At 42.5% G+C, this 144,179-nt stretch overlaps 1 protein-coding gene and 1 long non-coding RNA gene across 4 annotated transcripts; one reads left to right on the top strand and one right to left on the bottom strand.

Moving 5' to 3' along the window:
• Positions 1–49,730: 49,730 nt before the first annotated feature.
• Positions 49,731–123,737, bottom strand: RYK (receptor like tyrosine kinase). 3 transcript variants are annotated; one of them, XM_061636600.1, is made up of 15 exons: positions 123,180–123,737; positions 111,254–111,375; positions 109,296–109,395; positions 95,409–95,543; positions 86,609–86,665; positions 85,517–85,661; positions 83,877–83,977; positions 81,503–81,637; positions 77,373–77,459; positions 71,495–71,564; positions 63,319–63,451; positions 61,416–61,525; positions 60,379–60,538; positions 52,824–52,960; positions 49,731–50,827 (listed from the first exon to the last, which is right to left on the bottom strand). In XM_061636600.1, exons 1-15 carry the CDS (start codon positions 123,400–123,402, stop codon positions 50,716–50,718), a joined length of 1,827 nt encoding a protein of 608 aa, XP_061492584.1. In that variant the 5' UTR covers positions 123,403–123,737; the 3' UTR covers positions 49,731–50,715. The 3 variants fall into 3 exon arrangements, with proteins under 3 accessions (XP_061492584.1, XP_061492585.1, XP_061492586.1); XM_061636601.1 differs by having other exon boundaries at positions 81,503–81,628; XM_061636602.1 differs by lacking the exons at positions 83,877–83,977; positions 85,517–85,661 and having other exon boundaries at positions 81,503–81,628.
• A 223-nt stretch (positions 123,738–123,960) lies between these two features.
• Positions 123,961–142,615, top strand: LOC133388465 (uncharacterized). Its single transcript, XR_009763820.1, has 3 exons — positions 123,961–124,081; positions 125,783–125,872; positions 142,214–142,615. It is a non-coding gene; the product is annotated as an uncharacterized LOC133388465 (long non-coding RNA).
• Positions 142,616–144,179: the final 1,564 nt, after the last annotated feature.

The raw sequence follows: 144,179 nt of genomic DNA, 5'->3' as shown, positions 1-144,179 counted from the left end.
CAGGGAACTTTCAGATATAAGCACAGTGGCATTTGATTATTATACAGCCATAAGAGTAGCTGTATACTAGGGATTGGGTTCACTGCCTAGTTCCAATCTATTTGTATTCCAATAGTCTGTTGTTCAATCCTGATCTGCCCTTTTTTTGTTCCCACTTGCTTTGGCACTTGCCTATTCGATCAGCTGTTTTGGGGTTTTTGGTTGCAAAAATAATTTCATAATTGTTAATGTTAATGCTTGTGTAAATGATCACGTTGTTCCATGTGGTTTATTTTTTCTTATTTATCACACCTACAATGTTACAAATGCATCAACTTACAGGAAATTACATATAATTGGGGAAAAATCCCCCCCCCCTGATTACAGCCATGGCCTGCCGCAAAATATCCATGTCGATTAAAGCTGCAGCCCGCCACAAGAAATCAGTGCTGGTCTGAAAAGATAGCAGACTGTCGGATTCAGACAAAATCTGGTACTAAGTCCAATTTAGTGGATATTGTCCCCCGTCGCTACTGTATACTATAGCCAGCATGGATTTTTCACATTCACAATGTTAAATTGAAAGTACCCCCATGCCATTCTGCTGCTTCCCATAAGCTTATTTCAAAACAAAATTTTACAAAATTTAAATTCAGAAACACTTGCTTAACAACCTCTAAGCTTTCATGATGATACACAAAACACCCAGAGAGAATCCAGAGTTCAAAAACAATAGTAAAATAATTCAGACCCCTGTTGGACTTTTTTCTGTCAGTGGTCTCATAATTTGTTGGAATTAATGAAAAATCAGCCATGTTCACAGAGTACATGTAATCCTATTATTGACCTTGCCCCATACTCTGACCTTCATCTTCTGCAGTTTAAAAAATGCCTGATTGATTTTTAATTAATTTAAGAAATTTAACATTGGAGTCTATGATAGTGCAGCCATGCTCAGTAAGAACCGTCAGTGTTCTAAAAGTCAGACTAACAGCTGTTTGGCTTGGCTAATCAGGGGGCCACACTCACTCCAGACCTTTATTCCACTTTAAACAGTCATGGCTTTCCCCAAAGAATCCTGGGAAATGTAGTTTGTGAACAGTGCCGAGAGTTGTTAGGAGTTCTCTGGGAAGAGGGACTGACTGTTAAACCTCTCTTCCCAGAGAATTCTGGGGATTGTAGCTCTGAGGGAAATGGAGCATCTCCTAGTAACTCTCAGCACCCTTCACAAACTATACTTCCTAGGATTCTTTGGGGAAAGCCATGTCTGTTTAAATGGCTGGTGTGGATGTGGACAGGGACAGCTTTGGTTTAAATTTGGGTGGGAGACTACATGTGTCTGTTGTAGAATAAAAGATGGGGGAAACCCTGAAAAATAATAAGTGTTTTCTTGTTGGAAAGAAAAGGGGCTTTCCCTCTGACCATTGCCCATCCACCCAATCTCCCCCTCCCTCCCCCACCTTTCTCCCCACTCATCCTCCCCTCCTTTTCTCCTTCCCTCCGCCTCCCCCAGGTCAGTTTCATCTATCCTAAGCATGATTGCACAGGAGTAAATTCCATTGAATTCAACAAGCATGCAAATGATCAAACGTGAGTTCCTCCTCCCCTCCCCATCTCATCCCCCCTGCTCCCCTCCCTCTCTCCCCTTTCCCTCTACCCTCCCTCCTTCTCCCCCATGGTCAGTTTCAACTATCCCAAGCATGATTGCAGGGGAGTAAATCCCATTGAATGCAATAAGCATGCAAACAATCCATTCTCAGTAAACTAGCACAGGATCCCATTTTTTACCTCCCAGATGAAAAAGCAGAGATAGGCAAAAAACCTTGCAGTTTAAGAACATAGTTATAGCCAACAGATATTTCTATCAAACTTTTAAGAGCAGGGTAATTAAGCTTTGAAATTAAAAAAAAATTGACACAGATTTCTAGGATGAATAATGAGAGAAATATAATTTTCTAGGTTAGATTCTCTGTAGATACACTAGTAACATAAGAAAGCAGCAAAGTAAGAAGAACACCAACAAATATGCAAAAAATGTAATAACCATCTTTGGAGATGCAGTCCTGATTGCAAGTGTTGCTACCACACACCATATGTTCAGAGGCACATGTTACTGAATTCTTCCAAGCTACACAGGAAGTGGATTGGACTGTGAAAGACCAACCTAAATGGTGTCTGCATTTTTAGAAATTTGTAGGGCAGTACAATATCTCAGAGAGGAGGTTAGGACTCCTGCTCCCCTGATGCATTCACTACAGCTGCCCAGTTTACCTACTTTTTAAAGTTTGACAAAAATATCTGTTGGCTGTAGGTAAGGTCTTAAAACGCAAGGTTTTTGCTTACTAGTGAATAAAATTCAATACAAGATGGGGTTTTCATGCCTTTAACATATAAGGAAGAATTAGAGGAGCAGTTTTCTCATGAGAACAGTGATATGACAGGAGAAGGTACTTGTGCTATAAAGTACTCCCTTCCATGAATTTTGTTCAATTAAATCCTGCTCAGAGCAGGTCTATTGAAATTAATGGACCAAAGTTAGTCATGCTTGTTAACTTTAATAGGTCTACTCTGAGTAGAACTAGCCATGCATATAGCCCCATCTGATTATCAGAGACACAGGAGCCCTGTTCTGCATTGCCTTCAATCTGGCGATCATATGTTGGGCTGAGCTGGAGGCCACTGTCAGAGGGGAGCCAGTGCCAGGCAGTCTGAGCTGAAAAGTACACCAGAACATGCCACAGCCAGGAAGACCAACGTGTTTGTGGCTCAGACAAACTCCCACAGTCCTACCTCAAACAGGAAGCCCTTTATAGCCCTGTCTAGGAGGGCCCAGTGGCCAACCTGGGGAGGGGCACCATATAGAGACACAGGAAGCAGACTTATACTGAGTCAGGCCACTGGTCCATCAAGCTCAGTATTGTCTGCACTGACTGGCATTGGCTCTCCAGGGTATGAGCAGAGAAGGGCCTCTCCCAGCCCTACCTGAACATGCCAGGGATTAGACCTAGGGCCTTCTGCATGCAAAGGAGATGCACTACCACTGATCTACGGCCTTTTCTCATAGAGTCAGAGAATACTTCACTGCCCAGAAAGGTGCTGCAAACTATAGCTTTGGTGGCTCACCAGTACATAGGGCAGCTGCACACAGAGCCTCAGCGGCTCCTGACGTCCTATGTATAAACATCTCTGAATTCATGGTTCCGTCCCTTCCCAAGCAAACTCTAGGCGGGTTTAATGTTCAAATTCCCATCTAAAACATGGGATGAAAATGTGCTTGTGGCTAGGCAGATGGTCAGCTGTGTCCATGAGTACAGTGGTCTCTTTATAAGTGAGCAGCCCCCATGTTAGGATTCTCTTCTGTCAAGAAGAGCATTGCTGAATTGGTGGAAGTGAATGGAAGCTACCTGGATCAGCCAAACTTGCTTTTCCTGATTAATCTGCCGATTCTCTTGAGTGACAGTTGTTCATAGCATTGCATACAGAAGTGCAATTTTAAAATTAATGGATTGTGCAATAAGGTATATAAAGCATTCTGTAGCCTCAGGCAAGCACACATAATGTTACAGATCTGGAGAAAAGTTTCCTCAACACATGGATGCCATAAAAGAGTTGTAAAATGTGTTGTTGTTATTACTGTAGGATTTTTTTTTAACATGAGCAGTATCTGATTTTGAAAAGTTAAGAATCAAGCAGGACCCCGAGGCTTTTCATGCCATTGATAACAGCATCACAGCTGCTTCTGCTGTTTGTGCAGTAACCCACCCACCGAGCTCCTAGATCTTTATAGTGTTCCAGCATTTCCACAAGCATGCTTGTGTGAAGGCTTGCCCACACTTCTCTGGAAAGCCCCCTAAGCCATCAAACTGACGTCAAAAGGTAACCAGCTGTCAAACAATGGAGATTAAAACTTGGCACATCAAGGATTTGCCCTTGATGAAGGGGGAGGATTCTCTTGCTTCCCACAATATGAGAGCTGACACATCAGATGATGCAGGACTGCTGTGGGGAACCTGCGTAGGCAAACACGGCAGGGTAAAAAGCAAAACGTGACCCAACCTGATGGCTTTCATGGTGTGGAGAACATCCCAGTCCATGCTTGAAAATTCAAAAAGATTTTGATTTCAAAATAAATATTCAGCCCTCTCTGGGATATCTTTTGAGTCCAGAGTGAACATAAAGCCAGTTTGCTCTAAAGACAGAGGGAGGGAGGCAGGGGGAAGAAGCACAGAGCCAAGAGGTGGACACTTACTCAGTCTCTTCACACCATCCCCTGTCTAGCTCTGGGAATAACTACTCATCTGCTTTCTTCCCTTTAGGGTACTTTCAGACTGTTGCTATTTTGCAGCAAATTCAGGTTGCACAATTAAATTGGATTTGATGCGCTTGTGAAACAAAACCCACTTTTAAAATATTTTTGCAGTAAGGAAAGTGTGGAATAAATTTATTAATTAATGTGACATTGGTCACATCCTCATCATACATTTAAAGCACCACTTCAACAGTCATGGAGCATGCTGGGAATTGTAGGTTGCTAAGAGTGCTGGCAATTGTAGCTCTGTGAGGTCAGCACCCTTAACAAATTATAGTTCGCAGGATTCTTTGGGGGAAACCATGTCTGTTAAAGTAGTACCAGAGTCCTTTAAATGTATAGTGTGAATGTGACCTAAGTATAACTTCCCCACAAACCCATCAAAATGAATGGTCAATAAATAGCCATCATTGTATCTTTCCCCAAACTTTGTGCCAACAAATCAGGATGAATGCTCAATAAATGGAAGTAACCGGTGTCTCTAAATTCCTTGAGGCATTCTGTCTGCATGGTACAGCTTGCTACTCGGTTTTCATGACAGCTAAAAGTAGCACTTCACAGTCCTCTATGAATTTTTTTAAAGGGGGGGTGCTTTAAAAAAATGGATTTTTCGAGCACTTATGGTCGCTAAGAGACTTACACTTTGAGCCTGGAAGGTTAAATGCTCACCATCTATTTCACAGTGGTCTGGAGACCTTAATGCCTTTGCTGTATTTGAACATCCTTTCTATGAACACCAATTTCACTTGGATCCTATTTGGACATTTGAATGGCATATATTGATCTGTATATGTAAATTAAGATGGATGTATTCATGCTTGTTGTATTGCTAATATGAACCGGCAGGTGTTTTTTTCCCTTTTCTTTCTTTCATTTTTCCTTCTTTCCTGTTTTTTCCACAGCCCTTTTTTTCCTCTTAATAAATCTGCAATAAAAATCATTTTTTAAAAATTCACCTGCAGGTTATCTCTAGTTATGAAGGAACCCCCTTCTTCCTAGATACATCTTAGCACACTCGAGCTTACTTGTAATGGGGGAAGTGATACGTCGGACATCTCTTGGTCATACTCCAACATGATCAAGAGGTCATGGTGAAAGATACAGTAGAAGAGCAAGACTCAGTGTCCACTTTTAAACTGTGTTTAATCTGTCTCCTAGATCAGAGGCTGTATCCATCAGTGCTACCCTTCCTCTAAGCATAGCCAGCAACCAGAGGCTGGGAGCTCACAGAGTGGACCACTTGCATTTCCTGACACTTTCAGGCCTGACTTCACCCACCCTATTTTCAAACTTCAGTGCCTCAAAGCCTATTTGGCAGTTACTGTTTACACAGAAAGACCTCCCTTTCCCCAGCGTCCTGCTGCTCCATTGCTGACAGACTATTTTCTGATTTGAAACCCTGTTGATTTATCATTTGCTCTCAGACGGGTGTATTTCCTTTAGCACATTACAATCTACCAATTCAAGTCCCCTCATAAATCTTTCATCTGCGTGTACACTTTTGTGTGTGCGCATATGTGTACGCACTCACACACACAAATAAATTAAACAATGGAGGCAAAACTAATATCAAGGGTGGAGGGGAGCGGGAGGGATATTCGCTAACTGGGTGACCTCACCTCACTGTTCAGGGAACAAGTGGCACGGCAGCCTTTCTGAGACGCTCTTCAGTAGATGTTTAAACAGCCAGGAAATATTCTCTCAGGTAGCTTCAAAGGAATATTGCAAGGCAACATTTCAAATGCATTAACACATGTGGTTTACAATACAAAGTTATACCACGTATATTGTTCATTCTAATTGGAAGTTGCCTTGTCAATATTGTCAAAATTAAAAGGCAGGGTATAAATATTCTGGATCAGGGTGGGAAAGCTCAGAGGATTCAGTGCAGGGAATGCAACCTTCCAGACCTCCCTATCCAGACCGGATTAAATCTCACTGGCCCTCCTCTACACTCTCCTCGAGTGCTTTTGTTTGGCTGGGATGTGTGATAAGGCCTCTTTGCTTTCCTAGAAAGAGGATGGAGAGAGGCGTGTACTGTATGAAAGACCCTCTGATTCTTGCATGACTGGAATGTAGCCTGCTGTGCAAAGGTGAGAGTCACATCTGTTGTTCTGCCCAAGAATCTAAATAAATGAATCAATCAAATATCACATGCCAATCCAGTCTGTGCCACCCCAGCAATGGCCAAGTGGTAGATTGGGGCCCTCAGGTGCTCCATGTGACTGGATCATAAGGTTGCCAACACTTGGTGTAAGTAGGCTACACAAGAGTCAGGGGCAAGGGAAATAGATCACCAGGTCAGGGTTTGGTCCCACAGATTGGTCCCAAAGAAATATAAAAAGATATTGATGGGCTTCTTCAGGTATCTCTTTATTTCATTCCTATGATTCCATCTGCAGTTTGACATTTACTTATTTTTTTAAGGTGCACATAGGAGATTCAGTTTTCTGCTTAGACTTTGTTTAACGTTTCTGTTTGGATTGAATATATTTTGTAAGGCTAGTTGACTAGGGAAGATAAGGGATAAATAAAAATGTAACTAGTTAGGTCTAAGACAGTTCTGGGCAGTCTTGAGAACTGTTGTCAAGGGAATCAGAATGCTGGGAAAGTGAAGGTTGGAGCAGTTTGGCCAGAGAGGGTGATGATGGAGGTCTACAAGGCAGAAAAAAATGTGAATTTGTGGAGCTCATCTGAAGAGTGGGAGACTGTGATCAAGTCCTGGAAGTGGTTGCAGAGGATAGAGATGCAACAGCCAGTGTAGTGTAGTGGTTACAGTGTCGGACTAGACCCTGGAAATCAGGGTTCAAATCCCCACTCAGTCATTAAGCTCATTGGGTGCCCTTGGGCCCATCACAGTCTCTCAGCCTAACCTATCTCAGACTCACAGGGTTGTTGTGAGGATAAAATGGAGAGGGAAGAGAACCATGTATGCCACCTTGAGCTCCTTGGAGGAAAGGTGGTATATAAATGTAATAATAAATAAATATAAATTAACTAATAGGCAAAAAACCTTGCGGTTTACCTATAGCCAACAGATATTTCTATCAAACTTTAAAGAGCAGAGAAATTGGGCAGCTATAGTGAATGCACCAGAGGAGCATTCTTCTAAGCTATACAGGAAGTGGATTGGACTGTGAAAGACCAACCCAAATTGTGTTTGCATTTTTACAAATTTGTAGGGCAGTACAATATCTCAGAGAAGAGGTCAGGTCTGCTCCCCTGGTGCGGGAGGGTGGGAGGTGAGGGGGAGGGGGAGGGGGAGGGAGGGCTGGAGTGGGCAGGGGAGGAGGAAGAAGGAAAGGGGGAGGGGAGGAAGAAGGGAGGAGAAAGGGAGAGGAGAGGGGAAGGAGGGGAAAGGCAGGTCTGATCATTTGCATGTTTACTGAGTTCAATGGGATTTACTCCCTTGAAGTCATGGTTAGGATAGGTAAAACTGACCATGGGGGAGGGGGATGGAGGGGGAGGAGGAGGAGGAGGGGGAACGAGGGGATTGGAAGGGGATGGAAGAGGGATTGAAAGGGGATGGGAGAGAGGAAGAGAGGGGTGAAGGAAGGGGGAGGGAAGGGGCAAGAGGGAGGGGTTAGGAGGGAGGAGGAGGAGGAGAGGGCAGGTTTGATTATTTGCATGCTTTTTGAGTTCAGTGGGATTTACTCCTGTGCAATCATGCTTAGGATAGATGAAACTGACCTCGGTGAGAGCAGGAAGGGGAGGGGGGAAGATTTAGTGGGTGGGCACTGGGCAGAGGGGAAGCCCCTTTCCTTTCTAAAAAGAAAACATTGTGAACAGTATTATTCTTTTTCAGGGTTTCCCCCCACCTTTTTATTCTACAGCAGGCACATGTGGCCTCCCACCCAAATTTAAACCAAAGCTGTCCCTGGCTACATGCACACCAGACCTTTATTCCACTTTAGACAGTCATGGCTTCCCCCAATGTATCCCGGGCTTCCCCCAATGTATCCCGGGAAGTGCAGTTTGTGAAGGGTGCTGAGAGTTGCTAGGAGATGCCCTGTTCCCCTCACAGTTCTGTCAGAGGAATAAGAGTCTCCTCTCAGCACCCCTCACAAACTCCACTTCCCAGGATTTTTTGGGAGAAGCCATGACTGTCTAAAGTGAAATAAAGGTCTGGTGTGGGTGTGGCCCCCGGATTAGGCAAGCCAAACAGCTGTGAGTCTGGCTTTTAGAACACTGACAGTTGGTTCTTACTGAGCATGCCTGAGTTTACAATTGACTCCAATGCTAAATTTCTTAAACTAATTAAAAACCGGCCAGGCATTTTTTAAACCTTTAACCTGCAGAAGATGAAGGTCAGAGTATGAAGCAAGGTCAGTAACAGGAGTACAGGTACTCTGTGAACATGGCTGATCTTTAATTAATTTTAACAAATTATGAGAACACTGACAGAAAAACTCCCAACGGGGACTTTTCTCTCTCTCTCTTTTTGCACTTTGTACTCTCGATTCTCTCTGATTGTTTTGTGTAGCACCATGAAAATTTAGATGGTTGTTAAGCAAGCGTTTCTGAGTTCAGGACTATATGTTTTGTTAGGTTTTGTTTTGAAATGAGCTTATGGGAAGCATCAGAATGGCATGGGGGGTATTTTCAATTTAACATTGCAGAATACGAAAAATTCATGCTGGCGATAGTATACAGCCATTCTAGTGGCTGTATAATAAATAAGAATGGCTGTACAGTGTGGGGGGATCCAGTGGCCTGAAGTGCCAAGAAGCAATGCAGGAGCATCACCTCACAGAAAAACTCAGGCAACACCACAGCATCATATGGTACTCAACTAGGGAAAACAACTGTAATATTGGTTCGTTGTACACAAAAGAATACAGCCTTGTAAGTGTGTTATGTGCTGGAGAAAAGTTATTCATCCCCTTATTTGTTAGTTGGTTTATCAAAAGTATTTAGGTAGGCTTCCACACTCCCTTTGCAAGGAGCGTTTTTAATAAATAAATAAATAATTGACAGCTCAAGTTGGTCCCCCACTGTGATTCCATAATGCCAGAAGGTTTTTTGTGCCCTCCAAGATCTCCCAAAATGTTTCCATTTTTTAAAAAAAATAAGTTTTTAAAAACATTTTTTTAAATTCTGAATGCTCCCACAGATCTCCCACTGTGAAATCGAAAAGTTATTTGTGGCTCTCCAAGATCTACCTTTATAATATGTAATTTTGTATAAATATGTAAAAAACAAGAAAGAAATATTTTTATTCACTGCTCCCACAGGTCCCCCTTCTGTGATGCAGAAGGTCTTTATCCCCCCAACCCTCCCAGAATTTGTCTTTTTTTAAAAAAAAGCTTAATTTTTTAACAGAATTTAACGATGAATGATTAAGTATCTTATCTTACTATATGATATTTTTGTAAGCATCATGCAGCCCATGAACACTGCTAAGCAGGGGCGCACCTGCCGTGAAGTTTCATGGGTAGCATGGCACTTACAGGCAAGGTGGGCAAGGTGAGGCAAATTGTGGCGGTGATGACAGCGGCAAGAGCGGGGGCAGCAGGGCAAGCTGGCAAGCAGCAGCAGCAACAAGAATGCTGTAAGGTAAGTGGTGGAGGTGGGGAAGCAGTGAGTGCTTGGGGGTGGTTTAGAGAGCTGCCTGGAAGTGGGGGAAGCTTCAGTGACCCATGGGGGAAAGGGTAGGGTTGCCATAATCCAGTCCCACAAATATGGCAGGCTAATTTGCATATTATGCAAATTATCTGCTAATAGTTGCATTATTCAGTTGATTTGTTTTTGTACCTAGTAATTACCAACAAAAACTGAAGGAAGATGTGAGGTTTTTTTAATAAAATGTACATTTTCAGCCTTCAATGCCTAGGCTCTAGTTTCCAACACTATGGAATATATATTTATGTATTAAGAAGATTTATATCCTACCCATCCACTGTTAAAAACAGCTCAGGGCAGCTTAGAAATGTAATAAAAACAATAAAAGTGTAACTTTTCAAGAAAGGTTTGGGAACCCTTGGTGTACGGCACCTGCCTATGTTCCTATGCTGCTCTCACCCCTCAGTTAGTTGCCTGGGATGCACACATGTGGATACCTCTTTACAGTTATGGAAAGTGATTCTTAATAATGTGTTATCTGCTCTAGGTCTCCAGACACAAGGTTGCATAGGTGTTTATGGATGTGATCGTAAAATATTTTCTGAAATTCCAAGTTGTATATGACGTCATTTAGTAAATGTGCTTAGGATTGCACCAATGGCATTTCCAAATATGTACTTTCACACAGACTTCAGTTTTCCATAACACAGTGTTTGTCCAGGCCTTCACATTTGGGGGGGGGCACTACTTGCACACCCCTTCCATAAGCACGTAAAGTTTGGATACATACCTTAACCAAGACACAGACAACAGGGCACTCAAAACAAAACAAAAGTGTGTTTTTATTTCTGAGAAGGAAGCTCTTCCTTGGGAAAGTATTATTATTGTTGTTGTTGTTATTAGCAATAGCAATAGCATTTAAATCGCACCTTTTCTCCAAGGAGGTCAAGGTGGAGTACACAGTTCTGGCCCTTCTCATTTAATCGCCACAACAACCCTGTGAGATTGGTTAGGCAGAAGGGCAGCAACGGCCCAGGATCACCCAGCAAGCTTCATGGCTGAGTAGGGAGTCAAACCCTAGCCGCCCAGGTCTTTGTCCAACAATCTAACCACTATGCCACACTGGCTCTCAACTCTGAAAACTCACAACCCCCCCCCCCGATTTCAAAGAAAGCAGGACCTGCAGACAACAGGTGATGTGGCGTAGTGGTTAAGGTGTTGGACTACAACCTGGGAGACCAGGGTTTGAATCCCCACATAGCCATGAAGCTCACTGGGTGACCTTGGGCCAGTCACTGCCTCCCAGCCTCATGAAAACCCTATTCATAGGGTCGCCATAAGTAGGAATTGGCTTGAAGGCAGTGCCATCTGCAGGTCTGAGCTGGCCAAGAGGGCGGAAGCCGCAGACATTTTAAAGCACAGGAAGAAGTTGCAGCTCACTGCTGCTTCTGCTGCCTTGCTCTGGAGATGACTCTCCCATCCCCGGTTGCTTGGTTGGGGGGGGCACGGTCTGCCAAGGCACAGAGCTCAGTGCGCACCTGCACACACATACACACGCAGTGTCAGCAGGAGGGGTGTACAAAATGGGCAGCTGCACCAGAGAAATGCCGCTGCTGCTCCTGCTGGATGCCTCCTCCCCCCTGTTGCAAGCTTGGGGAGGGGTGTGTCATTGTATGCAGGCACGGTAGTTCCCGCTCTGCGGCTTGGCGCCTGCCCAGAAAATCCATGCCACCTAATTGACTAAGCGGACGCCTGGAGTAGGACTATAAACCGGGTAAAACCCGGCTAGCCAGGCAATATGGCAACCCTAGGAAAGGGGGGAGTTTAGTGACCCATGGGGAGAAGGGGGAGAGCTTCAGTGACCTGGGGAGGAATGAGGGGAGAGCTTCGGTGACCCATGAGGGGGAGAGCTTCAACAACTTGTGGGAGGGAAGGGGGTTGGCAACCCATGGCTCTGGTCACCCATGAGAAGGGGTGGGATTGGGTTGGGGTTGGTGAATGGGTGGGGGGAGTGCTAGGGGGCACCTGGCAGAGAGGAGGGAGGGAGGACTGGGGCACTTGGTGGAGAGGGTGGGGGAAGGCTTGGGGGTGCTGTAGGGTGGGGGAGTTGGAGAGCAAAGTGACCAAGAAGGGCAGCCTCTAGTTATTTAAAATAATATAGCTGATGGGAAAGTCTTACAAGACAGCTTTGAAAACAGCAGTTCTCACCATCCCCACTTGTACACATTGACCACATCTACTTTTCTGCTTTTGACACACCCACTTTGACATGCAGCCTTCAGAGAAGGCTTGACCATAAGTCATCAATGCGGCTCTTGGCCCAAAAAAGGTTGGCCAAGCTTGCCTTGGAGCCAGCATTCAGGAGCTGATAACAGTAGGGTGACTATGTGGCCTACGTTACAGATGACAGTCCTCTGTTTGAAGGAGTCCTCTATTTGAAGGACTGTATAATAAAAACTAAGCAGGGGCCATGAAATTGCTCATCAACAGTTTTAACCTGAACACCAAACTGAACAGGCAGGCAGGTTGCCTATTTACAGTCTTCCACGCTATGGTGAGATGTATTGCATTTCTGTCTCTACTTATTTCTAAATTTGCATCTATACAAATAAATTAGCACATTCAAATTTTATGTAAATGTTGGTTCTCCCTTCTGGTGATGCATTTTCCCCTTTTGTCTATGTGTAGGTGACCACCTAACAAGTTTATTTAGCAAGGCACTTAGGCCTGGTCTACATGTTGCAGAATGAGTTGGTAAAATGGACTTGTGCTACTTCAGGCTGCAGGTGAGGGAATAATTTGTAATAGTTCCCTCATTAAACTCTTCCTGCAGGTAATATACTAGCAAAGCAAGGAGCAGGCTAGGTTAGAATGTTTCTCCCTGGCATGCTTATTACTTGAGGGAGTTTTTCATGTGAGGGAGTCACTATAAATGGCATTCCATTGCCTACAGCCTGAAATTGTATAATTCACTCAACGTTCTCTAGATTCCACCATCTCATTCCGCTGCATATGTAGATCAGGCTTTAAGAATAGGTTTGAGCAGCTGTGCATGCTTATAACTTTATAAATGCTATCTTCTCCAAACCACAGAATCCTATTCTTGAGAAACAGAAGGCTGGAGCAGTTTTCAAAACTGTTGACTTTGGAAGAGATAAGAGCTATCTCCAGTGCCCCCCCCCCCGACTCATTTTAGGAATCTGCGGGATTTTATTTAACAATCTTATTTATACACTATGGATCAGCATCTTTCTATCTTTGCATGCCACTATTCAAAGCTATTTTGGTTTAGGCAGGTGATGTGCTTAAATAGCTCCATTCACTGAGTCTGATTAGAACACCAAAAATGGACCATTTTAGAGGTAGAGCAGTGTAACTGTTGCATGGAATTGCAGTTGATGGTGAAAATTGATTTTAAAAAAAAGCAGTATAAAGAAGAAGCTCTTTTACCTAAGAAGAAACTACATGTGGATGAGAGGAGTGTCCTGTCCTATGAAGCATCGAGTCTGAACCTGGGACAGAATCATTTTGACAAATATACACAAACCAGGACTGTTATTGGCTTTAGGCAGTACATTTTAGGCACTTGCCTCTTAGGGTGCAGGCCACAGCTCAGTGTTAGCTCTGTTTCTCCTTCTTGAGAGCTAACATGGATTTTCATTTTGGGGGAAAATGCATGTCAAAATAAAAGAATATCTAAACACATGTATATTATAATATCTGGACAATAATGTGCCCATAATAAGATCTATAAGATTCCATCCTGTATCACTGGATTCCTGTTTTTATCTCTGTTTTTATTATATTATCTTATGTTTTTATGATTATTTGTATTGTCTATATGCTGCTTGAATTAATGAATGAATGTACTGCCTTCAAGTCGATTCTGACTTATGGCGACCCTTTGAATAGGGTTTTCATGAGGCTGAGAGGCAGTGACTGGCCCAAGGTCACCCAGTGAGCTTCATGGCTATGTGGGGATTTGAACCCTGGTCTCCCAGGTCATAGTCCAACACCTTAACCACTACACCACACGGGCTCTATACACTGCTTACAAAATGTTGTTATGTAGTTTGAATTACTTTAAAAATAAATAAATGGAAGGACATCTCAAGCTGCCCACGATCACACTCCGTTAGTAGTGATCAGAATTATTTGTCTGCATGATGCTTTACAGTTTATCTGTCTAAATACCACAGATGAGCTAATTTTTCCACTTGCCTAGGAAACAGGTAACAGCTGATACCCAAGGAAGATTAGCAACTAATTTGGGAAGCGGGGGACAATGCCTCATTTTATGCCAATATTTAGCATTTTTTAAAGGTAATGTGTATACACCACACCAAATAAAAATAAGACAAATACCAAAGTGTATGAGACACTGGCCCATTTGGTGAGAGAGCCCTGTGAGTCTAGAACTGAGTCATCATAGTTATGGGTAAAATGGTTGACTAATTCTGTCTAACCCCAAACTCATCCTATTACATTATACTAAGAATTCTAATTAATTACTTCTACATCATGGGTTTGATATGAAGATTTTAACAGCTAGAATGTGCATTTATTCATTATATAACATTTGTAAACTGCTTTTCACCACAAAGTAATCCCAAAACAGTTTCCAACAACATAACAGCAAAGCAAAAATAACAATTAAAAGCAGCAGCCATGCAAACAGTCCAGAGCAAACTTAACCAAGCCCATAAGCCTGGGGGAATTCTGTACAGGTGACAGAAACCTATCATTGATGTGGCCGTGCATGCTTCCAAGGGGAGGGAGTTCATAGCTGGGGGTACAGTTACCCAGAAGGCCCTATCCCGTATCCCAGTGGGCAGCGGAGGCTAGTCCATGGGGCTAATGGGGCACTGCCCCACCAACTCAGTCTACACCAACCAGTTGCCAACTGCCTTCCTTCCTACTTTTACAGCCAGTCCAAGAGGTAGCAGTGCCTGTCAGCTTCCTTCTCCTGTTTGTGTTGTCCCTTGTAGAAGTCAGCAGGGAGGATGGGGACAAAACTAGAATTAGTTGGCTCTGCCTGTGATTGGCTCTGGCTCCACCTACTGTTGGTCTCCCTGCTTTCTCTCCTTCCAGTCCCAATTGGCACCAGCCAGCACAGGCGGTGGAACAACAACAAGGGCACCCTCAGCCAATCTGAAAGCCCAGACTGGCTGATAATTTACTTACTTACTTACTTACTTACTAGATTTATATCCCGCCCTTCCTCGCAGTGGGAGCCCACCTAGGGAACGAACGACCTAGGTCCCAAGTAATTCAGGGCTTTATTAGGTAGCATTAACACCTTAAGTTGCCTGATAACATACAGGCAGCCAGTGCAGATCCTGCAGAATAGGCATTATATGGCATTGCACCAATGAGGCAGTCAGTAATCTAATTGCAGAATTCTACACTAGCTGTGGTTTCTGGACTGTCTTCAAGGACAGCCCCACATACAATACATTTCAATAATGAAGACAGGAAGTTGCTAGAGCATGCAAAACTGTGCTCAAGTCATCCTGACCCAAGAACAGCCACAGATGGTACATATGTGTACTGGGTTCCTATTGGGAAGGGTGGGATATAACTACTACTACTACTACTACTTCTACTTCTTCTTCACACACACACACAAAGGGCTTCGTACCTGCACAATTTGCACTTCAACCCCACCCCCAGCACCCCCAAACACCTAGAGACATCCCAGGCAGCTCCATACACATACACATACAGAGAGAGACAGAGAGAGCACTCCTGAACACATACGCAGGGACTCTGAAACACATGCACACATCCAGGCAACTCCCAAAACTGCCCCTCCAGGCACTCACCATCACCCCATTTAGGTAGCTTATTGGCCTCCCTGCCTGCCCAGGCTGCTACTGCCACCGCTGCTACCTCCTCATCTCAAAAGCTTACCTGCCTTCTGCATTGGCACTGCCACCCACTCACCCCCCTGGCACCCGCCCGACCCCCCACCCACTTGCTCACCCATGTGGCCCCCGCTTGCACACCCCTCCCTGCCATCCTTGCTTCCCTCACTCCCTTGCCTGGCTTGCCTGCTCTCCTGTCGCTACCCCCCACCCTCATGCATGATGGTGTGATGGTTTACAAAAATATTATGTAGTTAGACATTTTTAACACAGAGGTCAGAATTAACGATCATAATATAATACAAACCAAACCAACCTCTAAAAAGAAAGCAATATCAGTATTAGCAACAACAAAAAAGCTACTAAAAGAGCAACCCCGATGTATAAGCCATAGCCCCCAGCAATTCCATCAAATGTTACCACAGTCGTCAGCCAGATGCCTATGAAAAGCCCTCGGACACAACGTGAGTGCAATAGCCCTCTTCCACTGTTGTTCTCCAGCAGCTGATATTCGGAAGCATGCTGCCTCTGATCCTGGAAGCAATATATACCCATTACGACTAATAACCTTGGACAGCCTCATCATCCATGATGGCCCAGGCCCTCTCCCGCACAATGAAACCCCTGTATTTGCCACATCTGAGTAGCTTTCAGGACTATCTCCTAGGCCAGGACTCCAGTCAGTGAGACAAACTCCCTTTTTAATTCAACCCGCTACAATGTGACGATGTAATGGTTACAACATTATAAGAAAAATTCATTATAGTTGATGGGTTAAATTAAGCAAGAAAAGTTCACCAGCTTTCTCACAGGTCACATTCTTATGGGAGAAAGGCAAGAGTATGTGTCATACCTTATTGTGTAATATTACACAGTAACCTGCATATACCAATGTTGCGGTACCATCTGGGCAGGACTTTATGGCAGAAGTACAGGGCCCAGCTCAGCAGAACAAACAGCCCCAATGGATGCCGTGCCACATTTTGAAGTAAATTAAGTAATTTATTCATATATTTCATTGTAGTACACGTATATCCTGCCTTTCTCCCATCATGGAACCCAAGATGGTGTACCTGGGGCTCCCAAGAGGTCTCCCATCCAAGCACTGACCAGACCCAAACCTGTTTAGCTTCATCAAGGTGCCTATGTCATGTATCCTCAGACCATACTCCGGGTGGATGTTACCATCTACAACCCCTGTCCCCATAAGACCATTAAGTCCAGAGTCTAAAATTCCCTAAGTGTGCCACTGTATCAATGTCAGCCAAGGTGAAAAAACACTCACTTGTACGGCAGCTGCAAGCATTGCAATTTGTGGCCAGTAAAAATGGGCCTTCTTGAAAGGATACCACAACATAGCCTTGAGAAATGCCCTTCCCTGAGCTGGACCAGACATTCCAGCCTGGCCATAGAAAAGATCAGCCAGATAAGCATGTGCCCACAGTGCAAGGCCAAAACAAGTGTTTTGCTTCCTGCTTTCCCAAGTGTCTCTGAAAAGAACTGAATTATCACGGGAAAGGGCTTTCTTTTCCTCTCCTTGGGGATGCTGCCTTCAGCCAACATGCCATGTACAGCAATGCTTTTTCCAAGAAGACAAGTGACCCTGTCTGTTATCGCGATGGACAAACAAAGGAATATTCAATAAACAATTAAATTGCAGGAGATTCCCCCCCCCCCCAGCAACTATGGCTTTTTCCTCGATGAACACACAATAGTGAAACTTGTTCTGTTGACGTCTTTTAAGTTGTAATCTCCCAAAAACCACAACCTGCGTAAAGAAACCAAGGGTGACTAAACCTAGGCATTCTCAGAAGCAACCCATTGACCCTAGCACTTGTCTTAGACCAGCACAGTCAAGCGGGATAGCCAGAGTTAGCCCAAAATATTTTGCTGCTTGAGGCATACAATGTAACTCCCCATCACATCTACTACATCCAGATTGGTGGTTGAATTTTCCTTCAATGTTGGTGATGAGACTGCATCCTCCATTGCACCCAAGAGCAGCACGCTAGCTTGGGAGTGGCAAGGCAGGCTGTGTAGCAAAAACCACTCTCTTCACCAACACCTCACTACTGCTCATGCCTCTTAGCATTTACTGCTTGACTTAGCCTAATGGTAAGGATGGCTTTCATGACAGCACCAGGGCCAGCATCAGAACCTCATATCCATGGGCAGCTGCTGATGCTTGCTGTCAGGAACACTTAGAAAATTATCTGGCTCTTGGTAGCTGGGTCTAGCTACTGCAAGGCAGGTGCACTGGGGCCTGCTGATAAAGAAAGGGGGCCACTTTGCCTGCCCTCCCCCTTAAACCTAGAATTGGCCCTGGACAGTACAGCCTACATTATAAACACTTTGCTCAAGGCTCCCAAGATGTCTTCTCATTTCATTTTGTTGTTGTTATTATGTGCCTCCAAGTCAATTATGACTTATGGCTACCCTATGAATCAGTGACCTCCAAGAGCATCTGTTGTGAACCACCTTGTTCAGATCTTGTAAGTTCAGGTCTGTGGCTTCCTTTATGGAATCAATCCATCTCTTGTTTGGCCTTCCTCTTTTTCTACTTCCTTCTGTTTTTCCCAGCATTATTGTCTTTTCTAGTGAATCATGTCTTCTCATGATGTGTCCAAAGTATGATAACCTCAGTTTCATCATTTTAGCTTCTAGTGACAGTTCTGGTTTAATTTGTTTTAACACCCAATTATTTGTCTTACTGAAAGCATTTTCTTATGCTCAAAATCTGACCTGTCAGTCTTTACATCTGGTAAGCAATCACTGACTTTCTCACTGTCTCGTCCAGAGCCGGAAGGACGAGGCAGAAGCGTAGGTGGAAGTAAATCTCGTTTTATTAGAGTAATGGATACATCAAAGGCATTGCACTTCATAGAAAACCCTGCACTAACTCACTAGAATCCCTAACTACACTCTAGACATGCTCTGCAGCGTGTGAAGGAAGTTGACTCAACGACTCCCCACTGTAAGCGGCAAGCTTAAGGAGGGAACATTTTCGAACGTAATCTCTGACTGCTTCGTAATTCCTGTCTTTGCCCTGTCCGTTTCTCGTGGCGGCAGGAGCGAGGGGACAAGGGGCATGTTTCCAACGGCTCATCGGAAGACAGCTGCTCCTGAGCAACAGGCTCAAGATCAGAGGGCTGTGCCACACTGGTATCCTCCTGGGAACTGGTTGGTAAGGGACGAGCCGGCACTGTCTCTGGAGCTTCCCCCAACAAGTCTTCTGCATCAGCTGGGGGCGGCGCGCTCTGTTCTTCGGAGAGTGCGGTACCCGTGGGAACGGGCTGGTGTGCAGGGTGACCCCCTCCCGCAAGGTCCTGCTCAGACTCAACAATTCCCAACTCTGCTTCCTCTGGCAGCGGAGGCGCCTGAAACTCATGCCTCCCCCCAACTCGGTATAAGGGAGCTTCCTATGTCCCTATGCATGCCCAGCACAAAGCTCACTACCATAATATGTGGTAATTGGGTCACTAGGTTAGATGGCTTCAAATAGGGATTAGAGTAGACAAATCCATAGGTATATGGAATGGCTATTAGTCAGCATTAGGGATGGAATTTTCTGAAAATCTTGATGTCAAGTTTATCCACACAGATTTTTTCTAATCCCTGTCCCATTCCTTTCTCTCAAAGAGAAGTGAGGGTTTTTTTTACCAGGTTTGCTTAAATCCAAACAACTCTTGCATATTATTTGCATTATGTACATTATTATACACATTATTATATGTATTAACATTATACATATGTTATATGCATACTATCTATCTATCTATCTATCTATCTATCTATCTATCTATCTATCTATCTATCTATCTATCTATCTATCTATCTATCTAATCTGATTCCATTTATGAATTGTTTCCCATAGTTTCTCAAAGTGATTTCACAGCACACTCCAGGTTTCCTAAAGTAACCAGCACATAAACAGATACGTACCAGAATGCATATAAATGTATAAAAATACCTATGTGTTATAAAATTATGCTGCAGAAATACAGTACTGCATGAGACTCAACTCTTTTATTAGATAGATTTTTTGCCAAGAATTTTGCATGTAATTAACACGAGCAGCTCAGATATAAGTGGACATTCAGTGCAAAAGGCAGTCAGATATGGAAAAGGCTCAGTCGGATCAGAGCCAAATTCTGTGTATAAAACCATTAAAAATTTATTTGTCCGCTAGTCATGACCGCTATATGCTTCCTCCAAGTTCAGAGGCAGAACTCCAGATGCTGGTAAGTAACAATGAGAGAGACCTATTGCCTTCATGTCCTGCTTGTGGGGTTCTCAAAGAAACCTTTGTGTCCAGGGCTGTCCCGGGGCGGGGGGGGGGAATAGGGCTGATCACCCAAGGGCCCATGTTTGGGGCCTTCCACATATGGCACTGGTAGCCAGTCATCAGCCCTTCTACCTGACCAGCCCTGCCACCTCCTGCCCACTTGGTGAGGCTCTCCACTTTGTTGGAAATGGGGCAAGAGCAACTCTTGTTTGGGTTCTTTTGTTTATATTCCAGAAAGAAGATAGAGTTAGGGTCCTCCAGCTGGCTAGGCTTGCCTACCTTTACGTGTGCTCTTCTCTACCTAACTTCCTTTCGTTGTAAACTGGTATGCTCAGGGAAGCTGACCTGCCCTTCCTTTGTCTTCTTCTTCTTCGACTGTCCGAGGAGAGAGGAGACATCTTTGTCTGCTCTCTCTCCTGAGCCATGAGGGCAATACCCAAGTCTGGGCATATTGCCTCCAACTTAGTTAGTTAGAACTAGGTATGCCTTTCCTATCTACTATGCATTTCTATAAATAAAGTAGTTTTTCTTATTTTACTAAGTAGTAAGTCTCAGTGATTTAAATGCAGGGTAAAATCCTGCTACTTAGGTAAATACACACACTGGCACACACACAGCTGAGTATCGCTGCATAAATATTTCCATAACACACCTTCTCCCTTCCTTGGGCAAGGCAGGGAGGGAGGAGGTAGAGGGCCTTGCCACCATTGCCACTTCTAAAGCTGCAAAAGAAAAAAAAATAAGCCAGGGATGGGGGAGTGGGAGAGGTCAACAACAAGTAAGCCATGAAGAGGGGCTGCCACCACTTGCAGAGGCGGGGGGAGATAAAGCATGGGGGGGCATGCAGTGTGATTTGCTCCTTGCCCTGAACCCCCTAGGGGTGGTCATGACTGTGTGAAACAGAATGCTGAAGTAGGGGGGCTGTTGGTCTGATCTACCAAGACTCTTTTGGGTTCTTACATACAAATCTGATGCAGTGCTAAGGCAGTCATCCATCCATGTTTCAGCATACAGTAGGTCTTACAGAGAAAGAATTTGAACCTTGTCAACTAAGACTGATAGACATCAATGGTGTTTTTAGGGAACATATTTATTGATGTCAAGCCCGGCCCCAGGCAATTGTAACACAGCCATATTCTCTTGAATTTGCATCAAATGACATCCTGTCAGATTACACTTTATTCTTAACTTGATTAATTATCCCAATGATGTAGCAGCTTTGTAACGTCTAGCTGGCCTCTCCTCTTTGCTCAGCCCCTTCTGGTTGGCAACTAGAAAGGCTTCCGGAATTCTTGATTCTTGGCAGCTCCTGCTTTTCCTTTGCTGTTACTTTCACAATCTCATTCATATTATAATCACATTCTCTATCTCTAATGCTGCCAAAGACCCAAGTGGAGCAAGCACAGTCCTGCAGGACCCTAAGAGTAAGAGCAAGATGACAAGTGTATTGTAAGTGATGACATAAAGGCTGGCATTCAATTGCTGCACATTGTCAAAACACCTCTTTTCCCAGCAAAAGTTGCCACTGCGATATGAAACATAGCCTGCTAAAAGCTCCAGCAACCCCACAGATTACAGGAGAAATGCCAGATACAGATTCACAATAATATATATCATCTTTTTGGGCAGGGTGGGAGGAGGAGGGACACTATGTTGCATCTAAAGAGGATAAGCAATCCCATCCGCAGGTCTCAAGGACCTCCAGTCTGTAACAGAAGGAGGGCTCTTTCTCCCTTCCTGCCACAACTGCCAGTCTAGGCCAGCCGTGCAAGGGACTCTCAAGCAGACTGCCACCACACTACCCTGATAGTCTGTCTAATCCTGAGCTACAGTGAAACCCAAGGACGGAAGGCAAATTCATAAGAGGGGAAGCAGAGAAAGCATCCAACTCACTTGTTCCTCACCAGAGTCCAAGGAAGCAGAGAGGACTAAATGGTCAGTTCTTCCAATGGAGGGATGTAGAAAGCAGAGCTGTGAGCACACTAGTTGCCTACAACTCAAGCTGCTCCCACCAGGTTTTACAGTAAAAAAGGGGTGGAGACCCACCAGCAGAAAAGAGTGTGTCTCTACCCTAGAGTCCCACAATGATTGATATTGGGACCTGTACTTTTTCACTTGTTTGTAAATGATCTAGAATTAGAGGTGAACAGTGAGGTGGCCAAGTTTGCTGATAATACCACATTGTTCAAGGTAGTTCAAACAAAAAGGGTTTGGTGAAGGGCTCCAAAGGCGTCTTTCTAAACTGGTCAAATGGGCAGTAATAACAAAAAATTATTCAATGTAAAAAAGTGTCAAGTGATACATATTGGGGCATAAATTTCACACATATGCTCATGGGATCCAGACTGACGGTGACTGTCCAGGAATGACACCTTGGGTCATGGTGGTTAGATCAATGAAGATGTAGATCCAGTGTGCAGCAGTCATGAAAAAGGCAAATTCCGTATTAGGGATCATTAGGAAATGAAATGAAAATAAAACTGCTGATATCATAATGCCGTTGTATAAATCTATGATGTGGCTGCATTTGGAATACTGTGTACCAGTTTGGTTGCCTCACCTCAAAAAGGATATTGTAGAGTTGGAAAAGGTTCAGAAAAGGGCAACCAGAATGATCAAGGGGATGGAGCGACTCTCCTGTGAGGAAAGGTTACAACATTTGGGGCTTTTTAGTTTAGAGAAAAGGTGAGTAGGGACACGATAAAGGTGTATAAAATTATGCATGGTGTGGAGAAAATGGAGAAAGATGTTTTTCTTCCTCTCTCATAATATGAAGATTCAGGGCAGACAAAAGAAAGTACTTGTTCATGCAGTGCATAGTTAAACTATGGAATTCCCTCCCACAAGAAGTAGTGATGGTCACCAACTTGGCTTTAAAAGAGGATTAGACAAATTCATAGAGAGTAAGGCTATCAATGGCTACTAGCCACAATGTGTATGTTCTGCCTCCACAGTCAGTGGCAGCATGCTACTGCATGCCAGTTGCTGGGACCTATGAACGGGGAGAGTGCTGTCGCACTCATGTCCTGCTTGTGGGCTTCCCATAGGCATCTGGTTGGCCACTGTGAGAGCAAGATGCTGGACAAGATGGAGCTTTGGTCTGATCCAACAGGTCTCTTCTTCTGATCTAATGGCACCTAGGACCCAGTGCTTTCATTGCAATTTTTGTAATGCACTGACTGACACATACTTAAGTTTCTGTCTCATGCAGCATCTTATGTAAATACCTGCAAAATACTGTGGTGCAGAGCTGCTGAAAGAGTTTCATTCATTACTAGTAACTTGCCTATGCTGGAACAGGTTTGTGACTAAGAAGGGTGGTCTATCCCTTTGTAGGTATCAGGTCCTCATGCCTCTGTTTCTGTGTTTATTCAAGGCTGACCAGTTTGCAGGCTTTTATCCTTGAGTAAACACACAGTATCATCATTATCTTATCAATCATCCTCGGGCGAGGATAAGCTGTGTTTCACACCTGAGATGAGGAACCTGTTTTAGACCAAGGGCCTCATTCCTCCATGGGCAACCTTTTAAGGTCCACATGCCAGTGGTAGGCATGGTCAGAGGGAAAAGTGGATGGAACAATGGATGTGACTCTAACCTTTCCACAGTTGGGTACATTCCAGCCATGCAAAAGTTAGGGGTTTCTACATAGGTCCACCCACCCCTCTCCATCCAGATAAGCTAGGGGCATTATCACTGTTTAAGGACACATTCAAGCCAGGCAAAAGCACCTGGGGAAAGTACAGAGCAAAGCGAGTGAGGGGTGTGGCCTTATGAGAGGGGGTGTAGCCTGACAGCCTCAAAGGTTAAAAAGAGAGGCTTGGAGGGCTGTATTTGGCCCCAGGTCTGAAGTCCTCACCCCATCCCGATTTTACACCAAGCTTCCTCCACTGCTGGCACTGCTGTTGATGCTGCTTCTGGCTATGAAATAATCGTCACTATCACTACTGTGATTAGGGGAAGGGCCATACCTGTGTGGTAGGGCACACACTTTGCATGCAAAAGGTCCCAGGTTCAGTCCCTGGCAAAGGTAGGTTGGACTGGGAAAGACTCCTACCTGAAACCATGGACAGCTGCTAACAGCCAGTGTAGAAACTGTCCTATGTAGTGAGTGTGATACTAGTGCTTTTGAGCCCTGACACATATCATTGTAAAGCACAGTTTCCCTGCTCTGTTAGGTAAACAATTCTGTCTTTGACTGGTCTGGTGAAATACCCTTATCACTTTTGCTTTTCATGTCAAAGTACTTGGTTTTGTTCCTGACGCTGTGAGACTTATTCAATGTAGGAAAGATATTAGGTTGAGTAAGTCTCAGTGCCTATCCTTCACAATGGGTGTGATATTAAAATAAAGAGACTTGTGAAGAAAGGTCATATATTATAACTCGGGGATGGGGAACCTGTGGCCCTCCAGATATTGTTGGACTCCACCTTCCATCAGCTCCAGCCAGCATGGCTAATGGTCAGCAACAATGAGAGCTACAGTCCAATTAACATTTGGAAGGCCCACAGATTCCCTATCCCTGCTGTAACTTATTCTTGGCTTTTAGCTAGAAAAGGCGCCTGATCAACACTTCATCTCTTAAGCCTTTGCATAAGTTGTATGTTCTGCCTGTGACTGTGTCTGTACCAGACTTAGTTGCGCTTTGGATGTGCACAGACAAGCCCAAAGAACAGTCAGATGAAGGCTGGTTGTATATCCGATTGGCAACCAACATATGTAGTCTATGCCAAAGACAAGTATGATCATAGTATCAGTAACTATAATGTGTCAAGAAGTGGTTGATGTGCCAAGTTATCCCATGTCACATCATTCCTCTTTAAACAAGTATATTTTGTTGCAGAATAATTTATGCTATTAAAGTGCCAACACAATCCACAGGTGCTAAGAACACACCATAATGTTATTAAAGCAACAGCTTGGGGTCAGTTCTGACCACCCAAAGCAACTGTTGCTTGATATCCATACCTAAGGCTTAGCTAAATCAACTTGTTGGGGGGATACTCTTCCTGCAGTTTTGAAAAATACCTTTTATCATATATATAATTTTGCACTACTTGCAAAAATATCCTGTTAGTTTATAGTATCCTTCCTCACCCTCTATTTACTTCATTTGTCTTGATGATGTAATTGTATAGTCAAAATCTGATTGGCTGAGGAGCATAGTAAGGTCAGTCCATTCAGTGTGTGATTCCATATTGGCTCGGATCATCTACATCAGTGTTCTTTAACCTTGGGTCCCCAGATGTTATTTGACCATAACTCCCATCAGCCAGTCCAACAAGACCTGGGGACTCAACATTGAAGAACACTGATCTACATAACTAATTAGCCTGGAAGACTGCTAACAGCTGGTGCAAAATGCTGCTGCCCAGTTATTGAGTAGTATCCCATTTCGGAGTCATACTCTATCTGTTCCCCATGATCTACACAGGCTCTCTATTTATTTCTGAGGCCAATTTAAGGTGTTGTCATTGACTTTCAAAGCCATAAACAGCTCAGAGCCCAAATACTTGACAGAGCACCCTTCCTGGTACATGGCAGCCTGGCCATTAAGATCATTGGAAGGAGACCTTCTTTGGTTACCATCACTGGGTGAGGCTAAGGGTTGATGACTCAATCGAGGTCCTTCTTGAAAACAGTAACTGGAGGATGGGGGTGGAGTGAGGGATGGTACCAAGGCAGGAATAGGTAGGGAAAACAATAGCACTACACAGGACTGAAAGTTTATGGGTATTCACACAAACAGTTATCTCAGTTACGGAAGGACCAAACCAAGTGCCTTGCATGAATACAGCTCCTACGGAAAGCCTCCCTCCCTCCTGCAACCAACTGCCATCACTGAGGCCACAGGAAATAGCAGCCCTTCCATTGTGCTTAGATCCAGCTCCATGACCTGCTGAATTTCTACCTGCTGGACTTTGTAACTAGAATCTATTGTCTGATTCCTCCCCCTTCATATCCTTTTCTTGTGTGTGTTGTACCTTTTTAGATTGTAAGCCTGAGAGCAGGGACAGTCTTACTTCTGATCTTTTAAAGCTGCTCTTGAAGCCTTTTTCTTTCAAATAGTGGGGTAAGAATGCTTTAAATAAACAAATAAGCCCAGTTCTTCATCTACAGCTGATAATCCTAAGAAATCTTGCTGGATCAGACCAAGAGCCTCCTGCTCCCTATAGGGGCCAACCAATGTTTAGACAGGCACTGAGGAGGGACTTAAGGAGTTTGATACTTTCATCAACGCCTTACATCCCACTATTAGGTTTGAAACCACCTATGATGCTAATTGCATTCATTTTTTGGATTTGATTAAAAATACTCATGGTATCTTAACCACCACTGTCTATAGGAAACCAGCTGATGTCAATTCCTGTCTTAGATATAAGTTACCATCCCACCTATCTTAGACATAACCTCCCACATTCACAGACGCTGAAGCTGAGAAGGAATTGTAGCCATATGAGAGATTTCCTTACTCAAGCCAATGTGTTGATGAGAGAGCTACAACACAAAGGATATCCCTGGAAGATTCTTAAGCAGGCACTACACAAAGCTAAAAATGTGGATTGTACAACTTTTCTTACACCTAAAAGTAGACATCCTTTGGAACACAGGATGGTAATACCGGTTTCATATAATACATACGAAACATCCATCAAGGAGATTATCAATAGACATTGGTATCTCCTACATAGGGTTGTCAGGTTCAGGGCCTGAGACTGATCCTGTATCTTTAGGAGAAGAGAAAGTCAGCCAAGTGCAGGTGTTCTTGCAACTCTGTAATGGGAAAAATCACAAGGTGGAATTCTCCCTCCCCCCTCCACAACTTTTAAAGATACAGAAGACCTCTTGGAGGCTGGGCCTGGCAACTAAGAGGTCTTCTGTGTCTTTAAAAGTCATTAGAGCCCCTAGGGTTCTTTTTAGTATTCAATTTTTATCAGGACTCTACATTTTTATTGTTACCTTTGTTCATTGTTTTAAGTATGGACAGAATCAGGCCCTTGCAGAAGGGTGTGGTACTTGTTCCAGCTGTGGTACATTGTCTGTCACATCATTGTTATGCTGCATGGTGACTCATGACATATATATAGACCAGCCCTTCTTTCAACATGTATTGCTGACTGCTTGCATTTACATGTTATTTATTTATATACACACACACATACACACACAATTTTTTTTTACTAAATTCTTATATTTTAACTTATATTTCACTATTATTAAGGCTCACATTCTGATGCCTTATAAAAGGACTGTAAACATTTATATAGCAGCAGCACTAGTGAATTAGTAAATTTGTTATGTATTAATTTTAGCATTATGTATTCATTCATTTGGGCACACCCTGTGTATTAAAGGTGCTAACTTTTATTTGCTATTTTTAGAATTGAACAAATTGATTCTGTTTCAAGGAGAAGCCACTGAGGAAGACTTTCCTATAGTCGAAACGCGTCCGGCTCCTTTGTTACTTTTATCCATTTTTGGTGTGCAAATCAGGCACTTCTGTTGTAATCTAGTTTTCTTGGTGTGCATTTTGTTGGCATTCTTATTGCTTTTATTCATTTCTGGTGTGAATTTTTTTGTTTAGTGTTCATGTTTTGTATATTCTGTGGTTATTACCTTCTTATTGTTTGTGTATGTTCGTACCATGTTTTTATTATATTTTATTCACTAACAACCAAGTATAGTATACCCATCTATTAAAAGTACCAAGTAAATTACTTTGGGCATTTTGGCACATTCTGTCCTTCATTAGAATTTTTTATACTTTAGTATTTATTTGCGTATTGTTTTTAGTGTGTTCATACCTTGATTTTTTTTTCTTGTCACTTTCATCAAGGTCCATTTTTTTCTTCCTCTGGTTTTTTAAACTTATTATTAAATAAATAAATAAATAAGCCCAATTCTTCATCTACAGCTGATAATCCTAAGAAACCTTCCTGAATCAGACCAAGAGCATCCTGCTCCTAATAGGGGCAACCAATGTTTCCAGAAAACTATAGTCATATAGTGCTTTTTTGTTGTTGTAAAAAATGAGGTGCTGGTACTCGTATCTTGATAAAAGTGCTGAAGGTGCCAGCACAAAATAGCTACCATGGGCAGGAAAAAAAAAGAGGTGACAGTACACCATTCCAGTGACTACCATCACAAAAAAAGCACTGGTCATACTGCTTCTGAACATGGAGATCCCATACAGGGGCCATGGCAAACAGGCATTGATAGACCCATCCTCCATAATTTGTCTAAACCTCTTTTGAAGCCACCCCACATCTTGTAACAGCAAATTCCATAACTTGTGCACAGTGTGTGCCAAGATCTGTCCTGAATCTGCTGCCCATCGATATCATGAGATGACCTCAGGTTCTAGTATTAAGCTCACTTTCCCCACAGCATGCATTTTATAAACCTGACTGCCCCCTCTCCTCCTAGATACCTTAATCTTCCATCATAGGGAAGGTAGTCCTAACACTGGTAATTTTAGGCGCCCTTTTCCCAGCTCTACAATATCCTTTTTAAGGAGCAAACCACTCAAGGTAGCAATGGCATAGTTTGGTTTTGAAAATTAAGTGCCAATATCATAATGCTCTTTTAAAAAAAGCCATAATAATATTGGCACTTAATTTTCAATCACTTTCCTAATATTTTCTACTATGGAACTTGTCTTTTGCATGGCTGCCATACAGTGGAGGTTTCTCCTGAACTATCCACCACAACTCCCAATTTCTTTCTTAGGTAGTCACTGCCAGTGTAGACATCCTCAGTGTATATATGAAGTTGGGTTTTTTTGGCCCCAATGGGAATAACATTCCATTAACTTACACCGAACCCCTTTTGCTATTTCATTGCCCATGCACTCAATTTGGTCTTTATCATCCAGTTGAGTTTTCACCATCCTGAATAATCTGTTGCCATTTGCAAGCTTGATCACCACACTGAGTACTCTTTTCACCCAACTATAGGTAGGTGATCCTTGAGAGACACCCAATATTTTGTTCCTTCCATTGTAAGAACTGTCTGCTTACTTTTACCCCTGCTGTTCCTCTTGTTTACTCCATTATTAATCCAAAACATGCCATATTTAATATATTCTTCCTCAGTATAGCTAATAGTTGCGTAATACCTAAATGAGAAAAAAAGATGGAGCGCAATGGCTTTTGAATGTTCTGTAGACTACGGCAATCAATCAGCTATTACAAATGCTTCCTCTATTTGAATAGGCTAAAATAATAGCCCTTTCTTTCAGTCAGGCATTCTGCAACAACAATTTCCTGTGTTAATGCTGTCTAGGAGTAAATGGATTTATGAGGTAATTTATCACTGTGAGGAATGTTTCCCAATTTTTTAAAAAAAGTCTTAATTTTCAATTTTAAAAAAGGGGAGACAAACGTTTTTATACAAAGTAGCAGCATTAGTTACTAGTGGCATCCTATCCTCACCAAAGGAATGTAGAGTTAATCTTTGTCTCCTGTCTCTGAAATAGCTTCATGACACTGAAAGGCACAAAAAACCTAATAAAATGCTCTGTAAAGGGCCAGATTAGATCCAGTTCCATCTCTACCCAGCACCCCACTTCCCTATGGGAGATTAATCACTGTTCAATTGCTGGGGCTAGGGTGGTGTTCCAGACAAATGAAACTATTAGCTATGGCTTTATTGGAACTGGGGACCAGGTGTCACATCCTGTGCATGGCTTTTCTGATGCACGCCCACAGCACTGAAAGTCAGGAAATGCTAGAAGAACTGGCCTCATTAGGGCGACACACCTAAGTCTCTGCTGCACTGCTGATGAGGCCTCACCTGTTTGAATACTCCTTCATACAAGCTAGATATCAGGGAGACAAATTTTAGCCTTGCCTTTTTCTGGGCATGCGTTTTCTATGTGGAGAGGTTTTTAATTTTTGTACAGCACATGGAATGGGGGAAAGAGGGGTGTGCATGCAAGCCCCACCCCCAGTGTTCCCATGTGGGCTGCCCCACATGCAAGGTCCCCAGCCTTTTCCATGCTGAGTGAGGAAGGTCTGCAGGGGGACTTCTACTCATTTGCTTGACAGTGAGCAGAAACGTTTGTATGGTCAAGAATCCTGATAAAGCAAAAGATGTTATTCATTTTCAAGTGAACACAATTAGAAGCCCTTTGCAGACTTTCCCCATGCAACACAGGGAAGGTCAAGAACTGTGGGGACGTGTAACGTGCACAAGGATGTTGGGGCAAGGCTTGTGTGCTTATCCCTCTCCCTGGTCACGTTTCAAGCCTTTGCAAGTTTAGGCAAATCTGAATATGCCTAGTAATATGGCTAGATTCCCTGCTCACCTAGTCAGGGGATTACTCCTTTGGGAGTAAGCGCAGGATATAAATTGGAATAACTAGCAGCATGTAGAGCAGAGGTGACCCCAAAACAGCCTCCTGTGGTTGAAGCTGTGATAAAAGTTTGGTCTGTTTAACTTCTAAGGAAAATATGCAATGAATTCCTATGTTTTTGATACACATTTTATTTGATGGCTATCTCATGCATACTTTGAAACGTCAGAGTAGTATTGTCAGTCTGCCTCTTAAAAAAACAGACATTGTCACAGACTGATTCTGTATGAAGTGAGTTCTTTACTTTTTCCTTATTGATTAGAATATTCCTACCATCACTGACAGCTTTAAATTTAAAGAGTGACTTTCTCTGGAATTTTGCAATTTAACTTGCACTAAAAGGCATGGTCTTTCCATTTAAAAAACCGTGAACAATATAATATTGTTGTAGTTTCGGGCTATGCATCTGAGTAACCAATCAATCACATTCAAATAGGGATGCAATCCTATGCATCCTTACAGGAATAAGTCCCATTGAGCATAGCCTTTGGAGGGGTGGGAGGAGGAACAAGATAACAAGTGTCATTTTGACTTTTTGCTTCCAAAGTGGAAAAAGTCTAAGAATGTTTAAGCTAAACTCCAATCCCTATTCTACAATGTATTAACAGGGACAGATGTCAGTGATAGCTTTAGTTCATCTCTGGTTTCCTCAGAATGGGACCCCGCTTGCATAAGAAATCTCTGCCCATGATTACAGAACTAAGACAGCTGCAGACCATACAGGTATCCCGGGGCCTTTAAAGTATGGTGTGGAGACATATATCCCCCCCCCATGATAAGGATATGCTGCATCATTGCAGTTCCAGCAATTATGGGCAAAGTTTAGTACTTTGAGCGTTCCATCCCTACAATTTTACATGTGTGAATAAATGGACCGTTCCAGTGTCGAGAAAACTTTGTGTTGTGCTAGTCCTCATTATTCACAAGCAGTTCCCAATAATATATAACCAGGAAATGTATTTTGATTTGCACATGCTTTTGACACTATCATTCCTTTTGTTTGCTTGATATTTTCATTTATTTGACACTTATAAGTTGCTCATGACCACAGGAGCTTTGGTGTTTTTCCCCCCCTTAGTGCCTGCTTTGTTAAGAAACATTTGAATGGTGTAGCTGGTCAATAGCACTCATTTATATATTGATTGCAAGTCGCTCTGTGTTCACTCTTCTGAACAAAAGAAAGACTAACCAATTTAATTAGTAATCATTTGGTTGATAATAATTAAGAGCCATAGCTCAGTGGCAGAGCATCTGCTTCACGTGCAGCAGGTCCCAGGCTCAATCCCTGGCATCTCCAGCTAGGGCTGGGACAGACCCTGCCTAAAGCCTTGGGGATCCACTACCAGCTAATATAGACAATATTGAGCTAGACAGCCCAATGGTCTGACTCAGCATGAAGCAGCTTCCTCTGTGCTTTACACCGTTTCTCCCTCTAGCCCCGTCTTGCCTACTCTAACTCACAGTGGCTCTCCAGGGTCTCCTGACAAATGCATCTTTTAAAGGGATCTCCCAGGAAGCACATTTGTGTCTGTTTGCCACCCCTCTGCCCCAATTGATGAAAAGTCTTCACTGCTAAATCATGCCACCTGTTCAGAGCCTGATCTTCTGAAAATGAGTTAGATTGTTCCAGCCCCTAGCCCAGTGGCTGGGTAAGACAGAGATCATCCACCATACAGAAGTTGCCAACTTTGAACTCAGACTTACATCTTTGAAGACTCATGCCCTTGCAGTACCTCAGTGAGGCTGCCAGCTAGTATTGATTTACAGCTGGCTTAACTGTTTACGACCCCACCAGTTACATGTTTAATGACCTAGTAGTTACGGGCTCAAGTGTTTTTGCCAGCTTGACGAGCATTTTAAGACCAGTGACAACCCTAGTCGGGACCTAAGGAAGGGATATCTAGGAGTGGAGCAAAGTTCCGGGTTATTTTGACATATTAGTTGGGGTGAGGAATTCTCCCCCAGGAACACTTTCACAGAAGAGCATTTGTTCCACCTTTTACGAGACTCTATTGAGATGTCTGTTGAGAATCTTACTTCGTCCAACTTGAGATTCTTCTAGCAAGTGCTGTGTGACAATTGGAGCTCCGGAGAAGGATTTTAGTCCCCAGGGTACTGTGCTGTTGCTGCCTGGACCTCGGCTTTTCCATCAGGTTTCCCTGCTTTTGGCAGGACTAGGACCGAGGCCTCATTTTGCTGCTTTGCTCTCCATCCGTCCAACGACTGTTTGACAACTGTTCATCTTTGAACAGGGTGACATTAAAGGAGGGTCACTATCCTGGAGGTGTACGACAGGAGGATTAATTTATTTGTAAGCTAGTGGGGTGGGAGGGTTTTTCATGTGCTTGACACCTGCCTGTCGGCGCAGTGTGTTGGTTTTAAGAGCATAGTCTTGCCTGCTATAAAGGAAGGATGTGCTTTCAATATAAGTGGGTAGGGGAAGGGAACCAGGAGGCTGCCATTAATGTTGTGGAGGGCAGAGGGAGATATGGAGTGGGGAGACAATTACGTCATTGGGGGAGATGGAAGTGCAATAGGGTGTTGGTTGCCCCCAAACTGTCTCCCCATTCAAATAGTCTGGATAGCCATGGTGATAGCTCCCCTGGGTTGAAAATGCTGCTTATGAATGCCAGGTCGCTGAATGGAAAAATGATGGCCATTCAGGATTTGCTCCTGGATGAGCATGACGACCTGGCTTGTATCACGCAGACCTGGTTGGATGAAGCTGGGGGTGTGTGTTAATCTCTCTCAGCTTTGCCCACCACGTTTCTCTGTGCAGCAGCAGGTGAGACCTGGGGGAGGTGGAGTTGCAGTAGTCTATCGTGATACCATCCCCCTGACCAGGTGCCCTCTCCCAGTCTTCGGGGTTCGAATGTGTATATTTGAAGTTGGATGCCTGGGATAGAATAGGGATTCCGTTGGTGTACTGCCCACCCCGCTGCTCAACAGTCTCCCTTCCTGAGCTAGCCGGGGTAGTCTCCGGATTGGTGTTGGAGTCCCCTCGGCTTGTGGTATTGGGTGACTTCAACATCCATGCCGAGACTGCTCTGTCAGGAGTGGCTCAGGATTTCATGGGCTTCATGGCAACCATGGGTCTGTCCCAAGTATTATCTGGCCCCACTCATGCCACTGCTCACACTTTGGACCTTGTTTTCTGTGTTGGATGGAATTATGGTGATCTTGGTGTGGAGAAACTTTCCGTTCCATTGTCATGGACAGATCACTACCTGGTTGGGTTTAGACTCACTGGGACTCAGAACTTCTGCAGGGGTGGGGGACCGATTAGGATGGTCCGCCCCAGGAGACTGATGGATCTGGATGGTTCCCTGATGGCTCTTGGGGATTTTCCTGTCACCTCAGCAGGTGATTCTGTCGAAGCCCTGGTTGACCTCTGGAATGGGGAAATGGCCAGGGCGGTGGACACGATTGCTCCTGAGCATCCCCTCTCACGGAGTGGAGCCAAACCAGGCGGTGATGAAACAAACAAGACAGGGACTAGAGTGACGTTGGCGGAAGACTCGGTGCGAGTCTGACTGAACACAGGCTAGAGCCTATCTGAAGGCCTACTCCATGGCAGTGCGGGCTAAGAAGAAACTTTTATTTTCTCCCACCATTGCGTCTGCTGGGAGCCGTCCAGCAGAGCTGTTTCAAGTGGTCAGGGGTCTTTTAAACTCTGGCCCCCGGGAGGGTAATATAGACCACTCAACAGCCCACTGTCAAGAATTTGCACAGCATTTTGCAGATAAAGTCGCTCAGATTCGCTCCAACTTGGACGCTAAAATTGGTACAGTCTCAGGGGATATAACTTTGGCTCCTGCTTGTCCAATAATAATGGATTCTTTTCAATTTGTACAGTCCGAGCATGTAGACAAGATCCTTGGAGAGGCAAGAGCCACCACGTTTGCTAGATCCTTGCCCTTCCTGGCTCATTAAAAGTGCCAGAGGGGGACTGGCCGAGTGGTTAAAGCCTCTTTACAAGGCAGAATCCCAAAGTGCCTAAAAGAGGCAGTTGTAAGGCCTTTGTTGAAAAAGCCCTCCCTGGATCCCTCTAATGGGTAATTGTCAGCCAGTCTCCAACATTCTATTTCTGAGCAAGGTAATAGAGCATGTGGTGGCTACCCAGCTCCAGAGATTTTTGGATGAAACAGATTATCTGGATCCATTTCAGTCTGGTTTCAGGCCTGGCTACGGGACAGAGACAGCTTTGGTCACCTTGGTGGATGACCTACGCAGAGAGCTGGACAGGGGAAGTGTGTCCCTGTTGGTTCTGCTGGACCTCTCAGCGGCTTTCGATACCATCAACCATGGTATCCTTCTGGACCGCCTTGCTGGGATGGGACTTGGGGGCACTGTGTTACAATGGCTCCATTCCTTCCTGGAGGGACGAACCCAGAAGGTGGTGCTGGGGGATTCCTGTTCGACTCCTTGGCCATTGACCTATGGGGTCCCTCAGGGTTCAGTTTTGTCCCCCATGTTATTTACATCTACATGAAACCGCTGGAAAACGTTGTCCAGGGGTTTGGGGTTCGGTGCCATCAATATGCGGACGACATCCAACTCTATTTCTCCTTTCCACCTAAAGCCAAGGAAGCTGTCCTGGTCCTGAACCAGTGCCTGGCATCAGTGATGGACTGGATGAGGGCGAACAAATTGAAACTAAATCCAGACAAGACAGAGGTGCTCCTGGTCAGTCGAAGGGCAGATCAGGGAATAGGGATTCAGCCTGTGCTGGATGGGGTTACACTCCCCCTGAAGACACAGGTTCGCAGTTTGGGTGTGCTTCTGGACTCAGCTCTGAACTTGGAGGCCCAGGTCTCGGCGGTGGCCAGGAGTGCTTTTGCCCAGTTAAGACTAGTGCGCCAACTGCACCCGTTCCTGGAAATGCCTGATTTGACTATGGTAATGCATGCCTTAGTTACATCCCAGTTAGATTACTGTAACGCACTCTACATGGGGCTGCCTTTGAACACTGTTCGGAAACTTAAGCTGGTACAAAGAGCTGCAGCCAGAGTGTTAACTGGGGCTGGTTACAGGGATGATACAACTCCCTTGTTACAACAGCTCCACTGGCTGCCAGTCTGTTTCCAGTCACAATTCAAAGTGCTGGTTTTGACCTATAAAGCCCTATGTGGCCTAGGTCCAGGCTATTTGTCAGACGGTATCTCCCTATATGAGCCTGCCCATGCCCTGAGATCTTCAGAAGAGGCCCTTCTCTCAGTCCCAACACCTTTGCAAGCACAATTGGTGGGGACATGAGATCGGGCCTTCTCGGTGGCTGCTCCTAGGTTCTGGAACTCCCTTCCTGGGGAGGAACAAATGGCCGCCTCCTTGCCATCCTTCCGTTGGCAAGTAAAGACTTTTTTCTTCCAACAGGCTTCTGAGATAGGTGTTTAGGATTGGGCTCTACAAGGTTTGTTTATTGTTTTATGCTGTTATTTGTATTATTTTAAATTGCTTTTTAGTATTTTAAGTGCCTGTTTCATGGTTTTAAGGTTGCGTATAGTTTAATTGTATCTTAATTGTACATTTTTGTATGTTTTTAACTATATGTAGTTTTATTTGTAAGCCGCCCTGAGTTCCAGTTTGGAAACAGAGCGGGGTAAAAAAGTTTCATTCATTCATTCATATTATTATTTATTACATTTATACCCCAACTTTCTTTTCATGATAGAAACCCAAGGCAGCTTACATTTGGTTCCCAAGCGGTCTCCCACCCAGGCACTGACCAGACCTCACCCTGCTGGCCTTATGTGCCTTCAGACCATAGCCTGGGACCAGGTTATATAGTGGGCTAACAGAACTAGGCTAATAGTGTTCTCAGATTGTATTTCAGTGTGGAAAAAACAGAGATAGGGGAAGGCTACAGAAATGTTGTCACCAGTTGCCTTGGTCCAGCAATGGCGACTGGTCAGGACAGCTATATGGATCCTCCAGATTCAGAGGTCTGTGGGCACATTTGGATTTTTCTGTGAGTACCAGTACCTTCTCTCCTTCTCACTGGATTCCCCTGCCCAAGACAGCAAAAATGCACACACACACACACACACATTTTCCAAGGGATATGGGTAAAAGTTGGGTCCGGTAGAATTAATTTGAACCTTGAAAAGTACATAGAGTTGAAAGAAGAAACGGGAAAGTGTCACTTTTCCAACTTCCTCCTTCAGCTCTATGTACTTTTCAGGGGAGAAAAAGGTAACTACCTCCACCCGTTCATGACCAAGGAGACCGTGAGTGTGGGGTGGGCACAGCTCAGAGACTTTGTGGGTGCCAGGGGAAGACATCAAGGACACCATTTTGCTCACAGGCACCAACTGGCAATCCCTGCAATGTGCCAATGAATACCAATTACTTGGGAGCAACTGCTAGAGGTTCTCCTTGTCACATCCTACTTATAGGTTTCCTAGTGGCATCTGGCTGATCACTAGTGGAAACATGGACTTTCTGTCTAACCAGCATATCCTTACAAGAGACAGGCCAATTTCTACTGGCCCAGCACTGTTGTATTTATCTGCCTGTCTAGGTGGAACTTGTATGACACACATACAAAACCCTTTCCCCATATTTATCTTGATTCATAAGTGTTTTTGCAAAACAGAGCACTCTGGAGCTCTGAAACCATTACTGCCAAGGCTGTGGGTCATCATCTGCGATAAGGACAACTTGTACAGACACACCTTGAGTTTTGCTTATGGGTAAGAGTTGGACTGAGTTGCTAGGAAATTGGCAGCTGAGAAAATTTAGCCAGGAAATAAGTAGAAAACCATGTTTTGTTCCAATCACTAAGAAAACAAAAAACAGAAATCATTCCAAGTTGTGCTGTGCCATGGACTACAGAAACAAACCTTCAATACAGAGTAAGATGTAAGCCCTGGAAATCAGAACTAGGATTGCTGTGTGTTCTACTTGATAAGAAAACAGAGGCTGGCAATTGTTCACCCCCTATACTGCAGCCCACCTTTATGGCTCCACCACCATACACATTCTTGCCATGTTATGGGCACCTCATTAGTAGGGTGGCCACTTATCACATTGTCAAAAGAAAGGCAATGCATCACCCCTCCTCCCTCCAAAACAGACATGAACTTGCATAAAAATGGCATTTGCTCATTTGTATGTATAGATGCCGATTACTATAATGTACATGGAAATACATCTCACCTGTGGAGAAGATTCCCATCTGGTAATCTGTGTGCCTATTAAGGGCACAATCCAAAACCCCTCTGTACCATGTCTGGAAAGTTAGTTTTGCTGGAGGGAATCCTGCCTCTAAGATCTGCTGGCATTGAGCTCCCCACAGAAGTACTGTCCATGGGATCCCTGCTGGCAGCAATGAGCAACAAGCCTTGAAACAGTCTTGCAGGGAAGGCCACCCTGGGATCCATTGGATGCCCATCTGTCATCTGTACAGGTGTTAACTATTGATAGGCAGCGTCAAGCCCCCACTTCTGGTTTTCATCATTAAACCACAGAATTACAGAATAGTGGAAGAGGCCTAAAATGCCATTTGAGTCCAAGCCCCCTGCTCAATGCAGGAATCCAACTTGAAGCATACCCCACAAGTAGCTGTACCTGAATGGCACCAGTGTTGGACAGCCTACTCCCTCCCCAGGTAATTGGCTCCATTGTTGTACTGCTCTAACAGTTAGGAAGTTTTTGCTGGTGTTCAGCTGAAATCTGGCTTCCTACAACGAGCCCATTATTCTGTGTCCTGCACTCTGGGATGATCAAGAAGAGATTCTGGCCCTTGTCTGTGTGACAACCTTTCAAGTACTTGAAGAGTGGTAGTATCTCTCTCAGATGTGATAGCACTCTCCCAAACCTGACTTCAAACAGACAAGGCATTTTTAAGTAACAGTTATATGTCCAAATGGACATCCAGTCCTAGCTCAGGGGCACAAACGGACACAAAATTTAATCAATGAACCAAGAATACAAATTCAAATTGGAAGCATCTGAAACACTAACTAGAAGTATGAATTTTTTAGTGAAAATGAATAGCAGAACATAGGGACACATTACACAATATTTTTTGGGTTCTCACACACCAGCCTTCTGCAAACCTCCTTTGCAGAAAGGTAAAGCATTGCTCATTTACTACAAAACACAAAAATATTTTATTTTCAGTCCTGTCTAATTCCAGAACAGGTCTTCTATGATCTTCACATTCTGGCATTAGAGGATTCAGTTTTTTTTTTAATTGTGTGCTATGTAGGGTTTTTGTAATGCTTTCCTGAAGTTACTGCAAAACAAAAATAAAAACAATCCCCAAATAGTTTTGTAATACCAGAACAGTTGTATTTGTAACCAATACAATTCTGAAATTAAGCGTTTTAGAGATTATTATTCTTTTTCATTCATGTATTTTACTGGTGGGTGGGCAGACTAGTAAGAATTTTGTTAGACTAGTAACTTGTGTAAATGCATTTGCAAGGCTGTATTTGCTCCCCTTTTTTTAGTTTGAACCACTTTTACCTCAATGTCAGGGTTTGTACATGGTAGTCTTCCACAATCAAGCTAAATGAAAAAAAGGACACCCAGTAACAATTCCTTAAAAAATGCCCTGCGAACAGAGGTCTCATTCAAATAGAGGACTGTAAAGAACACATGGACACCCTGCTCATCCTTTAGTAAACCACTTAAGAGATTGAAATATAAAGTGGTATGCCGGCTAAATAAACAAATCTCACCTACAATCTTGTTCATTTTCCCACACAGGGTATGTTTTGTTCTTACTCAGTGTACACACTGATGACATTTATGATCTGTAGTCCCATGAAGGAGCAACCATAGCATGGTGCTTACGAGCTATGCTCTTGTTAAGTCCTCAGTTTAAATTTTCAGTCTTGAGTTCAGTGGCTGGCCTTACACAAGCTAATTTGCACCCTTTGCCCTCAACAGCTGCATTAAGGAGATAATAGCAACCTATTTTTCAGGGTTGTAAGTATTACTGACAGTGCAGAACTGCTGTATAAAAATTATTAATAATTGATCAAAGGTCTACAATTCCAGCCAGGGTATCACTCATCTCAACAATTCCCCACTTCTGAACATTCAAACACGATGCAATTAGGGATGGTCATATGTTAATTTCAGTTTCTCTGCCTCTCTCTTTTACAATGTTAAGTTCAGTTTGTAACATTTCTGCCTCAGTTTGTAAGTTTTTTTAAATCCATACAAAAAATTCACCAGCATTTTAGTGTACATTTCTCAACAGAGTTTTGTATGCAATTTTACCTAAGATAATTTTTGCAAGCAAATTTCCCTGTGGCTTTGTATGTTATTTTTTACTCATACATGCATTTTATGCAGTTTGCTGTAATACACATTTTTAAACAGTTTTTGTCTGGAGACTGTATCACAGAATTGAGGGAAGTGAAAATTTCAAAGGAGAAGTGCATTTCAGTTTGTGTATTAATTGGATAAATACTAATTAGGTAGGCTCCCAATAAAATGCAAACCAAATTGAATTTCTCCTCCATTCCTAAATAAAATTTTTCATGCAGCTGTCTAATATAGGCAGCTTGCTTCCCTATTAAGAGTATGTTGGAAAGACAATGGAAGGAATCTGACAGCACAATTCTTAGGAAAGCAGGTTCCCTCTAGGTGAAAACCAACGTATAAAGATGTCTCGTATTTTCAACTATGTACAAATCATCCTCTTGGAGTACCAAAATATTCTCAACTGACTAAAAATTGCTTACATTCTGAACAAAATTCACCTTGTGGAGAATATGGACTGCTATATATCAGTGTAGTATTTGAGCATGGGGCATGGGAGAATTACTGAACTACAACTGTATCTGAACACAAAAGATTACTGTTACGGAGTTTTGAAAAACAGTATAAATTCACTAATAGGCAAAAAACCCTTGTGGTTTAAGAAAGTACCTAAGGCCAATAGATATTTCTATCAAACATTTAAAAGGAGGGAAATTGGGCAGCCTTAGTGAATGCACCAGGGAAGTATGAGACCTGAACTCCTCTCTGATATTGTACCACCCTACAAATTTGTAAAAATGCAAACACAATTTGGGTTGGTCTTTCCAGTCCAATCCACTTGCTGTGTAGCTTGGAAGAATGTGGTAATATGCGTCTCTGAGCATATGATAAGCGGTGGCAACACCTGCAATCATGTACTGTGCTGATCTTATTTTAGTAGCGAACAACCAACAATATTAAGACAGTTGATGTTGCTCAAATATTCATTTTAAAATACATTTGCAATTTTAGTGATGTTTCCTATGGTAAATTATTTTCTTTTGCTGTTTCTGTGAATTTTGTGAAGTACAGCGACTAATGGAATAATAAGAACATAACATAAGAACATAAGAAGAGCCTGCTGGATCAGGCCAGTGGCTCATCTAGTCCAGCATCCTGTTCTCACAGTGGCCAACCAGGTGCCTGGCACTGACTATTCTGCAGAACAGTCTTCCAGTGGACATGAGAAGTTTGTCTGCGGAAGATAAAAGAGTGGGAGTTCAAATACGTTCTAGCAAATTTCTAGGTGTGCTCTATGTTTTTAATTGACCATGCCCACCTTTCCTTAAGTTGGGTGGTTTAAGCATAGCAGGCTGAACGCATGCATCTTGGGCAGGCTAGGTTTGTTTTTTCCAACAGCTATATTCATTGCTTAAATAGCAACATATTGTAATCAGTCTGATTTTACATCAAAGCTGCAATTTCAGGTTAACTGTTAATACACCCAAAATAGGAATAGAAAATAACCGCCAGTTTGAAACACAAAAGGCTGTCTTCACCATGACACTGACCAATAAAAAGGCTTTGAAAATAAAAATAAATCTGACACAGATTTCTAGGATGAATAATGAGTGAAATATAATTTTCTATGTTAGATTCTCTGTAGAAATAGTAATAACACAGGAAAGAAGCAAAGTTAGAAGACTACCAACGTACAAAAAAAAAATTCTCCATCTTTGGAGATGTAGTCCTGATTGCAGGTGATGCCACAACTCATCATATGCTCAGAGGCAGTGTGATGCCCCTGTAAATGTTGTACAGTAATTATGATAAGTGTCGGTTTTGTAGTGTAATTGTGGTAAGTAGAGTGAGTGAGAGGGGGGAATACATGGGTTGGAATGTTGAAGAATGCTGAGTTGTGATTGACTGAGCATCTGGGTGGTTAAAGATATAAATGAGAGAATGACAGTTGGAGGATGGTTAGTTGGTGGTTCTGGGTTTTGGAGGGGTGGATTTGTGTTTAGGCAGGTAGTGAGGCAGGTTTTAGGACTAAGAGATATAAAGAGAAAACTATTATATGCAACCACACGTGTTGACTGAACTTAATCTTGTTTATTTGTTGTGTTAATAGTTTTGATTTAACAACACGTCTGATCCTTGGCTGGGATATTACAGACCAGAAGGGTGGACAGGGCAAATACCAAAGCTGGGAACAGTATCAATGGTGGCAGCGGTGAAGGGATAGCGTAACAGCAGGTGGTATCCAAAGCAATCCAGGGCTGGAATCTTTAAAGGCAGAAAGATACAGGGGGGTTGTGGTATGTAAGTGCACCCAGACACTACAAAGCAATCTGAGGAGGAGACTAAGGCACAGGGCAGTATTGCGTTACAGAGTGTTAGGTGTTAGCACCTAGTAGTGGGATTGTGAGAGACCTGTGCTGGGGCCAGTGTGGGAGATCCATTACAAGACCAGACTCTGAGTAGGGGTCTGACAGGCACGTTACCAAATTCTTCCAAGTTACACAGGAAGTAGATTGGACTGTGCAAGGACAACCCAAATTATCTGCATTTTTACAAATCTGTAGAGCTGTGGGGAAAGGAGGCAGGGAGGAGGGGAGAGGGAGGAGGGGATAGGAGGGAGGGGGAGGGCAAGATTGAACATTTGCATGCTTAATGAGTTCAGTGGGATTTACTCCTTTGCAATCATGTGTGGGATAGGTGAAACTGACCTGGGGGGAAGAGGAGGGAAGGAGGGACAGGAGGAAGGGGAGTAGGGGGAGATTAGATGGGGACACTGCCAAGAGGGAAAGCCCCTTTCCTTTCCAAAAGGAAAACATTGTTAACAGTATCATTATATTTCAGGGTTTCCACCACCTTTCCCCCCCCCCACAGTATTTTCTGATGAGATGGGGGAATAGAAATCATCAATGACGCTGAATTACTTTTCAGCTACCTTTTTTTGGAGCATCTCCAGGAAGTGCCCATTCACATGAGGCAATGAAGTAGCTGCAGTTGGAATAAAATTTCTAGTTTAAACAAGCTAATTTGATGAAATGACATTTGGTTAACAAAAACCAGTGTCTCCCATCCTGAATTAAGTGGCTCACTAGCTACTTCAATAACCAAACAAAAATCATCTCTAGAGCTACCTCCCATGTGCTCTTAAGATTGGTAAGCCCAGCTTCATATCCTCTCCCAATAGCGTGTGCAAATTAAATACCCAGTGTTACTGCATAGCATGCAGTTAATTATTTTGGGTATTTGTTTAGTTCAAGACTAGTCTCATTTGACCTCAGCAGTTCTATTTCTTTTTTGCTCATTCTTCACATCATTTTGGATCTCATTTTTCTTTCAGCACCTTTCTGGATGTTTTATTAAAACTAGAATAATCACTTCTTTCATGTTCAAATAGAACTGGCCAATTTGCTTCAGGTATCATCAAATCAAAGGCATAAATCAACAATGAGAGTTTACCTATTACGTATTAGATTTCTCATTACATTTGACTGGATGCCATTGTGTGAATTGCCAGCCATAGACTGTGCAATTTTCATGAGTAGATAATTCATTCCAAAGAAGCAATTTTCATGAGTAGATAACTCATTCCCAAGAAGCATTACTGCCCTGGAGCTAGAACTAGCTACATAGGGTGGAACTTTTCAGATGTGCTTAATGTTGGCCTATCTCCATTCCTATTAAAGTCAATAGAATAACATGTTGACTAGAGCTTTAGATGAACACTCGTTACTCTGGAAAACTGTAGCTTATACATACTCTCAGATGTCTATGGGGTTCTAACTCACAAACTCATTAAATACTGCTCCTGAATCTAGATCCCTGTTCACAGCAGATGAACTAAACCAGGAGTAGGTAACCTCTGGTCTGCAAGCCAATCTTGGCCCAACAGCATTTTTCAAAAAATACACCTGCCTGCCAATCAGCTAATGTCACTCTAATAAGGGTGGAAAACATCAGTTGATGGGCAGGATTAGATTTTGCATTTGCTGTATCTGCCCCTTCTTCACCTGGAAACTGATGTGCATAGTCAGAGCAGTAGGATTTAAACCCCTCTCATCAACTATGAGTGCTACTATGAGCAGAGCTGTGATGTTCCACTGAATATGTTTATTATTGGAGTGTTTATGGAAAAGTGATGGAAGAGTGAGTTAGAATGTTGGTGAGTGTTGTGTGCGATGGCTGAGAGACTGGGGGTGGCTATTCATACTTGAATGCTTGGCAGTTTGTCAGCTGGATAGGGATTTGACTCTAAAAGGGTTTATGAGTGGTGGGATTTCATGGGAATGCAAAGTACCAGACCCTATTCCAAAAGATTAGAGAAACGAAAGGGAAATTTAAACCAAGAGTAGGGATGCTGAATAATCAACAGGGGAAAACACTGACTGATGGAGATGAAATAAAAGGAAGATGGAAGCAATACATCTCTATAAAAGAGATGTAAGGATGACAGATTCATTCACGGAGGAACCGTATGATGAAGAACCAGAAATTTTAGAATGTGAGGTAAAAGCTGCTCTTAAAATACTTGGAAAAACAAATCACCAGGAACAGATGACATACCAATAGAGTTGCTACAAGCTACTGAGACTGAATCTGTCCAAATTTTAACAAAAACTTCTCAAGAAATATGGAAAACTAAACAATGGCCCACAGACTGGAAGTGTTCCATATACATCCCAATTCCAAAGAAATGGGATCCCAGGGAATGCAGTAATTATTGAACTATTGCCTTAATATTCCATTCAAGTAAAGTAATGCTTAAGATTCTACAACAAAGGCTCTTACCATGTATGGAGATAGAAAGGCCAGAAGTCCAAGCTGGATTTAGAAAGGGAAGAGGCACCAGATATCATATCACAAACATACATTGGATAATGGAACGGAGCAAGGAATTTCAGAAGAAAATCACCCTCTGCTTTATAGATTTCAGCAAAGCCTTTGATTGTGTAGATCATGAAAAACTATGGAAAGCTTTAAAAGAAATGGGGGTGCCATGGCATCTGACTGTCCTGATGCGCAACCTATACTCTGGACAACAGGCTACTGTAGGGTTAGAATATGGAGAAACCGATTGGTTCCCAATCGGAAAGGGTGTGAGACAGTGGTGTAATTTAATCTATATGCAGAACATATCATATGGAAAGCAGGATTGGACGAAGATGAAGGTGTGATAATTGGAGGGAGAAATATCAATAATTTAAGATATGCAGATGATACCATACTACTAGCAGACACCAGTAATGGTTTGAAATGAATGCTGATGAAAGTTAAAGAGGAAAGCACAAAAGCAGGACTACAGCTGAACATCAAGACTAAAATAATGACAATAGAAGAGTTATGTAACTTTAAAGTTGACAACAAGGACATTGAACCTGTCAAGGATTATCAATACCTCGGCACAGTCATTAACCAAAATGGAGACAATAGTCAAGAAATCAGAAGAAGGCTAGGACTGGGAAGGGCAGCTATGACAGAACTAGAAAAGGTGCTCAAATGCAAAGATGTATCACTGAACACCAAAGTCAGGATCATTCAGACCATGGTATTCCTGATCTCTATGTATGGATGTGAAAGTTGGACAGTGAAAAAAGTGGATTAAGAGAAAAATCAACTCATTGGAAATGTGGTGTTGGAGGAGAGCTTTGTGGATACCATGGACTGCGAAAAAGACAAATAATTGGGTGTTAGAACAAATTAAACCAGAGCTATCACTAGACGCTAAAATGATGGAACTGAGGTTATCCTACTTTGGACACATCATGAGAAGACATGATTCGCTAGAAAAGACAATAATGCTGGGAAAAACAGATGGGAGTAGAAAAAGAGGAAGGCCAAACAAGAGATGGATTGATTCCATAAAGGAAGCCAGAGACGTGAACTTACAAGATCTGAACTGGGTGGTTCATGACAGATGCTCTTGGAGGTCACTGATTCATAGGGTCGCCGTAAGTCATAACTGACTTGCAGGCACATAACAAAAGTATAGGGCTTAGTGAGGGACTGGGTGCTTTGGTGTAGCGTAGGATTAATAGCTTCTATAATATATTTATTTATCAGAGCTTGGAAAAGTTACTTTTTAAAACTTCAACTCCCATCAGCCCCAGCCAGCATGGCCACTGGACTGGGCTGATGGGAGTTGTAGTTCAAAAAAGTAACCTTTTCAAGCTCTGCATTTACTATATTAATAAATGTTTTTTCTTCATTCAATGCCCGAGACTCAGTTTTGGGCAGAGAAGGCAAAGCAGTACAGTGTCTCTGGCCCTTCCTAAAGGAACAGGGCTAAAGGGTGGTGCTGGTGACATTTGTTCTGCTCTGTAGCCTTTGACATATGCTGTGCGCCTGTATTTAACCTCTAAATCAGGGATAGGGAACCTTTGGACTTCAACTCCCATCTTTTCTGACCAATGGCCATACTGCTTGGGGCTGATGGGAGCTGGGAATTCAACACCATCTAGAGGATAAGTTCCTCACCCTTGCTGTACATAAAAATGCTCATCCAGCAGTGTTAGCACTATGTTGAGGACACTCAACTCTTATCTGTCTTTTCCAGCCACAAATCCCAGGAAGGCTATGAAATATTTGAACTAGTGCCTGGAGGCAGATTTCAGATGGATGAGGGTGAACAACCTGAAACTTAATCCAGACAAGATGGAGGTGCTATGGGTGGGGAAATTGGCTGATCTGGATAAAGAGATACAACTGGCTACACTCTTCTGAAGGACCAAACATGCAGCTTTAAGCTCTTTTGAATTCTGTCCTGCCTGTGGAAGCACAGGTGGCAGTGGGAGCTTAAGTGCTTTTACCAGGTTAGGCTGTACACCAGCTGGATCCCTATCAGGAGTCATACATGCACTAGTTACATCCAGATAACTGCAATGCACTCTACATAAGGCTTTCTTTGAAGATGACTACGAAACTTTAAGTAGTACCGAGTACAGCCAATTCAGGTGCTTCATGGTCAGATACTATTACACCAATACTGTACTAGTTGCATTGGTTACCAGTGTGTTTTCAGGCACCGTTCAAAGAGCTGTTTTTGATCCTCAGAGAGCTAAATGGTTTAGAGCCAGGATGTATGAAGGACACTTCAATCCATATGAACCTGACCATGCCTGATGATCAGCTTTGGAGCAGTTAGATGTGGAGACATCAGGAACAAGGCCTTTTTTGTGGAGGCCCCTACTTTATGGAATTCACTTCCAAGAGATATGTGGTTGTCCCCTATCAGTGCTGACTTTCAAAATGGCCTTTAAGGGCCATCTGTTTCAGCAACTTTACAATCAGTGATGGGCAGCAAGTTTTCCACTGTTTTATTTTTCTGTGGGAAATTTTCCATTTCGTAAGTTCATTAGTTAGCAATGAACTGTAAATACGATTTCAGACAAGCTTGGCAGTTTCAAAGTTTTAGGTTTGCTTACTAAATGGAAGTAAAATTAACATGGTAAATTAGATCACTGTCTCTAGGGCATCAGAAAATGTTTTGAAGCAAATTTCTCTGTACAAATTAGTCTGATTTTCCAGAAAACCCACAACATTGCTTTTAACTAAGATTACTGCACATAGATTGCTGTTTTAGTGTTGGGTTTTAATCTGTTGGCCTGGATACTTTGGGTCTTTTATGGAGGGGTATACACAATGTTTTAAAATAGTAGTAGAGAACCTTTTTCAATCCAAGAACTGTATTTCCTCTTGGCCAATCATGAGGGCCACATACCAGCAGTGGTTGTGGCCAAAGTGAACATGGCCATTCCACTCTCTTTCATGTATTTGCATATACATGCCATACCACACACACATGCACACTTTACGCTGAGACACTAATAGGATCCAAAGAACTGAGGCACCGCACCCACAAGCCAAGTGAGCATTCGACAAGTTTCCCTTCAGATAGCAGCAAGCTGCTTTTTCCTTCTAATGAAAGAGAGGTTTTAACAGCAGCTTGTGACATCAGCATCTACTGTTCAAACAAGGGGCAAGACACTTAGCAGAAACTTCTTTGGATCCTAGCTTATCTGCGCTGTTCCTTGTGATCTTTTGAGCATGTTCTTGCCTTCATAATCCTCTTCCACACACCTGCCTCTATTTGTTCAGTTATAATCAACAACTTGAACTAATAGCGGTGGAAGTAAAAAAAAAAAGCAACAAATGATATCTACATAATTATGCAATCCTTTTCACCCCTCATCCCACCCCCCAAGTATTTGCCAATGTTTTCAGCTGCAGAAGAGACATACAGTACAAGCACCAGGGCAAAGGAAACCATTGGGATTTGTTTTTAGTAGTGACTAGTCCTTGACTAGTATTCAGGAAACCTTGGAGCCTTGGCCTGCCTACTTCTTCATGGAAGAGTGGCAGGAAGGAGCATCTCAATGTTTCCTGAGTGCTGCTGGGAGTGATTGTGTCTTACATTTGTCAGTCGCTTTATAAAAAAAAAGGAAGTCTCAAAAGTAACTTGACAAGATAAAAAAGAAAAACTTTAAACTAGAAAAATTTTAAATAATGAACAATACAAAATACATTAAATGCTTATCCAGCAACTTTTTAAATAAGGACAAGTCCTACCCACCCCACTAAAAGATGAGCACCACCACAGGAGGTTGAAATTTCCAATTGCCTGAGAGAACAAAAAGGTCTTCGCCTGGCACCCGAAGACCGACAAGGATGGCACCATGTGTGTCTCTCTGGGAAGAGCATTCCACAAAATGGGTGGGGAGTGGGGATCACTGAAAAGGCCCCTTCTTATATGGTCACCCTGTACACCTCCCTCAGGCGAGGCACATGGAGAAGCGCCTTTCATGAAGACCACAGGGTCTGGGCTGGCTGATATGGGGGGAAGCAGTTCCTGAAAGAGGAATGAACAGGAAACACTGAAGTAAATCGGAGCACTTGGCCTGCCTAAATTCCCCATGGTGGAGAGAGTAAGTAGTAAGATATTTTTGACTGACACTAGACTCTGTGCAGCTGTTGATTTTTTAAGGGAAAAATGATGGTGTCAGTCACAATTGCTACCAAAGCACTGCTTGACTTCACACCATTTATTTTCTGTCTTTCTATGTGTCAATGCTGCCAACAAAAAATACAGTATGAGAGGATTGTCTACTCCAGGTGGCTTGTGAGCCAATTCCAGCCTGCGGGCCATTTGCTCCCCACCCGTGGATTAAAAGGTTTGATTAACCTGCTTTATTTGCTAACTGTTACTGTAATCAGTGTTTCATTTCATGGCATATAGTTGGAACTGTGTTTATTTCTGTACACTACCTAGAGAGGACATTGTCCTGTCAGGTAGCTTAAAAATATTTTAAACAGATCTTAATCTCAGTACCCTGCCATCACGACTGATATCTGCAGATGAACAAATTATGTCCTCATGCTCCCTCCAGATCTATGGCAGTTCCTATTCTACCTGGGTGAAAAAAGTCATGTGTCAAAATTATCACATTCATTTTCCACTTAGTTTGGGGCTTTCTTCTGCACCATTTGCTGTTTCTCCACTCAGAATGGTTCGCTGATCCGTTTGTGGGCATTCTAGTATGGACACCACTAAAAAAGTTAATTTGGAAAAAAGTTAACCTAAGAGGACTCACAAGTAGACACTATGCATGAGTCCTAAAGGAAAGACACTGCCGGGGGGAGGGAGAAGTAAACATACTTTAGATTAAGGAGGAACAGCAGACAATACCAGGTATAAACTTGCCTCTGCTAATCTTCCAAGCTTTTCCGATATACAGTGGTACAACACAGACTGAACAGTTTGGCCAGCATTCTATTTCCAGTGACAGCAATGATTTGTCTATAACTGTCTGCAATTTCAAAGTTTGTAAACTAACACCCGTGCCATGTGAATGTAAGGCAGAACAGTTACTTATATATGAAAAAATATCTGTAGTTTGAGTCAGCAATCACCATACTTTTAACTCAGTAGCCATACCAAGTCAATATACAACCAGCGAGATAACATTACTAATTAATGGTAAGGGCTTCCATGTGCAAGAGGTGATCAAGTGGGTTCACAGCCATCCCCAGAATTTGCATTAAATGCTGATTAAGGCATAACTGCATGCTAAGCTTGATACAATCTTAATTATCAGGGATGAAGTTTCTCATGAATTCATAATACATTTTTTTTTACTCTTCAAATCCGGATTTACAAATATATATATATTTATATATTTTATTCCTTTTCAGGTCATAAAAAATCCTAAACACATAAACCAGTACCTTTTTAACAAGAAAATCTGCATTCTACAGTCTGTGAAAGGATCCTAATAGAGAGCTACTTTGGCACTTCTCTGAAGGCCTCTTAGCACTTGAAACATCCTTTCTGCATTTAACCATGTAATGTGAGGCTCCATTTTACTCCGAAGAAAATTTGAACCAGTTTTACAGAACTGCTTGTCATTTTTAAGAGGTGATAATGCATCTTGGAAGTAAGCTTCCGGCCCCCCAGACAAGAACTGCTGTTGAAGAATGGGATCAAAACATAATAAAAGGCCACTTGTGGTTCCAACCATATTGTGCTGTCATCTCAAAAGAAAAGCAACTGATTTTTTTTTTAAAGGGCTATTCCAACTACAAACCTGAAACCAAAATCATTCAAGTCATTTTAAATATCTGAAGCTGCAACACACAAGTCTTTTTTGGGGTGTGAGGAAAGGGGGGAATGATTTTTGCCACTTTAGATTTTTACATGAACACTCCAATACATCAATTCAAGCACCTCTGAAATTAAGTTTGGAGCTTCTTTAACAGTGCCTAAATTCATCCAATTCACAATCCAGTCCATTATACTTACATTTCAGTAATTCTTTTGGGAAATCAAAATGTCTTATTTCCACTTAAGCCACATGTAGAATAAAAACTAATCTTACAAAAACCCAGACTGTTTTATTAAGGCACAGTGATTTTGGAAGAAGATCCTCTTCTGGTTAGTGATGCTGCTTCACACCATGGCTCCCTGATCCTGCTCACATTATACGGAAAGTACACTGAAATCAGTGGGGCTTACTTCCAAGTAATGTGTTTTAGATAGATATTATGGTATATATAAATAGATGCAAAAAACACATTTCACTTTTATGTGGACAAAGTGTCCGCTCCCAAGTAGAACTGTGTGTGTGTGTGTATGTGTGTGCGCCTGGTATCAGACATAGGCTCCCAATGCTGCATGAAACTCAGTGAGGCACTGCACCAACTGCTGGAATTTAGGTCTCTCCTCAGGATCTAGTGCCCAGCAACACGCCATCACAGCAAATCTGCAACATAAACAAAGGTAAGCTTGTTATAATTCTTTTCTCATTCCAGCACACAACTATCACTGGTTCCTCACTGACGTAACAGTCACCCAATACAGATCCAGCTGATCAAGACTGTCTACCACATATTTATTTATGTTAAGATATTTATAAGCCACACTTTTAACAGAATTATATCAAGGCGACTTACAACATATAGAGTAAAAACAATAATAAGAGCATCAATAAATACTGCATTGATTGGAAAAAAATCATGTTAAAAGGCCTGCTGCCTAAAAAGTTCTGTTTCTTAACAGAGTAATTCCAAAGAGAGGGACTGTCTTTTCTTTTTTTTTACTTTTACACCAGTATTATCAGCATGGGTAAACTTTTAAGATTGAGAAGAGATTAACAATCTTCTTCCCAAAACAAGAAACCAGGAAGTAGTGGCAAAACATTGTGGCACTGAACAGAGGTATAGATCTTTATTCCATGGCAACAGAACAAGCCTATAATAGGGTGGAGCAACAGCAACCACAGTATATTATAAAGCCAGCCACAGTAACCTGTATTTCTGTACATTTAAGAAGAAGAAAGCAAACCTCCCCACATAAACCACGTGGGGATTCATCCATTTCCAACATTCACAAGTGATACTTGGCCCCCATAGGGTTTTGACCTTCTCACCATTCTGCTGGGACTTTTACTTATGAACATTAAAGTTGTGTTTTACTTGGGTATGTAACCCTCAGTGGACCAGGAGCATAAGCTGATTCAACTGCACTTAGTGTATGTATCTAATGTCATCCTTCTTTAGTTACAATCAGTTTCAAGAACTTGTTCACTAATGATAACATATTTCCCAGTGTTTCAGAAACAGAGGGATAATAATCCCAAAAGATACGTTTAAACATGCGCAGCAGTCACAAAACATACGAGCTTTGTATCTCACCTTTCATGCTTACAAACGTTAGTGTTTAATAGAAGCACTGAATTATACACAATTCAGTTCCCTGATCATGCTATCCACCTTTTCCCATGAAACCCAGAGGTGTGCTATTCAAGGCCTCAACATACTACAACCCACTCAAAGGTCACTCCCATCTGCTCAGAACTACTGAAGGGACCATAAGTAGACTTACACTGTGTGTAGACAGGAAGGAACATGTTGTTATGTGCCTTCAAGTCGATTATGACTTATGACGACCCTATGAATCAGTGACCTCCAAGAGCATCTGTCATGAACCACCCTGTTCAGATCTTGTAAGTTCAGATCTGTGGCTTCCTTTATGGAATCAATCCATCTCTTGTTTGGCCTTCCTCTTTTTCTACTCCCTTCTGTTTTTCCCAGCATTATTGTTTTTTCTAATGAATCATGTCTTCTCATGATGTGTCCAAAGTATGATAACCTCAGTTTCATCATTTTAGCTTCTAGTGATAGTTCTGGTTTAATTTGTTCTAACACCCAATTATTTGTCTTTTTTGCAGCCCATGGTATCCACAAAGCTCTCATCCAATACCACATTTCAAATGAGTTGATTCTTTTCTTATCCGCTTTTTTCACTGTCCAACTTTCTCATCCATACAGGGGGAAGGAACATACTAAGGAAAAATAGCCATCAGCCCCTAATCCCTAATTCTGTTGGCCATGCATCAACCATTCTAAAGACTGGGAGGGAGACAAATGGAACACATTTGGGGCATGTGGACGGTTTGTGTGCGCCTTCTTGGAAAGAAATTAGCAGCTAACGCTTGTTTTTTTAAATGACGCAGATTAATAAAATGATCACTTAAGAAGTTAGCAGGCACTTAGAAAAACTTAAATCATCCTTATTATTGTTTGATCTAATTCACGTTTTAAACCCCAACTACAGGCAAATGAAACCAAGGCAACACAGAATGTACAATACTTTCAAATACTGCAATATTTATTAGTTCTTACTGACTATTCATGGACATTGTTTTTCAACTACATTATCTTCAGAATCTCTATACAACCCTAGTAGTCATCACTTACAATTCATCAGGACAGTTGATTGGCTGAGCTATCCTGTATCCATCCTTTAAGTAGGCTGCCATCTCAAAGGGGTCGATATCTACATATGGAGTTTGTCCCAAAGTCATCAATTCCCATAAGGTTACTCCAAAAGACCACTGGAAAGATTATTGTATGCGGTAACTGGTTAGATTTTTTCCAGTTCTTTCAAACAAACATCAATTTCATGCAAATATTTAAATAAGTGTCACAGTCCATCTTTTCAGTTATTTCATATAAAGTTTTAAAAAATGTGAATGGTTGTGATGTAAACTGACCTAACAAACCTAATAATAGTTATCAGAGGTGTATGCGTTTCTTCAGATGTTACTGTTTGTACACGGACATAACCCCAAAATACAAAACACTGGATTGTGCATATGTTTTTCAAGGATTTGAGACCTGTGCTGTGTTTATTGTTTCCTAGGACAGTACCACTAAACTCCAAGGGTGATATCAAACATTTGGCATACTTAAGAGAAGCTCCACTGAAATTAATGAACTAGTGCTGGACATCACCATCAGTTCTATTAGCATCAAACTTTAAAATCGTTTATAGCTTGAAAACAAACAAGCTACAAAGCATTTTCTCTAATCTTCTCAATTTAATTTATTAAAACAATACTAGAACAGTAAGTCTTGGGGAACACTTTAGTATCAAAGTGGGTTTGCTACTTAAGTCACATTTAACAAACATAGATCTTCCAAAGTTACGTCAAAATGAACAAATCCTAATACAATTGTATTAGAAAATCCTTTGGATGGAATTAATATATTGATGGATAAATTAAAAGAATTTGGATCGTTAGCAGGATTTAAGATTAATAATAAAAAAACAAAGATGTTGGTGAAAACTTTATCTGCAAGGGAACAAAAAGAGCTAATGGACAAGATAGATTTTACAATAGAGAAAAAGTTGAAATATTTAGGTATTATTATGACAAATAAAAATTCAAAGTTGTTTCATAATAATTATGAAAAATTATGGACAGAGATTAAGAAAGATATGTTAAGATGGGATAAATTACAGTTGTCATTAATGGGTAGAATATCTGTGATAAAAATGAATGTATTACCGCGAATGATGTTTCTATTTCAAACAATACCCGTAATATCCTCTGATTTACCTTTTAAACAATGGCAAAAAGATATCTCTAAATTTGTCTGGCAGGGAAAAAAACCAAGAGTTAGATTCAAATTACTACAAGATTCCAAAGAAAGAGGAGGATTGGGACTACCAAATCTGAAACTTTATTTTGCTGCTTGTTGTTTAGTTTGGATAAAAGAATGGATCTTACTGAGAAATAAAAGATTATTGGATTTGGAGGGCCATAACCTGAAGTGGGGATGGCATGGATATCTTTGGTATGACAAAGTCAAAGTTAATGTGGACTTTAATAATCATTTTATAGACGTCCTTTGTTGAAAATATGGAATAGATATAAACCAAGGTTTTGCTCTAAAATACCGCTATGTGTCTCAAGTCCAGAAGCGTTCTATAGAAGGGAAATGGCTGGAAAAGAGAAATGGTTAACATATCAAGAACTATTAGAAAATGTGAATGGAGAATATATAATGAAATCAAGAGAACAATTAATAAAGGAAGGACATAGTTCTCAATGGTTTGCCTATTTACAATTGTTGGAAAGATATAAAATGGATAAGAAAATGTATGGTTTCGAAATAAGTAAATCTGATTTTGAAATATGTCTGTGTACTAATGATGAATGTATAATTGCGAAAATGTATAAACTTTTGTTAAAAATGGAAATGGAAGAAGAACAAGTAAAAGAGTGTATGGTAAAATGGGCAAAAAATTTCGGCTATAACATACAAATGGAACAATGGGAAAATATGTGGAAAAAAGGATTGAAATTTACATTATGCTATAATCTTAAAGAACATTTCTATAAAATGATGTATCGTTGGTACATGACTCCAGAAAAGTTGTCGAAAATGTATAACAATGTTCCTAATGTTTGTTGGAAATGCAAACACCAAGTAGGATCATTTTATCATATGTGGTGGTTATGTAAACAGGCGAAATCATTTTGGGCACAGATAGGTAGGATGATGCAAAAATTTTTAAAGATAAATATTCAATTAAAGCCAGATTTTTTTTTATTGGGTTTTATGGATAAACAATTAGAAAAGAAATCTGGAAGAATAATATTATATATGATTACGGCAGCAAGATTATTATATGCACAAAAGTGGAAAATGGAACTAACACCAACAATGGAAGAATGGGTATTGAAACTAATGGAATTAGTTGAGATGGATAAATTGACATGTTTACTTAGAGAAAAATCGATAGATACATTTCTTAAGGAATGGAAGCCTCTTTTGGACTTTTTGCGAAAAGACTACAATGAAATGATGATAATGGGATTTGACAATTAATTAAGATGCTTATGGAGGAAAGTGATTTTGTAATGTATTAAGAGACAGGTTTGATATATAATATATACATATAGCTGATCTGCGACAAATCGGAAGTCAAGATTTTTATTGTATTATTATGTTTTTGTTCTTTGAATTGGTTTTGTTTTGTTTTTTGAAATTTTGAATAAAAATTATTTAAAAAAAACACAAAATGAACAAATCCTGGTCAACTGTGGTAATTTTCAAATCTCATTCAATGTGAAATTACACTTTATTGCTACATGCATTAGTCCAATATGGTAGTTAAGACATTTTAAATTGAGTACACAGAGAATCATGCATTATAGTGCACATACATAAGAAGAGTAGCAAAAGTCCTGCAGTTATAGACCTACCAGCTTTCTAATGTTGCTTCTAAGATTTACACTAGATTAATTCTTGGAAAATTAGGAGCACAGGTCAAAGGAAATACACAAGGACTTAAACAGGAGCTATATGCAGCCTTCATTCTATCTTCTGCATTTGACAGTCAGAGAATGAATTTAACATTGATTGCTTATTAACACTGATAACTTTCTCCTTTTTATTAAAGGGCTACGTACCAACACATTTATGCAAGTATAGAATTGATGGTTAACTGCAGATAAAATACCAACTATAAGCACTTACATGTGTTATGTGCATGCAGGACATAATAGAGAGAGCAGGGCCAGATTTTTAGCTTGTCCCTGACATCATGCCTTTCCCCCCACCAAACAGGTGATATGTTGCACATGGTTGTATGAAGACAAAGCTCAATACATGAGCTCCTGCTCACAAGCAGAAGTTCATACATTGGGCTTTATTGTCATGTTAACCACATGCAAGCAAGTGGTTCTTGAACAAAAATGATGTGAGGGCAGGGCTAAAACTGCAGCCCCACTCCTTGCTCTACAGATTTATGTTCTATGTGCAATTATGGCATTCACAAAATTTGTCTTATGACCAGGGCCGCTCCAAAAGGGCGGCCAGGTTGGGCAGTGGCCCAAGGGCCCCGCAGCTACAGGAGCCCCTGGGGGGCCCCTGCGGGACCCTCCGCTCCCCTTCCGCAATCCGTGGCACGAGCCGTGCCGTGGATCGCAAGACAAGAGCTTCCAAGCCACCCACCGCCGCTGCCCGCCACCATCCCCCCCGCTTCAACTACCTTTCTCTGCTGTTCTTTGCGGCTGCACGCACAGGGTTGCCATCAGTCAAGATGGCAGCCGAGGTTTCCGTAAGGGACTGAAGCCTCTGCCAACCTCAGCCGCCATCTTGACTGATGGCAACCCTGTGCGCGCACTGTGCGCAGCCACAAAGAACAGCAGAGAAAGGTAGGTGAAGCAGCAGGGATGGTGGCGGGCGGCAGCGGCGGGTGGCTCGGAAGCTCTTGTCTTGCGATCCGCGGTGCAGCTCGTGCCACAGATCGCGGAAGGGGAGCAGAGGGGCCTGGGGCAGGCTGATGCCCAAGGACCCCGGCATTCCTGGAGCTGGCCCTGCTTATGACACACCCTTGTTCAATTTTAATGTGATCATCATAGATCAATTCATACAGAGTAGTCTGTCTTTTAAGAAAATAATCCCATTTTGATTATGTGAATATGATAACACTTTTGATCACTCACATTGGCTTAAGACCCCTGCGTAAAGAATCTGTAACATCTGATAGAAAGAAGGTCTAAATATCAACCGGACAAGATTAAGGTTGTTGTGTTTGGAAAGAGACAAACGGATCACAAGTGGATGATTGGCCAACATCCCACCATGCAGGTCAGGTGTTTTAAGATTTTAGAAATACTCTTTCATAAGTGACTTCTCTGGTATAAACATATAGCTGCCATTAAGTGACAACCTGCAAAAATATGCAGGCCTTCCCATTTTTCAGGGAGTTTGGATGAGGGGAGAAATAGTTGGGTTCTCCCCAGTTATTAACATTTGTGTGGGGAAAATGATAGTGCCAAATTATTGATTCCAGGAAAACTGTCAAAATGGGTTTATTCAAGTTATATCCTGCCCTTCCTCCCAAAAGAAGCCCAGGGCAGCAATCAACAAGTGATAAAACACCTCCAATACACATGCTGACTGGTATAAAGGTATCTGCATAAAAGGATTGTTGGAAAAGGAAGGTCTTCATAACAGAGATGGAGCCTGTCTAATGTTTAAGGGAGGGAATTCCAAAGAGTAGGTGCCACAACACGAAAGGTCCACTTCCTATGTTGTGTGGAATACACCTCCTGGTTAGAAGGCATCTGCAGGAGGTCCTCATCTGCAGAGTGCAGTGATCAACTGGGCATATAAGGAGTGAGACAATATTTCAGGTATTCTGGTCCCAAGGTGTATAGACCAAGATGAGCACTTTGAAATTAGGCCAGTAGCTAACTGGCAGCCAGTGCAATTTAAGCAGTGGGTTAACACATTGGAAATATCCTGCCTTAGTGAGCAGTTGCACTGCCGCATTATGCACCAACTGCAGCTTCCAGACCAAATTCAAGGGCAGCCCCACATAGAGTGTATTACAGTAACCTAGTATGGAGGTTACCAGTACATGAACAACAACGGTTGGCCTATCCTGGTCCAAAAATGGCCACAGCTGTCTTATCAGTCAAAGCTGGTAAAACGCATTCCTAACCACCGAGATCACCTGGGCCACTAGCAACCAAGATGGGATCCAGGGGCACCCCTAGGTCAGGGGGAATACGACCCCATCCAACCAACCACCCAAAGCAGGCAATTGACCAATTATCCTACCCATAGTACTTCCCTCTTGGTAGGATTCCAAGTGTTTGTTGACCCTCATCGAGCCCACCACTGAGTCCAGGACTTAACAGCTTCTCCTGATTCAGACAGAGCTGAGTATCATCAGTGTACTGCTGACCCCTCACCCCAAATCGCTTAATGAGAGCTCTCGAAGGCTTCATATAGATGATAAACAGCATTGGGGACAAGATGGTACTCTGTGGCACCCCACAGCACGACTGCCAGGGACTGAAAGACAATCACCCAATGCTATTCTCTGAAATCAACCCTGGAGATAGGATTGGCACCACTGTAAAACAGTGCCTTTGTTACCCATTTCATTAAGTTGGCTCAGGACACTGTGGTCAATGGTAACAAAAGCCGCTGAGATATCAAGTAAGAATAACAGATTTGTACTCCCCCCTATCCTTCTCCTGATAAAGGTGATCCACCAGTGACCAAGGTCAATTTAGCCTCATAACCAGGCCTGAACCCCGACTGAAATAGGTCAAGATAATTTGTTTCATCCAAGAATATTTGCAACTGCTGTGCCACAACCCTCTCAATCACCTTTCCTAAAAAGGAGGTATTTGTGACCAGGCGGTAGTTGTCACAAACCAAAGGGTCCAGGGTGGGCATTTTAGTAACAGTCAGATTACTGTCTATTTCAGCTGGGAACTACTCCCTTCTGCAAAGACATGTCCACTTGGCCATTCCCCCCCCCCCAAGCATGTTTTAATAAACCAAGAAGGACCAGGGTTGTTGACTGCATCATTGCAAGCACTAACTGCAATGCTAAGAGAAGAGGTGGGGCATTCATCCATTAGAGCACATATTCACAAAGACAATCCCGCCCCCGCCCCCGACTAGACAATGACTATCAGGTGAAACCTGCAGTTCCCTGTAGCAATCCATTACATACTTATTGGCTGCCTATTATTGTTTTAGATGTGGGTTTTTGTAAAATTGTATTTTTATTTTGTTTGTAAACTGCTCTGGGAATGCTGATTAGCATTTAAATGTGACATATACATTTTAGAAACAGACACTGCACTTTATAAATCCCACAGAATGGACTGGAATGAATGATGCAGTTAACAGGTCCACCTACTGGTGGAAGATTCAGACAAATGTATTCTTTACAGAACACTCCTGCCTGCTTTGGCAGATTCTAAAGCTCAAAATAAATATGCATAGGCCACTGCTTTTTCTTGTTATGGGGATCAATCAATCTAACCTAAGCTTGCTACGTGCTAAATTCAATTTACGACCTAGTTTGGATATTGGAATGTGTTTGCAATATTGCTGTAGCTATTTTTGTGGCTACCATTGATCTTAAACAAAATAAAGGGGACTGATTCATAGGGTTTCCTAAATTCTGATACTGTACCATTATTACCCTGCATTAAGGAGTCTAAGTACAAGAAAAATAACACACACTGAAAATAGTACTGACAGCAATTCTGAATACTATGCCTATCAATAAAACCATTATTCTGCTAATATGGGAAGGACAGCATGATGTATTTCTTCAAACTAATCCCCGATTTCAAGATTAAGAGAATTAGATCCAGCAAGAAACTCAATTCAGATTTTTCAAGAGCCAAAACAAAAACAAAACATCCACATACAGAAAAAGAGAGAAAGCATTGATAAAAGCAACACAATTTAAAAATATGAACCCATAAGTCAAAAGATTATCAAAACAAGTGCTTCAGAAAATAGTATCCCAAGAGCCAAAGAAAGTGATAAAAAGCTATCAGAAAGAATGTTTATACTATTTCCTTCTGTTGGTGACAGACTGATAACAAGTTGTGCAATTATTATTAGGACTGAAGAAAAGAAGTATGGGTTTCAATTCTCCTTCAACTGCCCATGCACCCCACCCTCAAGAAACACAAAGGCTATTGTAGTTAGCTTTTAAGGATTTTGTAAAGTCTAATCCTTCAAAAGTGGAAGGTCTGGTAATAATTAAAGCACTTGGGGAAAAACCAGGAAGCCTCACACATATCTGAAGTATGAAAGTGACCGTGCAGTTCTGTTAGCCATGTTCTGTAATGGCAATGGGTGATGAAAAGGAAACCTAAGATTACAAACAATCAATACCTGACAGTATGTCCAAAAAAAAGTATTTTATGACATCTGTCCAACAGTCAATACGGTACAGCAGCTAGTATAGGGTAGGAATGTGGAAAACCAGTCAAATTTCTGGAATCACACAATGCAAGACATCTCAGACTAACCTCCCTTTTCTCTCTCTCTGAGCCTAAAGTGACATTCTGAATATTTAAGACACACATACTTAACAAATGTCTTGTTGTATCAAGATTTTAAGGAATCTCAATGTAATTTAAAAGTCTTTTTTCATACATATTTATTTTGCTAATATATCTTAACTTACCACATCACTAGCTCCAGAAAACTCATTGTTAACTAAACTTTCAAGAGCCATCCACCGCACTGGTCTGTTTTCATTGTCTCCAAGGCAATGATAATCCATGGGAAATAGATCTCTGGACAGGGCATTGTCTGTAATCTTCACCTGAAGTGCATCATCAATGCTGCATATTAAAATACACAGACACAACTATTTAGGCAGGAAACTATTTACAGTCAAGTATTAAATCATACTTGAAATGTTGCCTACGTAACACTCAGGAAATGACAAGCCATTTCTAGACATATTCTAGCCTATTATTTCTAATGCAAAAGTAATTTATTTCAAATAACGTAAGGATCAAGAACCCTAATGTCATTTTACATATTTCAAAAGAAAATCCTGACAGATTACATGCCATAACGTGATACCTTCCTATTTCATTGCTCCTGTCTCTGGACAGTCAAAATATAGAGTGACAACATCTGTAGAAATGTAGCCTACTGTCAACCACCAATTACTTCAAATGTCTTAAGCATTGGTGGATGGGTGCACAAATACGTATTACCTTATGAATGGCTGGGCAAAACCTCTTCCCTGCCCTTAGTGACCCCAGCAACTAAGAATCAAAGCATCAAAGTGTCTCAGCACAGATTTTGCTTCTTGTCACACTAGATTGACAGAGAAAGTTGGAAACTGGCTTTTTATAGATTAAATAATGGCAAACCAGCACAACACCTCATTTGCATATTCTATCCAAATACAACATGGCCATGTTTTCCATGAATATGGTAGATGTCACACCACTGAAGATGGCAGATACCTACTGAGTTCTTCTGGCAAATTTGAGTGCAGCAACATGAGTATTGTAATTTCTGGTGCTTTCTGCAGGCATCTCTTTATTATATTGCATCTTAAATACAACACCAGCTGTGTTACACAAGGGCAGTTATCAGCTCATGATGGGAAAGCGCGACTTGAACAGCAAGTGAATGGCAGGACAGTTAAAGAAATACTACCACCACTTGAAAGTTTTTAGCCTTTTACACTTCAGTACTTACACACAGTTTCGTGCAGCCAAGTCTTTGTGAATGACCTCTCTTCGGGACAAGTAGCTCATTCCACAAGCAATCTGAATAGCCATATGTACAAGATCTTGTTGTGAAATTGCCTATAGAAATAGAAATAGTTATCATTATAAGCTTCCCTGAAGTAAAAAGGTGGAATTATAAATATTTTAAATAAGCACGCTTGAATAAATGTTCATAATTTATTCATTATTTGCCACCTGTCAGAGGTGCCAATCTTCTTATTGTCAATTTTCACTTAAAAATTGGGATCCAAAGTTATTGTTCTTCCAATACAATGAAAGCTGCCAGTGCTTGTCCAAAAGATCACAAGCAACATTGGGGACCCCAAATCTAACGTGATGAAAACTGCAGTCAACAAAATTTCTGCTCTATTCTGTACTACCATTTCAGTGAGAGGAGAGACCAGAACTATTTGTTAGGAGCAAATCACTGTGATTCTCTCAGTCCTAGCTTTGGCAAGGCATAGAAGTTTGATTACATGTGCTGAGATATGTAATTCAGTATTCTGAGATACAAGTGTATGTTCACAAGCACATATTGTGAAACTTCCTGATAGATGGCATCTACTGTGTTACAGGCCTCTTGTGATGGAATTAGTTTTCATAGCAAGATATACTTGCGGCCCTCTGGAGAACGGTGTGGTCCCTGAAAACACAAATGTAGGTTTTCCTTATCTGGGAAACCTGAGATATTAAGACAATGTTGAGAAGATGCCTTAGCAAGACAGGAAAAATTGGGGTGGCACCCGTTGTTTCAGCCTTGTCCTTGTTATTACACTACTATCCTATGTTAGAATTTAAGAAACATTATGCATTTAAGCAGAGAACACTAAAACAAATTGTTTTTAATGGACTGTTACTATATTTGCTTCCCATGGCTCTACTGCAGCTTTCACCAACCTGGTGCCCTCCAGATGTTTTGGACTACAACTCCCATCATGGCTGCGGTCAGCAGCAACTAACTAGTTGGCAAAGGCTGTTCTATTGCATAATGAATTCTTCACACCTATTCAGCCCTTGCAAATTCACTACGGTCATGACAGATTGAATTTTTATTAAATTCACTAATAGGCAAAAAAAAACCTTGCAGTTTAAGAACGGACCTATAGCCAACAGATATTTTTTATCAAACTTTAAAAAGCCCTATTTCCCCTCGCAGAGCTACAATCACCAGAAATCTCTGGGAAGAGGGGTTGACTGTTAAACCACTCTGGCCACTGGAGCTCTGTCAGGGGAAAGGGAGTTTCCAAATAACTCTCAGCACCCTTCACAAACTACACTTCCCAGGATTCTTTGGGGAATAAACGTCTTGTGCGGGTGCAGCCCCGATTTGCCAAGGCAATCAGTCTGGCTTGTAGAACACTGACAGTTGGTTCTTACTTGGCATGTCTGTGCTATCACAGACCCCAATATTAATTTTCTTAATTAAAAACCAGCCATGCATTTTTTAAACCTTTAAACTGCAAAAAATGAAGGTCAGAGCATGGGACAAGGTCAGTAATAGGATTCCAGGTATTCTGTGAACATGGCTGATTTTTACTTAATTTCAACAAATTATGAGACCACTGACACAAAACAGGGATCTGGATTATTGTACTTGTGTTGCAGACTTTAAAGTGATTCTCTCCGAGTGTTCTGTGCATCGGCAAGAAAGCTTAGAAACACTTGCTTAACAACACTCTGAGTTTAGGACTATAAATTTTGTAAGATTTTGTTCTGCAATGAGCTTATGGGAAGCTGTGGCATAGGGGGTATTTTCAATTTAACATGACGGAATGCAAAAAAGCCATGCTGGCTATAGTATACAGCCACTCTCTTGGCTGTATAATCTAAACTGGTCAACCAATTTATATCCTAGATTAGCCAGTTCTTACCTGTGGATTGTTAGCTTCTACCAGTTTGCACTGTCGCAAAAACAGTTTGAGATTCCCCCAGTTCATATAAGGCAAAAGCACCATGGGTTTTTCTCCTTCCTCTATACAAACATGAGTGATGGGGAGCAGATTTCTGAAAAATATATGTAATTCTCATTTGTTGTGGTGGTGGTGATACCATTAGTTGTTCAACCAAAACTCCCATGCCCAAACACGTTTCTATTGTGCAATTACCACCATATATCCCATTTCCTTGATTCAACCTTTGCTCTTAAAGCCAAGCATGTACAATAGTATAGCAAAATGGTAGTATATTTTCCTCTTTTTTCTCTAAATCTCTATCCAACAGTTTTAGTTGCTTGATTCCTAACACTATGAATACCCATGGATAGCCTGGAAAAAAAGTCAGGAAAAAAACCCAATTTTTTAAAAAATTGTTAAAATATTTAACAACGAATTTTAACCATGAATCAAGGGACTTCATGTTCAAACTACAGGATCAGTATGCCATCTCTCTAGTTCTTTTTCTAAATATTTACGAGGAAAATTAAAAACTGTATGCTTTTGGTCTGAGAAAGACATTGTGCCACGAAGTGTAGCAGATTTATGGGTATTCTCTTCTCTACATCAGCTGCCTGATGGTGTCAGAATAGTTCAGCATTAACACATTTTGTTGTTGTTATGTGCCTTCAAGTCGATTACGTCTTATGGTGACCCTATGAATCAGTGACCTCCAAGAGCATCTGTCGTGAACCACCCTGTTCAGATCTTTAAGTTCAGGACTGTGGCTTCATTTATGGAATCAATCCATCTCTTGTTTGGCCTTCTTCTTTTTCTACTCCCTTCTGTTTTCCCCAGCATTATTGTCTTTTCTACTGAATCATGTCTTCTCATGATGTGTCCAATGTAGGATAACATTAGTATTATCATTTTAGCTTCTAGTGATAATTAATCCCTACCAATGTTGCTTTATAAAATATATATATTAAAAACTTCACTTAATGGCCATTGATATCTACTACTGGAAGTGCCCCTCCCGCAACTGAAGCCTGGCTGAAATATATGAAAATGGAATCAGAACTCTTAACAGTCCAACCTTCCCCCTTTTGTGGGTCTTGGCTTACTCCATGCTGCCAGTATGGCCTTTATGAGAAACTTCATATCCCAAGTTTTGACTACTTGGCGGAAAAATGTCCCATTTTCAGACTTTCCTAATTATCATGGTTCCTTCAAATGGATGATATTTCAGCTTTCAGGGTGACCTGAAAGTACTGTAATTATTTGGGGTACATGGCGACACTTGTTTTGCAAGACTTACAAATGTAACCCTTTCAGATGCTTCTAGTAAACAGGCGCCTTGAATTACATATGCATCAAATTTCAGCTTCTTAGTTGATGTGGGAGCAACCTAACCATTTCTGGCTATACTTCTAAATTCTTCATTTCATATATCCATTTTTATTTTTAATAATTGCGGGGTCAAGGCTGTAGCTCAGCCACAAGTACTCTGGCAATTTTAGTATGATTCTGAGAGTGGTAAGTCACTTACTTAACTGGGTAAGCAGGCAGTAATGGTTTCTTGACATGAACAGAGGCTTTATAGCCTTTGGCTTCCTGCTATAATTCAAGGATGAACATAGTGTGGCCATTTGGCAGGATCCATTGCCTACCTTGGCCACTAGAGTTGAGGTATTTTGTTTGCCCTATTCCTGAGGGTGTAACAGTTTGGCATACATCATGCTGCAGCAGTGCTGCCCCTAGTAAAGTTGCAATAGAAAGGGAGGGTGTCTTCCACTATAGAGGTGGTAGGAGACTGGCATAGTGCATCCCTGCCAGAAGACCACCCACCCACCCACTTTGGTTTGCCTGACAAAAGTAACTGGCAAATAGTTGGCTCCCACTGAGAAGAATTTTTTTTTCTGGTTGGTCCTACCAGAGAAGGAAAGAGGTTAAACTATAGCACAAATGGACTAGATTGTAATGGTCTCTGGGTAACATTAAAAACTGGCAGAACTAAAACAGAGCTGTTTGTTGGCATCCAAAGGCAGTGCAGACTAAATCCAATGGCGAGGAGGGATAAGAAAGCATATTTTTTCTTGTCTTTTTTAACCTTTTGTTGGTTTTGACAGCAGAGTCCCCTAGCCTAAAAGTCCAGGCTAATTGCTCCTTTTGTAAGAAGGCTCAGCCAAGAACTGGAAGGAAATTCCATCCCATTTGGGGTTTTAAGCTGGCTCCAACTTTTGAACAGGAGAAGGAAAGTTTCCTGCCTACTGTCCTACCATTAAATGAGAAGACTGTCTTAAAACAAGATATCCTTTTAAAATGGAGAGGCATGTAAGCATTCAGTCATGCATCTACAATGTGAAGTGCTATAATACAGCAACAAATACATCATGTGGATCTGCTGATCACGTAGTTCAATCCTTTGAAGGTGAGGCCCAAGTCTACTATTTATTTATATTCAATGGACAATCTTGGGCACACACAAGATAAAAAACATTAAAGTTGGCAAGTATATTTTCTCCTTATGAGCTCTCTGATATATTCATAATGTAACAGTAAACTCTTAAATTCACTCAGCTACATTCGAGAGTACCTAGATATCTTGACATTTATGGAAGAGCAGCACAACATTTTTCAAGATTAGGCTGCATCTCCCAGGTTGCAATCCTATACACACTTACTTGGAAACAAGTAACACTGAAACTCATCAATCTGAGTAGAGTAGGAGTGTCCCATCTAGCGCTGCACTGACCAGGCCCTGATCTGCTTGGCTTCAGTAAGGTAACTGCACTCTAGACCACACCCTGGGACATGTAATGTAAGAGCAGCTTGCTAGATCAGAATGCCATCTAGCGTAGTATCCTGCTTCTCACATTGGTCAACAAGATGCTTCCCGGAATCCTATAAGCAGGATATGAAGGAAATAGCCCTCTCCTGCTATTGCTTTCCAGTAACTGGAGTTCGGTGACATGCTGCCTCTGAACTTGGGAGGTGTCATTATAGCCGGCATAACTAGCAGTCACGACAAACATATCCTCCATAAATTTGACTAATCTTCTTTTAAAGTCAGCTAAGCTAGTGGTCGTGGTCATCATCACATTTTGTGACAATAAATTCTGCAGTAAACAGGGGTGTAGCTGTCCAGGCTCTCAGGGGATCTTGGACCCCTTACTTTTTTGGGAGCAGCAGGGTCCCTATATCTCCAGTGTCCTACGGGCCAATCAGCATGAAAAGGGAGTATGTTAGCCACTAAAGAGAACCTGCTAACATGCTTCCTCGTCCTTTCTTGCTGATTGAAGCCAATCACAGTGAAAGGCGGTAAATGAGCAACTGAGAAGATTCTTCTCAGTAGCTAACACACTCCCCTTTCATGCTGATTGGCTCCTAGGGACTTCTGTTGTTGTGGAAGAAGGCATGCCTGAGAAGGACTGAGGAGGATGGAGATGGCAGCAAGCAAGTCAGTGAGTGGGGGAGCATGGCTGTTGTGGGGAGGTAGAATGACTATCATGAAGGGACCCTGCACTTCTGGGTTTGCCACTACACTACTGGCAGCAAATTATGTACTGTGTGAAGCAATGTCTTTTGTTGGTCCTAAATTTATTGTCAGTTTCTGAACACTGAACATAAACTGGTATCATACCGTTTATGACACCGTATTTTCTCATATTTAGTTGAGAAAAAGAGACTTCTCTCAAAAAGTAATAAAGACCCCCACATATTTTAACCATCTCTCACAGGAAAGGTTCTCCAACCTCTTGGTCATTTTGGTTGTTGTTTCCTGCATTTTCTCCAACTCTGTGATAGCTTTTTTTTTTAAAAGATGAGGCAACCAGAACTGTGCAATGTATTCCAAAGGCATTTGAACTTTAGATGTCTATATAAGAGCATTATGATACATGCCCCTGGACCAGACTGTCTTGCAGGAAGTCAAGAATTGTGCGGATGTGGCATTCTGCAATAGGTAACTGTTTGTGCCTACACCACCTGTTGAACTCCTTCCAGATGAGGTCATAAATTGTCTGAGTGGATGGTTTGCGAGATGCCAGAATGGCGGAGACAACCCTCTCAAACAGCAACTCTTCACTTAGCCACTGCCACTCAGCCTCCAGGTGTGAAGCTGGAGCCACTCTGGATCTGGGTAAAGGACAGGGCCTTGTGAAAGGAGATCAAGTCCAGTGGGAAGGCGCCATGGAGGACTGGAGCTGAGGTCCATGAGGTTGGAGAACCACAGTCTCCGTGGCCAGTGTGTAGCCACCACTATCACCTGGGCCTGGAGAACTCGGATTCTGCGGAGCAGTCTGGACAGTAGAGGTAGAGGCGGGAAGGCCTATAGAAGTCCCCGAGGCCAGGGGGCTCCGGGTGTCTATGTCCTCGGCAGATGGATCCCAGTTTTGTGCCATGAACTGGGCATTCACTGATGAGGCAAACCCCCTACTTCCGAGTGATCTCTAGGAACACATCCCAGTGAAGGGCCCACTCTACCTGGTGGACTTGTTCCCAGCTCAGCCAATCGGCTTGTGTGTTAAGGATCCCCTACACATGTATGGCCCATACAGATGCCACGTGCCTTTCCATCCACTGGAACAGCAAGTTGGTCTCCTCCTGAAGAAGGCCAGATTTTGTGTCCCCTTGTTTGTACACATGTGCTTTGACAGAGATGTCGGTGCGTACTAGCACATGTAAGATGTAGGAACTCCTGGAGTACTGGTTGGACTGCTCTGAGTTGCAACCAGTTGATTGACTGGCACTGCTCCTGTACTGACCACTTCCCCTGTGCGATACTGGAGCAACAGGTCGCTCCCCAACCATATAGGCTCATGTCCGTGTTGACTATCAAGACTGTTGAGGCTCTGAGGGAAAGGCCTTTCTCCAGATGAAACAAATGTCCCCGCCACTGGAGAGATTCCTGCACATGCCTCAGGAGGGTGATGTGCCAGTTCTGGCGTGAAGTGATCTGGTCCTGATATGGAAGCAGCAGCCACTACAGGGCTCGAGTGGAAGCACTGAGTCAATGGCTGCTATCATGGAGCCCTGCAGTCAAGCCAGTTCCATCAGAGGAGCCTGTCCGTCTTGCAGGCACGTGTGCAACTGGCATGGAAGTTTGTCCGTGTGTTCGGTGGACAGGAAGAGCTTGCTCTGAGCTGTGTCGATGACCACTCCCAGATCCTGAAGGCGCTGGGTGGGGATCAGATGGCTCTTGTCCCTGTTGATGATGAAGCAATGGTTCTCCAGGCAGCGGATGGTCATCTCAACATCCCATTGTGCCACTGTTGCTGAGGAGGCCCTCACCAGTAGGTTGTCCAGGTAAGGGTATATGTGTACTCGCTGAATGTGAAGGTATGCCACTCCTGCTACCATGATTTTGGTGAACACCCGCAGGGCCGAGGTGAGGCCGAAAGGGCATGGCCCTGTATTGGTACTGGTGGTGGCCGTGCACCAAGTGGAGGAAATGTCTGTGCTGCTGGAGAATGGGACATGCAGGTACGCCTCTGTGAGATCTATAGATCCCAGGAAGTCCCCTGGTTGAATGGCTTCTGCAGCAGACCGTCTTGAACTTCTTTGTCCACAGGAAGCGGTTCAGGAACTTTAAATCCAAGATGGCATGCTATCACCATTGCATTTGAGGACTCTAAAGAACACAGAGATTACTGAGGACCACTGATGCTCTGGCATGCGTTCTATGGTGCCTATCTCAAGGAGCTGAGAAATGGTGTCCAGGGTTCTCTGCAGCTTCTCTGGCTGATACAATGGACAAGGTAGCTGCCATCTGTGCTGCGGCATGGTGGCAAACTCTAGGGAGTAGCTGGACTGGATGGTGCTCAGTATCCACTTGTCTGAGGTGGAGGCCACCTAGGCATGTGCAAAAAATTGAAGCGTGCCCCCCACCTGGGACATCCTGATGTCATGCTTGGCTTGGCACTGGGGCTTGGGGTTTTGACAATGTTTGTTGCCTCCCCCCCACTGGAGGAGGGTGCAGGTCAGGTGCACTGGCGGGAAGAATTCCAGGGCCCATGGAACTGGCAAGTAGTTCTGTAGGTAGTTGGATAGCCTCTGGGGTGAAAGGGATGTGAAGTCTTCTTATGGGACTTGCCATCCTTCCTAGGAGAGGAAGGGAGAGCCTTCTTTTTATCCTTGGTCTCCACCAGGTGGCACTCTAGAGACTTGCCAAAGAGTTAACCATCTGAGTAAGGCAGAGCTGCAAGACTGGCTTTGGAGTGATGGTCCACCTCCCACTATTTCAGCCAGATGCTGTGTCTTACTACCACTCCATATCCAAGTGCTCGTGTTAAGTATTGCAGACTATCCAAGGAGATGTCCCCAAGAATTCAATTGTTTTTGCCAATTTGTGCAGCCCCTCCCTGATGTGCCGGGCATCTGTAGGCACTTCTGTCAGCAGCGCTTTAGCCCACTTGACCGCAGTCCGTGCCAGGAAAGAGATGGCTGCCAAAGCTCTCATTGCCAATGGAGATGCTTTGCATGCATGTTTTAAGATAGCCTCACTACACCTGTCACTTTGGTCTGAAAGGGTATCTGCTCCTTCTTTGGGGACAGCTGTCTTGGCCCCGAAGGCAGATACTTGTCAATGGCAGGGACTTGAAAGGTCACCATGGTTGTGGCAGGAAGTCCATATAGCTTTTTGGACAGGGCATGGGGTTGGCTGGATGATCCCATTCTTGTTTAACAATGTCCTTGAAGAACTTTAGGAAGAGAATGACCACCTCCTGATCCCCTGATCTGGGGAAGATGTCTGAAAATCCCTGTTCCCCTTCCTCTAGTTCCCCCTCCTGAGGAGTTTCCTTAGGAGGGTCTAGCTAAAAGCAGGCCATAGCCTTAGAAATCAAAATAGGAGAGGAGGCAGGAGAATACAGTATCTTACGCACCAGGGATGGCATAGGGGAATCCTCCCAAGAGCTCCCCCTCTGAGTCTGATGCAGCAGATGACGGGGGGACCGTCCCCCCAGGAGTCTGAGCTAAGGGAAAGGCAGTCAGGCTGGAACCTGAAACTTGTTACCTCCCCTGGAAGGAGTCCCTTCTTTTGCTCTTCCCCCTTCCTCTCTCAGGGCTTGCATCCAGGGAGGAGAGGGAGGAGGAAGAGGAGAAGTAATCATGGCAGCAGGCTCTGGAGTGCTTGGGAGTCTTTTTTCCTCTGCACACGGGCCCAACGCTTGGCTAAGGAACCCCCCCCATCATGGCCTTAAGCCAGGCCAGCATGGCTGACAAGTAAAGGGCTTTTTCCCTGCAGGAGTCACGTCTGCATCCTCCCCTCGCCCCGGGTGATTAGAAGGGAGCTGAGAAAACAAAACTATTTCAGGCTGGGAGTCTAGGATGGTGCCTGCCACTGAAGCAAGGGTGGCTAGGGGATTGCTTAACTGAGAAGTAGATCCCCCACCCCGGGACTCGTCTTTCTCGGCTGAGGCACTAGACGGGCTGTCTCTCCACCCAGGCATAGCTAAAATCCCAGCCAAAAAGGGGAGAGGCTGGAGGCTAGAGCTGGCGATGCCCCCCCATAAGAAAAAATTAAAAGCTTTACCTGGAAATGAGGCGGCAAGGCAACAAATTGCACATCACAGAGGCCTGTTGCCAAGGGGGGTTTCTAACTCAGCAAAAGCCTTGGAGAGCGAGGGACGAATTCCTGCTCTTCCCAGGCTCTGCAGCGGCAATGCTCCTGAAAAGCTTTCCTCTTCTTAGCACCACAGAAGAGTGTTCCGATTAAGGGCAGCAGGGGGAGGCATGAGACAAATCCCAGCCTCCACCACACCCCAGAGCTTCCTGAGCCTCTTCAGAAAACAATCCCTCTCTTTTCCCCTCAAATCTGCCTATTCACTTAGGGTGGGAGGTGAAAGAAGAGAGAGGCAGAAGTCTGTGTGCTGCAACAGCAGCTGATGAAGATAAAACTCTCTGAGAATAGCAGAGGAAATAATTCAACTGTTCCCAAATCCCTTATGGGGACCCAGGAGGAATACGTTGACTCTGTTGCTTGCTGAAGGCAGAGTCCAGACCTGGAGACCTGGACATTTCCTCCCCCTTCCGGCCGACCACCAACTGAACATTTTTTATAGTGCTGACTCTGCCTCCAGGAGGAGTTAACCCATTCCTGTCTGCTCCACTTCTCCACTGACTGAGACCCACTGAACTTCCAAACACAAATCATTTTTAAAGTAAAAATGCTGACCTGTGATGAAGACCTCTGAGTTTACAGCTTTCTGTCAACATCATTGTCACTTGAACTTCTGAGGCTTGATCTAAAAAGCCAAACATTTGTTAAAAGCATTTTTGCATGGGCACAAATAGCACTCTCTCTCTCACGCACACAGAATCCTCAAACAGTAAAATCACATACTAAAATATTTAAAATGCTCTTGATGAACAGGTAAAGTATGCACTGGTAAAGTATGCACTATTATGTAAATATCCTTAACTCCTCAGAAATGCACTATTTGAGCTGGAGCCAGACTAAGTTAATTGCATTAAAATTCCATTCAAATCAACGGGATTTAAGTTTGGCATTGCTAGTTTATCCCACTGATTTCAATAGGGGCCAAATATGAGTAATCCTTTATATTTATTCCTTTTATTTTGATTACTCAATGGGGTGGCCTGTATAAACAATCCGCCAGTTATTTATAATCGATTGGACAGTATAAGCCAACCATTAACTAGGTAGTATGACACTCCCAAGAACAAGTACTGGCTTAATTTATCATTTTAAGGGTGATTTTACATGGAAACTTTCTGGAACAAGCACACCTCACAGTACCCACACCTTTCCTGTCTAAATGGCTGACAAACTGAACAACAGGTTGTACATGAGAGTATTACAATGCAGTGGAGAAAGTGGTGTTTGTATAAGAAATGTGATACATCACACTGTTTCCCCTCAGTTTCCTACATTACTAGTTATGTCCAAACACACAAAACTAGGAATAAGGGCAGCTATCAGAATGTTGTACCCTAAGTGGCCAGGGCTTCCCTAGGGAGCAGGATGTCTGCTTTATATATGGGAGAGTTTGAGGTGTCAATTTTGGAGCACCATTAAGTGTGTCTGTGGGGGGGAGAGACTGTGAAATTACACTGAAAAATAAAATAGTAAAAAGTAAATATTCCACTCTTGGTTATTAAAGGTTTCAATAAAATGACTAAAATATTTCAAATATCGTGTTAAAAATAAAGTAGTAAAAAGGAAAGTAACATAGATCTAAAATGTCAAACAAATGTGTTGGATTTATGTAGGTCCCATAAGTGCTATGTAGACACACAAAAGATGCACCCCTGGCTAAAGTTCCTGTGGATTGTTGTAACTAAGTGATGCCTTTTAGATGATGTTGAACTACAAATCCCATCAGTCCCAGCTAGCATGGCCAATGGTCAGGGATGATGGAAGTTGTAGTCCACCCGTGATCTACAGTATATTTATATAATAGATATCAAATTAGATATGCAGTGATAAATGTGTCTAAAAAACAGATATTATTTTACACTGGATGTTTGGCTATATTTCATGTCAGCACAAGTTATTACTCACTAAATAACATCTACATTCTGATATAATTAATCTTTACATACAGGCAATACAATACATTCAGTCAACTTTATATACACATCTTAATTTCTTGCCTCACAAAAATGTATGTGGAGCATATAAAACAGTTAATTCCAATTGCACCAAATGTACATAGTAGTATTTATGGCACAAACACGCAGCAAATTATTTCCTACAGCCTTGTTGTTTCTATGGCAAGTGTCACTGGGTTGTAGAAGCTGTTCTCTTTTCTGTAGCAAATCCCGATTAGGATTTTCTCAATATGGAACAATGTGCTGTGGATACTACAACCCCTTAAAAACAGGGACGGGTAACCTCAGGCCTGGGGGGGTCAAATTCAGCCCTCCAGGCATTGCTATCTGGCCCTCAGGACTCTCCCGAGGTACACCCCTCATTCGCCCTACTTTGCACCACAAGCAACTTTCCTGGCTGAAATGTGTCCTTGAACTCCAATGTCTTGTTTGCCTGGACGGATAAAGGACAAAAGGGTATGTGTGTGAGAGTGTGCGTAGAAATGAGCCCAGCGGAGCTCTTCAGAATTGTCCGGGGACTATTACACGCTGGCCCCAAGGACATGGTAGATCCATCTGAGGCCCGCTGTAATGAATTTGCTAGGCACTTCCAGGATAAAATCTTTAGCACCCACCAGGACTTAGACTCCAGTGTTATAGCAGGTGAATCAAGCGGGGTATCCAGACCACAGCCTTGTCCCGATTTCTCGGATGAGTTTCAGTTGGTACAGCTTGAGGACATTGACAAGGTGCTTGGACAGGTTCGTGCAACCACTTCTGTGCTGGATCCTTGCCCTTCTTGGCTAATAAAAGCTAGCAGGGATGGAACAGCCGGCTGGGCCAGGGAAGTGATTAATGCCTCTCTGCGAGAGGGGGTGGTCCCTGGCTGCCTGAAAGAGGCAGTAGTGAGACCACTCCTGAAGAGACCCTCCCTGGACCCAGAAAATCTTAATTACAGGCCGGTGGCAAATGTTCCATTCCTGGGCAAGGTCCTGGAACGAGTGGTGGCAGGCCAGCTCCAGACACACTTGGATGAGACCAATTATCTGGATCCATTTCAGTCAGGTTTCAGGCCTGGTTTTGGCATGGAAACAGCCTTGGTCGCCCTGTATAATGACCTCTGTCAGGAGAGAGACAGGGGGAGTGTGACTCTGTTGGCTTTCGATACCATCGACCATGGTATCCTTCTGGGACGACTGGTTGAGTTGGAAGTGGGAGGGACTGCACTGTGGTGGTTCCACTCCTACTTGGCAGGTCGCCTCCAGAAGGTGGTGCTTGGGGAGCATTGCTCGGCACCCTGGACTCTCCAGTATGGAGTTCCGCAGGGGTCAGTTCTGTCCCCCATGCTGTTCAATATCTACATGAAACCGTTGGGTGCGGTCATCCGGAGCTTTGGAGTGCGCTGCCATCAGTATGCTGATGACACGCAGCTCTATTTCTCCTTTTCATCTTCTTCAGGTGAGGCTGTTAATGTGCTGAACCAGTGTCTGGCTGCGACAATGGACTGGGGCTAATAAACTGAGTCTCAATCCAGACAAGACTGAGATGCTGCTAGTGGGTGGTTCTTCTGACCGGATGGTGGATGTTCAACCAGTCCTGGATGGGGTTGCACTGCCCCTGAAGCAGCAGGTTCGTAGCTTAGGGCTTCTCCTAGAACCATCTGTCACTTGAGGCTCAGGTAGCCTCGGTGGCATGGAGTGCCTTCTACCAACTTCAGTTGGTGGCCCAGCTACGCCCCTATCTGGACAGGGATAACCTGGCTTCAGTTGTCCATGCTCTGGTAACCTCCAAGTTAGATTACTGCAATGAACTCTACGTGGGGCTGCCTTTGAAGACGGTTCGGAAACTGCAGCTTGGGCAAAATGCAGCAGTCAGATTGCTAACAGGGACCAGACAGTTCAAACATATAAAACCGATTCTGGCCCGCTTGCATTGGCTGCCTGTATGTTTCTGAGCTCGATTCAAAGTGCTGGTTTTAACCTATAAAGCCTTACATGGCTTGGGACCACAATACCGGATGGAACGCCTCTCCCAACATGAACCCACCCGTACACTACGCTCAACATCAAAGGCCCTCCTCCGGATACCTACTCCAAGGGAAGCTGGGAGGCTGGCAACAAGGGAGAGGGCCTTCTCAGTAGTGGCCCCCAAATTATGGAATGATTTTTTTGATGAAGTGCACCTGGCACCAACACTGTTATCTTTTTGGCGCCAGGTCAAGACTTTCCTCTTCTCCTAGGCATTTTAGCATGTGTTTTTAAATTGTTTTTTTTTTAAGTGTTTTTAAATTTGTGTATTTGTATATTTGTTTTTAATTGTTGTAAACCACCCAGAGAGCTTCAGCTATGGGGCAGTATACAAATGTAAATAATAATAATAATAATAATAATAAAAATAAAAATACTGCACTAAGGTAAAATTAATGTTTGTTGCTCCACCTCTGGTCCTGTCCACCACTGGCCTGTGGCTCTTGAAAGGCTATCCAGAAGGCCCGCGGTCTGAAAAATGTTCCTTACCCCTGCTGTAAAACCAAGGCTATGATGCTCCTTAAATAATTCAGCTTCTTGGGATTTGGAGCATCTAAAGGGTTCTTCTGTGCAAAATGTGCAACACTGGTGATTTGTACTAAACTAGTCTGCTGTCTACTTTTCTTCTGTTGAATATTCTTTAGACCAGACACTTTTCAGTCACAAATACTTGAACATTGCCAGGCTGATGTGCATTCAACTATATACAGAAATTTAAATCTTATCTTACAGAACAGTTCCAGAATTCTTACTGGGTTGGGTTCAAAGTTTTTGCTCCATGTATGAGAGGATTCCTTCGGTTCACCAGGGACCTCTTTCATGAGCCAAACTCTCATTTCATTCAGGAAGTGAAAACTTTGGATCCAATCCACTGTGTTTTCTTATCAATATTATTTCCTTGCTTGTTTCTTAGAAGTTCACCAGCCAAACAGATTATATAATTTTAACCCTCACCCAGAAGTGTAGAATGAACTTGTTATCCTGGCCTTTTACAGCTGAGATGTGTATTGTTAGGACCCACCCTATTTTGTGATTTTAGGTTGTTTTTAATTGTTTTAATGTTGCATTTTAAAATTGTTGTTACCCACCCTGGGACCTTTGGGTGAAGGCAGGTAATAAATGTTAATAATAACAATTACCTATCTCCAAACTGATTACATAACATTCTCGAGAATGGCTGCAACAACTTGCCTGTAACAGCTTCTTTATGATGACCTTCGTGGCCACCTTGAGAGTGATGTTCTGTTTGTTTTCACTGCTGAATGGTTATTTATCAGGGGGTGAAGTTGTGTAGTACCATGTATGTTATGATTATGTAGTTAGGAGTTGATGGAGAGATGGGAGGAGTATTCTGTAGATATGGCACATGAATCCATTAGTGCTTCAGAGATGGGCAGAGTATCTTACATGTGTATGCTTGATGGTGATTCTTTGTATGTGGGTTATTGTAATGTTGCTGAGTGCAAGTGGTTGATGTATGAGTGCTTGGTTGATAAGCGTGAGGTCATGAACAATGGTAGTATATGGAATGGATGGTGAGTAGTTGTATAGATGTATTATGTTTGTTATTTATATTATACTACCTTGCAATGCTCCTTTGACTTTTATATTGTGCTTATGTATATGGATAATGTTCATGTATTTTGCTTTGTAAATTAATTTGACATGATTTTTATCGTATCCTGCATATTCTACTGTAAACTGCTTTGAGATCTTTTAGATAGTAAGCAATCTATAATGGAATCAACATCATCTCCTCGATTAAGGCACATATGGAACCTTGCACATGCAGAACTTGTGTTCTGCCGCAGAGTCATGGCCCCTAAATCTTTACAGTGAACATAAGAAAGTAGCTGGCACTAAGGGAATCTCTCCTTCCTTGTCCTCTTCTGAGGGGACTGTGCAAGTTTCAGATGAAAAGGGACCAGTGGATCCTATCAACTAATCAGCAAAAATTGTTCACCCATTTTTTAAAATGCTCTCTTCTCAGGGCTATGTGCTCCACATTCCATTCTAAGCAAAATTAGCTACTGCCACTGCCACTTTTCACTTATCATTCAAGCTTATTTCTTTCCTGTGTCCCCTTTTTCTGCTGCTTTTATCACCTGTGTTGCAGAGCTGACCACCAACTAGAATCTGAGGTAGGTTTCCCCCAACAATGCATTTCCCTAAGACCCAATGGCAGTCACCCATCTCCCAAATATATATAAATGCACCTACCCAGTCCTTCTCTGCTTCAGGGGGACTCTCCATATTTGGTTTAAAAGATATATTTGAAATTCACACACTCAATTCAAAAACTTAAGCCAGAGATATGACATTTATTATGGGACTATCTGGTATTCTGCAACTGTGGAACAAGTTTTGCCCCAACACTAATTTTTCAATACATCTAAGAAAGGACTGCTTTCTAGAAGCATGACTATTCCACAACCTGCCTAAGACTGAATAAAATTAATGCTGAAAACCTACCTTTTACCGTTTTGACAAACACTTGCTTTTCTTTAGTAGGGTCTTTCTCTTCTATTAGAGTTCCATGGAAAATTCGCCCAAATGTGCCTGAGAATGAGAGCAATGGATGAAGAAAATGAGGTGAACAGAAATTTGCACACTTTCTATAACTCAATGGTGTAGGGAAATCAAGGGTAGCAGTGTACTATCCTCTTGTGAACAACATCCATAGCTTCTTTGTTGAGCATTTCAATCAATCATGCTGTAGCTGACACTTGAATCTCCATTTGACAATTTCTAACTTGGTGGAGTTCAAAGAGGGAGTGTCAGCATAAATGTTAGAAGTTTTAAATTTGAGTGGCACCCGCTTTTCCTAACGTTGTGGAATATTAGTCATATTTCCCACACATTCAGCTGCAATTATTTAGCTCATAACTTTTTAATATATACAAGTTTACATGACTGACCAGATGTTCAGGAAAAACAGAAAATGAGGTCCAGTTTTTCCTAGTTTGGTTTCATGCTACAAAGTTTTCAGCACAGTAAGACACATGGTCAGATTGAAGGGCTGCAAAGTTTGAGATACAGTGCCTTGCAAAAGTAATCATACCCATGACCAATGCTCTCATATTACTGAATTACAAATGGTACTGTAATTTTATTTATTTATTACACTTATACCCCGCCTTTCTTTCACCATGGAACCCAAGGCGGCATACATGTTCCCACGCAGTCTTCTATCTAGGCACTCACCAAACCCAAACCTGCTTAGCTTCTGCAAGGTGGTGGCCTCATGTGACTTCAGACCGCAGCCTGGGACCTTTGTTCCGATTTTGTTCTGTATGATATTGTATTTTGAAATGCTGAAACTGAAAATCAATTATTGTAAGGAGACATTGGTTTTATGTTGAGAAATGTTAGTAAGAAACATGAAAAACGGAAACATGCTGCTTGCATAAGTATTCAGCCCCTGTGCTGTGGAAGCTCCCAGTTTGCACAGATAAAAGAAATTGCCCTATTGAGGACACAATTACCTTACTGTTGGCCTCCACCTGTGAACCATTAAAGTTGCTGTCACACTGTCAGGATAAAAACCCCACTGTTGAAGGATCACTGGTCAGGCTGCGGATCTGAAGGAAAATGAAGACCAAAGAGCATTCTGCAGAAGTGAGAGATCATGTAATACAAATGCACAGATTAGGAAAAGGGTACAAAATAATATCCAAGTGTTTGACTATCCCAGTGAGCACAGTTGGATCAATAATCAGGAAGTGGAAGCTGCATCAACCACCCAGGCACTGCCAACAAAAAGTCATCCCTCAAAATGCGGTGCTCAAACGAGAAGGAGACTTGCAAGAGAAGCCACAGAGAGGCCAACAATCACTTTGAAGGAGCTACAGAGCTCAGTGGCTGGGAGTGATGGTGCACCACTCAACCATATCAAGAGCTCTGCATAACACTGACCTGTATGGTAGGGTGGCAAGAAAGAAGCCGTTACTCAAAAAGTACCATCTGAAAGCATGTCTGGAATTTGCCAGAAAGCAGGAGAGTGACCCAGGTGCAAGGTGGGAAAAGGTTTTGTGGTCAGATGAGACCAAGATAGAGCTTTCTGGCCAAAACTCAAAGCGCTATGTGTGGGGCAAATCTAACACTACCCATGCCTCAAGACACACCATCCCTACAGTGAAGTATGGTGGTGGCAGCATCATGCTGTGGGGATGCTTCTTATCAGCAGAGACTGGGCAACTTGTTAAAACTGAAGGAAGAATGGAAGGAGCAAAATACAGAAATACTGAAGAGAACCCGCTTCAGTCCACTAAAAAACTGAAGCTTGGGGAGAAATTCAGTTTTCAGCAGGACAATGATCCCAAGCACAAGGCCAAAGCAACATTGGAGCAGCTCAAGAACAAAAAGGTAAATGTCCTACAGCGGCCAAGTCAAAGACCTGATCTCAATCCCACTGAGAATCTGTGGCGCTCTTTGAAAATTGTGGTCCACAAGCAACGTTCAACCAACCTGAATGACCTGGAGCGAATCTGCCAAAAAGAATGGGCCAAAATCATTCCAACACTATGTACAAAGCTGGTACATAGCTACCGCAAAAGAAAGCTGTTGTTGCAGCGAAAGGTGGCTCTACCAAATATTAATGTGGAGGGGGGTTGAATACTTATGCAAGCAACATTTCAGTTTATGTTTCTTACAAACATTTCCCAACATAAAACCAATGTCACCTTGCAATAATTGATTTTGAGTTTCAGTGTTTCAAAATAAAATATCATACAGAATGAAATTACAATGTACCATTTGTAATTCAGTAATATGAGAGCATTGGTCAAGGGTCTGATTACTTTTGCAAGGAACTGTATGTTTGTGTATCTGAATTTCTCAAAAATGTTCCCTTTAGCCAAGCTGAATAAGAAACAATTAAATAATGCACACTTTTTAAAAATAGTGTGGATAAAATCAGTATGTATAAAATACAATCCTACAGTTCTGACCTCTTAAAAATGTAAACCGCCCAGACAGCTTCGGCTATGGGGCGGTATATAAATACAATAAGTAAATAAAATAAATAAATAAAACAAATGACTCGCTTATCAAACACACTGGCCCAGATCAGATATAATGACTGAACCATGGCTAGACACCACAAACTGGCTTCAGGCTCACATATTTCTTCCTACCATTGTACCACTGTGCATTCTGATTCGCTCAAACCTATACACTATCATTATGTCTGAATCAGGCAAGTACGGTTTAGGTAAACTAGGAAAAGAACAAGTGAATCTGTGTTCAAAAGTTCAAGGCACAGTGTCAATAGGCAAATTTGCTGTTCAGGCATGACATCTGTACAGGGAAAGAGTTATAAACTGCTTTTATATGTAAAATAAAGAATAGGAAAATATATTTGAGGTCAAGTCTTATAATATGGCACAATAGTCATATACAGCATTACTATTATGGGATTGATAGTGTACAAGGACTGGAAAGTCATCACAAGAAACTAGCTCCAGGAATTCCAGAGAACTATTCAGCTCCCTCATTATGACTCACTCACACACTCTCTCTCCCTTTCTCTCTCTCCTTGAATATATTTAGGAGAAGGAATAAAAATGAAATAAAAAGCAGTAATGCTAAAAAGACACATACCCTCCTAGATTTATTTATTTATAAGTATATTTGTATACCACTATTTTGTTAAAAACATTAAAGCAATTTACAAGGTTAAAAAAAACAACCACCATACAATAAAGACACTACAAATACAATAAAAAGGTTGATTATTGTGAAAAGATGTCTTCTTAATTCTTTACATGAGCCTGGCAGAACAGAAAGGTTTACAACAGGCATTTAAAAGCCAAAACAGAAAGCACCTGCTGAATCTCTATTGACGGAGAATTCCAGAGAACTGGGCTGATGATACTGAAGGCTTGATTTTGTGTCAATGTTAAATGAGCCTCGCCAACTTAGGGGATGACAAAGGCTGGTCCTGCAGATGATGTCAGTAACTGAGCTCGGATATAAGAGTTCAGGCAGTCCCTAAGATACCCTGGACCTAAGTTGTTCAGGGCTTTGTAAATTAATTAAAGGACCTTGAACCTGGATTGGTAGTGGATGGGCAGCCAGTGGAAATGTTTTAAGAGTAGTGTCACATGTTGTCAGCCATGTGCTCCCATCAGCAGTCTGGCTGCCACATTTTGCACCAGCTGGAGCTTCTGAACCAGGGCCAAAGGCAGCCTGACATAGAGAGCATTACAGTAATCCAGCCTCGAGGTTACCAACACATGGACTACAGAAGTCAGGCTATGCCTGTCCAGGAATGGCTGTAGCTGACGAACCAGACAAAGCTGGTAAAAGATATTGCTAACGCTCCACTTAGTTGTAAATTAACATGTTTTGCTGGTTTGAGTAATCAAATTCATATGTATAATTATTTAGGAAATACATGACAAAGCAATACAAATCATAAAACTGATGACCTAAATTTGCCTTTTTGTTGGTGCTTTAAATAATCCACCCTATTTACAATTACCACCAGCCATATGAACTATTGAGAATCCACAGAACATGCCAAAGAAGATGAAAAACATATTGTGCATATCAACTGATTGATTACACATTAAAGCATATGAGGAGCTGTTTACTAATACCTTCTTGAAGAACATCTTTCAGTGTTATTCTCTCTCTGGAGATTGCTATGTCCTTCACTTTAACCTTCGCCTCCATCAGGGTTACACTTTTAAGGTCATTCTTCTCTATTCGTAATGTAGGATAACCTGAGGAGCCAGCATATCCAAACAATACCAATATAAATACCAAATGTAAATTAGAGTATTCACTTACGTTATATTCTAGAGATGAAATTATGACGCAATTAAGAGGAAATTATATTTCAAACATGTAAGCAAAGAAAGCTATGTCACTGGATAGCACCTAACAAGTATTTAATGTTTTGCCATAGGAGGCACTGCAGTTTGTTGTTATGTGCCTTCAAATCGATTACGACTTATGGCGACCCTATGAATCAGTTGACCTCCAAGAGCATCTGTCATGAACCACCCTGTTCAGATCTTGTAACTTCAGGTCTCTGGCTTCCTTTATGGAATCAATCCATCTCTTGTTTGGCCTTCCTCTTTTTCTACTCCCTTCTGTTTTTCCCAGCATTATTGTCTTTTCTAATGAATCATGTCTTCTCATGATAATCTCAGTTTCATCATTTTAGCTTCTAGGATAGTTGTGGTTTAATTTGTTCTAACACCCAATTATTTGTCTTTTTCATGGTCCATGGTATGCACAAAGGTCTCCTCCAACACCACATTTCAAATGAGTTGATTTTTCTCTTATCCACTTTTTACACTGTCCAATTTTCACATCCATACATAGAGATTGGGATTACCATGGTCTGAATGATCCTGACTTTAGTGTTTAGTGATACATCTTTGCATTTGCACTGCAGAATAAATCATTGTCTCCTAATTAATTACTGAATATCATACACATTACAAGATTCAAACAGATAAGAAAGCAGACACATTGCCCTCTTCTGGGCTTTAAAAGGCATTGCTATATGCAAAGTGACTCCCATATATATATATATATATTTAAAAATGTTCACAAAATATTTTTTCAAAATTATTTTGGTGTTTAGTAAGAAAGTGTTCCAACTCTTTTCAGAAGGACTTTGTTTATGCAGATTGGATGAAGATGTGTGCAGCTGGTCATTCTGGAACATTTACAGCAGCAAGCTAACTGAGAGCTCTCTCTTCAGCAACAGGGAAGGTTATACGAACAAAATAAATGTTCCTGTCTCAATTCTTCCCAATGTCTCAAAGAGCTGAAGTTGCAGAGAATTACCTTTTATTTCCATTACCTTTATTTTGCTGTATACCATTCTACAGTCTGACGGGATTAGAAGATTTTGTCTCATACAAATTACTAGAGCATTGTTTTCTCAAAAAGCATCTGATCTAGTACATTGTAATGGTTACCTTGCTGCCCCATAAGTCTATCGACAAGGAAGTGTCAAAGAGCAGCTACCAACAGTCCAGTCTAATAAAATGTTGTCCCAAAAACACCATCACAGAGGATTTGATGTTAGACGTTCACATGCTAGCACAGTACACTACTGCTGTCGCCTTGTACCTCTACACAATACAGCAGTAACTATAGCACTGCTATATGTTGTGACTTGTCCCTGATTTGGTACTCCAAGCCCCCTAATGAGTCATCTAGATTAGGTAACTAAAACTAATCCAGCAGTAATCTGTAATAAAAATCTTAGATAAAACTTTCCATGGCAACCATATCATGGCTGTGTTATCAATTCAGGACATGATTATAGCTATGTGAAAGCAGCCTCACACACACACACACAAGATAGGATGAGCATGTCAATAGTCTGAAGTAGTACAGAAACCTCTCTCTGAAGGCTATCATCCTACCCTTACACACCAACCGTTTTGCCAGCAGTCTGAAAATAAGTGCAGTCTGAGATATATCAATGAAGCAGCCAGCCTACAGAGCTGCATGTTCTCGGCAAATGCATGTATTAGCCCCTTGAGTGAGATAGGACAATTACAGAGGAGAATCAGTGTGCAGGGGTGCTTAACGCCTGCTAGCAATTCTCCTCTAAACTTTCCCTACCCCCCCAGGGCATTTATGATCATTTTTCCCAGCCATCATCCAAAACTAAAATTAGACCAGCTAGGAACAAAAGAAGTGAAATTATCAGTAAGGCAGAGATTTACAGGGGAAAGTTTAAGCATCCTTTCCCAACAATTGTCCCTTGCAAAGGCCCTTCCTTGCCTCTCCATTAGTGTTCTCAGAGTTATGAATGCCATGCTTCTCATATAATGTGCAGTCTCACCCTCTTGCAGCGGAGAGAAACTAAGGTCACAAAGATGCCAAATCTAGCCTTCTTACACTCTTTCCTGCTAATCAACATCAGTTTTATTTCTCAGATCACTTTGACTAACACTCACATATACACATGCCCCTCAACCTTGTAATTAGATCAACACTTACTAGTAACTGGTGTTGCATTGTTAGGTGTGTCAGCCCTCAGGTACTGTGTTGTCTGAGTCGAAGGCTGGGATAAGCCTTGAGAACTAATGCTGTCACTAATGCTGTTTTGGGGGAAAAATAGTATTTGTGATCGTTTCTGAAACTGTTTTTCATTTCATCTCCAAAATCCAGCCTTTTCACTTTTGTTGAGGATATAATACATCAGCTGGTTACACCACTACAGCTAAAAAAGATTAACAATATCAGACCACTCCAAAATTCAACTTGAATACCAAAGATGTCAAAAAAGTATAGTACTCTATAAATGAATATTGGCACGTGAAAAAGCAATCCAATGTATTTTGATTAATAAAATTTGCAGTTAAATCATCTGAAATTGAAATAATTCCACCTTTAATTATTGCAGCTATTGCTGAAAAGAGGAGACCAAATCTGTAGTACAGTGGGAAATTCCAAGCATTTAAGTTTGTCGATTGAGTTCCAATATATTTTTATATTTCTCAAATACATTAAGGTGGATATAAAGGAAACTACAATTGGGCCTAGTATTTTTCAGATTAACATCCTTCTAAAGGGAGTACAACAAAAAAATGCTTTAGCTTTAAAAAGAGACAACCATTTAAAAAATATTTTCAGTTATCACTTAGTGACACCAGAAGGGTTTTGTTTTACCATTCATCTTTTGCTCAATATAACTCAACCTTCAAGTCAAGGCTGTGTGGGTTTCTAGTGAGATTGGAAATACGGAAATAAAGTTCAGGAACATTCTTTAAAAGGAAAGAATCCAGGGGTGGGGGAATCAGCACTCCTTAACTAATGTTGTTTGGGACCCGTTGTGACTGCATCTTAAACCTATTTCAAAGAACTTCTCAATCCATAAGAAAGTAAGAGTTGCCCCACTGAATCATCTAGTCCAGCATAGTAATACCTCCTTTAAGAAATCCTCCAGGAAGGAAGCTCCTTTTAATGAAGGCCTTTTTAAAAGGTGAAACTGACAAGCCTGTGTCTTTGCTTTGATATCAACAAACGGATAAGCCTATGTATCTTTGCTTTGCACTAAAGAGATCTCTTGCTTTCTCCCAGGGTTGGGAAGGAAAGGATCCAATACAATTCAGAGGAGAAGGGGGGGAGTGTGTGTGTGCAGGATAGGCACCCTTAAAGCCCCTGTTGAAGCTGCCCCCACGATCTATGAGCAGGTATAGGAACCTATCCCTATTCTTTCCATGTTATTCCTACCTCTGGTACCAAAGTTTATATTAAAACAAGTAATGTCCAGGAACACATCTACCTTCTTAACTGTGGTATTACTATATCCCATTTTGACAGTGCCCCACCCCCCCGATGCCTACAGGAAGTCCACAAGCAGGACATAAGTGCAACAGCACTCTCCCATCTGTATTCCCCCACAAGTGGTATTCAGAAGCATACTACCCTTGGACACTGGAGGTAGTACTCAGCCATCATGACTAGCAACCAGATAACTGAATAAGTCTTGCATTACAGATAATGTACTGACTTTAAGTTCTCAGGCTCAGCTCTTGTCAAACTTTATGAGCCACCGTATGCATCACACAACAAAGTCCCTGTGTCTCAAACATGAAAATTGGAAAGAAAATGGAAGCCCATGCTTTTCTCTTTACCTGTCTTCCAATTCTATTCTCTTCATACTGTGAAGATGCAAAACAGCTAGTATTATTGCTACCAGGAATATGACTGCACAGCAAACTCCTACACTGATATAAAACACACGCGTAGAAGTGGTAGGAGCTGCATTTACAGGATCAACTGAAATTGAAGCGTAAAGCATTACTGCAACAAAATGGACATAACATTTGCCAGTTTCAACTAAGTTCATATACATGTATGTAAGAAACATTTATTTTTCATTTAATCTACTATTATATTGTACTATGTAATTTAATCTTATGGCAAGGGAAAAAGCCAGTGCCAAGATTAGCTTTTGAAGTCTAAATTTAAGATCTTGAAAACAGTCACCAAGAGAAGTCTAAAAAAAGGATAGCACACCACTTAGATACAAAAACTATTACCTTAAAGTTTAGCTAACTTTTTTCTTTCTTCTAGTATAAGAACAGATGACTCATCTTCCAAGTACCAAGGACAGAGAGATGCCATTCATAACTAATTATGCTAACAATAGGAAACCAAATATTTAAAAAGTCGCTTCTGCTAATAAGCCAATGGAGTATTTTTTATATGAGCATCACTAACTACTCCCTATTTACTGTTCACAAAGGAATTCTATTTATTTACCAAAAAATGCACCTGCATAACATGAAATTTTTATTTCTATATTGGCCGTAGGAATAACAGATTCAAAAATATACAACACAAAATGATTTATAGCAAAACTCCTCTCACAAATTTTATAAAAGATAAAAGGGTGGATTAACGAGAAGTTATGATAACAATTCACAACAAAATAATAAAAGCAGCACAAAATAAAATAATGCTTTAACATAAGCTGATGGTGAGTTATGCCTCTTAATATCCATTAATAAATAAAAAACAGTATCTTAAGAATCTGACCAATTTTTTTTATCTAACAAAAGAATTTTTTTTGTCTTATAAGAATTGGTCATTTTAAAAGAAAAAGGCCCAAATCCTGCAATTTCTCCTGTGTGTAACAAGTGAACGATGCTTTCACAAATATTCTATTTAAAAATATGAAAAGTTGTCTATTAACACACACTTATGTAAACATATTTACTTACAAACAGCTTTGCTGCTATTTTTGTCCAATACTGGTGGTTTTACTTCAAGCTCAAGTTCTAAAGACAAAAGGAGAAAAGGGACATTGAAATCATTTTCCCTATGAGCTTAACAAGATAATGAACAGTAAAACAATCTTCCATTAATGCTCAGTCAAAAATTTTTCAATATTTGGCAAACCCAGGAAACTCCACATAGCTGGTCTACTACAGGGAAAAAGAACTATACCAAGTAGTACCACCAACTGCAAGCTTACAGTAGCACAGAGACTGCAAATTTTACACTTGCCTTGAAATATGCAAAAAATAAATGCTAACATCCAGTAGTAGACCCTTATCTAAACACGTAACTGTGGACCAATACATAAGCTAAATTTTGTATGTAAGTAATACAACATGCAATGAATAGAATACTACTAACAGCAATTAAAAAGAAAAATACTGTATTTATAATCCACCCTGTAAACCAAAGGTTCCCAGGATAGAAAATTGTATTCCACAGGCTTACAAACTAATCACAATAATCATCCTTAAATTTACTCAAGAATTCAAAGTATTATCAAGTTACAGTCATTACAACAATCCTACAAAGGTGAATCATCATTATCTCCCATACTGCAGATAAGGGGACAAAGTCTGAGAAAATAGATTCAAAAAGGGGTCTAGTCACTATGCTATATCAACTCACAAAGAAACCAAAAGGGCTTTTGTTATGCAGAGAAAACGTCCATTAAAAACACACAATCATTACAGATCAGATTTACCCAAAAGCACACGACATTGTTTACTATTCTTTTAAAAAGAATTAAGTTATCAACAGCCCAATTCAGCAGCAAGATTGTGATTTCACAATGTTGCCTCATAGTAAGTGAAGAACCTTGGCTTAATAAACCATACTGTGAATACAGCCCAATTGCTCCCCTGGTTTAAGTGGGTAAATTGGAACGTTGGTCACTTAACGTGAAGGGTCTTTTTCTGGCAGACAAAGCCCACATAGGGTTATCAGCCTCCTCTAGCCCAGGCAGGAAATCTCTCTTGTTAATTTGAATGCTTCCCTTCCTTTCCCTCTCTGCATCTCCTCAGTTTCCCTTCTGGCCCTGTCCTAAGACACTGTGGACCTGTGGAGTAAAACCTTAGAAAAAACCTAATGTGGAACCAGGCCATACGGAAAAGAAGAGAATAATGTAACATGTAACCTAAGAGGAAGAACCTATGCGTTGACAGAGTGAGCTGATGAGTGCAGGGTGAGGTGTGGCCATGTGGGCTTTGTCTGCCAAAAAAAGACCCTTCGCGGTAAGTGACCGATGTTCCATTTTCCTGGCAGACTCACCCACATAGGGACCTACCAAAGTCCAAGTCAATTTTCGATGGGAACTTGCCGCTCCGCTCACTATGAAGATAGTACTGGAGGGCACACTGTCCAAAGGCCACTTCAGCAGAAGCATTAAGTGTCGACTTTATAGTGTCCAGTTAATGTAGATGGCACAGCCCAGGTGGCTGCTCTGCAGATTTCTGCAATGCTGGCATTAGTGGCTAAAGCTGCAGAAGTTGCTGATGCCCTGGTGGAATGAGCTGTAATGTGACCAGGAACTCTAAGCAGTTGAGATTCATAAGCTAATGCAATACAGGCTCTGATTCATTTGGCAACGGTTGCTGATTGGGCCTTTTTTCCCATGGAGGCAGCATGGAACAAAACAGACTAGCAGTCAACCTAAATGATTTGGTGTATTAAACGTAAATTTTAGTGCCTGCCTCACATCCAATTTGTGCCATAACTTTTCAGATGAGTGTGATGAGTTAGGGCAAAAAGAAGGGAGGATCAGTTCCACAGACCTATGAAAGGTAGAACTGACTTTAGGGATATAAGAAGGGTCAGTCTTGAGTACTACTTTGTCCGTATGAAAAATGCAGAGATCACCCTGGATGGACAGAGCACAGAGTTCTGCCACTCTCCTGTAATAGCCAGCAAAAACGCTACGTTGAAAGATAGAAATTGTAGCAACAAGGAGGCTGGAGGTTCAAAAGGGGCTTTAGTAAGGGCATTGAGTACCTTGGGAAGGTTCCATGAAGGAAACCTGTGAATTGTGAGCGGAGAAAGTAGAGATGCCCCTTGTAAAAAATGTTTAACATGTGGGTGGCCTGAGAGCATCACCCATCCAGGCCTGGAACAAAGTGATAACAGAGCCGTTACTTGATGCTTCAAGGTATTGGCTTAAGACCTTGGTCTAAACCATCCTGTAAAAAACACAAAATGTCTGGAATCTGCAGCTTTTTAAAGTCCATGTTTTTCCTTTTGCACCACCTGAGAAAAGCTCTCCATGTTGCCTCATAAATCCTGTTAGCAGAAGCCCTTCTGGATGCCAGCATAGTGTCTATGACAGCTGGTGCGTCCCGCCTTGCAGAGATTCTGCCACTCAATCTCCACACAGCTAGGTTGAACCATCCGAGATCTGGATGTTTGATGGGACCCTGTGTGAGAAGATCTGTGGAGAGAGGGAGTGGTAGTGGTGGAAATAGTGCTAGATGTAGAATTTCAGAGAACCACGGCCTCCTGGCCCATTCAGGGGCCATGGAAATGATCTCTGACTGTTCTAGCCTGACCTTTTGAAGTACCTGCGCAATAAGAGTCAGAGGAAAAGAAAAGAGAAGGGCTCGAGGCCACAGGGTGTTGAGTGCATCCATCCCTTCCACTCCTGGAGTCTGGTATTTTGATTAAAAGCAAGGGATCCTGTGGTTGAGATAAGATGCAAAGAAATCGAGGACTGGATACCCCAAATGGACCTGAATCAGTTCGAATGCTCTGTTGCTGACAGTCCATTCCCCTATGTGAATCTGATGTCTGCTGAGGAAGTCTGCTGTCACATTCACCTCACCCCTGATGTGTTGTGCTGTCAGAGACGCCAAATTGTGTTCCGCCCATTCCATGATGACCTGTGCTTCCAGCTGGAGAGAGCGAGATCTGGATCCTCATTTGTTCAAATGGTATTTGGTTGAAATGTTGTCGGTTAAGAATAAAGCATGTTTGTGAAGGAGCACGTGCCTGACCTGTTTGAGGGCAAGGGCCACTGCCCTGAGCTCCAACCAATTTATGCTGTGCCCTCTCTCCCCCATGCCCCAGGTCCCCTGGGCCGTAAGATGCAGGCAGTGGGCGCCCCATCTGTGAAGGCATTTTGGATGCAATTGGGTCCTGGTAGGGAAGCAAGAGCCACTGCAGCTGTCTGGTATGAGCTCTGGCCCACGGAATTAGGTCTATGCAAGATATCAGGAGGCCAAGTAGATGTGCTAGGCTCATCAGGTCTGTGGATCTGCATACTAGGAGCATCTGGACTATGGCCTGGCTCTTAGCTATTCTGTCTGGTGCAGGGGTGATCATCCCTGTGGAGGGGTCTTTCAAAGCTCCTAGGTGAACCAGACAGTGGGAATGGACCAGCTGGCTCTTTGACATTGATGAGGAATCTGTGACTTCTCAAGACAGAGCAGCGTTTGCTGAATATTGCTCTGTGCCTGAAGTAGTGACAGGGACCTGATCAAGAGGTTGTCTAAGTATGGATAAATGTGTATTTTCTGTTGACTGAGGTGTGCCACCAGTGCTATCGCGAGCTTGGTGAAAAATTCAAGGTGCTGAACCAAGCCCAAAGGGCGTGGCCTTGTACTGGAAATATCTCTGCGCATAAGCAAACCAGAGAAATTTGTGATGGTCTGGAAAAATTGGAACATGCAAATAAGCCTCGAGGACTATGGAAGCAATGAAGTCTCATAACTGCAATGCCTCCATGATAGACTGTAACGTTCCATCTGGAACCTCCTATATAGAACATACTGATTGAGTGATTGAAGATTTAAAACTGCCCGGGTGCCCCCCCTTTCTTGGGGACCAGAAACAGGTGGGAATAAAGCCCTATCCTCTCCTCCCTCACTGGAACTAGCTCTATCACTCCCGCTGATAGGAGGTGTTCTATTTGTTGAGTCATGTTGTGAGCCTTTGTTCAATCCTTGGTATAAGTGATGGGGTGAGAGGGAGGAGAGTTCCTGTTTGAGCCCCTAGGACACTGTGTGTGTTACCCATGCATCTGAGGTCGTCTGCTGCCAGACCTGGGCAAAGTCCTGCAGCCTGTCCCTGACCTTTTTGGTCCTGGCATCAGAGCTTGTTTCCCTACCAGGGTTGCCTGGGTCCAGGCTTGGGGTTGGCGAAGGCTGGATTTCTGGGGGAACATGATCTGTTCCATGCTGGTCTCTGTCCATGAAAATCCCTGTGATGAACTGTGATGTCCCTGTATATATATAATACTGTAAATATGGTAAGTGCGGGTTTATTGGAGTATATGTGGTAAGTAGACTGAGTGAGAGGGGGGAGTACATGGGTTGGAATGCTGATGAGTGTTGTATTATGATTGGCTGAGCGCTTGAGTGTCTGAAGGTATAAATGAGAGGATGACGGTTGGTTCTGTTAGTTCGGTTGGTTGGGTTTTTGTGAGGCTTTGAGAGGGTTGTTGGGTGGATTGGATTAGGCGGGTAGTGAGGCAGATTATTGACGACTAGAAACATAAAGAGTAACGCATCTTACGAAACCACATGCTTATTGACTATACCTTTAAATAATCTTGTTATTCCCTGTGTATATAAATAAATATTTCTTGGTTTACCAAAACGCCTGACCTTTGGCTGGGTTTACACAGACCAGCAGGGTGGGCAGGGCATATACCAAGGTTGGGAAACAGTATCAATGGTGGCAGCGGTGAAGAGATAGTGTAACATCATCAGGTATCCAGAGCAACCCAGGGCTGTAATCTTTATAGGCACAAAGATGGAGGGGGGGTTGAGGCCTGCAAGTGCACCCAGACACAACGTAGCAATAAGCCAGAAGGAGACTAAGGCACAGACTCAAGACATTATTGTTTACAGGGAGTGTCTGGTGGTGCTGCCTAGCAGTGGGATCTTGTGAGATCTTTGCTAGAGCCGGTGAGAGAACTGTTTTGAGAGCAGGACCCTGAGGTGGGACCGTGACAAGGCGGTGACCACAGGAAGGGGCCTGACATGAACAGCTCCTCTTTGCAGATGAAAGGAATAAGAAGGTTTCTTGTCAGTACATTTATCATCTTTTTTGGGGGCCGAAGGCATCACCTTCCTTTTATCTTTAGTCGCTACTAAAATTTTATTCAAATTTTCTTCCCCAAACAGGTTAAGTCTCTTGAAGGGAGCTGTGGACAGATTATTCCAAGAAGAACTGTCAACACTCCAGTAAGTTAGCCAAAGGGCCCTCCTAGCAACCACACTGGTGGCCATATTGCTAGCTGTGAAAATCAAAGCATCCAGGGAGGCTTCTGCCATAACTCCTGGGCCCTCATCAACTTTGACAGTAAGGTGAATAATTTGTCAGCATTCATGTCTGGATCAGCCATTCCCTGAGAAAGCCACATAAGGGAAGCCCTGGCCACCAAGGAGATAGGGGTGACACACCTGTAAATCAAGTTGGCAGACACATAATTGCGTTTGAGGGCCAACTCCGCCTTGTTTTCCCCTGGTTGTTTTAGGACTGCACCTGTAGATTTAGAGACGTAAATCCCAGTAGTAAGATTAGTAAATGGGTAATCCACAGATGGAATATGAAAAAATTCTTCCATTCCAGGTTCTAATCTATAATGAGTATTGGCATAGGCTGTAGACTTTTTGCTGGTAAGGGAGGCATCCCATTCGGCTACGGTCAGCCTTTTTAATGATTCAGGTAGTGGAATGGTCTTGGATGAGATCTCCAAGGGAGGGAGAACCGCTGCCCCTTTAAGGGGTGGTGCCTCTGAAGGCTGTTCAGAACATTTGAAACCAATGGTAGAAATGACCTTCTGAAAAAAAGGGGGGGCAATCTTGCACTTTGAAGGCATGCCTCAGGAGTGGGTATGGGCTCCCCCTCCTGGTCAGTCATGGAACTCCACTGCCCCCTTCTCTCTCAAGCAATACACTGGGAGTGGGTTCAGACAGTGTAGAAATATCTGCTGGATTAGACACTGTGTCTGTAAGATCCACCTGTGGATTGCTTACTGCCTGGTTTTCCACTGGAGAAATGGGCAGAACCCCCTCCCCCCCACCTGGCAAGTTTACTCCCTGAGGTCCCCCCCCCGAGGTATCCTAGGCAGAGTCCCTAGGAAACAAATCTGAGGAGTTGTCAGGAGACTTGCTTTTAGCTTTTTTGGCCTTCTTCTTATGGGTCTTTTTTATTTCTTCATGTGGTAAGGAGCGGGGGAGAGGGATGAGGAACTTGAAGTCAAGACAGCAAACATTTTCTATGCTTTTTAGACTTAGGCCTTCATGAACTATCCCATTTACCAAGTGCCTCTTTAATGGCCTTCACAAAGCCTGAAGACAAAGGAGGTCTGAGGTTTGCAGTTTGGGATGCCGCCTCCGTACCCACTGAGTGGAGGGAAGTGGCTTAAACAACTCCGAAGGAGCAAAAAAACATGTTTCTCCAGAGGGCTCAAAATGCCTTTGACTCACGTGGTCCACCGAGGGCTTCTGGTGGTCATCCATGGTAATTCCTTCCACATCTGATATAGAGAAGGAATGCATTTGGGGGGGGGAATGCCTTGCACAGAGGCATTCCCTCTCCCCTCTGGGTCAGGGAGAGTCTCCCTTGGAGTTTGTTGAAGAGCCAGGTTGATCTCTGTCTGAGTCAGATCTGGGGCAGCAGTCGTTAAAGGGCACTCAGCTGGCCTCGAAGAGGACCTTGCTGGTGTGGCCCTAGCCTTTGCCGCTTTGCCTCAGATCCTTTGGCGTCTCTTGAGGAGAGGCAGCTTCTTTCACAGAACAAAAGGCGAGAAAAAGTGAAGGGTTTTATCATGTGTGTGGTAGTGAAGAGAGGAGAATAAAGGCTGAATAGAAATGATAGAGAGAACACCTAAAGGGAGAATACCCAATAAAGCCTAATAGCAATGGTGTTGTTTTTTTGTAGTGAAGCAAAGGGAATAAAGGCTGAATAGAGATGATAGAGAAAACGCCTGAGGGGAAAAAACCAATAAAGCCTAACAGCAGATTAGCCAGAAAAAAGGGACGGAAAAGGAGTAAAGATGGAGGTGGAGAAGCTGACAGGAAAAGAAGGAGGAGCATTCAAATTAACAAGAGAGATTTCCTGCCTGGGCTAGAGGAAGCTGATAACCCAATGAGGGTTATGTGGGTGAGTCTGCCAGGAAAATAACTAACTTAGTGTGATGTCCAAACTTGGGATCGTGGTTTGTGTCTCCCCACAATTCAGGATTGCAAGCTATATTTAAACCAAGGTTTGTTGATGCTTACGAAATCTGGCTTGTCCAGGAGAAATAAACCCCAATTCCAGCTTTGGATGTTAAGCTAAACTGGTTTGTTTACCTATTCGTGCCGGGGGAAGAAGAAGCAGGAGTCGAGCTGTATACACTGCCACATAGTTCATGAACAGTGTGGTTTATGAAAAGGTTCATGGCTTATAGTTAACACAAAATTTAGCAAATTCTGCTAAACTTTGTTTTCTTTTATTGCATATTCTACGGAGAGTAAAAATATAAACTGCGTCCAGAAAACGCTACTCCTAGCTCTACTCCACCTTTCTAGTGGCTTACAGCATAGTGGTTATTGTTATAGATAGCTTCTATTTTCCAGCCATGAGTCTTGGTTCAAATATTGATTTCTTGCAACCCCAATGTTAGTAATGATCCTTTCTAGTTAAAAATGCCCCGTTTATTGGGATATTGTTTCAAGGTTATAGTACTGATATGCAAAGCCCTAAATAACCTGGGGCCTGACCAACTCAGAGAAAGCCTCATCCCCTATAGGGCAACCTGTGAACTAAGATTGACTGGGGAAGCTCTCTTGACAGAGTTACTAGAAATGCAGCAGGGGAAAGCCTTCTCGGTGCTGGCATTCCTGCTTTGGAACTCCCTTCCCTTTGAAATGCATATGGCACAGACATTGTTGAGCTTCTGCCACCATGCAACACTTGGTCATTTGCCTGGGCCTTTGCAGAAGCCAGACTGGATGGTTTTTGTTTTATGTTTATATTTATGCTTTTATGTATATGGAATTTTTTTGCAATGATGTGCAGGACAGAAAGACAAAATAAATGTGGCTTACATCTTTACTAATATATAAAGAATAAAAAAGTTTGAACATTGTTATCATAATATATAAAATCTCCTTAGCACATTCAGAGTAACAAAAACAGTTTACCAATTGCAGTGCAACAAAACACTGAAACTTTATAATAAATGATATCAGCTATATTTGTATCTAGCATTTATCATGTTTTCAGAAGCCAATAAACATTACCTGAACTATTTCAAAACCTTGTGTTTTTTCTCTTTTGCCCCTTTAATAGACCAATTTTGCTAAGTTTTGAAAATCCAACAAAACTCCATAGTTTATGTAGCGAGACAATTAGAATCTTCATTGCAGTTGTTGGGTATTATGGTATTTTCTTTCACCTCCACTTCCCTTCAGCTTTCTAGAAGTTCTTTTGTCATCATTTGACACATCTTCTGCTCCAATACATCCCTGCCCCCAACTGCATTCATCACATGCTATCTCCACAGGTCTGACCCAGATCCTCAAAGCAAATCTAAACAGATTTAAAATGTCTGTTTCCAACAGGGCAAATTGCAGCTCCCAACATTGGTGACAGCTTCCCCACACTTGCTTTCTCTGGGTCTTAGAAGGGTGGTGTGGGAAGAGAGAAGAGGAAAGGGGTGGAGGGAATAAAGAAGAGCCCAGCTAAGAGCAATGCCTATGAAAACTCTGCACTGCTTTATTGCCCTTTTAATATGAACAATAAATAAAAATGCCTTACTTTTATAGCACATTTTCCTTCGTTTGAAATTTAAGACTGTGATATTTTTGGAAGCATTTACTGTCATGTTGAGCTGCATTAGTACCGTAACATCAGAGTCTAATCTGCCAGTGCAAGAGAGTTCCACCCGAAACACTGTAAATAGAAAAGTCATATACATATATGTAAAAGATACATTTTAAAAGCACACATTTTAAATCAGTTGTGCAGAACTGTTGTTGCCTTTGCTCCTGAATTTTTTTTAGAAGTATTCCCTTTGCTAGTTTTTTTTCATTCAAGGCATGTATACACGTTCCTTAGCCAAAAAGACTCTCATAGTGGCTTCCAAAAAAAATCAGTAAAACTAATTTTAAAAATAAGTATGGTTCTTTGATCTTTCTTTCCATGGTCTTAAAGAACATAAGAGTGACTCTGCTAGATCACACAAAGGGCTTTTCTAGTCCAGCATCCTAGTTTTCAGTGGCCACCCAGATGCCCATGGGAAGCCCACAAGCAGGACATGAGTGCAACAGCACTCACCTGCTGTTGCTTCCCAATGGCTGGAATTCAGAGGTATACTGCCACTGATCCTGGTGGTGATATTCAGCCATCAGGATTAGCAGCCAAGTTTTATCTTCCATGAATTTGCATTAACAAATAATGTTAAGCAGTAGTTTTAACCATGAGGCTTTGTTTTCCAGCTGTTTTTCCTCATGCCTCTATAGCTTGGTGAGCATCTTGACGTGGGATGGACGAACAAGTTATGGTTAAGCAAGGCTGCTGATGTAGAACATAATGTTAACCATAGCTAAAACAAGCCACAGTTTGTAAGCCAACAACAAACTACGGCTTCACATTGTAGCTGCCAGCGAAACAATCCCAGTTAGTATGCTGGTGTGAGCTGAGACATTTAGACAAACCACATTTTAGCTAAACAAATTATTTCTTGTGAGCAAATCAAATCTCTAATTTCTTTTCAAATTAATTTTATTGCACAAAATAACACACATACAATCAGTGTTACAAGCACTGCATTATAAAACTAGTAAATGACAAAACTGATATTGTGTGTGTGTGTGTGTGTGTGTGTGTGTGTGTGTGTGAGTGAGTGAGTGAGTGAGTGAGTGAGTGAGTGAGTGAGTGAGTGAGTGAGTGAGTGAGTGAGTGAGTGAGTGAGTGAGTGAGTGAGTGAGTGAGTGAGTGAGTGAGAGAGAGAGAGAGAGAGAGAGAGAGAGAGAGAGAGATCTTACAGGTCTATACTGGGATAGGCAGTCCCTCAAATCCCAAGTTGTTCAAGGCTTTATATTTATTTTATTATTGTATTTATATTCCACCTTTCTTCCAAATATCGTATGTTATTAACAGACCTCAAACATGGTCCAGTAGCTAATTAGTAGCTAGTGTCATTCCCTTAGCACAGGAGTAACATCTGCATGTGCAGGTACTCCACTCTACAACCTGGCCATAGTGTTCTTCACCACCTGCAGCATCCAGATTAATCCCAAGGGAAGTCCCTCATGGAGATCATTACAATAGTCCAATCATGGGATTACCAATGTATGAATCATGGTGGCCAAGCTATCTCTGTCCAGGAATGGGCATAGTTGGTGTGCCAACCTAAGTGGATAATAGGCACTCCTCGTCTCCAAGGTTACCTAGAGGTGGATCTAGGAGCACACAAAACTACTCTGTTCCTTCAGAAGGAATGCAACCCTGCCCAGAATTGGTAAGCTTCCCAAACCCTGGACCTGGGAAGCACTCACCCCCAGAGTCACCACCTTTCCAGGATTCAGTCAGGTTTTTTGGCCCTCATCCACCCACCATTGCATGAAGGCACCAATCTCCTGATTCAGATGTAATAAAGAAAGAGAGCTGGGTGTTATCAGACTGATGACATCATGCCCCAGATCTCCTAATAAATGCTCTCATGGCTTCATATAAATATGAAACAGCAAAGGGAACAAAATAGTGCCCTGAGACAAACACATAACTCTGCAATACTATTCTCTGGTCCTGGTCCTGAATGTAGGAATGAAATCAATGTAAAACTGTACCACCAACTCCCAATTCACAGAGATGGTCCAGGAGGATATTGTGGTCAACAGTACTAAAAGTTGCTCAGAGATTAAACAAGTGCAACAGGGTTGCACTTCCCCTGTCCCTCTTCCAAAGAAGGTTATCCATCAGGATGACCAAACCAGATTCCATCCCAAAACTGAGCCTGAACCTACACTGAAATGTGTTAAGATAATCAGTTTCCTGCAAGAGTGTCTGCAGCTGCCACAGCACTACCCTCTTAAGCACTTTATCTCCATATTATGCTGACAGAAACATCAGCTAAGCAACACCTTTGGAGATAACCCATATTATAATAATAATTAAACCTTGATGTTAATTCTTCTATATAATCCAATAAAATTTAAAATAGATCTCCTTTAAATCCCTATCAAACCAAAACTATCCATAAAAAGTATAACATCCAACTAACAAAACCCCAAATGAAACACTTACAAACCAAAAAAGAAAAAGAAAAACCTTATCTGCTTTTAAATTACAAAGAAAAATAATGACCACCTGTTGACGTGTGTGCGTTGTTGTGTGAAACAGCATACATTACGTTGGAGTTAAGTTGAGCAAGAAACTTCTTCAGAGCATTAGAGCATGTTAAGAGTCTTTATTAAGACATTATGGCCAAAGGCTTAAGAGTAAATACATGTAGAGTTTCTTCAGTCACCCCCCCTCTGGTACCTCTCTCTCCAAAGGTAAACACAGAAGAGAACCTCTCAGTTCAGAGGCAATACACAGAAGACCAGCCTCACAGTTCAGAGGCAATATTCAGAAGACAACAGCTTAACACAGATAGCTGCTAGAACTTTTCCCAGTTTATCGCGATGGCTACCATAGCAACGGCCTTGGCAGTCTGTTCCCAGACTGGGCAAAGACATAACTCCCCCTTTTTACAGTTTTTCAGACTTGATGGAAAACAGACTCAGTGACAGTGCGGTTCAATGGTCAACAATCCAACACCACCATCTATACATTCTAGTAAAATCCTAAAAGTTGCCACTCTTCTTCAAACTTGTTTGATAGTTTTCCTAACCCACAAATCCCATGTGATTTTGCTCCAAATGGCTAACTGACGCATCTTAATATACTCCTCATCAATTAGAGGAATTTTCTCTATCAACATTTATCATATAAAAGGTGTGCTGCTACAATCAGATTGAAAAATAAAGAAAAATTACCTTTAAAGGCCTTTCAAGTAGGTTAATAAATAAATGCTTGGATCTAAAGAAATATAAGTTTGCAAAATATTATCCACTATTAAAGATACTCTTTGCCAGTATTTCTTAACTTCTGGACAAATCAATGAATAATGGGGGGAACTTCTCCCTTCATACTTCGAGCAATTATCCCCATACATTTTGGATAACCTAACAGGAGTCATGTGCCAATATGGTAATGGTTTAGTTTTCCATTAAAAGCATAGAAACAGCATATCTGAGCATATTTGTTCAAATATATTTCTATGTTTCTTTTGTATGATCCCCTTCTAAATTCATCTAACTGCCATCACCATGTCTTGAGGTGGCAAATTCCATAGTTTAACCATGTACTGTGTGAAATACTGTCTTTCATTTGACCTGAACCTTCTACCTGAATCTTAAAAAAAGAAGTCAAATTACACTCATTATTTAGAATTCGTTGAGAGCATCAGCCAACATGTTAATAAGGGAGCTGGAATTGACACACTGTTCTGTTCACATCTAAGAGCTTTTCAACCCCTTCTTTCAGCAGCAACCTCGAAAAAAAAAGTCTGAAGTTGGAAAGCCTCCAAGGCAGCATCCCATGAAGTACAAGAGACAGCCACTGAGAAGAACTAGTCCCTCTCCCCATGTGCATATGAAAGCACTTTTCAGTCCTGTAGGGGTGAAACAGGGTTAGGTCCCATCCATAAAGGATTTGGATAATAGTCACTATTCACTAATAAGCAAAAAACCTTGCGGTTTAAGAATGTACCTATAGCCCACAGATATTTCTACCAAACTTTAAAAAGCAAGGAAATTGGGCAGCTATAGTGAATGCACCAGGGGAGCAGGAGACCTGAACTCCTCTCTGAGATATTGTACTGCCCTACAAAGTTGTCAAAATGCAAACACAATTTGGGTTGGTCTTTCACAGTCCAATCCACTTGCTGTGCAGCTTGGAAGAATTTGGTAACATGTGCCTCTGAGCATATGGTGAGTGGTGGCAACACCTGCCATCTCCAAAGATGCAGAATTATATTTTTGTATGTTTGTTGGTGTTCTTCTTACTTTGCTTCTTTCCTGTGTTACTAATGTTTCTACAGAGAATCTAAACCAGGAATTTTTTCCCGTCCTTATTCATCCTAGAAATCCATGTCAAATATATTTTTATTAATTTCAAAGCCTTTTTATCGGTCATTGTCATGTGATGGTGAAGACAGCCTTTTGTGTTTTATATTGGAGGTTATGTTCTATTTCTATTTTGGGTGCATTAACAGTTGAACCTGAAACTGCAGTTTGATGTAAAATGGTCCATTGGACTCACCTGAAGGGTGATTTTCACAGGTACGCCTACGCCTGCCATCACTCTGGGCTATCACTGCCATCTAGCGTCCAAGGCAAGAATGCACTGTAGATAAAACCTGGGCGTCCAGCCCTCCCACTCCAGTTTCATTCGAACGAGTCCGAAGTGGCGTATCTGAGAGGAACGGAAAGGACCATAGGCCCAGCAGCAAGGAAAATGGAAGCAACCAGCTTGACAACAACATATAACCAAATGCATTAGAATGGAAATCTAGAGATTTGAACTTAACCCAACAGTGCAGCATAAACTACCTACGAGCAGGGTATAAGGTGAAGCATAACAGCCAGAACTCCTCCAACAGGGAGAGCCGTGATGGCAGGCGTACCTGTGAAAATCACCCTTCAGGTGAGTCCAATGGACCATTTTCCACAGGTAGCCTGCCATCACTCTGGGATGTACCAAAGCAGCCCCTCATAGGGAGGGACCACCAAGGAGCTATTTATCATGAAGGACATGTTGCAAGACACGCCTCCCGAAAGCAGCGTCAGAGGAAGCGTACCGGTCAATCTTATAATGTTTCACAAAGGAGTTCGGCGTAGACCAAACTGCAGCCCGACAGATATCTGCAATGGGCACATTGGTCGCGAAGGCGGACGAAGTGGCTGCTGATCTAGTGGAATGGGCAGTGATATTAGTTGGCACAGGAAGATTCATGGACTCATATGCCAGAGTGATGCAGGCCCGCAACGAGCGGGACAAAGTGGACCGGGACACCTTTTTTCCCAAGGTTCTAGGGTGAAAGGATACAAATAGTGCCTCAGAGAGCCTGATATCTTGGGTGCGTGAGAGGTAGATCTTGAGGGCTCTGCGAACATCCAGGGAATGCCAGGACTTTTCTAATGGGTGCACTGGCCTGGGACAGAAGGACGGGAGAACGATGTCCTGGTTACAGTGGAACGCTGAAGAAACTTTAGGACAGAATGATGGATCTGGCCGTAACACTACAGAGTCTTTATGAAAGATGCTGAGATGGCGTGCTGAAGACAACGCTCCCAGCTCTGAGACTCGTCTCGCCGATGTAATAGCGACCAGGAACAGGACCTTAAAAGACAACAGCCGGAGAGAGACAGGCGCGAGGAGTTTGAATGGGGGGTGCTGTAGGGCTTGCAGGACCTTTGAGAGGCTCCATGATGGGAAGTAGTGGCGCATGGGCGGAGAGAGACGTGAGGCCCCTTTCAGGAAGCGTTTGACGAGGGGGTGGGAACCCACAGGGACGGTCAAGGAAGAGGCAGACAGGATAGATGAAATAGTGGAGGCATGACGGCGTAGAGTGTTCGGCTTCAGACCCCTTCTGAGCCCTCTATAGAGAAACTGTAATACCTGCTGCACAGTGACCTGAGAAGGCAGGGTGCCCTTGGAGGTGCACCAGGTGGAAAACGCCCGCCAAGTGCTCTGGTATATATGCGCTGTTGATGGTCTTCGAGAAGCCAAAATGGTATCCATGACTCCTGGGGGTAAGCCCGCAGCACTCAAATGTCTCCGCTCAAACGCCAGGCTGTCAGACTCAGCCAGGCTGGGTCCGGGTGCCAGATCGGTCCCTGAGAGAGCAGGTCTGGCCTGACAGGTAGTGTCCATGACTGACAGTGCAAGGAGGTCTGAGAACCACGGTCGATGTGGCCAATGTGGGGCTATCAGGAGTAGTTGGGCCCTCTCGTGCCGCAGTTTCTTCAATGCCTTGCCTAGGAGGGATATCGGTGGGAAGGCATACAGGAGACCCTCTGGCCAAGGTGCTGTCAAGGCATCCACTGCTTCCGTGGGCGGGTCCAGGTACCTTGAGAAGTAACGGGGCAGCTGGTGGTTGTGGCTCGAGGCGAATAGATCCACCGAGAGGGTGCCGAAGTGTTGCTGCAGTATATCGAGCACCGTCGAATGGAGCTTCCATTCTCCTGGGGAGACATTCTGCCTGCTGAGCCAATCGGCGGTCACGTTCAGCACCCCACTGAGATGTTCTGCCCGTAATGACAATAGGTGGCTTTCAGCCCAGTTGAAGATTAGGGTCGCCTCTGCCTGAAGAGCTCGGGACCTGGTGCCCCCTTGCCTGTTCAAATGTGATTTGACGCAGGTGTTGTCTGTGCGAATTAGTACGTGCTGAAGGGAGAATAGTGGCTGGAAGTGTCGGCGGGCCAGATGGACGGCTCTGAGTTCCAGCCAATTCACAGACTGACATTGCTCCGCTCTGGACCATGTGCCCTGGGCAAAGCTGGAATTGCAGTGTGTCTCCCATCCGGTCAGGCTGGCATCCGTGGTGATAGTGATCCTGTTTGGTTCCCGAAAGGGAGTGCCCTTGCTGAGGTGTGACTACAGTGTCCACCAGCGAAATGACGCTCTGAGTGATGGCTTCAGACGGATCACACGATGTGAGGAAATGGCAATGTCGGCCTGAAAGGGTAGCAAGGCCCACTGGAGAGGCCGAGTGTGATGTCGGGCCCACGGGACAATGTGAATAGTGGAGACCAATGTTCCGAGCACCTTTGCCAGGAACATGACGTCCGCCTTTGAACGTTGAACCAATGATGTTGCCATGCTTCGGATGGTGGAGATGCGCTCTGGGGACAGAAACACCATGGCCTGGGACCTGTCCAGTACTGCTCCCAGATGCTGGAGCCGCTGAGTTGGCTTGAGATGGCTCTTCTAGGTGTTGACTAGCCAGCCGTGAGACCTGAGAGCCTCTAGAGCGTAGCAGAGTTGTCTGTCAGCTTGGTCTTTGGAACTTGCCCGAAGGAGAAGGTCGTTGAGATAAGGGTAAATATGGACCCCCTGAAGTCGGAGTGTGGCCACCAGGGTGGCCATTACCTTGGTAAACACTCTTGGGGCTGACGCAAGGCCGAATGGCATGGCCCGGAACTGAAAATGGTCTTGGCCCAGCGTGAATCTTAAGAATCGCCTGTGGGCGGGACAGATTGGAATGTGGAGGTAAGCGTCTCTGAGGTCTATAGATGCTAAAAAATCTCTCTGTTGCAGTGCTTCCACAATGGACGCCAGTGACTCCATTTTGAACCTGCGATGCTTGACAAAGCAGTTTACGAATTTGAGGTCCAGAACTGCCCTCCATGACAAATCTCCCTTCGGGACCGCAAACAGGAGGGAGTAGACGCCCTGTGACCTTTCCGCTAGTGGTACAGGTTCTATTGCCACTATGTCGAGTAGATGGCGTAGGGCATCCTGCATGACCCTCCTGCGTGAATTGGAGACTGGTGATGGGTGGTATCTGTCCGGGGGTGGCAGCCAAAACTCTATGTTGTATCCGCATAGGAAGATGCTTCTGATCCGGGGACCCTTGACAGAGGAAGCCAGGCACTGGTGAAGAGAGAGAGCCGGCCCCCGATAGGAATGGCGTCAGAACTGCTTGCGCTGCCAAGCTCCTCTGCCGTATGAAGAAGGGGCTTGTCGGCCTTGATACTGGAATCTGCCCTGGTAGCGCTGTCTGGGCCAGGATGGCCTGGATGATCGGAACTCAGGGACTCGTGTATCTCGGCCTCACCCCCCAGACCGTGCCCCCCGAAAGGGCTGGAAGGGGCGATATGGGGCAAACTGGCGAAACTGTCTGCGGTCATCCCTCTTGGCCGTGGCTAGGGTAGGCTTTCGATTGTCCTTGGGGTCAACCAGGACCGCTTTAAGGGCGTCTTCCCCGAAGAGCAGTGACCCCGAGTAGGGAGCCATGGACAAATTGGTTCGGGCCGTAGAATCGGCATCCCAGTGTCGTAGCCATAAGGTCCTTTGAGCTACTACTTCGGCGGCCAGGGCCCTTGCTCCTTGGTAGGTGGCGTCCAAGGTGGCATCTGCCACGAATGCGGCCACCTTATGTAGCTTGACTAGCCCCTTTCTCAGTGTGGCTGGATCCGGGTTGGGATCGTCCAATAGGTCATCAAGCCACATCATGGAGGCCCTGGAGAAAATTGAGGCAGCAGCCGAGGCCCGGATGGAGAAGGCGGATGCCTCATGGTTCTTGCGGAGCGCGAAGTCAAGCCGCTTTTCAGAGGGGTCCTTGAGTTGCGAATCTCCTTCTTTCAGAAGGAGGGACCTAGAAATCAAGTCTGAAATTGGCTGGTCGACACCAGGGACATTCAGGAAGAACATAAAGTCCGGGGCTAAAGAATAAAGTTTGTTGGCCAATGGTGAAAAGCGACATGGACGTAGAGGATGGGCCCATTCCTCTCTGGCCAGCTTATTGATGGGATCTGGTACTGGAATTGAATGGTCCGCTGACCGGGGTGATTTGAGGACTCTGGTGCCTTTCACAGGAGGAGCCGCCTGCTGTGTTTGTGCAGGTTGGATGCCCAGGGTGTCCAACACTCTACGGCAGAGGGGGAGGTAATCGGCCGAATCGAAGAGGCGGTAGGATGAATCCTCATCCAGATCAGATTCTTCACTCCATTCGTCAAGGACTGGGTGCATGAGGGATACGATGTCGTCCATCCCTGAGGGCTCACCACCAAGTCTGCCTCTGGAGATATCAAACGGGTTAGGAGAAGAATGAGGGATGTCATCCCGACCACCAGGCTGTCGAATCGAGGTAGACTGCCGCGGGGATGGAAGTTGAGGTGAGAGGCATGCCTGAGACTGAGGCTGAGCTTGGGAGAGAAACCCGAGTACCTCTCGCAGCTGTGACAAAAATTCTGGTGTCACCTGTAGTCCTGATGGTGGTTCAGGGGGTACAGGGGGCTCCTGTGGGGGCAGATGTGGTTGCACCGGAGGAGACAGCGCAGCAGAGGGAGGATCCGAGTGTTAAGGTGTCTGACTGGGAAAACCTTCAAACTCATCCTCTGAGGACCCAGCAGGGGATTGGAAGAGAGCAGGTAATGCTTGACGGTAAGGCTCCTCTAAGGTCGGGGCTGAAACATACCGGGCCCGCTTGAAGGCACTGTGGCCAGACAGATGTTTCGTCTTGGCGAGAGCTTTGGCGTGCTTATGCTTAAGGGCCTTATGTTGCCCTGGAGCTTTGCACTGCTGACTTGTTCCTGAGGTTTGCGCTGCCTCTGGTTGTCTGCCATGTCAGGGTCCACACAATGGGGAAGGTATGGTATCAACCCTGTGAGTGAACAAGGAGCGTCGTGCAGGCTAGGTGGCCAAGCAAGAGAAGGTTAGGTTCGCTATGGCCCAGGAAAAAATGTGCGGGCACGCCCACAGGAGAAATTGCCCACAGGATTAATGATTAGTGATGCAATATGAGCCACAAGCTAAGTACACGCACACAATGGGGAAGGTGCGAGACCGCTAGTACACTGCTGAGCACCAGGCAAAGAAGCTTTTTATATCTTATTTTTATATTTACACAGCGTGGCTCAAAGCTGAATACACGCACTCAATGGGGAAGGTGCGGTACCACTAATATGCACTGAGGAGGAAATATTGCATCAATGTGGCCTACGCACAAGGCACAATACCAGCACATAATGGGGAAGGTGCGGTATCGAGGGGTGCTCAGTCTTACAATTCTAACAGGCAGCCTGGTTCAGTCAGCATAAGAAAAACCTTCATAAAGGGAAAAAAGGCTGCAGTGAGTCAGAGTAGAAGATGACTCAAAAATCAGGCAGCAGCTAAAATGACAGCTGGCAAAAGAAAAGCTTCAAAGAGGACGCCCGCAGTTCCAAAGGGCAGTACAAAAGTGAGAGCCGCTGTCGTTAGGAAAGACGCTCCGTGAGCCAAAAACCACAGGGGGGAGAAAAAGATCGCAGGAGTGATCTGGCGCGGGGGGGGTCCTACTCGCCACCCCCTCCGAGTCGGAACCAAGCGCCGCAAAGGCCAACTGCTCCCCAAACAGAAGGCCACAGCCGCAGGCTCCCGGCTGCAAACGGCAGGCCGCCGCTGAAGCTGCGGGGAAACGAGGCAAGGCCACGGAGAAAGTAAGGTCGGGGAAGGAGAGGCCGCAGCTGCGGCCTCCAACGAGGGAGAGGCGGCCGCCTCCACCCCAGCAAGGGGAAAAAACAAGCAAGCAGGGGAAAAAAAAACGGGGGCAAGAACAAAAAAACAAACAATCCCCCACTCCAAAAACTGAGGGGGGGGGGAGGGAGTCGCAGCTGCAGACTCCTAGCAATGGAAGAGCAGCAGCCACCGCTTAACCAAAAAGGAAAACAAACAAAACTATCTAAGAAGGCAAAAGAAGAAGAGAGAGAACTTATCCACGCTCTGTAGGTATCCAAACATCTCGGACGAGGCAAGAATGAAAACTGGAATGGGAGGGGCTGGACGCCCAGGTTTTATCTACAGTGCATTCTTGCCTCGGAGGCTAGATGGCAGTGATAGCCCAGAGTGATGGCAGGCTACCTGCGGAAAATTGATCACAATATGTTGCTACTTCATCAATGACTCTAGCTGTTGGAAAAAAGAGGATGCATGTTTTCAGCCTGCTATGTTTAAACCACTTTATTTAAGGCAAGGTGTTCACGATCAATTAAAAACATAGAGCACATCTAGAATTTTGCTAGAATATATTTCACCTTCCACTGTCTTATCTTGTTGAAATTGAGATACTTCTGAGGTCCACTGGAGACTATTTTGCAGAAGTCAGTGCCATTATTCCACAATTATGTTTGGAGTTTTTTTAGTATAAATTTTGCAAAGTGTTGCTGTACTTCACATATTCATAGAAACAAAAGCAAAAGGAAATGATTTCCTACAGGAAACTTCACTAAAATTGCAAAGTAAATCAGACATATTTAAAGTGACCATCTCAACTATATCAACTGTCTTAATAAAGTTGCTTCCTCCCGGCTAAAACAAGATCAGCACAGCACGTCTTCTTTCTATTATTTGGGCTGATTACAGGTGTTGCCACCACTCACCAAATGCTCAAAGGCACATGTTACCAAATTCTTCCAAGCTACACAGCAAGTGGATTGGACTGTGAAAGACCAACCCAAATTGTGTTTGCATTTTGACAACTTTGTAGGGCAGTACAATATCTCAGAGAGGAGTTCAGGTCTCCTGCTCCCCTGGTACATTCACTATAGCTGCCCAATTTCCTTGCTTTTTAAAGTTTGGTAGAAATATCTGTGGGCTATAGGTACATTCTTAAACCGCAAGGTTTTTTGCGTATTAGTGAATTTCCTTGCTTTTTAATCCGGGAGGTAAGAAATGGGATCCTGTGCAAGTTTGCTGAGAATGGATTGATCATTTGCATGCTTATTGAGTTAAGTGGGATTTACACACACGGCAATCATGCTTAGGATAGGTGAAACTGACCACAGGGGATGGGGAAGGGAGGAGGGAGGGGTGGAAAGGCAGAGGGGAGGACTGGAACGGGAGCAGGCAGGAGGGGGAGGGGAGAAGAAGGACAGATGCGGTCATTTGCATGTTTATTGAGTTCACTGGGATTTACTCCCGTGCAATGACGTTTAGGATAGGTAAAACTGACCGGGGGGGGGGAGGGACGGAGGGCTGGAGTGGGCAGGGGAGGTGGAAGAAGGAAGAGGGGAGGGGAGGAGGCAGGGAGAGGAGAGGGGAAGGAGGGAAAAGGCAGGTCTGATCATATGTATGATTATTGAGTTGAATTGGATTTACTCCTATGCAATCATGATTAGGATAGGTAAAACTGACCAGGCTGGGCCTGGCAACCAAGACGTCTTCTGTATCTTTCAAAGTTGGGCAGGGGGAAGGCAGAATTCTACCTTGTGGTTTTTCCCATTACAATGTTGCAAGAACACCTGCACTTGGCTGACTTTCTCTTCTCCTAAAGATACAGGATCAGTTTTAGGACCTGAACCTGGCAACCCTACCTCCCACCCAAATTTAAAACAAAGCTGTCCCTGGCCACATCCACACCAGGCCTCTATTACACTTTGGACAATCATTATTTATTTATCTATTTATTTAGTGTATTTATATACCGCCCCATAGCCGAAGCTCTCTGGGTGGTTTACAATAACTAAAAACATTAAAAACAAATATACAAATTTAAAAACACATCTTTTAAAAACAATTTAAAACAATTTATCATGGCTTCTCTCAAAGCCATGGCTCAAAGCCAATCATGGCTTCTCTCAAAGAATCCTGGGAAGTGTAGTTAGTGAAGGGTGCTGAGAGTTGCTAGGAGACACCCTGTTCCTCTCACATACCTTCAATCAGAGTGGCTGACTGTTAACCATTCTCTCAGGGGAATAGGAGTCTCCTCTCAGCACCCTTCACAAACTACACTTCCCAGGATTCTTTGAGGGAAGCCATGTCTGTCTCAAGTGAAATCAAGTCTGGTGTGGGTGTGGCCCTCTTATTAGCCAAGCCCAGCAGCTGTGAGGCTTTTAGAACACTGACAGTTGGTCCTTACTGAGCATGCCCCGCGTTATAATAGGCTTCTAGCCAAAATTTCTTAAATTAATTAAAAATCAACCAGGCATTTTTTTAACTTTTAAACTGCAGTAGATGAAGGTCAGAGTATGGGGCAAGGTCAGTATTAGGATTACAGGTACTCTGTGAACATGGCTGATTTTTAATGAATTTCAACAGATTATGAGAACTCTGGCAGAAAAAAGTCCAAAAGGGCTCTGAGGTTTTTCTCTCTATTTTTAGACTTTGAACTCTCGATTCTCTCTGACTGTTTTGTGTATCGCCATGAAAATTGACAGGGTTGTTAAGCAAGCGTTTCTGAGTTCAGGACTATAAGTTTTGTAAGGTTTTGTTTTGAAATGAGCTTACGGGAAGCATTAGAATGGCATGCGGGGGTATTTTCCATTTAACATTGCGGAATGTGAAAAATCCATGCTGGCTATAGTATACAGCCACTCTCGTGGCTGTATAATGACAATATTTTAGCTATAATTTATGCATTCAAAGCAGTGAAGAATCAGACAGAGCAAATGAAAGCTGGAACCCAAGATGCAACAAAAGAACTCTGGTTAAAAAAATAAAATACTACCACACTACATAAATATTTTTAGATGCATTAATGTAATCCACATAAAGAATTAAAATAAATAGCCAAACTTTTATTTTTAAATGGCATGAGTTAACAGCTCACTACTGGGAGCATGTATTTTAGCAATGTCAGTGCGTATACACCCAGAGTGCATTCATAACACATTTCTACGTGGCCCAAGAGTGCAGAATGTGGTACTGGAAGCAGAATCACTTTCCTGAGACAAGTGGCCAATGCAATTTCCATGTCGGGGCCAAACTGCATTACTCCTCGAGAATCAGAATCATTTTTTAAAAATCAAGTTTCCAGAATTCAGCTTCTCTCAATGCAAAACTTTTAAGTTATATGATGTAGTATACACAAACTTTTTCACAATCTTTGATGAGTGGAACTGATTGCAGGATGTGTTAGAACATAGCATTATGGTTTGTCTAAAGATGACTACTTACCTGATAAGGTACGAGGGACTTCTCCTTGTTCAGAAATATTTGCTTGTGGCATATCCATAGCCAATAGATTATCAACCTGAAATCCCAGTTTATATCCAATCTGTAATGACAAGAAGAAACCAAGAAGAAAATACGCTCAATAAAAAGGTACATTCCGTATTTGCACAGTTTGTGAGGTATTTCTACATAAGATAAATTAAGAACCAAATTATCAGAAGTATGTTGCTAGGCATCCAACAGAAATTAAGATCAATTCAGAGGATGAAATCAGATGTTCACATTTCATTTGTGGCAGGTATCTACATGCATCTCAGCCAATGAAATATTAGGAGGGAGAGTGGAATCTAGATCAAAACTAGGGCGAGTGCTTCCTGTGTCCAAGAAAATGGTCAACTGCCTGCCCTGGATGGGAAAGATTGGGTATACAGTTCTGGATCCAGTTTTGTCACTGGTGGCCCAGATCACCTCAGTGGCTAGAAATGCCTTTTACTAGCTGCAACTGGTACAACAGTTATGGCTGTTCTGTACCAAAAGAGCTTGGCCACAAATAGTTCAGGTATTGGAGCTTGGCCGCAATAGTTCAGGCATTGGTGACTTCAAAGTTGGATTATTCAATGCACTCTATGTGGGTCTCCCTTGAACTTGATCCGGAAACTGCAGTCAGTGCAGAATGCCACAGCACAGCTGCTGACAAGACTGAGGCCCTGTCAGCATATTATATCTCTGCTTAAGAGATCTGCACTGGTTGCCGATGTGCTACCATGCCAAGCTAAAGGTGTTACTATTAGTATATAAAGCCCTTAATGGCTTGGGACCAATTAACTTGTAGGATCACCTTACCTATTATATGCCCACTTGACCACTTTGATCTGTGGAAGTGACTCTGTTAGAGATGCTACTCATTTCGCAGGTGTAAGATATCTATCTTTTAGTATGGCAGCACCTACACTTTGGAACTCACTGCTTATTAATATCAGGCAGGCACCTTCACTGCTTTCTTCCTGGCGCTTGCTTTAAATATTTTTGTTTAGTCCAGCCTATCCAGACATGTAGAAGTTACATGTGTTTTAATCCCTTTTTAGTTTATTGTTAATTTTAATTATTTTTCCAGTGTTTTAAATACCTGTTTTTAACTGTATGTTAATTGATAATTAAAATCAATTTTTTTGTAAACAGCTTTGAGGTTTTATCACAACCAAGTGTTATATACATTTTGTTAAATAAATCTGGATCTGTAAACTGAGCACATCCAAAACCACTTCATACATTTCTATCTGATGTAGTATGGTGTGAACTGAGTTTCCAATCCTGATTTGGAGGCAGTTTACAAATATCTGAACTGAGCATATTATAGTTCCTCAATGATGGGGGGAAGGAATCCAAGTTTGTTAAGCAGTACACAAATCTGAAGTCCATTCATGAAAACCACATAATGATTTGGACAAGACATCTGACCCAGAGAAAAGCCTTCCCATGCACTACACTGCAATCCTAGTACATACCTAATTAGAACTAAGTCCCACTGTGTTCAATGACACTTACTCCCTGGTTAGTGTACATAAAAGTTCTATGAGTTCAATGGAGTTTACATATGTAGAATTGGGCTGTTGGTCATTGACTAATGCCGCACCTTCAGCAGAAGGTCAAGGACAATCCCTTGCTTCCCTCCCCCAGCTCCATTTGTGGAGGCGAAGAAGGGGGTGCACAGAGCCCATGAAACTGCTCAGAGCAACAGAGGCTCTGACAAGCCACCACAAGTGCCACAGCTACAGTCAAGACTGCAATATGGTATACCAGCTGTAGCACATATTATACAAAATTTTGATTGAATATGGCTGTGTTTGATGATTAGTAGTTTTAGCCATACGTTTTCCACCTTAGTGAAGCCATTAAATGGAACACAAGGAATAGTGTTGCTTAATTCATCCACATATAATAAAATAATAATTGGTGCTTACCTTGGCTTTAGCATGCCAACTGAAATGGAGGCTGTTTGTCTCACTTGGTACAAGCAGATTAAAGGACAAAGCGTAGTGATTGATAAGATCATTTCTCACATAATAAAGTTCTGCATCAATACCTAATTTTTTAAAACAAAGGAGGGTGAGGTTAAAATGTATATAAATTAAAATGTATATAAATCAAGCTGGTACTTCAGTCAATGTTAGGACTATTATAAAGGTTGTTGAAAAGAATTATTCCAGCAATGGTTAACAAGACAACATAAACTTAAAAAGTTTCCCTTCAACTATGCAGCACCATTTGTAATGTCATGACGAAACTCAAATGTAAATTTCAGTTGTACTGAATGCTTTAGCATGCACTTTTGATAGCCTGCCCTGTAGTCACTCTACTGTGCCTTATGATACACCACCATCCCAAGACACCAGTCTAAGGCTGCAATCCTAGCCTCACTTATCAGGGAGTGACCCCACTGAATTTAATGCGACTTACTTCTGAGAACATGTGAGAACACATGGTTAGGATTGGGAACAAATGCTCCTCAGCCAATTGATACCCAAGACTCATTTTCATAATTTTTCACTGAACGCACTGGTTTTGATAAGGCGGTAGCAGGACAAGGCATTAATGTCTGCATTTATCTCTCAAATTCCATCCTTCTGGTGTCACCCTTTTATATTTTCCCTAGCAAATACCACAATCAGAACTCCCTCAGGCCCTCCTGTAGTTCCTAACTCTGTACCCTGTAAGATTCTGTCCCCATGCCACTGCTTACCTTCCTGTCATCTCACATAACAAAATAGCTCCCTCATCCATGCATAACTGTCACTCAAGTCTTCTCCACAGGTCACTGTCACGCCTTCCATACCCTCCCTCACTGGCTCTATATGCTGGGGAATAAAAAAATCACACTCTTCATTGTTTTTAACCAAATCCCCTCTCCTACATTTTCCCTTGCTTAACATCTCCACTGTTAATTTAAAGGGGATGGCAGGAAAGGTCAACAGTAATGTCTGCAATAGCAATCCTCTGGCCTTTTAAGTCTTGGTTCAAAACTCCGTGTGGAACATGGTAGGATACTATGGGCCACAATGGGGACCCCCCTGCCAAAAGAGTTTGATAATTTCCCTATGTCTTATATGTGAGTGCCCTATATTAGCAAATATTGTGGTTCTTGCAGCAGTACCTACCTGGGGATAGATAGTACAACTTATGTTGCAGCTATTATCACACTCTTAATACTTAGCATTTATATTACACTTCTGAGTGCTTGAGGTGCTTCACATTTATTATAATGTGGTTGTAATTCTTACAACAACTCTGTTCAGAATTATTATCCTCATAGTCTAGGGGAAGAGGTGGTTTGGATAAACCTATATAGTGAATTTGTGGCAGAGGGAACATGCATGCTGAGGACTTCTGGATTCCTGGCTCAATGCGATATATTTATTTTGGTTTTTAATGATATTGTAGGTCGCTTGGAGAGCTTCGTGTAACAAGCAACTAATAAAGCTAATAAACAACACACCATGCCAGCGTTTGCCCTACCACCGTATTTTATCAACAGCCCAGAATTGTTTGCAACTCTAACCCCTTAAAAACCCTGTTTGCCAATTCATGTATTTTAGCCAAACCAGCATGTTGTGTTAGCCAGAACAGCACCAGGACAACTGTTTAATACCATTATATTTTAAGATGAATATGCTTTGCTTCTCTCTTTAAAATTGTGTTTTGGCTAAATTGCATCTTTTGTACTTTGGTTTTCTTAATGTTGTACCCTGTTTCCTAGAGAGAAAGAATACTTGTGTGACTTGTATCATGAGAAGGAACTCCATGTTCAGTTAAGCCATTTTGACTCAATTCACACACACTTGATTGTGCCACATGGGGGAAGAAGCAAACCAGAGTCTGGCTTGTGATATGCAGACATCAGCTTGTAGTTTGCTTTCACCGAGGAACAGTAAGCCAAGAACAAACCTTTATTTTCAACTGTAGCTTAACAGTGCATGTAAACCAGGCTTTTGAATCAAAATCTCAGCCTGAACAGATTCGAGTATCCTTAGCATCAATGGGAGCTTACTGTGAGGTGCAGCCTCCTTCCCAATTCTGATCAGGACCACAGCAGGGGCAAAGAATTAAAGTATCCCTCTCCTTGATCCAGCTTGGGTGGGGGGACCCAATGCAGGTTATTTGTTTATCAAAAACCAGCTATGCAACACCTAACAATGTGCCAAGTCATGCCTAGTTTGAACAAGTAATGAAAAGAGAAAAGGAGAGCTCTACAAAAAGTTTTGAATGTCCAAAGAAACAGGTACCTAGACTCTCTGATCAACTGGAGATGAAAAAATAGAAGAACAGTTTAATTTATTCAACAGGTTTAAAGGGGGAAAAATTGGAACCTACTATACAAATCTACTTTAAAATTCTTTTAACTTGCAGCCCCCATTAAGCAAGCTCATATACAGACAGCTTAAAGCTCAAGGATCTAGTTTCTTGTTACTGGATCTTACCTAACTTAAAGCAAACCACATGACAAGGCCTGCTTTTTTTGCTTTAGATTTTAAGAGGAAATGCTGTTTTGCCCAGGCAAAACCCAAATCACATTAACATATATCTTTGTGCTCCACATTTGGACATAAACCAGAAAGAATAAATTAAATCAAGCATAGAACAAGAAGGTAGGCTTATGACATACCATAGAAAGACAAGGTCATTCTTTAAAGTTTTTAACGTATTATGGAGCAGACAAGAAGGAGAGGCAGGGATTTCATTCTTAGTATAAAGGATGCTGGGGAACCCTTCTGTTCATTACAAAACTGGATCATGTCAGAGTCTAAACAAAATGAGGCTTTTTCAAGGGATTGTTGCATAAAAGCAGACTAGCTTTAACCCTATGGAGAGTTTCAGAAAATACAAAAAAGTTTTCCTCAATTAGCATGGGAAAGTGATTTTTGTTTATTTAAGAGAGGCTTTTGTGAAAACTACCTTTTGAGGAGCAAGACAGAGAAACAATGGATGGATTTCATTTTCTAAACTTTTAACTGAGTTTGAATTACTACAAGTAATTCTAGTATTATTTTTATCTTTATCGTTTAAGTATGTTCTTACAGTCTCTTGTAAATTAAAACAATTTTTGTGTGCCAGTTTGCCTTTTTCTTTTTAGCAAATGGGTAGCTTTTTAAAAGTTAGAAATACCAAGCCAGAAATTTAACATGTTGCCCATAATATTTATTTTATTTTTAAATTATTAAATTTATTTTATTTTATTGTTACATTTATATCCCATCTTTTCTCCCAGAAGGAGCCCAGATGGGACTTTTGTAAGGAAGCTTTTACTTGAAAACATACAAGGTATGTTTTACACTTAACCAAAGTTTTCACTCAAAGTGCAAATAAGGTTTAGGATACAACAAATTGCAATAAAAGCTTTTTCAATGGTTTCCAGACCATAATATCCTACTGAATAACATATCCAAAATTCACAAACTTCCAAGCCCAGGAAAGCCCTCAGACTGACAGCAAACCAAACTAGCTAAAAAGGGGCAAAAAGTGGAAAATTAAATTTCAATATTTCAGTTTTCGTACCAAATAATGTGTAGTTTTGGGTTTATTTAGTCACACGTAATACACACGAGGTTTTAGTTAAATAAGAGACTTACTGTTTATATTTGTTCCTTTTTTCACAATGCTACTGCATCCCACCTAACCCAGAGTTTCCTGTGGGCCCATGACAGATAAGAGCATCAATGCACAACAAAAATAGAAAAAGTGTATAGGGAAAAAAAATAAGGAATTGGGGTGCCCACCCCAAAATCTGCTGTGGGCCAGGACAAATCATACACCAAAGTAAAGAGGAGATGTCCTCTACAAAATGCTAGTGCATCCTGCCTGACCCAGAGCTTTTTGTGAGCACACAGCATGGATATTGCCATCTATGTACAACCAAAATAGACAGAACCTGTAGGAAAAAACATGCATGTCTCTGAATTTGTGGATGAAGACCGGAGATGGCACATCCATCACATTAAATATTTGTATTGATTTTTAATTGGATTTTAATTGCTTCTTTTATTTCTTCTGTTGTGTTTTGTTGTATTACAATCTGAATTCTAAGGAAGACAATAAAATACAGCATATAAGAAGTGAAAGTGTCAATAAAAAACAGTTAAAAACATTCAGCATCTAGCAGGGCGCACTAGAATTGCTACAACAGGCAGAAAAAACATTAAGTGGTCCACCAAGACCCTCGTTAATTTTCAAGTGGTCTGCAGGGGGAAAAGTTTGGAAACCACTGTTCTAAATCGTTTACACATCTATTTAAACCAAGGTAAGGGTCAGTCCTGCACTGGATAAACAACTGACAAATTCCATGTAGAGTTTGGAGCGGGTTTCTTTTTCCACATTACTCAAAAATAGGCAAGCAGATATCAAATTGTCTTATATTATGCTGTTTCTATCTTTGCTCTTCCGCATGTCTAGGCAATATTGTCCATAGCCAATTCTGCACAAAGGATTTCTTGATATCCAATACACAATGGCAATGCATCCAGCACAGGCAAGTACATGGGAAATGTGCCAATTCCAACACACATAACACCTTCTGAACTCCACACTGTGGCAGGAGTATAACTGCAAAGTGTACAGCATTGCTTCTTTCAATTCTGTGTTAATGCTCAATCACACAAGTACCAGCACAGAAAATTACTGTCAAGAAAAGGGTTCAATAATCTTGATCACACACCCCTTCTTGCTCTCAAGAAGGATTCCATACTCTAGTGAGCAGGATGAGCCCAAACCTGGAGTTGTCACTAGTGGTGAGCCTATAATACAACATGCTTCCATCTCCCACCTTTGGTTCTCAGCTGGAGGCAAAGGTGCGTAGGGCTTTCCACTGTGACTAGCACTTACTCCAAGCTTGGAACATCCAATGGGCACAGAGGCAAAACATGTCTCTGCCTCTGTCTCCAGCTCAGAGCTGAAGGGAGGAGGCAGAAACTTGCCTATGCACCCAAAGGTGCTCCTCTCCTACCTGTGGGAAAGAGTGAACCAAGGCTACCGCAAATTTATTTGAATGTGAAATCTACCCAATTACAGTCACTGTTATTTCTATTTTGCCCTTCTATTGGGGAACTCAGAGAGGCTAAAACAGCACATCTAGTCAGGGAATAAGACTCCACCCCAATCCTTGCAGTACAATTCTGGTACCAATGTTTCAGCTAAACAAGGTCTAAAGCAGAACAAATCAAGACAGTGTTGTAAGCCATCAGCACACAACTAATAAAATGATATATTACATTGGTCTACTAAGTGTTTAAAAGTATAGGAAGCACTCAACCTTTCAAAATTCTTGAAGGATGAATATTCAGACCAGAAGTACAATAAAATAAGTTCTTAAGTTCTTTCATGTCCAGGTGTGTGGTTGTTCATCCCATGACAACAAATATTGTCAAGATATAGTTCAAGGCTTGTTTTGCCATATCAACATACATTTACATCTGTATTGAATGATAATCATTTTAGCTTCTTTCTCTACTATACGAGACTCAGATACTCAATAAGCTAAAGCAGCCTTTCCCAACCTTTGCATCCCCAGATGTTGCTCGACTACAACTCCCATCAGCTCCAGCCGGCACGGCCAATGATCACAATTATGGGAACCGTAGTCCAACAACATCTGGGGAACCAAAGCTTGGGAAAGGTTAAGCTACAGCATCCTCAGAGAACATACAGGCAACCAACCTATAAGGTGAGGTCTTTCCTCAGGGTTGCTTTACCTTTAGTAATCTTTCCTGTGCAGTCACGTTTTTCTCCTGACCACTAAATGCTGAATGATAACATTTCAGCTAAAAAATAATTGTTCTGCAATGCATCACACATCTCCAGGCTGGTATATTGAAACAGGACCGTGCAACTAATGAAGTGATGACCTACAAGAACTCCAAAATTAAAAGGTTAAGTATTCAAAGGATTTTTAATGCACCTGAGCCTTAAAAGCTACGTCTCTAAATCTGCAGAATCTTCACATTTTGTTAGAAAAATATTTAATTCAAACTAACAGCCATATATAACTACAGGATCAAAACAGAACTGTAAACATAGATAGCACACAAGTACTTTACACAGCAGCTCACATGCAAGATAAAGTAAGCCACTAACAAGCATTGGCTCTGTTCAGACATTTAACACTAAGCCATGGTTTGATGCTACATGAACAAATCTTTTGCTCATGCACAGATTCAATAATTTACTTTATAGCACAAACCAGTTTTGCCGTTACATTTGAACTGGCAAACAATAGTTTGCACTTGTCCTCCAAAGCAGCTTCAAATTGTGGTTGACTATCTTCTGCATAACAGACTTAGTCGCTAATGTGTGTCCAATACTGCCACGGAACGATACTACAGCTAATTTAGCAGCAGTTATATCCAAACTTACAGAAGTCCACTTGCACAATAGGGCTTTTCCACCATCTGCAACCCCCTGAAATGTTTCTCCTGAGGGTCAGGGGAATCCATGTGAGAGTCAGGGATGTGGCACAGGGGACCACAGTAGAATGAGAAAATTGCTGAAAATCAGGCAGCTTGCTTGAGCAGAATTTGGTTGTATTATTATTTATTAGACTTGTTAGTCACTTGTTACCTGAAGGTCTCCAAGCAACTTACAACATATTAAAAACATAAATATAAATACACAATACAGTAGGGTCCTGCTTTTCGGCGTTCCACTAATATGGCGGCTTTCAATTAGAGTAAGGCCCCACTCATATGGCACTTGTTCCGCTTTTACGGCATTTTTCGGGCATCAGGCACCATTTTATTGATGGAATTCCGCTTTTCGGCAGGTTTCACTTTTCAGCGGGGGTCCGGAACATAACTCATCGTATGAGTGGGGCCCTACCGTACCATAAAAACAGAACTAACAGCCACAGGAAACTTGGCAGTACACTAACAAAACAAAAGCGGAGCTTTTTAAAACTGTACGAGGGCTTTTACATCTTGGCCCTTGGGATACTATAGAGTCATCTGTAGCCCGCTGTGATGAGTTCGCTGGACACTTCCAGGACAAGATCGCTAGCATTCGTCGGGACTTAGACTCCAATATTATAGCAGTTGGATTCAATGAAGCATCCAGAACACGGTCTTGTCCTTATTTATTAGATGAGTTTCAGTCTGTGCAGCTTGAGGATGTTGACAAGATCCTTGGACTGGTGCGGGCGGCCACGTCGGTGCTGGATCCTTGCCCCTCTTGGCTGGTGAAAGCTGGTAGGACCGGAACTGCCGACTGGGCCAAGGAGGTAATCAATGCCTCTTTGCGAGAGGGAGTGGTCCCTGACTGCCTAAAAGCGGCGGTAGTGAGACCACTCCTGAAGAAACCCTCCTTGGACCCAGATAACGTGAACAACTATAGACCTGTGGCGAATGTTCCGTTCCTGGGCAAGGTTCTGGAGCGGGTGGTGGCCGACCAGCTCCAGGGGCTCTTGGATGACACTGATTATCTTGATCCGTTTCAATCCGGTTTTAGGCCTGGGTTTGGTACCGAAACAGCCTTGGTCGCCCTGTATGATGACCTTTGTCGGGAGAGGGACAGGGGGAGTGTGACCCTGTTGATTCTCCTTGATCTCTCAGCTGCTTTTGATACCATCGACCATGGTATCCTTCTGGGAAGGCTCACGGAGTTGGGAGTTGGGGGTAATGCTTGGCAGTGGCTCCGCTCCTACTTGGTGGGTCGTCAACAGAAGGTAGTGCTTGGGGAACACTGCTCGATACCCTGGACACTCCATTGTGGAGTCCCACAGGGATCGGTACTGTCCCCCATGCTTTTCAACATCTATATGAAGCCGCTGGGTGCAGTCATCAGGAGTTTTGGAGTGTGTTGTCACCAGTACGCTGATGACACGCAACTCTATTTCTCCTTTTCATCTTCCTCAGGTGAGGCTGTTAACGTACTAAACCGTTGCCTGGCCGCGATAATGGATTGGATGGGAGCTAACAGACTGAAGCTTAATCCAGACAAGACCGAGACGCTGTTAGTGAGTGCCTTCTCTGCCCAGATGGTGGATGTTCACCCTGTTCTGGACGGGGTTACACTCCCCTTGAAAGAACAGGTTCGTAGCTTGGGAGTTCTTATCGACTCTTCCTTGTCTCTTGAGGCTCAGGTAGCCTCAGTGGCAAGGAATGCTTTCTACCATCTCCGATTGGTAGCCCAGCTACGTCCCTATCTGGACAGTGACGACCTCGCCTCAGTCGTTCATGCTCTGGTAACTTCTAGATTGGACTACTGCAATGCGCTCTACGTTGGGCTGCCCTTGAAGACAGTTCGGAAACTACAGTTAGTCCAGAATGCAGCGGCCAGATTGTTGACGCGGACAAGAAGGTCCGCTCATATTACACCCGTTCTGGCTCGTCTGCACTGGCTTCCTATTTGTTTCTGAGCTAAATTCAAAGTGCTGGTTTTGACCTATAAAGCCTTACACGGCATGGGACCGCAATACCTGGTGGAGCGCCTCTCCCAATATGAAACTACCCGTACACTGCGCTCAACATCTAAGGCCCTCCTACGAGTACCATCCCATCGAGAAGCTCGGAGGGTGGTGACCAGAAATAGGGCCTTTTTGGTTGTGGCTCCCGAACTATGGAATGGTCTTCCTGATGAGGTGCGCCTGGCGCCGACACTGCTATCTTTTCGGCGCCAGGTGAAAACCTTTTTATATTCCCAGGCATTTTAATGCGTATTATTATATGTATTGTTGTATTTTGCTACTGTTTGATTATTTTTGTTTACCTTTGTTGGTTTGATTCTATTGTTTTATTGTATTTATATATTCCTGATTGCTTTATTTTATGTACACCGCCCAAAGAGCCCTTGGGCTTAGGGCGGTATATAAATAAAATAAAATAAATAAATAAATAAAATAAATATAATCTCAGTCTAATTAGGCTGTGATAGAGAAGTGCACACACTTCTAGAGCTTTTCTGAGTTTCTCTTTTAGTTTGCTCTTCCAAAAATGCTTTTAAAAGGAGAGTTTTATAAGATATTTGGGGATTTAGGAAGGAGGGCTGCTGTAAGGGAAACTTCACGAAGAATTCCAGAACTTCCAGTATGTATAAATAAGCCATTAGATATCAATCTTTGTTGAAAACTTTACAGTACAAGATTTTCAGAAGATTCCCCATTATCATTCCGGGGGTAAGCTGCAATGTATCAACTATGAGACAGGATGGCTTTGAAATGTTATTAATATAACAAGAATTACAAAGCAAACAGGCTTTTTTCTCCCCAATACAACCACGTTCTCCACACATAGGAAATCAATGTTATAGCTGAAGTAAACGGCAGAGACACAGAACAATAACAGGCAACTGGTGATGTACAGGCAGGTCATGAGGCACTACTGACATTCCTGGACCCACACGTTGTTTTTAGAATCTTGAAAGCCCTGGTTTTGTAAAGCAATGATTTCCATTATCCTTGTTCCAAATGTAAGTTTGAAAAAGTGAAGACAATTAGGAAGATGCACGTAAAGTATCTTAGTGACCTACCAGAGAAAAACAGCTGTTCATTATCCATAGTTTGATAGCTTTGTAAAACAGAAGATAGGCGCTTTTAAAGTTGCTTCATCAATCTAACTAGGAATCTCTGAGGTCTTTCATGCACCTCCATGCACAGCAAGTGTCTGCAAGAATAACTGTCTCACAAAAATGACAAAAATACGAGAACTGCAAGCCTGTACAAGACTGAAGCAGGTTTACTGATGGAGTGTATTTGATCCTTCCATAGCTGTGAAAGCTTTCCCACAAGATACTGTTGAACTATTTGTGTATCCCAATCCCAATCTGATGAGTACCAGATACACACAACCCTATCAAGCAGATCCGCTGGGCTTCACTCCAGCAAAACATACAACAGCATAGTGTTATTCCCCTTCTGCAGCCAAGCCCATTCTGCAACATCTATACCGATTCTGTATTCTGTCAGCTTCATATTTAATCATTCTTGAATGAAACACCCCCCCCAGGAGAGCCTTTATTTCCATGTCATCCTGGTCTAGACATAATTCTCACAAGATATACCTATTCTCAGCCAACTATACTACATGAAACCATAAAAAGCCAGTGCGACCTGGGATAAATTACCTAGTTTAAGGTAATGTCAGGAGTGTGTGCCAACATCACTGAAGACAAGCATCTGGCTTAAGAACTAAATATTGTTACTAATCCTTAGATACATTTCTCTATAAATTTTCCAACTATGAAAAGAGACCTGTACAGAAAACACTCTTATACTGCAGCAGACTTACAAACAAAATGTGAAAAACTGTTTCATTTTTTCATAAAACTGAAATCTAGTAATTCACTTATATCAAATTAGCTTTGTGTACTAGCAAATTACAGTTCTGAAGATTACATGCTTGAATTATCAATACTTTCCACCCTATCCAACATCTAGTTAACCAAACAGGCACTTGCCTCATCACCTGTGGTAAATAAAAATTTCCTTAAGGAAACCAGACAGGGATTTTTTATTTTTCAGTAATATGAAAGCAAGGTGAAGGATGGGGGAGGAAAATCAGCATATTCAAGGACAAATAGGTTAGTAAATATTATTTTGAGCTAGTAACTTTTGCAATCATATTTGCAAGACTGCTTACCCATGAGTAAAAGATGTCATAGGTGCAATAATGAATGTTTACAAACCCTTACAAATTAGCCACTTCAATAATAGGTACCTGGATAAACAATGAATCATTCAAAAAATTTCAACTATAATTCTTGAAAATGCAAAGTGGAATAATTTACACATTACTGCACACAGAATTTTAGTTCTATAATGTGCATTTTAGACTGCTATCTCACACATTCATTATCTCCTAAATTAACAATCTTAAAGGGAGGCACGATGATAAAACAAAGGACCCCTTCCCCTAAATACATTTACTGAATCATTTTGATGCTTATACTCTGGTGTAAAAGCAAAATCAGCTTTATTTTGGTACATTTCATAATACAGTCAAGCTGCAATAATTCAACACAATGAAATATGCTAGGGACAACATAAATTATTTGGGATAAGGGAGAAAGTGCTGATGCAGTCATCACTCACAGTATGAACTACTAGGGGAGAGTCATATGAAATAATTTCTTTTGTAGGTATTGTACAGGTAGCATTAGTTAAAAACAACCTGTTGCATGTAAGAGGGATGATTCTGAGACAAGTGTGACTGTCATTATTCGCAAAACAAAACCATCCGCTAAGTCTTAATACTACCATGGTACAATAAGCGGACAGCTGGCTGGTCTTGGTTCTGAGACTCTCCTGTTCTCACCTTCACCATGAACTCGCCTGGGTGGCCTTTGGGGGCAGGCGATGATTCTGTCTGCCTCAGTTTCCCCCTTTCACTTGTGGAAAATAAACAAATCTCACCCTGCAGTTGTATAGACTGGATGTGTAATTTGCACCGTGAAGCACGTTTAAAGGGAATCCGATAGCAAGGAAGCAGGCAGGACCCCCTCCTAGAAAGCCACGTACGTGCTGTATTTCGTTTCCACCCCGACATTCAAACCCAACCCTCTTATAAGCTCTGAAAAGCAGAAGGGTTGTTAAGTACCATTAACAGAGCAAGGCCGTACAAGGAAGGAGGGACCCGACAAGGAATGGGAGGAGTTGCCTAGCTAGAGCCGGTCTGAGGATCCAGAAGCGACCCCCGCCATTTAACCCCCACCTCAACTGTTGTTGCTGGTGGGTCATTCAGCAGCCACAGTCATTCGCCGCTGCGGGCATCCCTTTCTTCCTAGAAAAGCCTCCCGGAGGCAGCCAAACCTGGACACACACAACGGAATCTCTCTCACATACACACACCCTCCCTCACAAGCACACACACACACAGGGAGTGGCATAGTCGTCGTCGTCCGCCCCTCACTCACCGATGAGGCGCCGCACCTCCTCCTGGCTCATGTAAACGCTCAGGCCGGGCCCGGTGGCGGGAAGGGGCGCCTCGGGAGGGCCTCTCAGAACCTCAGAGCCCACGGCCGCCGGCGACAGCAGCAGAAGGAAAGGAAAGAGGAGGACGAGGAGGGGACGGAGGCGGCGGGACAACTGCGCCTTAGCGGTGTCGCAGCTTCCATCCCCCCGGCCACTCCGCACCATCGCTCGCTCCCGGCTCCCTTGGCGGGCAGGGAGCCCGGGTCCCGGCCCTCCCGAGCCCTCACACTTGGCGGCTGCTCATGCTCCGGCCGCGCGCACCCGCGCTCTGAGGGCCGGAAATCATTGAACAGCCTTTCCCCTTCTCTCTCTGTATGTACTGTATGTATGCATGTATGCGTGTGCGCGCACGCGCCCAGTCTTTACCCGCCCCTCTGGCGACACCGACTCAGACACACAAGGCCTATGCCCGCGCCAATGCGCGTGCGCGCAGCACCAACAGATGCAGTCCTCCTCTCTGCTCCCGCGCTTGCGCAAAAGAGCCCACAACAACCAGCCGGCTCGTGCAAACTCGCGACAGTTTTTCCTCTCCTCCCGAGTACTGTATTCTGTTACGTCATTTTCCCCTCCCACCTCATGGAACAGTGAGACTCATGTCCCATTAAAACTGTAAGGCGGTAATCGTGTGTACCCTTTCTTGGGAGTAAAACCCATTGAACACAATGGAAGTTGTTTTGGAGTAAACACGTAGTGGATTGGGCTGTTACTCGCTGATAGGTGTGTTTAGAACTGCGACAGTGAGAATGAGGGCTGCTTCAAAGCTGACAAAATTCCTACAAAGAAAGTGCCTGTAAGAGCACTGCCTCCTATACTGTGTTATCCCCAATTTCTTCTATTTTGAAGGGTAAGTTTTGCATATTTTTAAGCGCTGATTGAATTGCCACAGACTGTACGTTGGCATTTCATTGCCATTTAACTCCAGCCTGGATCACAGTCCATGTGCCTGATAAAGTGGGCTCTGGTTCAGAAAAGCTTATGCCATAATAAAATGTGTTAGTCTTTAAGATGCCACACGACTGGTGTTTTGTTTGTATACCATATATGACAATTCACCCTTACTGTCACGCATACATGAAATTATTACATGAGATACACATGCTTTCCTACTACATGGGGGAACTTGAGTGGTTTCAGAAGGTGTTGCTGGGTTCTGCTGCTCATTTCATTGGCACTGATGCTACACAGTCCTATTGTGTTTTGTCTTATCTTCTGTGCCAATGCTCAGATTATACAGAATAGAGGAGATCCACTTATATTTTGTGCTGGGCCCTTAGCTGCTATTTTTACAAGACTGCAAGGGAGGAGAACATGATTTGGTTAATATCAGAAGCAGGGAGTGTAGCCAGTTGCACATTGCCAAAAAAGAGGACACAGATTTGCATAAAATTTGCATGTGCCAGTCTATGTGTTGTTACGAGGCAGGGCCATGGAGCCTGCTAAACTACAATTCCCACCCCACACCCGCACCTAATGGTATGGCTGGTTATGCTTTCCCACGAGGTTTTGTGCGAAGAGTAACAAGGGCAGAAATTAAGATACAAAACTAAAGCTATGGCATAAATATTCTGCATAATTGTTATCTTGTTCTTTGGCAAATTTCCCTCACCCACAGTGAATCCCATTGTTTGTTAGGAGCCTTAGTTTTCAGGGTCAGTTAGAGATACACACACACATACACAACATCACCAGACTTTCATACCCTCCTTGGCAGGAGGGGGAGAGAGGAAAAAGTATTTTAAAACCGAGGCTTGAAGGTAGAAAAAGAAGAGAGGAAGAAAGAGGAAGGGGGGCTGAGGAACATCAGAGCTCCCACACACGTGTACTACGCTCTCAAGGAACGCATCAAGGACTGCAGGGACAGAACCGGGGAGATTCTGGGTCTTGGTGCAAAACCTTGAGACCAAGAGATTCCTTCCTGGTTTTGGATCAGAGCTCTTCCACATAGCTTCAGCTGTATTCAGCCGCCCACTCCGGGCATAGGATAAGTAATTCCTACCTTTCACTTCTTATAGTAATAGGGTCCTTTGATTTCTTAACTTTAAAGTTATGAATGGGTTAGGATATTAATTATAAATGCTGCCACGCACCCAAGTAATTCTGTAATGCTTTCCTACTCTTTCTCTCAATAAAATCAAGCTTTGCTTTATTTTGGTTTGGACCTGCATTTCTTGGGTTAAATATATACACCATTTAGGCACATTTCAGGGCAAAGCGCTTGTTTTATCCCTAGCAAAAGATCCCCTCCTCTCAAGGAGGTGTGCTTCATGGGACATGAGGGTGGCAAATGCACACACTCAGGTTCCCAAGAGCACTTGTCGTAACAGTGTATAGATCCAAATTTTAAAATAATTAGTATCATTTAAGCAGAAGTACAAATATATCTTTCTGATGGTTCTTGAAACCATACTTGGACAGACAGCCAAACAGAGGACTGTTCTCTGTAAAGTAGGTAAGGTGCGTGGCCACCTTAGTGGAGCTTGAGTTCATTTAAAATCCTATTATATTTCCCCCCATTATTTTGACCTGTGCCATTCAACGTCTTCAGGAAAGCATTGGGAGAGGCTATCCAAATATGTGCAATGAAATCAACAGCATGCTGATGACACCCAGCTCTGTTTCTCCTTTCCATCTGAAGGTAAGGCTGCTGTGATCATGTCTAGAATCCGCAATGGGTTAGAAGAGGGTCAATAAACTGAAACTCAATCCAGAAAAGACCAAGAAACAGTTGGTCTGGTGATATAGTTGACCAAAGAATCTGGACTCAACCAGTTGTAGTGCAAGATAAAGTTTGTTCCACACTTCATTCTCTTATGCATTGTTGTACAAAGGACAAAGTATAGACCCATATGGGATTGATCTAAAATATTTACTATGAACCTATGCATTTGGAACATTGCTTAGTGTATGGCATAAAGTCAGTCAGACAGGTGCAGATTATTGAGAGAGTGATTTAACCTTGAAGTGTGCAGTGGATAGTTGCAGGGCAGACAGTTCAAACAGTTGAGAGGGCAGGAGTAATGGATAAACAAAATGATGCCTTATATAGCAAAATTACTTTTAAAAAGATAGAAGGCATCCAATGAACCTCTGCTACTACTAATGAAAGCATCAAACAGGAAGAAATATCACAGAGGTATGCAGAAATGGCAGTGTCCTAACATTTGGTTATAGCATCAACCATTGCATAAATTTCTATACAGCATATGGGAAGGAATGCAGAAAATAAAGTAAATTTGCAGAGCAATCCTATACTCCAGTTACAACAGAGGGAAAGACATAGCATTGGTAGGTTACTGGAATGTCTGCCCAGAAGCATGGAGCCAATAAATTCATGACTGCAGAGATACACACCCAGCACACACGCCTGCAGCACAACACATGCAAAATGACACCACAGCGCCCCCAATCCACCAACCCAAGTAGCACAGCCACCAACAACCCTACTGCTGCCAGGCATCCCTCCAGGCAGAGTTTCACAAGCACTGTATTTTGTAGCCTTTGACAACTTGTGTCCAGGATATCTTATCCCTTATATCCCTGCCCAGATATCGAGATCATCAGGAGAGTCTCGTTAGTGATTTGCCCGTGGTTCAGATGCACCACTTGTAACTACCAGAAGCTGGGCATTCAGTATTGTGGGCTCAGGCCTGTGGACGTCCCTCCCGGCTGAGATCAGGCAGACCCCCTCCCTGCTGAACTTGACAAAGACCTTCCTGTTTCAGCAGGCATTTTAAGGATGCTTTCTGTTTCTGTGATGAATTTTAATTGTTCTTATTCTTTCTATGTTTTTTAAATCATTTTATGTACACCACTTAGATATTCTGAATATTAAGTGGTATATAAATACCTGAAATAAAAAAATAATGCCTGAATAAAAGAGAATGGAAGGAGAGCCCACCCAGCCCAACTCCTACATATTTCCCAAGGCAGCATAAGCCTACAGAGAGCATAAACATCCATCCCTCCTAGGCGAAGGGATGAAGATCTCCCCAAGGAAGGAAAGATTGCTTTGTCAAGGCAAGGGGAGAGGCCAGGACACACAACAAAGGCAGCCACAGAGTCTGTCTGACAGCAGCAACCTCCAGTGGCACACAACATAGGGGAGCCTTCTTACAGCTGGGGCCCTCCAGATGTTTGTACTACAACTCCCATCAGCCCAATCAGGAACTGGTGGGGAAGCCTGGCATAGGATTAGGAAGTGAAAGATGGGAATATGAGCCCTAGCAGGAGAAGAGGGCAACATCGCCCCACTTACAATGCTTGGCAAAAAGAAAGGAAGAAAGCAGTGTCAGGAGCATGAGAGAACCCCTAGGAGTGGTTCTGGAGGAACAGTCCTCTAATCAGTCTGCCCCAGGCACAAATGATGATTGTGGACAGGTATGGCAGGGAGTAATTTATAGTAAGTTTGGACCCAATAGGTATGACCAAAGCTATTTTAAGATAACATTTTTTTCAATTGTCTGCTGTAAAATAAATGACCAGTAAGTCAGCAGGGCCAACACTGTTATAGTCCTTGCTGCCAGTAATGGATTTTGTCAAATTCAGCTAGATGACAAAAGTTCTAGGCAGTAATATTTGGGCAAGGACAGATCTACAAGATTATTACTTGCCACATTTTCAGCTCCAGGGCGGTGCCCAAAGGATGATTTGACAGGCCTTTGAAGGTCTCAGTGGCATCACATGTTATACTGCTGGTACCCTGGTGCAGGGAATGCTCAGATAAGAACATAATAAGAGCCCTGTTAGGTCAGCATACTGTTATCACAGTGGCCAGCCAGATGCCTATAGGAAGCCTGCAAGCAGGGTCTGAGCATAACAGGACCTGAGTATAGCAGATGAGACATCATGAGCAACAACAGGAATCTGAAACTGAACAAAGGATAGTGTAAATCTGCCACATTTAAATAAAATATCTAGGACATACCTTGAGCAAACAAGGATTAAAACCTGGTGTCACTAAAATAGAGGCTGTACCTGAAATGCCTTGTTCAATGAACTAGGCTGTACTACAAAGATTTCTAGGAATAGTGACTTTATCTAGGAAGGTTTATTCCGAACATGGTGAAAAAGACAACACCATTAAGACAGTTGTTGACCCAATATGTTATGTGTTACTGAATGCCAATTAATGGAAGCATCCAATCACTTAAATAAGCTGTTAATAAAAGTACTTATATTAAAGGATGACAATGTGAAATAGCCTATAAGTTTGTCACTAGGTGCTATTTCTATAGGATTAGATGTTGTGGTTTTGCATATCCTTCAAAAGCACTTACCCCTAAAGAACTATGTCAACATAGCTAGTTGACTGAAACAAGTTAGAAAAACTGCTAGCATACAGCTCTGAACCCAGAGATAGGGGGACTAATGCAGACATGATGAAAGTATTCCCCTATCTCCCTCTCCCGCAAAAACCTTTTTTGATGAGCTTACTTAGGCCTTAGATATTCCTGCAAATGAACTGGAAAAAGACTGCACATGATGGATTATTGGAATTCTATCACACTATAACAGAAGGAGAGATGGGACTGCCCTGAAGGACCTTTCCATAGCCTCAGCTGAGAGACCAGCAACTTCTGGCTGTTCCTCTCCTTGAAGTCTTTCCATTCCAACTTGCCATTGCAATGTAACTCTTGCAACTCTGTAACTAAGAACTGGTGCCTGAACAACATTTTACCGTCTCCCTCCCAATCTTCTTTCCTTTTGTGTCATGTCTTTGAGACCACAAGCTTGAGGGCAGGAACTGACCCATTACTGATATTAAGAATATAAGAACAAAAGAAGAGCTTGCTGGATCAAGCCAGTGGCCCATCTAGTCCAGCATCCTGTTCTCACAGTGGCCAGCCAGATATCTATAGGAAGCCTGCAAGTAGGACCTGAGTGCAAGAGCGCTCTCCCCTCTTGTGGCTTCTGGCAACTGGTTTTCAGAAACATACTGCCTCTGACTATGGAGGCACAGCACAGCCATCATAGCTAGTAGCCATTGATAGTCTTATCCTCCATGCATTTGTCTAATCTTCTTTTAAAGTCATCCAAGTTAGCTGCCATCACTGCCTCTGCGAACTCGTTTAACTATGCACTGAGTGAAGAAGTACTTTCTTTTGTCTGTCCTGAATCCTCCAACATTCAACTTCACTGAATGTCCACAAGTTCTAGTGTTATGAGAGAGGAAGAAAAACTTTTCTCTATCCACTTTCTCCATGCCATGCATAATTTTATTAACTTCTATCATGTCACCTCAGACTTGCCTTTTCTCTAAACTAAAAAGCCCCAAATGTTGCAACCTTTCCTCATAGTAGAGTCACTGCATCCCCTTGATCATTTTGGTTGCCCTTTTCTGAACCTTTTCCAACTCTACAAAATCTTTTTGAGGTGAGTAAACCAGAACTGTACACAGTATTCCAAATGCAGCCGCACCATAGATTTATACAACAGCATTATGATATCAGCAATCTGGTTCTGTGTTGGAATTGCTTTTTAATATGTTTTAAAACCTTTTCTTTTTTTAAAAAAATATGTTTTTAAAGCTTCTTTAAAAATGTTTTTAAAGATGTTTTGTTTTAATATATTTTAAAGTGTGTTTTTATGATGTTTTAAAGTATTTTTAGTGCTTTTGTTTACTGCCCTGGGCTTCTACTGGGAGGAAGGTTAGGATTTAAATCAAATAATTAATAAATAAAGCAGCAGGATTTTTTCCATTTAATTTCCTAATGATCCCTAGCATGGAATTTGCCTTTTTCATGGCTGCTGCACACTGGATCTATATTTTCATTGAGCTATCCAGTACGACCCCAAGGTGTCATTTCTGGTCAGTTACTGTCAGATCTTTACACTTATTAACATTTAATTGCATTTGCCATTTTATCACCCATTCACTCAATTTGGAGAGGCCCTTTTGGAACTCTTTGAAATCCCTTGAACAATTTAATATCATCAGCAAATCTGGCCACTTTACTGCTCACCCTTAACTGTAGATCGTTAATGAACAAGTTAAAAAGCACCAATCCTTGGGGCACTTCCACTTTCTACAGCCCTCCACTGGGAGAACTGTCAGTTTATTACTACTCTCTGCTTTCTCCTACTTAAGCAATTCCTGATCCCCAAGAGGGCCTCTCCTCTTAGTCCATGACTGCTAAGCTTACTCAAGAGTCTATAAATCACTCTTGAGGACCTTTCCTTGGCTGAACAATGGAGTAAAAACAACACTTTAAATAAATAAATAAATAACCCCGGGGGTGGCTGTGCTGCAGACGCTTAGTGCGGGAGCTGTTATGGGCCCACCACAATGATGGAGGAGCCTGTAGCCCTGCAGATGTTATTGAGCTACTAGGGTTACCATCATTTTGTCATTTCAAAAAGAGTACATTTGGCTTCAGTAAGTGAAAAGTAAGAGTATGCTGTTGCACCATCTCAAAAAGAGTACATGTACTCTTAAAAGAGTATGGTTGGTAACCCTAGCTACAACTCCCATCATCCCTGATCACTGGCCATGCTGGCTGGGGCTCATGGGAGTTGGAGTCCAACAACATCTGGAGGGCCACAGGTTCTCCATCCCTGTTATACCAACTTGCTTTAAGTAATGGTTTTCCTCAGGTAGTTCTTCTGAGAGTATTTATGTCCAATGCAGATGCCATGACCCCTCCACAAAAGTCAGCAGATAGGTTCTAGTTCCCCTGGGGTGAATGCTGATCTCTGACTAGTAGTAGCTAGACACCTAGGACAGCCTTTCCCAACTAGTGGGCCGCCAGATGTTGTTGGACCACAACTCCCATCAGCCTCAGCCAGCATTGCCAATGGTCAGGAAAGATGGGAATTGCGGTCCAGCAACATCTGGTGGCCCACTAGTTGGGATAGGCTGACCTAGGAGGTTTCGCTCTTTCAACCTAATCCTTTTAAAGATACAGAAGACCTCCTGGAGCCGGGCCTGGCAACCAAGAGGTCTTCTGTCTCTTTAAAAAGTGTGCAGGGGGAAGGGAGAATTCCACCTTGTGGTTTTTCCCATTACAGTATTGCAAGAACACCTGCACTTGGCTGACTTTCTCTTCTCCTAAAGATACAGGATCAGTCTCAGACCATGAATCTGGCAACCTTAGTCCATTTAGTTCAGTGTTGGCCACACTGGCAGGCAGTAGTTCTCCAGGATTTCAGGCAGGGAATCCTTCCCAACCCCACCTGGCAATGCCAAGGATTGATCCAGGGACCTTCTGCATGCAAAGCAGAGGCTGTAGCATTAAGCTATAGGCCTCCCCCTGAAATTATGGCCCTTCAGCCACAACACACAGCACTGCGGCTGCAAACTGACATAGGGTAGAACATGCTTACTGTTCTGCTGGTAGCGGTGCATCTCTGCCTCTCTTTTTTGAAAAGTGGGGCATAAAATATGAATCAAAACCCACCCCTTTTTACTCTAAAACCTGGTGGGATCAGCTTGAGTGTGTTATTTTAAAAAATTGCTTCAAACAGATTTCACAACTGATCAGCAGATCAACACGTTGCCCCTCCGGTTGTGGCCAATGGAAATTCTTTACTGTAAGCGACTAGATTGCTCATAGCCTTAGCTGTGTATCAAAGCTCATGTTTGTGCAGATTCTTACAGATCTAATTTATGCCGTCTATTTTCTCTTACCAAGTTGCTTTTAATGAGCTGGGCAGGCAAGGCAGCTTTCATCAGAGGACAGTTATGCTCCAAATGCCTCAGGGCAGGATTTTTTTTTTTTAATTCAGTAAGCCTGTTCGTTGCTAGATATTTATCCTGGATGGATGTGGGGTAGATGAACTCAAGCATTTAGGACAGTTAGTATTTACCACAGATCAGATTTTGGAGAAAACATTATAAGAATCTTAATCTAAGGGTATAACTGTTGCTACAAGTGAATTAAATAAGCAGATGCATGATGTGGGTTGAGGCTGGAAAACAGCAGAGCATCTGCACATTATTACAGCCTGTGGTTAGGAGCCTACATACCGTTCTTTTGTTTGCCTTATAAGGGGAGTGCTGTGCGGTGTAATGGTGCTAAGCATGAAACGGCTTTTCCCCCCAGATTTTACATGTGGCAATTGCCTATGCGCCTATTTCTGTATATGTCTGGAATGTTGGCCAGGCTGCAGTACAGTCTGAATATTAATTTATGCTACATTTCTGAAACAGTTTCATGGTAAGTAGATGACAAAGCCATTGATTGTCCTGGCTGCAAGCTGAGCATTACGTTTCCAATTACACACATGATTCTGTTTTGTGTTCAGCGGACTCGAGCATAATTTGGTGGAGAAGATAAAATGTCTCTTGATCCCCTCCTCCTTGTACTCCCCCCACCCTCCAAAAAAACATTGGGGAATACTGCACTCCAGTATGCTTGGCTTTGCAGCCCATCTCCCAAAATTGAAATGCTCAAAGGCAGGCATAAATGTTTCCCTATATTATTGCTACTATAAAGTTACTTTATCAAGGAGACAGTAAATATACTATATTTGTATCCTGCCCATCCTACAAGGAGGTCTGCGTCAGGGGCATTTTAGCCTCACAACAACCCTGTGAGGTAGCTTAAGCTAAAGTGTAGTGTCTTGCCCAGGGCTTTGTAGCTGAGCTGTAGTTTGAACCTGGAGTACCCATCTTTAACCCAACACTCAAGTCACTATACCTCGAGTCACTGGCTGGCTGTTTCGTAAAACATAAGATGTTGTTTTTAAGTGTATTAATCAGTGGGGGCTGGGGGCTCCAATGTCAGTGAGGCAGTGAATCCACCCCAAGTTTTTGTCCAAACACCAAGGTGCTTGAACAGCTCCTTGAAAGTTCAGACTAAAACCCAGAGTGGATTCAGTGCCCCACTGACATCGGAGCCACTAGCCTCCACTGGAATTTATACTACAACTGGGATTTTTGTAGAACTCCAGTGCTTGTAGGTATAGTGGCAAATACATTTGCTACCATGTAATGTGTGAAACAGTCCTTTAAAAAGTGGGGGAAGAGGAGTAACCAGCATGTGTATATCTTTGTGATGTCACAAGGCCTCCCATTGGCCAGAATGCTCATCCCACTGACCAGGGATGCATGGTGGACAGGAGACTCACACACTCCATTCAAATGTTACAAAGATGTAATTTTTGTTTTCCATTCCTTATCTGTGTTTTTAAGATGTGAGCAACAAAAAAATTCTTGAAAACAGCTCCTAGGCTGTCACTGACATGATGGCTCTCATATGTTTAAAATAGAAATTGGCAAACACGTGGTCTTATGATATCCTTTAAACAGCGAAAACAACAGGCAGACTTATTCTCTCTTATCAACAAACAGGTCTTTCCAATTTCTCTCCTTCACAGTCATGTTTCCCATTGTCTACATCTGGGGTTCCCAAACTGTGGTCTGTAGATCACCAATGGCCTGCAAACTTCATTCAGGTGGTCCGTGGCGTGTCTGCATTAAATATTCACTTTGACTTTTAATTGTATTTTAAAATTCTCGAATTCAATGAATGCAATTAGTTAATTGAATTCTGTGCAATGCAAATTGTAACACAATAAATTGCGATATAAGAAATAAAAGACCCAATACAAATACAATTTAAAATCATACAGCATCTAGCGCAGCAGTTTACAATGGCTACAAATGGCAGAAAAATCATGAAGTGGTCCACCAAGACCCTCAGCAATTTTCAAATAGTCTGTGGGGAAAAAATGTTGGGAATCATGGTCTACATCAAACAAGGAGGAGTATGTGTTATAATATTTGGCATTAGCCTACCCTGCCAGAGTGAGATTGAGCAAGTGGGGACGGACGCATAATAATCAGATTATATCTGGGAAAATTTGTCTTCTGAAACTGTAGGGAAAAGGATATGTTAATTTTCCCATTGTCTGACATCCTGATCCAGCAAGGGGGATATGCATGCAGTCAGGCTTCCATATGCAGGCTCTTTTTCTGCATCCAGAAAAAGGTTCAGAGGAGGGCAACAAGGGTGATCAGGAGACTGGGAACAGAGCCCTGTGAGGAGAGACTGAAAGGACTGGGCATGTTTCGCCTTGCGAAGAGAAGACTGAGGGGAGATATGATAGCATTCTTCAAGTACATGAAAGGTCACATGGAATGGGGCCAGGATCTCTTCTCGGTCATCCTAGAGTGCAGGACACGGAAAAATGGGCTCAAATTACAGGAAGCCAGATTTCAACAGAACATCAGGAAAAACTTCCTAACTGTTAGAGCAGTATGACAATGGCGCCAATTACTTAGGGAGGTGGTGGGCTGTCCAGCACTGGTGGCATTCAAGAGGCAGTTGGATAGACACCTGTCGGGTATGCTTTAATATGATTCCTGCATTGAGCAGGGGTTTGGACTTTATGGCGTTATAGGCCCCTTCCAGCTCTTCTATTCTGTGATCCAGAGCAATATGCATGTAAAAATGTTTTGTCCACATTCTTGAACTGGAAACTAGTCTATGGAAAATGTCTTCAGGCAGTGTAGCACAGCAAAGCAAGTTGGACAAATGGGTGGGTTTTGCTCCCCTTCCCCATGCACTCTTTTTAGCTTCAAAAATTAGCCCACTCATCCCCACTTTATAGCAGAACTAGCAAGCATATTTTTAGTAATAAGCACACACATGACTGGCTTGGTCCTGCACATGTGATCTCCACCTATACTTCAATATGTGAATTTCAGTTTCATTCGATTTCAGTTTAATCCATCTCATAATCCTCAGTTGCTGTCTCAGGTCATTAATCTTATGCAACTCCTTGTTGCATAATGTGTAACTATCTCTAGACAAGAGCGAGAGTGTTTTTGTATGTGTGTATGTGTTTCAAAGTAACTAACTAACTAAGATGCATCCAAACTCAGAGGAAGGTAATGGTAAACCATCTCTGAATACCTCTTGCCACCAAAACCCTATGAACAGAGTATCTAAAATGCAACACGAGATAGTGCTGGAAGATGAGACCCCTAGATCAGAGGAGCTACTGGGGAAGAACAAAGGACAAGTACGAGTAGCGCTGTGACTAATGACGCAGCTGGGTCAAAGCTGAAAGGAAGCACAGAGACTGATGTGCACAGATGTGAAAGGAGAGTCTGGAGTCGTATGACGCACTCAGTAGGAACATGGAATGTGAGAAGCATGAACCAGGGAAAGTTAGAAATTGTCAAGCAAGAAATGGAACGTATCAACATTACAATACTTGGCGTGAGTGAATTAAAATGGACAGGAATGGGACACTTTCAATCAGGCAATTACAAAATATTTTATGCAGGAAATGAGAAATAAAGAAGAAATTTGGTTGCTCTAATAGTGAGAAGTGATGTAGCAAAAGCAATTAGGAGCTATAATGCAAGGTCTGAGTGAATGATATCAATCAGATTTAATGGGAAACCTATTAACATGACCCACCGTGGCGTAGAGTGGTAAGCGGCGGTAACGCAGCCGACGCTCTGCTTACGGCCGGAGTTCGATTCCAATGGAAGGAGGAAGTCGAATCTCCAGTAAAAGGGGTCGAGGTCCACTCAGCCTACCATCCATCCGTGGTCGGTAAAATGAGTACCCGGCATAAGCTGGGGGCTAAAGAAAGGCCGGGGAAGGAACTGGCAATCCCATCCCATCTGCCTAGTAAACATCACAAGACGTCACCCTAAGAGTTGGAAACAACTCGCACTATAAGTGCGGGGACACCTTTACCGTTACCTTTTTTATTAACATAACCATCATCCAAGTCTACATTCTAACAGCAAACGCAGAAGAGGAGGAATTGGAGAGATTTTACACAGAAGTACAGGAGGAAATTGATCACACACCAAAACAAGATGTGCTGATAATCATGGGGGACTGGAATGCAAAAGTAGGGAACAGAGAAGAATTAGGAATTGTAGGGAAATGGGGCCTAGGAGATAGAAACGAAGCAGGAGAAAGACTTATTGAATTCTGTGAAGACAATAATTTGTTTCTCGCAAACACATTTTTCGAGCAACCGAAAAGACTACTATACACGTGGACATCACCAAATGGTCAATATAGGAATCTATATAATTGGTAGCAGAAGATGGAGAAGTTCCATACTTTCTGCGAAAACGAGACTAGGAGCAGACTGCGGTACAGATCATGAACTGGTCATATCAAAAATTACAGTAAAGCTAGAGAAGAAGAACAAAACAATCATAATGCCAAAATATAATTTAAATAACATCCCAGAAGAATATAAAGATCATATAAGGAACAGATTTGCGGCTTTAAACTTAGTTGACAAAGAACCAGAAGAACTATGGAGTGAAGTCAAAGACATTATTAGGGAAGACTGCAAAAAGACAATACCTCTAAACAAAAAGAGAGTAAGACCTCAATGGATGACTGAAGAAACTCTTAAAATGGTTAAAGAAAGCAAGCGAAAGCGAAAGGAGACAGAAACACATTAAGAACCCTAAATGCAACAATACAGCGACAAGTATGTAGGGACAAAGAGAACTATCAGAATGGTTATTGTATAGAAATAGATGAGGACAATAACAAGGGTAGAACAAGAGCCCTATTCCAAAAGATTAGAGAAATGAAAGGGAAATTTAAACCAAGGGTAGGGATGTTGAATAATCAACAAGGGAACACACTGACTGACGGAGATGAAATAAAAGGAAGATGGAAGCAATACACTGAAGAACTCTCTAAAAGAGATGCAAGGATGTCGTATTCATTCATGGAGGAACTGTATGATGAAGAACCAGAAATTTTAGAATGTGAAGTGAAAGCTGTTCTTAAAATACTTGGAAGAAACAAGTCACCAGGAACAGATGGCATACCAATAGAGTTGCTACAAGCTACTGAGACTGAATCTGTCCAAATTTTGACAAAAATTTGTCAACTAATATGGAAAACTAAACAATGGCCCACAGACTGGAAGCGTTCCATATACATCCCAATTCCAAAGAAAGGGGATCCCAGGGAATGCAGTAATTATGGAACTATTGCCTTAATATCCCATGCAAGTAAAGTAATGGTCAAAATTCTACAACAAAGGCTCTTACCATATATGGAGTGAGAAATGCCAGACGTTCAAGCTAGATTCAAAAAGGAAAGAGGCACCAGAGATCATATTGCAAACATACATTGGATAATGGAACGGAGCAAGGAATTTCAGAAGCAAATCACCCTGTGCTTTATAGATTACAGCAAAGCCTTTGATTGCGTAGATCATGAAAAACTATGGAATGCTTAAAAGAAATGGGGGTGCCACAGCATCTGTTTCTCCTGATGCACAAACTATACTCTGGACAAGAGGCTACTGTAAGAACAGAATATGGAGAAAGTGATTGGTTCCCAATCGGAAAGGGTGTGAGACAGGGGTGTATTTTATCACCCTATTTGATTAATCTATATGCGAACATATCATAAGGAAAACAGGATTGGACGAAGATGAAGGAGATGTGCAAACTGGAGAAATATCAATAATTTAAGATATGCAGATGATACCATACTACTAGCAGAAACCAGTAATGATTTGAAATGAATGCTGATGACAGTTAGAGGAAAGCACAAAAGCAGGACTACAGCTGAACATCAAGACTAAAGTAGTGACAATAGAAGAGTTATGTAACTTTAAAGTTGACAACAAGGACATTGAAGTTGTCAACAATTATCAATATCTTGGCACAGTCATTAACCAAAATGGAGACAATAGTCAAGAAATCAGAAGAAGGCTAGGACTGAAGAGGGTAGCTGTGAGAGAACTAGAAAAGGTGCTCAAATGCAAAGATGTATCACTGAACACTAAAGTCAGGATCATTCAGACCATGGTATTCCCGATCTCTATGTATGGATGTGAAAGTTGGACAGTGAAAAAAGGGGATAAGAGAAAAATCAATTCATTTGAAATGTGGTGTTGGAGGAGAGCTTTGTGCATACCATGGACTGCGAAAAAGACAAATAATTGGGTGTTAGAACAAATTAAACCAGAGCTATCACTAGAAGCTAAAATGATGAAACTGAGGTTATCATACTTTGGACACATAATGAGAAGACATGATTCACTAGAAAAGACAATAATGCTGGAAAAACAGAAGGGAGTAGAAAAAGGGGAAGGCCAAACAAGAGATGGATTGATTCCATAAAGGAAGCCACAGACCTGAACTTGTAAGATCTGAACAGGGTTGTTCATGACAGATGCTCTTGGAGGTCACTGATTCATAGGGTCGCCATAAGTCGTAATCGACTTGAAAGCACATAATAACAACAATGTGTTTCAAAGGTATTTCTAGCAAGACTGTAAATCAATTAAACAATAGGTTAATTGGTTAAATACTTTTAATTGATCCCTTTTCTTTTATCTGATGCATTCAGTTATTCCTGTCTTTAAAAAGTAGAAAACAAGTTTTCACAACTACACTCATCCCCAGAATTTTGCAATTTGCATTCATGTGCTGCACTGCCACCTGCTGTTTTATATGGGCAATTATAAATTTTTAAAACACAGAGTCTTCACATGCTTCACAATCTTAAAAGGGACATAGGATCTGCAACAAAATGTTGCAGGATAGAGTTCTCCTGCTCAGGATTCCAGCTAGCCATATCTGCTTCCAGGATATTCCACTCCATTCCCCTCCATTCTGGTTTTCTGCTCCTTTCCCCACAAAGTCAGCCATCATTTTGTGGCCACTGTTGTACTGTTTTTAAGGTTTTCTCCTGTTCCGTGTTTGAAGATGTATTCTCTCTCTCTCTAGTTTTCAATAGATAGGTAGATGAAGTAATACTATATTCAGTAACCATTCTTAGCCATTCCAGAGAGCTAAAGCAACCACTCATTAAAATTTGTGACACTGCGGTTGGTATGTTAGCTTTTACAAATTCAGGGTCCGTCCCCCCCATTGTAGATATTCATTGCTATTCTGCTGCTCGCTATCCACACCAGTGGGCAGAGCTTGGACAGAATGTATTTGTAGTGGGGTGGGGTTTTTGGAGAGGAGTGGGGTAGTTTGGGGTGGAGGGGAGAAAACAATTGTTTAAAAAAATGGACAGTGGTGGAGGAGAATGAAGGGAGAAAGGAGCATGAGGCCAAGAACATGGAGAAAGGAGGAGGAGGCAGCAGCAGAATGGAGATAACTGTGGAGGTGAAAGATGACAACATGTGTGTGTGTGTGTGTGTGTGTGTGTGTCTGTGTCTGTGTGTGTGTGTGTGTGTGTGTGTGTGTGTGTGAGAGAGAGAGAGAGAGAGAGAGAGAGAGAGAGAGAAAATACTGTGTTTGCACTTGGCACACAAAGTGGCTTCCACCACCCTCTCTGGCTACTGTGCTGCATGTGCAGTATTTTAACTTTTTTGCATCTCAGGGGAAAATATTTACTTGGGTGAGTGTCCCTTAATTAGTGTCAGGGCAGGGTCCGGGAGGTGGTTAAGTGAGACAGATTATGCTTGCTGGCGGGGGGGAGGGGGAGGGAGTTGCACCTGCACCTGGTTTGACGTGCAAAGATCTGAGTAGTGGCCTCTGCCTCCCTCCCCACCTCCCTTATCAGCAGAAAGACCACCATTGCTATATTATGGATAAAAAGAATTATTCTGTATGTGTGTGTTTATTTTTAATGTTGTTTTAGGCTACTTAGATGTGCAGCAGCCAAGGCCAGCACCTTGTAGGCGTTTTTTTTAAAGTAACTGAAATGTAATTGTAGTGGTTACTTTTGAGAAAAAGTAATCAATTATTTTCAGAGCAGTTGTAATTGTAACCATAATTACTACTTTTTGGGCCATGTAATTGTAACTGTAATTTATTACTTCTTAAAAGTAATCTTCCAAGCTCTGCTGCAGCATGAGTTGACCCAAGATGGGGAAAATGGCACAGGGGAAACAGTAAGAATGAAGAAATGTAACAATTACCTTATAACACAACACATTGGTTTTCACCTGATGGGTCAGGACCCAATACTGAGTTGCAGCCTGACCTAAGAGCAGCACTACCACCATACAAATATATGGTAAAAAAGAAAGAAAGAAATGGCTCCCCAAATATGTGTTTGGGTTACAGGTCCTGGATCTGTGAAAAAAATCAAGTGTGTAATATCATCAAAATCAAGGCATGCTCTGGGACCACTAGGTGTCAGTGTTCCCTAAGGCCCCATTAAAAAAACCCACTTAGAATAAGGGCATGTACACACTGTGTGATAATGTGCATTCAGTGCTTGACACAAGCACCTTTTTGGGGTGCTGTAAACATGACATCCCCATGTCATCCCTGTGACTGCCCCACACTATTTGTTGATCTAAAGCACATTCTGCTGGAATGGTTATGATCCATTTTGGGCCAAGAATGCACTTCTCAAGCGCTAGCTGCATACACGTGTACACATACACAGAGGGCACCTTCTGAGGTCACCTCCTCTTGGGGCAGACCTAGTGATATTGCAGTATTGCAGAGTATGTGTCACTTTACTATAAATGAAATAGGCAACACAGAAAGCACTACAGTAACTTAGCTGCCTCTATACTGAGATATATATCCCTGTATATCAGTATATCAACACACCAGTTTTCAGCCCCTCTCTTTCAAAAGACTGCCAAAAAATGTCAGTGGAAAGGAGGGGAGTTTGAAAACACACCTACCTGTTTGTACAGATAGTAGTTGATGCTGTAGACATTATAGCATGAAGGTGTGTATAACTGCAAACCTCTATGTACAAAAGCACACTGTGAAAAAATGACCCTTGTGTGTTTCAGAGGTTATGTGTGTACACAGCCTAAGAATCCTGTGTGAGACAGCTTGAGGTTTTCAGGCAAATTCTCTGTCTTCATAGGCACTGGCATTATTCATAGGCATAGGCATTATTACACTGCTGTACTCAGTAATAAGATCCTCATTTTAACAAGAGCTCTTTATATCCTTACTTCTTTGAAAACAGCTGAAGAAGCTTCATTTCTTTAACTATTGAGCAGGTGTTTTAAAAGAATTCATTGTTAAGCAGCCAGTGAAAGAAGCTGTTGCAATAGACCTCTGGAAAAACATCATTGCTTTCCATACATAAGAAAATGGAATGCATTCGAATTCATCAGTGGTATGTCTGCTGATTCACTATGACATACAGTCCTGGTCTCACTTCAGTTTATAAAATATATGAAGAGCACCCAAAATTAATTCCTTCCATATGAGTAAAAAGCCAATGTTGTCCAGTCTTCCCATGTAATCTGATTTTTGTCCAGTCAATGCACATCTTTCCCTTTTTTGCACACAGTTTGCACATCTTCCTTTGAAATGCAGTATCCTGGAAAAGATGGTCCTTTGATAATTCATTTATTGCCATTGTAACTGTTGTACAGAATATGGTCACAGGCACCTAATGTGAAGCGAGTGATCATGAGCCACACAATCCCCCCCATACTTATGTCATTTTGTAAACCTTCATGTACATCTAGTTGTTTTTATTTTCTATACTGAGTGTACAACTCCTACATGGAAATGTGCATCTCAATGTGTAAATGATAAACAGCTGCACAGAATCCCCTACCTATACAGCAACACTATCTCGTCCTGCTAAAGATGCTTGAGCGTATCTTTTCATCCACATTTTTAAGCAAACCCACCTGATTTGCATTTCCCAAACTAATAGGCAGATCAGAATACAGATATTATTTGGTTTTTGCACTTAGAATTTTGTGATACAGTTCTTGGTTCAGGAAACTTACCAAAATGCATATAAAAAGACATATTTTCAGTTAAAATGCATACAACAGTGCACATTTTAGGATTAAATGTGTGCACAAAATGTATATGATAGCGTAAAGCGCATAAAAATGACTATTGTGTGAAAAATGCATTCAAAAGTAATGTGATGTTTTGTGCAATGGAAGGTGATCCATTAGGGAGAAGGGGCACTGCCCCACCAATCAGACTCTGCCCTCAGACAGCTCCCACCTGCCTGCCTTCTTACATCCAATCTATCATTGGCTCTGGCTCTACTTACTGTTGGTCTCCCTGCCTCCCACCCTACCAGTCCTGATGGGCATCAGCCATCGCTGTTTTTGTGTGTTTCAGATTGATGTGGAGACAGAATGGAACAGACTTATGAATACATGAAAAATGGACACATGCTGGAAATAGACCAATCTGCCCATCCCTCTCTTCTGCATAAGAAGAATAATCTCCCCACAGTCTGTTAGACACAGGTGGGGCATCACAATATAGTAACAAATAAAGTCACTGTGGGGCTACCACACAATGGCTAAAATGTGCACAAAGCATGCTTATGTTATTGTGCGCAAAGGCCCAGCAATTAAAATGCATTACGATTCAACATTATGTCAGATAGGCAGCAGCATTTGTGCAAACTGCTTCAGATATTCTATAGAATCTGAAAGTTTCAAGATTGCTCCTGAAGAAGGAATCTCTTCCAAATCCCAAGAAGGAATCTCTGTTCCACATTACTGAGCTGTAATAAATGGCATTGTTGGCACTTTTGAGAACTAGTTTCTCCTTCTTGCACTCTTTCTGGTTTCTGTGCCTCCCTCCTAGTTTTTAGTTTGTTATGCAGAAACAGCCATCAACTTTAGGGGGAATAGATAGATGATGAATGATGTGATTAAAATGAATTGAACACATTATACAGCCATGAGAGTGACTGTATACCATAGCCAGCATGGACTTTTCATGTTAAATTAAAAATAACCCCAGGCCATTCTGCTGCTTCCCATAAGCTCATTTAAAAACAAAATTTTACAAAACTTACAGTCCTGAACTCAGAAATGCTTGCTTAGCAACCCTTTAAGTTTTCATGGCAATACACAAAACACTCAGAGAGAATCAAGAATCCAAAGCATGATTCCTGTCATGCTTTTTCCTCTCAGTGGTCTCATAATTTGTTAAAATTAATTAAAAATTAGCCATGTTCACAGAGTACCCATAATCCTATTACTGACTTTGCCCCATACTCTGACCTTCATCTTCTGCAGTTTAAAAGTAAAAAAAAGGCATGTTTGATTTTTAATTAATTTAAGAAAATTAACATTTGAGTCTATGATAGCGCAGGCATGCTCGATAATAATAATAATAATAATAATAATAATAAATTTAATTTTTGTGTCGCCTATCTGGCCGAAACCACTCTAGGCGACGTACAACATTAAAGTTCAACAATACAATATAAATACATAATAAAATACAGTGCAGTCAACAATAATCATTTTAAAAGCAGCAGTACAAAACAGTTTAGGGCCATCAATAGACAGTTTTAAAACAATATAAAAAAATTAGCCCACCCCGGGGATCCCAAAGGCCTGTCCAAAGAGCCATGTTTTCAAGGCTCGGCGAAATGTATCTAGGGAAGGGGCATGGCGAAGATCGAACGGGAAGGAGTTCCAGAGAGTGGGGGCCGCCACTGAAAATGCCCTCTCTCTAGTCCCCACCAACCTAGCTGTTTTCGTTGGTGGGACGGAGAGAAGGCCCTGTGTGGCTGATCTGGTCGGGCGGCTTAGTTGGTGGTAATGGAGGTGCTCCTTCCGGTAAACTGGGCCGAGACCGTATAGGGATTTAAAGGTTAAGACCAACACCTTGAATTGGGCCCGGAAAACAACTGGAAGAATCAACTGTCGGTATTCTAAAAGCCTGACTAACAGCCGTTTGGCTTGGCTAATCAGGGGGCCACACCCATGGCAGACATTTATTCCACTTTAAAGAGTCATAGAATCATAGAGATAGAAGGGGCCTATAAGGACATCGAGTTCAAGCCCCTGCTCCATGCAGGAATCCAGATTAAAACAAACCTGCCAGGTAGCTGTCCAGCTGCCTCTTGAATGCCTCCAGTGTCGGAGAGCTCACCACATCCCTAGGTAATTTGTGCCATTATTGTACCGCTCTTAACAATTAGGAAGTCATAGCTTCCCCCAAAGAATCCTAGGAAGTGTAGTTTGTGAAGGGTGCTAAGAGCTGTTAGGAGACTCCTATTTCCCTAACAGAGCTCCAGTGGCCAGAGTGGTTTAATAGTCGGCTCCTTTTCCCAGAGAAT

This window comes from Rhineura floridana, chromosome 7 (assembly GCF_030035675.1).
Source record: "Rhineura floridana isolate rRhiFlo1 chromosome 7, rRhiFlo1.hap2, whole genome shotgun sequence".
Taxonomy (NCBI): domain Eukaryota; kingdom Metazoa; phylum Chordata; class Lepidosauria; order Squamata; family Rhineuridae; genus Rhineura; species Rhineura floridana.
This window is presented reverse-complemented; position numbering and strand designations above follow the sequence as displayed.

Excerpts from the sequence above, each read along its gene's own strand:
- RYK (XM_061636600.1), bottom strand. The coding sequence starts at position 123,402 with ATGGTGCGGAGTGGCCGGGGGGATGGAAGCTGCGACACCGCTAAGGCG. Across the intron at positions 63,452-71,494 it reads CTCAGAGGTCTTCATCACAG|AAATCTGCTCCCCATCACTC; the intron begins GTCAGCATTTTT and ends TATATTTTTCAG. Across the intron at positions 50,828-52,823 it reads ATCAACTGTCCTGATGAATT|ATTTGCTGTGATGGCGTGTT; the intron begins GTAAGTGATGAC and ends TTTATGTTGCAG.